At 32.5% G+C, this 144,179-nt stretch overlaps 2 protein-coding genes across 3 annotated transcripts; one reads left to right on the top strand and one right to left on the bottom strand.

Moving 5' to 3' along the window:
* The first annotated feature begins 27,204 nt into the window (after positions 1–27,204).
* Positions 27,205–44,306, top strand: LOC134692681 (uncharacterized). Its single transcript, XM_063553153.1, has 9 exons — positions 27,205–27,319; positions 28,729–28,885; positions 30,275–30,619; positions 31,461–31,898; positions 33,227–33,471; positions 36,228–36,495; positions 37,674–37,737; positions 41,779–41,822; positions 42,742–44,306. The coding sequence occupies exons 2-9, from the start codon at positions 28,738–28,740 to the stop codon at positions 44,007–44,009; spliced, it is 2,820 nt and encodes a 939-aa protein (XP_063409223.1). The 5' UTR covers positions 27,205–27,319; positions 28,729–28,737; the 3' UTR covers positions 44,010–44,306.
* A 14,210-nt stretch (positions 44,307–58,516) lies between these two features.
* Positions 58,517–138,693, bottom strand: LOC134692780 (zinc finger transcription factor lin-29-like). 2 transcript variants are annotated; one of them, XM_063553310.1, is made up of 5 exons: positions 138,528–138,693; positions 128,359–128,543; positions 85,819–86,079; positions 69,469–69,653; positions 58,517–63,262 (listed from the first exon to the last, which is right to left on the bottom strand). In XM_063553310.1, the coding sequence occupies exons 2-5, from the start codon at positions 128,531–128,533 to the stop codon at positions 62,333–62,335; spliced, it is 1,551 nt and encodes a 516-aa protein (XP_063409380.1). In that variant the 5' UTR covers positions 128,534–128,543; positions 138,528–138,693; the 3' UTR covers positions 58,517–62,332. The 2 variants fall into 2 exon arrangements, with proteins under 2 accessions (XP_063409380.1, XP_063409379.1); XM_063553309.1 differs by lacking the exon at positions 138,528–138,693 and having other exon boundaries at positions 128,359–129,220.
* Between the last annotated feature and the right edge of the window lie 5,486 nt (positions 138,694–144,179).

Raw genomic sequence — 144,179 nt, 5'->3', positions numbered from 1 at the left:
TCTATGGTTTTTCGTTCGTCTATATGTCTATAGAATTGTCAAATATGTAGGTTTTTAAGAGAAAGTTGTTCAAGATACTACAGATACAGTAAGTCTGCAACATATCTTGACTAACATCTAGAAATTGGCTATGAGGGTCGGTTGAAAATAAAACTTTAAGACAAAAGAGATGATTTCATCTTCCAAATTGTGAACTTACCATTTCTATGTAGCAACATTCAAGCACGACGTCTACATATGGAGTATATATCTCCCAATTGATACGAAATTCCTGGGCTTGTATATTCTATCATGATTTCTTTCATAGAGGCTTGAGGCTCACAAGCTAGCTATTTGATTACCTAAACTGTATTTGGCAAAACTTTTAGGAATTTTTGGTCCTCAGTGCTCTTCAACTTCGTACTTTATTTCGCCTTTTTTTATTCGAGCGTCACTGATGAGTCTTTTGTAGACGAAATGCGCGTCTGGCGTAGGTATAAAAGTTCAATCCTTGTATTGATGAGTTTATTTAAAACAAATTTGTCAAGTGAAATAACAAAATACAAAACTATAGGTTGCACTTGTAAACACAGTATTTTCTCAAACCAAACCTCTTTAGGGGGATATATATGTTCATATATAATTTGATTTTTTGACTAACTGTTTCCCCGATATTATCTCTATAGTTCATCACATAGAAACATAATTTGGGACTTTTACCAGTATATAAACATACTATTGCAGTGAAAAATGAATTCTGATGATAAGTTGGCAAAAAGTACAGGTATGAGTAGTAGAGAAATTAAGTATAAGTTTAAAACAAGTTCGGACAAATAAATGTTGAAAATATGCCGCACAGCACTATGTTTCGAACTTTGAATAAAATAGTAGTGCATAACAAATTTCCATTCTAGGAAATAGTATTTTTCATGAAATTGTAAAATCATAAGCACAAACACGTCTAATGAATGGAAAACAACTGCCACATTCTTGACGGGGTACTATGGTGGCCGGTTAAGGCCATTTCGCGTTTTCGCGTTTTCGCCCATCATATTATATAGGGCGAAAACGCGAAAACGCGAAATCGCGAAGTCGAAAACGCGAAAACGCGAAGTCGAAAACGCGAAAACGCGAAATATTTTTTCTTTCCGATTTCGCGTTTTCGACTTCGCGTTTTCGCGTTTTCGACTTCGCGTTTTCGCGTTTTCGACTTCGCGTTTTCGCGTTTTCGACTTCGCGTTTTCGCGTTTTCGACTTCGCGATTTCGCGTTTTCGCCTTTTCGCGTTTTCGCCTTTTCGCGTTTTCGCGTTTTCGCGATTTCGCGTTTTCGCGATTTCGCGTTTTCGCCTTTTCGCGATTTCGCCTTTTCGCGATTTCGCGATTTCGCCTTTTCGCGTTTTCGCGATTTCGCGTTTTCGCCTTTTCGCCTTAAATTATAGGTATATTGATCCAATATCCACCCGTTTATAGTATGGATCACATTTTCGACTTCGCGTTTTCGCGTTTTCGACTTCGCGATTTCGCGTTTTCGAAGTTTTCGCCCTATATAATATGATGGGCGAAAACGCGAAAACGCGAAAACGCGAAATGGCCTTAACCGGCCACCATAGGGTACAGACATTTCCTAATGTAGTAAATGGTTGATTAAACCGGTTTTATAGCTAGCTAAACTGGTTACTTGTACGACAGACGCATAGTATCAAGAACCAGTAACATGTCTACGGTTTAACTTTCGTTCTTTACGTTCATGTCGATTTTTAATATACATATCTTTTACATAAACATTGTCGAGAATCAACCATATGTGTATCGTTTAACTTTCGTATTATACTTCAATTGTAATATCTGAAAAACATGTCTCTAAATGAAGGTTAGTCAATAATAAGCAACTGGTTTTTGTTTTACAAGAGTGGGGCGAAAGATGCCAGAGGGACATTCAAACCCCTAAGTCGAAAATAAACTGACAACACCATGGGTAAAATGGGGGAAAACAGACAAAGAAAAGTACACATTATTAAAGACTGAGAAACACAAACCCAACCAAAAACTGATCTGAGGTGCTAAAGAATTAAGGTTAGCAGCTGAGCATATGTGGCACATGTCGTGTTAATTGATCATGTAATTACTAACCCAGTAAGAATGCTAATTCGGTAGGTCACATTCTGGAAAGGGGACGTGATTTTAGTTTTCTAACTTTCGTTTTTTTCATTAATGCCAATGTCAAATATGTAAGTCTTTTGAAGAAAGATGGTCAAAAATCAGCACTAAGTCTATAAAGTACCAATCGACATTAACATTAACGATATACATCATATTCACTTTATGTTTAAAGTTGATACAACTTCGAAAGCCACTTATCAAAGAGTGAGGGCCGTGGTGTAGTGGTTAGTGCATCGGACTACTAACACAAAGGTTCCTGGTTCGATTCCCGTTAGGGATGAAAATTTCAGGGACTTAATTTTCGGCTCTCACTTGACTCCATTTGCGAGTATGGTCTTGAGGAAACGATGATTGTCCGTCGGACGGGGACGATAAATGGCTGACCCGTATTAAGAGAGAGCTATATCGCTTGCACGTTAAAGATACCTTTGTAGATTACGAAAAAGAGCAGGCTAATGCCGCTACAAGGCAGCACTCGCAAATGCCAAATGGAAAGGGATTAATATAAGTTGCAAATCTTGTTTCACAATCCACTATAAATAAATATGTTTAAACTAAACAAAGAATTATGATTTGCAATGAGCAGTTTTAATATTGAAGTATGATAAATTTACCCATTTCAAAGCACATATAGTGCATAAACTGCTTTTTACTGCTTGTGCTGTTTTTGTGACCTGTTCTTGTAAATTTCGTCATTTTTCAACTGGCTAATTTGTAGTTTCAGTTTAACGATTGTTTTTTTGTTGCCTCGCCTTTTTTTAAAATTTGATGATATAATCACAGGCACTTGTCTCAGAAATTTTTTCCCCTATATACCTAGTGTTATATAAAGGTATATATAGGGGGAAATTCGGATAATTACATAAATATATAAAATCCATGATTCATATTAAATGGTTTCTGTAAATTTGTCATGAAGTAAATAATACATATTTATAAAGGTGAGGCGGAAGATACCATAGAGGGTCTCATTTTTATTTTATTTTTTTGGGGGGGTCTGATCTCGGATCCCGCTTACTGTTTAATCAGATTCCCGTATCCCGCTTACACTCTGTAAGTAAGCAATTTTCATTTTTTTGTCATTTCCCGTGTCCCGCTAGGCTTCTGAGTTCATTTCCCGTTTTCACGCCACAATAATTGTGACTTTCACGTGTCAGGCTTACAAAAATTCGGCAATCCTGCGTCACGCTTATCACTGGTGGTAAGCGGATGGTCGTAACTAAAAGAGATGGGAGACAACTCTAGGGATAAGTTTTATTTTTCCGATTTTCGTGCACTAAAAGGTTCATTTGAACCAAACCGCTTGTCTCGTACATACTATTCGGCAGTCCGGTGATATTAAAACCAAATTTGATGCATTAAAACATTCCAATTTTCGTTAAATAGTCATTCAAAAATTCAAGCATGATGGTCGTAACTTTAAATGTGTGATGGTCGTAACTTCAATTATAGTATTTGGATGATGGTCGTAACCGACACAAGATGGTCGTATCTTTGAAAGATGACCGTAACTCGAGTATTTAGACAAACTTTTATTAATGTATTTTAATTGTAAAGGTAATAGACTCAAATGTAATATATGATTTGCTACAAACAATATTATTTGTTACTCTGGTAATGATATGAAGAAATTAAGCTAGAGAATTATTAAACAAAGACATTTCTAATGGATTTCAAAAGCTCATCATTTAGGAGCAACAGTGAAAACTAATCAACTCGCATTAATCCAAAAAGTATGTTAGGTTTGAGAATTAATATATGTTTTACTGTACGTTAAGGCATGAAATCATTAAATGCACATGTATTCCCTTATATTTGTTTTTAGTGTTTTTCATTTACGACTTTTTTTTTATCTGCAATCATGTCGGCAGATGAAATTATTAAACGTACAATAACTCCTTAAGGGGTCAATTGACAATTTTGGTCAATTTGACTTATTTGTAGATCTTACTTTGCTTAACATTTTTGCTATTAACACTTTATCTGTATCTATAATAATATTCAAGATAATAACCAAAAACTGCAAAATTTATTTAAAATCATCAATTCAGGGGCATTATACCTGAAAAACCAGTTACCCAATTCGGCTGAAAATTTCAGGACAGGTAGACTTAAACCTAATAAATACTTTAACTTTTGTCTTATTTGCTCTAAATGCTGGAGTTTTTGAGATATAAGCAAAAAACTGCATTTTACCCTGTGTTCTATTTTTAGCAATGGCGGCCATGTTTTTTGACGAAATAGAAAATAAAACACAAACTTTATTTTATACACCCTACTGATCATTAAGTTGAAGTTTGGTTGAATTTGGTTGAGTAGTTTTAGAGGAGAAGATTTTTTAAAGTTAGCAAATATGATGAACACATTGCGAAAAATTGTCATTAAAGGACAATAACCCCTTAAGGGGTCAATTGACAATTTTGATCATATTAACTTATTTGTAGATCTGACTTTGCTGATCATTTTTGCTGTATACAGTTTATCTTTATCTATAATAATATTCAAGATAATGACCAAAACCGCAAAATTTTCTTAAAGTTACCAATTAAGTGGCAGCAACCCAACAATGGGTTGTTTGATTCATCTGAAAATTTCAGGGCTAATAGATCTTGACCTAATGATCATTTTAACACCATGTCAGATTTGCTCTAAATTATTTCATTTTTGAGATATAAGCCAAAAACTGCATTTTACCCCCATGTTCTATTTTTAGCCATGGCGGCCATGCTTGTTGATAGATCAAAACTTCGGATACAATTTATAAACTAGATACCATAAGGAACATTCAGTTAAAGTTTGGAAGTATTTGGCCTAGTAGTTTCAGAGGAGAAGATTCTTGAAATAGTTTACGACGACAGACGACGGACGACGACGGACGCCAAGTGATGGCATAAGCTCACTTGGCACTTCGGGCCAGGTGAGCTAAAAACAGCATACAAAATTAAAAATCGAGCAATACTAATATAATTAACCCAACTAAAAACCGGAGGGGAACTAATGTGCTCTAAAAGGGTAAACAGATCCTGCTCCACAGTTCACTCCCGTCATGTTGGCACTCATACCACATCTTCTTATATCAATGTATAATAAATATATTTGAGAACCATAAACTTTAGGCAAGATATCATAAGAAATGGTTTTACCATTTTTATCATCAAGAAAACTGAAAACAAATCATTGAAATTTCTTTATTTGATATTTACATGTACTTGTGCATGTATGATACATTGTATTTAATCAACCCGTTCGTTGAGGGCGCTGTGACAAGCAAATATGCATATATATTGTTATGGGTTTTGATTTTTTTACGAACTGAACAATTAACGTGAACTATAGTCACATAACATGATAAATTAAACTAGTCTTTGTTTACCCTTATACACATCATTCTCGTTCCCAATACCCTTTGGTTACATAAATGTATGTTCTCATATTATCAAGCAATACTCGTGTCTGACGTCTCTGTGACTGTGTCCGGTGCTTGTGTTTCAATAAGAACTCCCTAAAATTATAATAAAAGCATTCTTATAATATCTAGATGGATTTAGAAAAACAAATTCATGAATTTAAATGTGATTTGGAAATATTTTCAGTTGAGAATTCCACTAATTTTAAATATAAAATATGGGTTATATCACTTTAAAAATACAAAGGTAAGAACATATCAGTTTAAGAGATTATATCTCATTCTCATGACGTTTATCTTAGGTGTTGTAAGTAAAAGGCAGGATAAACTCTATCCTGCATAATTTGTTTTCTAATAGAGTAATCTTCGAAATGTCATAAAATCTTCGAATAGAGCTCTTGAAAATGTGTGAAATATTTGCCACTGGATCTTACACACCAATACACCCCCTTCCGGTTTTAACTTTCTTAAAATCTTTTTTTTTAAACGCGGATGTTTTATTAACAATGATTTTAATCAACTGTCCTTACAAAAAAATGCAAATTTCATGTTTCTCTTCTTTCATGAAAAATGATGTTTACACAACCACGGGTGCTTCATGTACTATAACGGCCATTACTACACTCTTGTATCAACTCTTTGATTGGTCCGTAGTTCACCTGTTGCAAGGATAAATGTATGTCCTTATCCAATATACCCTCCTTTCCCGTGGCAGTCTAAATTTCTCCGACCTAAAGCCTCCATAACAGGGTGTACTTTTAATTCTCATCTAAACTGGGAAATTATTGTTATATAAAAAATTACAAAATAACACAAATACCGAACTCCGAGGAAAAAAACTAAATGGAAAATCCAAAAGCAAATGATAAAAACAAAAGCTGAACACACACCAAACGAATGAATAACAACTGCCATTTCCATGACTTGGTACAGGCATATTTTATGTAAAAAAAAATGGTGGTTATATAAGAGGATAATTTTATGCTTACATTAGATGTTTCTGCAAACAATCCCCCATGTAAACAAACACAATCATGGTTGTGACAAACAGGAATTCCACCTAAACACCCACAATCACGGTGAGTTAAACAACCTACAATAAAAAGAACACATTTAGAAAGCTTGAGACATACCGGAAGTCAACCCGGACACCAAAAAATACGATGTTTAAACAATCTGTTATATATGGTGGCCGGTTAAGGTCATTTCGCGTTTTCACGTTTTCGCCCTTCATTTTCTATAAGGCGAAAACACGAAATCGCGTTTTCGACATCGCTTTTCGCGTTTTCGACTGCTTGTTTTCGCCCTATAGAAAATGAAGGGCGAAAACGCGAAATGACCTTAACCGGCCACCATAGTTATAAAACTAATACATGCAGAAAGCTTATTTATGGGACAAACCGAAAGTCAACCAAAACATGAAAAAATCACAATGAGTTAAAAGATCAGTTAAATATATACTAGTCAAATTTACATTAAACGACAATTTTAAAAACAGAAGTTCCAATTAATGATGCCAACCTTTCATTTAAAAGTAAAGACAATGTTTGCCATCAATTTGTTTTTAAAAATCTTAATCATACAGTTTCTTTGTTTATTTGTTAAGCAAAGTTCGGCCCCACGAGAAATCGTTAAAATGTATACATTATCAACTGATTTACCATAGACAGTATGCATGGTATGTGTAAAGTGATATTTAAAAAGCGTTAGAAATCTTAAAACTAATCCGAAAGGTTCCACATTTACTGTGTGTTGTTTTCATATCTACTACATTGATTTGAGACGAAAATAATTTATTTTTTTTTGCATTTTTTGAGATTTAAAAAAACACTTTTTTCCAATAAATTTAAAAAAAACAATATTTCAACCCATTAACAACAACATGAACATAACTTGATTAGCATATTGAATATCTTTAACGAATTTGAAATTTTATTCAGTACTTAAAAAATTATGTGTCGATTTTTATTCAGCTTTCTGCAAAACTAATTTGCACCCTATGATCGTTTACACGGAATTTAGATACTTTCCGACAAATGTTGATTTTCACTATCACATCTGATTACATTGCAAATGAAAGCTTTTTAAAATAGTATATCTCATTTTATTTTATATTTAATATTTTTTGAGGAATTTACTTTCAAAGTCGGGTATCGTTTCTTTTGTTGACTAGTATATGTACTGAAAGAAACTCATGCAAATTTTTTTTAGACATACCGGAAGCCATCCCAGAAATAATTTTTGAATGATACAAAATTGTTTATATTCAATATTCGAAGATCTTTGAATATTTGTTAAAAATTAAATATTGATATTGAATAAATACATCAAATGCAGTTTTGTAAGCTGTTCACGTGCACTATTTTATATATGACTGAGTTTAATTTTCATCTACTTAGAAGATCATTTTGACTTCAGGTAACTTTCTCAATTCTCTCAATAGGACAAAATATAAAGGTCTCATTGATTAAACTACACAAAGAGCAGTAGCTTATACATATTCGAAAGAGTTAAATTAAATACCTTAACCTTTACCAAGAGGGGGTAATTATGTGGAGAAGTTTCGGAATGTATCATTTCAAGATCATATCAAGAGTCATCCCAAATTTTATGTGTAAATGTAATATTTATACGGCAAAAATGTTTCTTGTTAAAATTGTATTGATAAGGCCTAAACGGACATCTCCCGTGAAGTTATATTTAAAATGTAGATGTTGTGGTTTTTTTTATCAAATAAGAATGGCAGGAGATTAGTAGCAGTATGTACGTGAAAAGGCATAATTATGCCATTTAAGGACAGATCGACCATTTAACTTTAAGGGGAAAAAAGAGGGGAGGGATAGTGCTTTTTTTCTCAAAAAAATAAATCTGAATGAAAAAATTGGTCAAGCTCATGACAAAAAAAAAATTTCTAAATCCATATTTTCCCCATACCTTATAGTGTTAAATTTTGGAGAAAAAAATGATTGATAGCGTCGAAAAATTAAATAAAAATGTTCTGAATCAGAAAAAGAAACATAAACACACCCTTTTTTTCATGTTACATGTAAATGGTTGCTCCCTTGCAAGACTGAATTTCTTGGGAGTTTTAAATAGCATGTATTACTATATACTTACCGCCATGTCCACCGTGCCCCAAGTGTTTAGGTTCGTCAGATTCAATGGGGTTTGCTAAAAGAACACAAAAATTATATTGATTATGATTTTTTTTTTGGATAATTTTACTAACAAGTTAATGAATAACATATTGTATTGTTGAATTAGCACTCTAAACAATGCAGTTGAGTAGGCCTATATTTAATTTAAAAGGAGTACTAAAATACTCAAAATTCAAAAAGAGTTTTTTTCCTCAAAATTCAAAAAAAAGGTTAACTATTACTGGGAAGGGGAGGGGGCATTTCAACCTTTTGATCATTCATAAAACCGCGCTATGTATAAACATATTTATCGGGCACTGACACGCCATCAAACATATTGATTTACTTTACTCGGAATGCCAAGGCGCTAACGCGACGACAAGCACTTGACAATATACATGTATCAATCAATAATTTGTAAGAGTAACAAGATACAACGAATAATATTTATCAACTACAGCTAATTTCCTAAAGCATGTAGAGCAAGACTTTAGTTAGCTTGCTTGCTTTGTTTTTATATTGTACAATCATTAGGATAACATCCAATTAAATTCAAATATTATATATACAGGTTATACTATGCCTATATATATTGTTTAAAGATGTCAATCTTATATTTAAAAAGCTTGTATAAACAATTATACAAGCAAAGTAAGCAAGCTAACCAAAGTTTTGCTTTACATGCATTAGGAAATTAGCTGTAAATCAAACTAACCTTTAGAGTTCGTAATGAAGCATACCAACATAGCCATAAGAAAGAAAACTAATGTTTGTGTTTTCATCATTTCCAGGTTGATGTAAATCAAGTTCTGATATAAGTTATCCGAGAAACGACTAAAGATCACAAGTGGACGTTTGTGCTTTTCTTAGATGAGTTTATAAATGTACAATGTCGTCCTATAGGCTATACCAACACTGAACAATAATGTGTCTGACTAGCGTTATAAATACTCCGGAAAGAATTTAAAAACATCCGATTGCTCTCCTCATGCAATAAATCTACCCCTAAGACCGAGTACCCTCTCTAAGCAGTAAATCTACACTAAGGAGTGGATTTATATCAATAATTTCTTAATCTATAGTTCACCATTCAATCACTCCACTCAAAAGTTCTTCCCAAAGAGGCTATAAATTAGTTTTTCGTTAATATCAAAGGGAATATTAAATAGTATATGACCATGACGTGAGGGTAGAGTACTAATTGGACTTGTGATTTATCAAACAATACTAAAGGTTATGAAAATCTGCATGAGAAAATAAACAAAATATTGACATTTTTGGTTTTATTATAAAATACGGATGTGATGATATGGAAAATTTACGGGTGTGTTTAAAACTGATTTATTTCGTGGGAAATTCAAATCAAAATAACAAAAAGGTACTACAAATATACGAAGGTTAATACAACATGTACAAGGTCAACAAAAAGGTTTTTTTAGCTAACCATTTTAACTGGTAGTAATTACACAGAAAGTAACTTAATAACCAAGTATGTAAATGTACAATGTTTCGATTCTGAATATTGCAGTGCAAAACAATACTCTAGTCACGTTTCTATTCAAGTTGATGTAGTGCAACACAACACCCTAGCGTTTCTGTTTAAGTCGATGCAGTGCAAAACAACACCCTAGCGTTTCTGTTCATGTTGAAGCAGTGCAAAACAACACCCTAGCGTTTCTGTCCAAATTAAGTAGTGAAAAACAGAACCCTAGCGTTTCTGTTCAAGTTGAAGCAGTGCAAAACAACACCCTAGCGTTTCTGTTCCAATTAAGTAGTGCAAAACAACACCCAAGCATTTTTGTTCAAGTCGATGCAGTGCAAAACAACACCCTAGCGTTTCAGTTCAAATTAAGTAGTGCAAAACAACACCCTATTTTGTTTCTGTTCAAGTTGAACCAGTGCAAAACAACACCCTAGCGTTTCTGTTCAATTAAGTAGTTTAAAACAACACCTTAGCGTTTCTGTTCAAATTGATGCAGTGCAAAATAACACCCTAGCGTTTTCTGTCCAAATTGATGCAATGCAAAACAACACCCTAGCGTTTCTGTTCAAGTTGAAGCAGTGCAAAACAACACCCTAGCGTTTTCTGTCCAAATTGATGCAGTGCAAAACAACACCCTAGCGCTTCTGTAAAAATTAAGTAGTTCAAAACAGAACCCAAGCGTTTCTGTTCAAGTTGAAGTAGTACAAAACAACACCTTAGCGTTTCTGTTCAAATCAAGTAGTGCAAAACAACACCTATAATAGCGTTTCTGTTTAAGTCGATGCAGTGCAAAACAACACCCTAGCGTTTCTGTTCAAATTAAGTAGTGCAAAACAACACCCTAGCGTTTCTGTTCAAGTTGAAGCAGTGCAAAACAACACCCTAGCGTTTTTGTTCAAATTAAGTAGTGCAAAACAATTAGAACACCTTAGCGTTTCTGTTAAAATCTAGGCAGTGCAAAACAACACCCTTGCATTTATGTTCAAGTTGAAGCAGTGCAAAACAACACCTTAGCGTTTCTGTTCAAGTTGAAACAGTGCCAAACAACACCCTAGCGTTTCTGTTCAAGTTGAAGCAGTGCAAAACAACACCCTAGCGTTTTCTGAGGGGGGATAGGACCTTTATCGGGACTCCGGGATCGGGTATTTCTAAACTCAGGATTTCGGGATTGATCGGCCTTTCGGGATCCGGGAATCCTTTTTTTTACGGATTTCGGGACGTCGAGATTTACTTTATTTAATTTCGGGACCTCGGGATTTCGTTTTTTTAAGTCCGGGATTTCGGGATCAGGACCCCTCCTATCCCCCCTCTTTTCTGTTCAAATTAAGTAGTGCAAAATAACACCCTAGCGTTTCTGTTCAATTGAAGCAGTGCAAAACAACACACTAGCGTATCTGTTCAAGTTGAAGAAGTGCAAAACAACACCCTAGCGCTTCTGTTTAGGTTGATGCAGTGCAAAACAACACCGGCCTAGCGTTTCTGTTCAGGTTGATCCACTGAAAACCCCCAATGCAGTTGCTCTTTTAAAGTCCTATTTATCTAATCGAAAACAGCAAATAGAAGTCAACAATGTTCTGAGTGATAGGACTTTTCTTTACTGGAAACTCACTTTTGTCCAATGACTGTACATGTATCTCTTGTTTTAATTTATGTAATTTCTCTGAGTTTTACGGATTAATTTGCAGTCAATTTTGTACTAAAATACTTCAAAGTGTCTTTTAGGCTTTTTTTTTTTTTTGTGTACCGGCATGGATAGTAAACCCCACATTGACAGAAACAAGTGCCTGTGGCACAGGCACTTGTCTCAGAAAAAAATCCTATATACCTTATTATAACACAAGGTACTTAACTTGCATTTTAGAAAAATGTTGGGTGGTAACAAAGTTCCGTTATATGCCGCTTTATAGGCTGTTAATCCCACTAAAGCTTGTTTAATCGTAAATCTAAATTGATTTATCTTTACAATGGTGTATAACATGCCTACATTTATAGTCGGAATCATTCGTAGCAATCTTACCAAAGTATGTCAATCGTTATAATTTTGCAAACCGCTGAAGAATTGGCAATAAACGCGTCATGCTCCTTGTATATCTCGGTTTCCGATTGGTCAATTCTATGGGAAAGTCTAAATGATTCTCGGAGTTATCTGATCTCGTTTCATTTCATACGTAAAGTCAAGAGAGAGTCTGAAAGACATTGACGTCATGGGTAAATTTGTAACTTATTAGACATACTACAAACAACACTTGTTAGATGTTTTTCACGGTATATCATACAATTTTACTAACTGTATGATAAGTTCTATTCATACGAAAACTAACAGATTTTTTTAATAAAGCATTTACTGCGGCCGTTTATTGCCAATTCTTCAGCGGTTTTCAAAATTTTACGATTGACATACTTTGGTAGGATTGCTACGGATGATTCCGACAACAAATGTAGGCATGTTATACACCATTGTATAGATAAATCAATTTAGATTTACGTTATAACAAGCTTTAGTGGGGTTGACAGCCTATAAAGCGGCATATAACGGAACTTCGTCACCACCTAACATTTTTCTAAAATGCAAGTTAAGTACCTTGTGTTATAATAAGGTATATAGGAAATTTTTTTCTGAGACAAGTGCCTGTGGCCTGTGGTTACAAGTTACAAACTGACAAGTTACGAGGTAAGATTTTTGACCCTGTTGGCTTTCCATAGTAAAAAAACCCTGATTTTCGGAAATGTGAGGGAAAACCATAACGTCATCGATCGGATTATAATGTGGCGTTGAGAAATACACGTCACATGCATGATAGGACAATGACGTGTGAGGCGGCGGCTAAAAAAAAGGTAATGAACGTGCAGTTTCTATTTCTTTCAAGCGAAATATTTGCGAATGAAGTTATATGTACAACGACTAGAGAATATGCACAGGCACTTGTCTCAGAAAAAAAATTCCTATATACCTTATTATAACACATAGGGTTGACAGCCTATAAAGCGGCATATAACGGAACTTCGTCACCACCTAACATTTTTCTAAAATGCAAGTTAAGTACCTTGTGTTATAATAAGGTATATAGGATTTTTTTCTGAGACAAGTGCCTGTGAGAATATGGCAGAATCAAAATTCATATATGTTACTTTTCAAGGGCAGTAACCAAGCAACGCGCAGGTCGTCTGATTCGTCTGAAAATTTTAGGGTGGAACCCAGATAGCAAACATGTGTTCAGCCGGACAGCAAATCCCTGATTTGTCCGTTAAAACCCCGGATTTATTATTCGAGAATCAAGTGGAGATAATTTCTGTGAATCCCGTCAATAGATGTCGCTGCGCTAGAAAAAAAATTGTTGCCGAAAACGACACCTTGAAAAAGCACATTTTTCAATATTATATCAACGGAATAATGGTCCTGTCGGTTAAAATTTAAATCAAAGGCATAAAAGCATAATAAATTTAAAAAGAAGTTGAGGTGACATTAGGAATTGTATATTTAAAAGGAATGGAAACGCGGCTCGAGATCAATCGGGATACCCGCAGCGCACCCGCAGAGCTATAAACCATGTCTGGCTCAGGCGGAAGTATGATGAATAATATAAAAAATCATGACGGAGTTCCATTTCCTGTCATATAAATCGGTCTTTTAATTCACGGGGTCATCTTGCTTGAGACGATATAAATGAGAGAGAAACCCGAAATCAAGAATAAACTTTTATTCCTAGCAAAAGGTAAGGCCTTAGGCATCATTTTTATACCTTATCAAACATACGTTTGTAATATTGTATTGAGTAAATTCTCATTAGAATAGACCTCGGTCTTGAAATTTGAGGGAGTTTCATCCGGATTACAAAACAAAAAATACTGTGTTTTGATTTTTTTCTAAAAACTTGAAAACTACGAAGTGCAAAACAAAACAGTTGATATCATTATGAAGCTGAAACCTTATTCTATCAACTACGCTCTTTTTGAAGTTTTTTATAAATTTTAAGAATTTTATACGATTTTTCGAAATTTCAGTTTTGAGTTTGATATTCTGTCAAAATATGTCTATCAATCTGGGAGAACACTACGATTTCTTTATTATATTGGAAAGTAGAAAGAAAAAAGTGAGAAAATGAGATATCATTTTAAAGAAGGAATATTTTCCTACAGTTTGGTCTAAATTACGAATGCTAAATGTAATTGGTACTATATATATGATTTTATTTCGAAACATGTTGAAAATTTGAAGGTGTGCGTCAACAAATACATCGACACTTTGTATTTTGGTATAAGTTAAATAACTACTTGAAATAGATGCGACATTGACATATAATTTAAAAGCTTAGTCTTTTTTCTATCGGATAGTGTTGGTTTTATGAAAATGGTGATAAAAACGAATTAGCTATGATTTTTCAAACCTTTTCAAAATCCCATGTTTATAGTTCACATTGACGCCATTTTGTTCAGTCATGTTCGACACCGACGAAGTTGAAAATAACAGACAAGAAATATAATATACAAGACTTGCGATTGGGATTGATTGTGCCTTTTTATATACGATGTTTATTAATTTATTTTTTTGTCAAATAAATTTTTTAGGTACTAAGTTTGGTAATGCAGATTGCCATTATTAAGCGTTGTCGCACCTTCCTTTTTTTCTCGCAGAGCAGTAGTCTATAAGTCTCAAAAGTATTCCTTTCGTATTAAAATAAATCAAATGCGAATGTGGGAAATTTTTAATCGCTGTTTCTAATTAGAAAAGTTATTTCATTACGCATAATTTAGCATTAATTAACAGGTGAGCTCGGCGTGATTAATTTTTAACATCTTCAGTATGTAAGACTCAAATTAGCTTATCATTGATACATGTATTAGTTACCTACCAATTGGAACATCCCATGCCATTGTTTATTATAGCACCTGTAATCTAAGTTCTTTTATCTAGATAATATACGTCTACTTTTTTTCTACCTTCATATTGATTTTTTTTAAACTTTTTTCGCTATCAGTCATTTTTCGCAATTGAAAAGTCATTTAGTTACATTTAACATGTTTATAAAATTATCATTCTTTTACATGAAAAATATTTAAAACTCGTGAAATGTCTGATATCATCTCATTGTGACATACCTTCATAAATATCAAGATAAAAAACTAGAATAAAAAGATTTTTTATAAGGAAGCCATCGCCGTGAATTATTTAATTAACTTCTTTACCGGAGAGCGCTTATAAAGTGAGATAACTAGTGTCAGATTAAATAACCACGTTCGATAACTTCTACCAGATAAGTAATGAGCCAGTCAGAGCGATGGGGTGTAATCATCTTCGCTAGCCAAGGGTTACGATCCACTCTTGCTCTCTTCACCCTTGGCAGATTGAGCCAACATTTGTGATATCAATGTTGCGCCATCTATCGGAAGTTTAAAGTCACGCCCATTCCGAATAAATTATTCTTGACCAATGGTAGCACTTGAACTCTTCAATTTGGAGATAAAAACACGATAGCGTCTAGATTCTAACCACTTGGTAAAGCCGGAAACGAAAATATATGTCAATATTCATGCATTAGTGCATGAAACATACACAGAAACTTCTATAAGTTGATTAAAAACATTCAAGTTGTCACTAAATATAGTCCTATGTTTAGTGATGTAAAGACTTGTTGCACAATAAACACGTGGCAATTGTTTACAAACACTTTCAACATTTACACGTGATCATGTTATAGGCGCTTTTTGATTGGATGCAGCGAGTATCTACTGCAACCAATAAAAAGCCTTACCTTGTGTCTCCGAAATATTATCTCAATCCGCCAAGGGTGAAGAGAGCGGGAGTGGATCGTAACCCTTGGCTAGCGAAGATGGGGTGTAATTAACACCCGGTCAAAGCAAGAGATGCATCCTTAAATTTTCTTTGAAGTCGGCCGCGTTTCCATTCCTTTTAAATATACAATTCCTTGATAATATTGAATAAAATACCTCTGATGCTTCTGTGCAGTCCTGGCAAACCCATTCTATCTGAGTGGACTCTCTCACAGCTTCTCTGTACTGGTCTCTAGTTATACCTAGAACAAACAATTACAATTGAAAGTGGACTATAGAGGAATGATAGAAATTGTGTTTATTTGGTAAAGGGAGAGGGTTAATCTATATTTCATGATACCTTATAAAAGATATACATATAAATTCTGTATTTGAAAACGCTCTCTGAGCTATAAGGCTCAAAGTTAAAAAAAAAATATATTAAAAAAGATATAAATCAAGACAGACAGACAGATTAGTTTTTATTGTGTCACATGTGCATAAAAAAAAATCTGAAAAAATTTAAGATGTATACTAGTATAGAATTTAGAATATTTTTATTTACCAAATTAGGGCCCCAGGAGGGCATATGATACAGACAATATTATTATAAACAATATAATATGTTTGACATTGCTTTTAAATAATCGATGATTTACCATCAACAACAAAATAAAAATATATCTTTAAACCAGTATACATAAAGATCTTCCAAAATAATGTGTGTGACCGGCTTTTGACACAATGAATGCAGCTGGTATAGAAGAAATTGGATGTTACATCTCTTTCAGTTAGAATTGGTCTGAATATTAATTCTAAGTTAAATTTTTATGGGCCTGTACTTTTTTAATCTATATTAATATATTTAATATTTAATATTACATTAAATAAATCAAAGTTCCTTCATTTAAAAAAAAATAATTAAAAAAGATATAAGTTAGAGTACTTACCCGTATTACAGATTCTGTGCTGCCAGCCTGAACATTTTTCACACTGAATTGCCTCTTGTCTTGGCCTAACTACATTGGCACACTTAATACAGCTGTCGTCTGACATTGTGATAGTGATGAGGGGGGCTCATAGTTTTCCCTTTTATTGGTTCTAATTTTCTCATGATTTAATAACAGCTTGGGTAAGGGCTTCATTGTTTTTTTATTTAAGTTGTTTAAGAAAAAACATCAATAACTACCTGTTCAGGATTAAAACAACAAACATGTTAATTATTTGATTGATAAAAGTTATTACTTAATTAATGAACGAAATAGTCTAATCAAAACATCAGTAAAAGAATGTTGAGAAAACTTCAAACACATTAATAATGGTTTATAATATAATTATTAATATTATTTCACTATTATTATCAGATGCCGATTTTACTTTGAATGGGTGCCGATTTGACTATAATTAGGTGCCGATTTCACCGGGTGCCGATTTGACTTTTTATTTAGGTGCCGATTTGACCAGGTGCCGATTTAACTTGAACCCAATATTGTACGGTCATACAAAAAAATCTCCTAATTATTTCAGCAATACAACACCAGTTGAAATCATAACAAAGTAATAACTGTACAAAGCTTTCACCAACGAAAAGATCTTCAAGTTTTCTAAAAATTTCACTCGGCCAAATCAGTTATTTGTGTTTAATTTCCCTTTTAAATGCCCCAAATGACGTAGTCCAGATTAGAGGTCACAGTTGAAAAGACTTGTTTACAAACAAAGTTTGCTTACACGTTTTGTTATTTCACCTTAAAACTCATTGTTTAATATAAGGAAAGGTAATATAATGTCAGAGCTATACATTGGGCACTGTTCATTGATATTTTGAGCACATTTGTGTACTTTTTCTGGTTTTTGTGTAAATAATTTTCTTCCCACATTTCTTTACCCCACACACATTAAATTTTTGAGTGCCTGCAGCTTAGTATTATAATATTCAAATATACAGCTTATTTAGTCTTCATTTACACATAGTATCCAATAGTATTTAATGTAGGACTGATAAAATCTGGGACATAATGTGACAGTCCCTCTCCCAGAACTTGTGAAGGTGTGCACAGATATTTCATTGCATTAAAGTGTTATTTGGCCTGTCTCGCTGAGCTCTATGGTTACCCGAGGGGTTGATACAAGCTATGCTTAGTGTAAGAGTGCCCTTACCTTCCTACAAGGTGTCAGTCCCAGCTAACCTCGTCTAGCCCCAGATATCAGGCACATTGCCTTGCTCGTTCCGTGGTCAGAGAGAGAAGTCCCCGAGGAAGAGGCTGGAAGTACCCAACTGTTACGTCATATAATATGTCCCTTCGGATCCCTCGGTGATGTACCAGTACCCTTGTGATAGGTTGGGGAAACCCCCTAGAACTACGGGGCAATTACACTACACCCCCCTCCATCTTAAAAAGGAGGAACTACAGTTCCGACAAAAACGACTGTATATCTTACTAAAACTCCCAAGGGGAAGACTGGCAACGTCTTTTACTAATTAAACCATGACACAGGGTATCCTGAGTATCCCCCCCCTTAATCCTGGATAAGGGGAAAATTGACAAAACTTAATATTTCCCAAGGAAAAAACAAAATTTAATTACCCATGTAAAAATAAACATATGAAAATCGAGCTCTGAACAGCTATCTTATCTATGGAGTACCAAACTCCAAACAATTTACACACCAGAGTTGCCACAGGGGGCCAACCTCAACAGGTTCTTCAGGACAAATAACAGCCGAACTCCAGGTCGACCATAGCCATATGCTATTCCAACTTATACAGTCCTGGACATGGGTCTCATTACAAGACAATAAACTGCGTGCTCAACACGTCTAAAAACCCTGACTCTGTGTAATTTTCACATACATATACATGTATCAACTGTTCAGACCTTAACTGACAAAAATCATACTTCAAAATATAAAACTATCTCAATGTCTAAATGACAAGTTCATTAATACCACCCTGAATTTCCAAATGAAACTAACTAACATGTACATGTATATCTTTATACATAATTTACAACCGACTAAATACTATAGGTCTATAATCCCAAAACTGGGAAGGATGTACATGACCATAAATAGTTTGACTCTTGTCAAAAAAAACACATATATAGTGCCTCTATATAAGGATGCATTTAACTATTTTACTACTTTAATAGTTAGTATCACCAAAATCTAAATAAAAACAGGGTCATGCCACCACTCTAATATCTGATTCAACTATTGAACATATTTGTACACTTTACATGTGAGAGTGTGAAGCAAAAAAAAACTAATAAAAATCACAGAAAGTACAACAATGGGTCACACTCAACACAATTTTAAAGGTGTTAAATCCCAAACTGGGAAAACTGTTCTTTTCTAACAATTTTACTATTGAAGGCGCCTCACCTCAATATGTGGACGGTGACCTAACAGGTCAAAGCATACACTGTCATCTAAGATTGATCCTTCACAGATCAGTGAAACATTCCCACTTTCAGGGAAACGTTCTGTTACTACCTTGTACAGATCCGTCATAGAACTTACACTTGCCATACACTGCAAACCTCCATACTGTATAACCACAATTGTTGGAACTTGAGGACTCTGTCTCGACTTGAGCTGCGAAGAAGAAGGCTCTACCTGGGATTCAGCTAGTTGTGAAACTTGGTGTCCCAGGAAAATTGCAGTTTCATTCTCCGAAGTATGGTGTGCATCTGTGTCATTGTCCTCAATACTAGACTGAAATTTTCTCTTTTTGCTCTTATTTTCTACAAGACTATAGCTGGTAGAGCTCACATTCAGATTTTCACTCTCATAGTAAATTTCTTCTATTTCGTCCATTACTATGGTACGTCCTTCTTGTTCAGACTGAACATTGTCTTCCTCCCCTTCTTCTTGAAGGATTGCTGACTCAACTTGAGTTTTATTTACCAACACGGGCCAGAAATTGGCATTCATCTGAGCAAGTTCCTCAGATTCTGGAGGATTTCTAGAATTGTAGTTAAAACCTTCGGCTACCATCTCTTGTTGTTCAGGCGTTAAAAAGTTAAGAACTGAAGTTAGGACTCTCCAATTGAGTAAACAGGCAGGGCTGTTTACCGGTCTCAAGCTATATCTGAAATAGTCTGTCCATCCCATCTCCTTACACACTGTACGATGGACTTGCATCTGTATCCCTGTAACATGTGTAGAACGGGGCACAAAAGACTTCTCATTGAGGAAATTCACCAAGTCTTTGGCAGTCACTGTTTCCTGCCCGGTTAACCATTTTGCTATGAGCATAACCACATAAGCTCTATGTTGGTGAAATCTTCTGTCCTCCATCAGTCTTTTGGAATGATAGGTCTGAAATATATCAGAAAGATGTTCTTCAAAACAATGTCGTTTTACGTCTCTTCTATCGACCACTACTGGGCAGTTCTTTACAGGACATTTACGGTCTGTTCGACTTTGAACACAAGTCCTCTCCCTTTTTCCACTTTTGGGACAAGTATAAAACTCAAGGCTCTCTCTTGATTCTACCTTGTCAACCCTACTGTCTCTACATTGATCAGGCTCAGATCCCTGTGTAGATGTTGAGGCCCTCATGCCTAGGTTAGACTCTACTTGAGGAGCGACTGTTTCAAGATGAAATTCAGCATTTTGCCTGCTGGCTGGGAACCTTTGTGTTGACCCTTCTGTTCTGGGTTTCTCATCTGACGATGAATCTGAAGTGTTCTTTCCATGAACAACGTTGACATTAGGTTCATGAGTTATATTTTCATCTCCTAGTATTAGTGGCATGTTCCTATTCTGTACAGTTAATGTTAGTTCTCTTAAATTCATGACAACTCTATTATGCATGATAAAGTCACATCCCAGTATCATATCACATGAAACTGGAGCTACATACAGTTGTTGATTGAACTGTATATCTCCAATCTTAAACTTTATAGGACTAGAAAGCCTGCATGGCATTGTCATGTTGGTACCCGCACCATACATGGTGGTCTCCCTGATGACATAGGGATTAGGCTCCAAAGTGTAAAAAATTTTGTCCTTTAGAATAGTAACTTCAGAACCTGAATCAACTAGAGCAAGGACTTTCTTTCCTGCAATATTTACTTCAACTCTAAAGAGTTTTGCTGCTCCTAGTGATCTCACTGTATTGATTCCTGATACTACTCCTTCAGATTCATGAGAATTATCTTTGTTATTCTCATCAAAAGATACTTGTTGAGATGTTGGCTCTTTCTGTACTGACTGTCTTCCTTTTTCTTGTACATAATTACGACTAGGCGAATACTCAGAATACCTGTTGTCTTCATTAGGTGACCTAGAACTAGGACTGGTTCCATGTTTAGGTGATTGTTCCTGAACCAAATTGGTTATTGTTGACATCATTTTCTCTATATGTTCTTCTATGCGAGATAGACGATTATCCATACTAGACTTGGTGCTACCTACACCAACAACTACTGGTGAGTTAACTGACTTCTCTGAAAGAGACTCCTCCTTGCTAGTTTTCTGAATGGCACTGACAGCCTTCCTAGTGTGCTGACACCATCTAATCATATCCACGGCTGCATCCATGGACTTTGGTTTAGAGATACAAGCTTCTGTTCCAGCAACTGTATCATTACAACCCTGACAAAACCTCATGATTGCCTGTTCAGTCATTAGTTGTTCACTGTACCTGCTATAGGCTCTAGTGGCGAGAGTCAACACTCTTTCCGACCACTCCTCCAAGGTCTCCTTTTCTCCTTGGGCACTTGTCTGGAACTGAACCTGTGAGGTTTCTGGCAATTCTTGATGACCAAATCTCTTATTCATATTGGATACAATATCAGAAAAACTTGCTGTTTTGTTATTTTCTAGGATTAAGGTGTAATACTCACTGGCTGCATCATCTAGGCACCAGCAGAGCTGTTCCCTTTTTTGTTTATCTGTCCACTCGGCCATTTTAGCATAACTAGAAAACTTGGTATAAAAGGCTTTCCAGTTGTCCTTCCCATTATAGCGGAGCGTTTTCGGGATCGAGGAGAGAAATTGTCTTTTCTCTATTTTCTCCTTTTGTCTACTTTCCTGACTGCTTTCAGAACTTTGACCATCTGTGTCAGATTCTGATCGGGAGTCACTAGACATTCTAGACCTTCTAGGACTTGAACGACTACGGTGTAATGGAAAACTCCTTACACTTCTTAAAGGTGAGAAATCACGCTGTTGATTCTTATGAGGTCTGTTGTACTCAGGTTCTGACCTTCGCTTTGTTCTGGACTGGCGGTATGCTGAAACATTTGACATGTCAGAATCACCTATATATTTATGTCTAGGATCACTTCTTTCTTGTCTCCCATTGTAATCACTATTATATTCCTTCTGTCTTGCTGAAGGTTGGTTGTAATGCAGCTGAGGTGCTCCTGATGGTGGAGGTTGCTGCTGTGTGCCAGGCATAGGTAACTGAGGCACGTGTAATGGTTGTGACTGATAACATGAAAGGTTAGACTGACCCAAACTTGGGTACGTTAAACCAGGTATGTATTGATGGTTGTAAGGCGTTAAATTTGTTGGTGCTTGTGGCAATGGTTCATCTCTAGGAGGTTGATACATAGAAGTTGGGTGACCAATCATCTTATGTTGTTGAACTTCTGGTACAGAACTTGGTGGTTGAAACCTTGGTTCTGGATAATTTGGTTTTTGATGAACAACTTCACTAACCTGTTGTTGTAGCCGCTGTTGAAGTATAGAAACCGGCGCTGCAGCTAGATGTTGTTGTTGCACAGGCTGTGCATAGTTAATGACCCCTTGTTGAAGCTGGTCTAGCCGTTGTTGTAGGCATTGTACTTTATGTTGCATTTGCACTCTTTGTTGACTCTTGTTGACTTCCAGTCGGTGAAGACTATTGAAGCCATGTTGATATTGGTCGACATAGTGGTGCTCATGTTGTACACTTGGTGAAAAGTGAACATGGTCAGATGTAGGTGTATGTAAGAACCTTGGTTGTTGGTCATAATCAGAGCTATTATATCTAGGCGGAGTCTGTTGCACCTCTTGTTGATGGTTGCAATCTTCCTGTTGATCGACTACAGGGTTTTGAATATGCCAGTTCTGGCTAAGCGGTATGAACATTCTGTCATATGGGACATCACCGTCCTGTTGACTGTCTGGTTGAGGGTGTGCAACCATGTTGATCCTTGGTGGTTGAGTATGATACTCATTGCTACAAACACTCAGGTCTGAGTTCAAACTCTCTGAAGAAAGGCTCTCCTGTGATGGTTCACAATGTAACTGCTCTAACATAGTTAAATGTTCAGAACGACTTTGTATTTGTTCCAGGCGATGTTTGTCCCATTCAAGACTGGAGCAGGCTCCATCCTCTGAGGAAGATGATTCTACCTCATCTTGAGTACCTGTATCCTTAAAACTTGAACAAGGATACTCCTCTGGCTCCATATCAACAATCACATGATCAGGCTTTGGAGGCAACGTACTCACAGAACAGGCTCCGTCACAGACAGCTTCCCTGAGCTCAGCTCTTGGTCTTTGTGAAAAATCAATTATACCCAGAATACCTTCTGTCACTCTCAAGTGTGGAATTTGGAACAAAACATCTCTATCAATGTGGATACCTTTTGCCCTAATATCCATGATCCTTCCTGCTATGGCCTCCCCTATGCCAGGTATGCAGGTAAGTATTACCTTAGGACAGGTGTTAATATTGATCATGTACCCCTGCATAGTGACTTTGTACTTTACAAAGTTATAAAAAATTATTTGACTTAATTCAATATAATTCACAAAATTATATATAGGGCTGGATTTTAATAAAAATAATTTGCGCAAAAAATATTCAAACATTAAGATAAATACATTTAGATGACTACACAGATTTGAAAATATTAGATAAAGAGAATGAAGAGCACATCTTTTTGTTTGCACTTTGGAATAATATTTAAAAAAAAAATAAAAAAAATCTGTGGTATAAAATTGGGAGATAAGTACTTAATACGTTGGCATATTGTTGGCACAATGTTGGCTTATATTTCAATATTGTCATGAAATATATCCTAAGAATGAGCATTCAAATAAAGTTTGTTTAAAATTGGTTCAGTGGGTCCAGTCAGAAGATCTTACACTGAACTAATGGACGACATAAGTCGAATATCATTGGACCAACTACTTTTAAAAATAACAGTTGGTAAGAAAATGTTGGGCCAACATTTGGCCAACCATACAAAAATGACAGTTGGTGCCAAGTTGTTGGGCCAACGAGGGGCCAACAGTGTCAAAACAACTGTTGGCTGAGTGTTGTTGGACCAACGTTGGTCTCTTGTTGTCCTGCCAACGCCAACTGTTTACCAACTGTGCCAACTAATCACCAATGTTGGCCAAACAAAGTATTGCTATCTGGGAAGATCTCAACCTGATAAACATTTTTACCCATGTTAGATTTGCTGCATCAAAATCACAGAAATATAAGCCGAAAACTGAATTTTACTTCTATGTTCTATTTTTAGCCATGTCGGCCATCTTGGTGGGCGGGCTGTATCACCGGACACATTTTTCTAACTAGGTACCTTTATGATCGGATTTTGGCCAAATGTGTATAAATTTTGATTTGGCCCAGTAGTTTAAAGGGAGAAGATTTTTGTGAAAGATAATGACGACGGTGATTAATGAGAAGAAATATGTTTTAGACAGCTGACTCTAGACAGCTGATTACTGATTTATATGGTTTATAAAAACACCGCAAGGTTATTTTTTACCACGGGGGGGGGGGGGGGGGTCTCAGCATGGGATTTTAGGTACAGGTGTGCAGCTGGGATTTTAAAAACACCCACATTCATATATTGAATAATTGTGAAATCCCTACCTATACATATATTTCACAGCGAAATCATAACCCATTCATATATTTATGACCACAGGCACTTGTTTCTGTCAATATGGGGATTTACTATCCATACCAGTACAAAAAAAAAACTTTTTGTACTGGTATGGATAGTAAACCCCATATTGACAGAAACAAGTGCCTGTGGGCACATGTGTATATGTAACGATTTATTTCTTCCTCTGGGTTATTTTATCCTGAGGATAATTTGTCCCGGTAATTTTTTTCCAAGCATGGTATTTCACAGGTTGATTTTTTCCAGAGGAGTGAAAATCTATCTGTGTTATGCGGATAGTATGTACCGGTACATATTTGCCGTACTATATTTCACAGAACCGTGTGAAATAGAGTACCATTAACTACTATGTACGTCACTCATAATCAATATATACCCGTCTATAATTATAAAATGTTTCACTTAGGTAGAACATATTTGCATAATTTATCAAAGGGAGGTAATTATGAGGAATTTATATTCTAAAGATATTAATATAATATGATCTATTTCATAGTGAAATTTTTCCTTGAATCTTATTTTTTATATTTCCATTTATTTAAAAAGATGACTTACAACTTGATTTAATAAGACAGATAACATTTCACAGGTAAATACTATCCAGCTTTTAAACATGCTTTTGTTCCAATATATCATTATGCTATGACATATCTGATTTCCATATAATTAACAACTATAATTTTGTCAGTCCCCAGACAAAACTATTTATATAGTTAAAAATATCATCATACTCAAATTCTTCTATTACTGTAAACAGAAGTAATGCAACTATATTTCTACCTTACTTATAAATTGTTTATATTTGTACTGAGTTCTGAAAACAACTCACTTTTACATATATGATCATATATTTCACTAACCTTATTGAAATTACTCCTGGTTTTCTTCCTTATGTTTCATGATAATTTTCTTTTTAAAAGGATGATATTGACTTGAATATTTCAGGAATGTTTTTCAATGATAATTTGTGAAATTATCATTTCCATTAGGGAGCTACCATTTGATTTTTATGGGGGGGCTAGGATGAAATTTGAAAAAAAAAGGCAGGACAGGATTTTGAGTAAAAAAAAAAGGCAGGATGAGTAACTTGGCAAAAAAAAAAAGGCAGGATGACAATTGTTGTAAAAAAAGTCAGGATAATGTCGCAGGAAAAATGGGACACCATATAAAATCGACTTGGGATGAGGGATAAATCACCATAAACCCATAAACTTGTCGTTGTAATGCGTGTGGGCCATTTCTGCATTTAATGAGTCGTCCAATATATAAATACTTTATTATATATAAATCTGCAAGTATACAAATTGTAAACCAAGTTTACAATTATGTTCCAATAAATATGAACAATATATATACTGAAATATTTGCATGCAACGGAGCTTTATTCTGACCTTAACTTATATACCAAAATGCGGCTTTCAAGCCATACTGAATTCTATATATGAAATACTAAAATAACTTTACTTTAATTGAAACATTTTAAACATTGCTAAAAGAATAAATAAATTTACAAGTACCTGCAGCGTAGACATTAGTCTGCCGCCTCCCTGATTGTAATAATGACCAGTGACTAACTATAAAAGTGAAATTGTATTAATATATATATGGTTAGTATTGCCGCGCTTTGAGCTCATGCATAACTCATGCTATTTAAATATAAATATATATCATTTAAATAATAATAGGAACCGCTTTAACTTTCTATTGTACTAATTTAAATATTGAGTACGTAAAGCAAAGCATAGCGTATAAAGCTATAGTCTATTTCAAAATATGCAGCGCAAAACTATTGTCGTCAATCGTCAAGAAACATGATGATATGAAAGATGAATATGATATGAATGGAAAACATATAACACGGAAAACACAATTAATATGAAATGCATAATCATGAACCAAAATGGATAAATATATCCGGTGACAATAAGCTAAGAAAAAAAAAAGGCAGGACCGAATAGACTGAAAAATAAAAAGGCAGGACAGAAATTACAAATAAAAAAAAAAGGCAGGACACAATTTTTCATCCTAGCCCCCCCATAAAAATCAAATGGTAGCTCCCTTATATATACATTTTTTTTTAACTATTTCGCTTTAATTCAAATACACTAAATATTATCATTTCATAGGTTTTTTTTAAAGGATAAGTTTTTTCTAATAACTATTCAATAAGTTAACTACCCAGATAGAATTTCACGACAAAGGAAAAAATATCCCAGGGAAATATTTTCCTCCGGATAAAAAATAACAACAACTACTGTGACATTTTAACCTCCGGATCAAATGTCACCCGGATATAATTTTGCTTTACATATATACCTTTATATAGGAAGAAACCCCCCTGTGTTTTTTACATGTTAAATGTGCTACATTTTCTGATTGACTCCGTATTTTCTAGCTAAACCCGCCATAGGTACTAACACTTTTCTACACGAAGTTTTTGACACAATTTTACCAAAAAAATGAGACGAAAGACATATGATTTTTATGTGATTTCATGATAGTATGTAAACAGTTGCAGCAAAGGTACCACTCCAATGGAATTTATAATGGATTAGTATATTAGTTCATTATGAAATAGTGTCCTTGTCCATAAAATTTTGTCACCTCCTTCTGGACAATATTTCACTTAAGTCCGAGATTACTCTGACGTCCGACGGTTGTTTAGCCAGACAAGCTAAACACCCGTCGGACGTCAGAGTAATCTCTGACTATATTTCACTATGTTCATAACAATACTTCACCATGAAATACTGGCTTTGAAAATATTTTTTAATCGAACAATTACACAATTAGAAATTACTATTATAGTACACAAGCATGCAGCATGCATATTTTTATATATGTAGCTGAAATGGTTTTGTATGGTAAGGAATTTATAGTAAATATTACTATTAATAGTGAGTTTCAAATTTGCATAGATACATTACAAATGGTAGATTAAAGAATTGTTTAACCTATATAAGAAATGTACTGACAATCACTTATTTTGTAAAAATATATAATACACAGGCACATGTCGCATGAAAAAATATCCTACATTGTATATCATCTCTTACATGAATATATGTTGATAACCTCCCCTTCAGGAGACAAAATTCCATGACAATCTGTCTATGAAATATTGTCTCAATACTCACAAAATATAACCAAAATATAACCTTCCTTTAACAGGACAAAATTTCATATTGTTCATCTGTGAAATATTGTCTCAAGTCACACAAAATATAACCTCCCTCTAACAAGACAAAATTCCATAGTATACATCTGTGAAATATTGTCTCAATTCACACAAAATATAACCTCCCTCTAACAAGACAAAATTCCATAGTATTCATCTGTGAAATATTGTCTATATACAGACAAAATTTCACTATGAAAATTTGTCCTTCTCTGGACATTTTTCCATGCATAGACGAGGACAATATTTCATGATACATACATTTTTGTAGTTATGAAATATTGTCTTGTGGTACAATATTTCATAGGCCAATATTTTGCTTTACAAAGGGTCTGTACATCATTTGTAAATGTTAAAAAAAATGTATTTTGCCTCTTTGCAAGGCTAGATTTCTGTCCCTATCCAATAATATCCCTTTTTTTCCTGTGGCAGTGTTTATTATCCCACCCTACAATCTAATTGACCTCTTTCACAAGAAGTAGGCTCTACCTATTTTATTTATTTTTAATTTGTTTATGTCTCCTGAACATTCATAAAATGTTTGCCACAAATGTAACAAACAATCAATCAATCCTGTGATATACATGTATGTACATGTAGATATTTATGATATCATAGAAAAATCTTCAAAATGATTATAGCGTCATGGGAATTATTATAGCATCACGGTGAAAAAATATAGCGTCACGGTACGGCAACGCTAAAACGGTTTGGGGAGAACACTGATTTATGCCAGATATATTTTTTTCAACAGATATGAGAGATGATGTACATGTATAATGGACTGAAATCAGCATTTGCAGAAATGTTCCCACGTCCTGTACAAGAAATGTCATGTAAGGGTGATATGTTTTACGAAATACCTCAACAAGAAAATAAAGGAAAACAAGGAAAACACATCAAAAACTATGGTAAGTAATAAGTTAGACCTTGATTTTCAGTGGTTGGGCAGTTCTGAGTGCTTAAGTGCCAGTCTGCCTAAGAATCAGGCAGTGATGAAAACATGACCCAAAAAACCCACCCAATTTGACATTGATTTCAGTTCATAATACGTAGTTATGCACAAAAATAACATTCATTTCTGTTTTCTGTTCTGGTAATAGAAGATACAATTTGGTTGAAATGCACTAGAAATTAACAAATAAGGGGAGATAACTCTGTAATTTGCTATCATTCTAACCAATATTCTAACGGAGTTATTTGATATTACCAGACACACACAAACGAAAGACTAATAATTTTTAACTCAGGATGATAGTTAGTATTAAATAGAATGATTAGCTCGGTGGTTTTTTTCTGATCATGTTTTGATTTTTACCTAAATTGCCTGATTCTTACAAAGACTGGCACTTAATCATGTTAATTCAAACTCAAATATTTATTGCCATATAAACTTTAAACATTAAGTTTGTGACATACAAAAGAAGTAAACATATGATATATATAAATGATTTCAAATTGAAAAGACAGGTTTTCACAAATTTGAGATTAAATGACAAACGTTTTCAATGAGACCTTCAAAATTAACAATCATCATGTATACCCCATACTGCATCTGTAAGCTATGAAAGACCATGAATGACAATTGCAAATCATTATTTGGACAAAAAAGCTTATCTTCTTTTCACATATTTCAGAGTAAACTGTAACAGAAATTAAACAGATTGAAATCATCATCCTAAAAGACACTTTGAAGTATTTTAGTACAAAATTGACTGCAAATTAATCTGTAAAACTCAGAGAAATTACACAAAACCAAAGGACATTTACACTGTATACAGTGCAGGAAATATATAGTAAAAAATATATAGTAAAAATACTGTTTCAAAGTCACAGCCTTCAATTTTTAGCAAATAAGTAGTAATTTACCTTCATTTGTCTTAAAGGTAGTTTTTGGGTTGTAAATGTCAAGTCATAAGGCAGCAACCATTTGATTTTCTGGGGGGGGGGGGGGGGGGGGGGGACGGCTATGGATTTTTTTGGAAAAAACGTTTGTTTCCAGTCTTTGACCGGTCTGAGAAAAAAAAATTGTTATCGACTTGTCGCAAAAAAAAATTGGTGAAAAACAAGGTTTGTCCAGAAAAAAAATCTATAGCCCCCCCCCCCCCCCCCCCCCCCCCCCCTAAAAATCAAATGGTTGCTGCCTTAAACATATTATACTGGAACCTAATATCAAGCACCTCAAAAGATAAACAAACTTTAGACAGTAAATATTTATAAGGGGGTTATATATAATGATTTCAGAAATAGCATTGTATCTGATTTTTATTAAGCGTCATGTCCTATGGTGTTTATTTTAGCTCCAAATCCAAAAGAAGAAATAGACGATGGAAATGCAAACAATGACAAGTCACCAAGTGACCCAGACGATATTTCATCTTTTGTAACAATTACAGAAAATTCTACAACTACAACTGTTACTATCATACAAAATGACTCCATGGAAATAGTCAGGAACATTATAAAAGAAAATTTAACTTTTGTCAAACACAATGTAAGAAGTGACAGATACAAATCTAAAGATAGAACTGTTACTGTTCTTTGGTATAAAACTGACAAGTTGGTTGTCAGTGGAAATAAAGGAGATCGTTCAAGATGGCTACAATGTATAGTAAGCAGCCAAAAACAGATGGAAAATAATCAAGGTAGTGTGTATAATAGGATAATTTTCAATGTGTTAACTTTATATAACGAATGCTCAATTTCAATGAAATGAAACATTGTATTTTTTAACAATTGTTTTCAGCTTTTTAAGATGCTTTCATGAGTTTAATGATAAACATAATAAGTTTCTTTTACAGTAACTTTTGCTGTATTTTTATGTAAAAGATATAGGAATATATTTATGACATGACAATTGTGAAACCTCAAATGAAAGTAGTTTCCAGTATTTTTGGGGATAATATCCCCAAAAATACTGTAAATCATAAAGATGGCATGAAATGCAATCATAACCCTATGGTACTGACAAGATATTCAAATATTCCAACCTGTTTCGAGCCAAGTACAAATAACAGATTTATATTTCGAGACTATGTATGGTTATTCGTTATATACTGCAACTTTTATAACTGTTCAAAATGAAGTATTTGGGGTAAAAACTATCAATGTTAAATTGCCGCCAACCTGTATGTTTTATTGACGTCATAAATAAAACTCGACGGAAACACATTGTCAACGTCATAAACAAGGTGATATACCGTCAGTGGCTGTATATCACATATGAATATACAGTCAATGCAATTTGACCAATTTGACAGCTCAAATAGCACAGCTGCAGTATATCACTATCTTTGAAATATGACGGTATAGTGCATTGATTAACAGTAATGGGGGGGAGGGGCTGGAGGGGTCCTGATCCCGAAATCCCAGGCTTAAAAATATGACATTGATATTGGGTTGAAAAGGTTTTAGGGGATGTTAATGATTTCAAAAATAGCATAATATTTGTTTTGATTGAGTGTTGCTCACTGATGTTAATTTCAGGTCCAAATCAAAATGAAGAAATTGATGGTGGAAATCAAAACAATAGCAAGTCACCAAGTCAACCAGAGGATATTTCATCTTTTGTAACAATTACAGAAAATTCAGAAGAAATAGACGATGGAATTGCAAACAGTAACAAGTCACCAAGTGAACCAGAAGATATTTCATTCTTTGTAACAATTACAGAAAATTCTAATTCTACAACTGTTACTATCATACAAAATGACTCAACGGAAATAGTTAGGGACGTTATAAAAGAAAATTTAACTTTTGTCAAACATAATGTAAAAAGTGACAGTTACAAATCTAAAGATAGATCTGTTACTGTTCTTTGGTATAAAACTGACAAGTTGGTTGTCATGAGTGGAAATGAAGAAGATCGTTCAAGATGGCTACGATGTATAGTAAGCAGCCTTAAACAATTGGGAAATAATCAAGGTATGTTGTGTGTAATTTATATGATCAATGATCAATGATCAAACTCATAGATGTCAAGGTATTGTAACATTTGTTCTCAGCTTTTTTTTATGAGTTTATTGACCCCTTCTGTAGCTATGTGAATTACGAAATTTTCAAACTGCATAGTATCAAAACAGCAAAGATAATGAATAGTAGAGATAGGCCAATTTGTACATATGCCGTAACCAAGGGGAAACATCCTGCAAAGCTTTACTTTTTATTGTTTCTTTGCATTTAATAGCAAAATGGGATTTTGTGGAAAATAAATCCAAGATTTTTGTAGAAAATCCACAGCCTTTCTCCTTTAACTCTCATATTTGACAATTCGGTGTTTGATAAATGGAGGGCTATTGCATGCAGTGCTAGTAATGATTTCCTTAAAGCAAGTTTATAAATTTAGATATTATTTGAAGCAAATATAAATATAGACCAATTCAAGTACACCTTCTAGGGTGCGCTCAACTTAAGTGACTCAGAACGAGTTTTTTTGGGAATTTAAAGATATAAAGGACATTTTGTAAAAAATAAACACTAGCACATCATAGAAAAACAATTGAGTTATCCATGTTTAAAATTTATGTATTAAAGGCTATGAATTTTCTATAAAAATCTTGGTTTATTTGTCTCAAAGTACTCTTTTTATATTAAATGCAATGAAACAGTAAATAATAATGCTTTGCATCAAGTTTCCCCTTGGTATATGTACTTAATGGTCTATCTCTGTTATTCATTATATCTGTAGTTTTGATACAATTGAAGTTTAAAAAGTTTGTACAAAAATGGCTACAGAAAGGGTCATAAACCTTTAAAAGATGTAAATCATTAAAAGAAGGTGAAAAAAGAAGATTCAACACTGTTGCTGTAAGTTTAAAGGATCTTGGGAAAACCCATCAAATAGGACAGATCAAGAATATTAAAATAGTTTTAATATTAGGCCATGGAAAAATAAATGATGGTTTAACCTTACCCGACCGAGTCATCTGTTTACCGCTGGGTCATTTAATTTAATTTTTTTTTATTTATTTTTTTACAGACACCTAAAAGTGTGGAAATATGCAAGATTATAGTTCTGCTATAGAAACAAAACATATAGATATAAAATTATGCATGGTTACAAAAAAAAAAAAAAAAAAAAGCCTGCCTGTCAGGTCTATAAAATGTTCCCATTTTAGGGGAAACCAACAATAAATTGTCCATGGCCTTAGTTTATTTTAAAGTATTTGATTTAAATTTTTAAAAATGAAGTATTATAATGTTTTGCCCAAAATTTTGACTCACCATATTTAAATAACATAATATCCTTTTAGTTACTTACTCCATACCTGATAACATAGAAGAAAGAGAGTCATTGGAAAGATTACTTCGTCATTGTTCAGAACATAATTTGGAAATTAGAGGAAATCCCAGAAAAGATGGAAACTGTTTTTTTGCTGCTGTCACTAGTCAGATTGAGAGACTTAATCTCCAACAACATTTTAAACTTGATAGCATTGATCCACAGTACCTAAGACAGAAAGTCACAGACTTTATAAGAAACAACAGAATCATCCTGGTAAATGAATTCATACCTGCCAACTTTTCAAAATGCCCATCGGGGTTTTGCGTGCAAGATGGCTGTCATAGTCCTAAAAAACCTTCAAGGGGGCCTTCAAATACATTTTTATGGTGTTTTTTGGCTTCTTCATACTTTTATAAGCTATAAGTCATTGTAAAATTAATTGTTTTGTTAAAAAAAGTGGACGAAATTGTTCTTTCAAAATTTCAATTTGGGGGCCTTCATGGGGGAAATCCCCAGCAAATAGTGACAGTTGGCAGGTACCGTATGTGTATGTAGAAATGAACAGAAGTTGGGTTTAGTAATCATTCACTGACTCTTCTTAAATATAGATATGAGTAGATGTTGTATGAGTAGTTATTGAGTATCAATGAAATGAATGAGACAACTCTATCCAAGTCACAATTTGTAGAAGTAAACTATTATAGGTCAAGGTACGGTGAGGAAAACTAAAAAATAATGATTTTAAAATTCCTATGGTGATATGCATTGATATGGGAGATAACTCTGCAAAAAAGACACAAATATCAATACTAATTAATACAAAATTATAACTTTACCGCTTCTATTCGACAGAATGTATTGATTCTTGATATTTTAGCCGTCTTTTGAGTATAACAAACAACTCTAAAAGTGTTTTCACTGTTATTACAAATGTATTGATTTTGATAGGCGGTTTTACTTATGTATTGTTTTCATATCTTTTATCAGGCTACAACCTAGATTTCATAATTCATAGTTTGACAATTTGTTAGATTTTTCAGCATGTCAAGGTAAAGAATCTCAAGTTGAATAAAACTAATTAAGCATATATTCTTCTTTTTTTGGTTTAAAGTTTCTTTTAACAAGATAGATGCTGTACAAATAATACTTTACAGCTATATAAACAATTCCAAACATTCACCTTATTTTTTCAAAATGGTCACAAAGCCATAGATTTGCAATTTCTTTAATGAAAAATGTGCAAAAAAATAAAAATATCAATAGCACTTCAGTATTGTCATGTTTGTACATTTCATGAGCAGAAGATTATATTATGTATTCAAACATGAACTTATAACAGTGGCGGATCCAGGGGGAGAGTTCTGGGGGTTGGAACCCACCCTTTTTTTGGACGATCAATGCATTTGAATGGGGACATATAGTTGGACCCCCCCTTTTAAAATGGCTAGATCCGCCCCTGTATAACCCATCAAAGTATCATATTTTACATGAATTTTAAGAAAATCAACCAAAAACTTGACAAAAAAGGGGCTGATTTTTGCAGAGTTCTCTTCCTTCCCAATGTTAATTTCCATATAAGAAATTAAAAATGCAAAATTTGAGTTTACCTCAATTTAGATTTTATTGGACTTTTTTCGGGGCTTAATGCTATATAGATTAGAAGTAAAACATTTTCTGTTGAAAATTGTTTGAGGTTCAAACTTGGTTTGATTTGACTACTATGTAATTATAAGTACGGGTATTAGTTTAAGCTTCTTTAAATATTTCAAAGATAAAATCTAGACCAATCTTTAAATATGAAAAAAAAAGAATTGTAGAATGACTTTGATTTTAACTAGAGACCAATTGAAACAGAAATTAACATCTATAGTTCACTGTACAGCCTTCAACAATGAGTAAACGTTTTCTAAAAACCAATAACACATAGTCAGCTATAAAAGGACTCGAAATGACAAATGTAAAACAATTCAAACGAGAAAACTAACAGCCTGATTTATGTACAGAGTAATGAATAAAAAACAAATATGATTTAAAGCGTTTTTGGTAAAGGATACATGTACCTATAGAAAATTAAATACAATACATGTACATGTATATTCATTTTACAGTGTAACCCTGATTGTGTAAGTTAACTATTCTAAAAACAATGAGACCAGAATTCTGCTAGAAAACAGATGAATAAACAAAGAAAAACAACAGAAAATAACAAATGGAAAAGAAAGACTTATAGTTAAACTTGGTACAGGTTAAAAATTGGGTTGAGTTTTGGGTGGCACAGACCTCTGCCTTTAATATGCCATATATGTTGTAGAAGTAATACATTGAAGAGACTTTTCTGTAGATTAGGAATTAATAAGAAGGAACATTAATATAATTGGGTCATGTAACATTAATGATATGACACTACTTGAATATAAACACTTTTTTATGCCACCTCTGTAGCAGAGGGGGCATTATTATTAAGCATGATAATTTTTACCCTTGTCTGTCAGTACATCCATCCATAGGTCCCAAAATTGGTTTCTGTTCTCTAACTTAAAAATTTCTCAACCAAACGTTATGAAACTTATCTATATGCAACGTTTATTACCACAAAAAAACAGATGTTGATTGAATTTTAGTGGTGAAACTCAAACTTTTCTAAAGCTTTATGCCCCTTTACAAAAGGAAACATTGCTGAATTGTTCATTTCAATTTTCTAACTTAAGTTTGCCCCAACCAGATATTACAAATCTCATACAAAATGCTTACTGCTTTATACACAAAAGAAGTTTAAATTATTCATTTTAATATAATTTAATTTTGGATGTTACTGAACGCGTCTTCTGATTGGCTGATGTTATTTTGTTATCAGCCCATAGACATAATTTAGTCATGTGATTGTGACGTCATTAACGTTTTTTCATCGTTTCATACGGTTTAAAATGGATTTTAGAATTAAATTATAATTGAAATGACTGTAATATTTTTTCTGTCTATTCAAAATAACATAATGGTGCATTCCTTAAATTATGTTACTTTATTTGAAGGAGACTGATGTGAAAATTAAGGATATTGTTGGTGACATTGACAAATACTGTGATGTAATGGAAAAAGATGGACAATGGGCCGACCATGTTGTTGTAGATGCTATGGCTAGAATGTTAAGACATGATATCAAAATATTACAAAGTACTCCAAGTTCTGATGATATAAAAGACAGATTTTCATTGATAAAGGGTAGTGAGCAGACTAGCCAGGATCCATTGGTTCTTGGTCATATTTTTGAGTGCCATTATGTGTCTTTACAGATAAGAGGTATTGATATAAATATAAAAAAGAAGATGTGGTATGATTGCCAATGAGACAACTATCCACAAAAGACCAAAATTACTCAAACATTTTAAAACAACTTAAAATTGGTTTTTATCTTTAAACATTTTGTGCCCCCGCTGTAGCTGGCACTAAGTTTTACCCTTGTCCGTCTGTACATCTCATAGTTGATTTCCTTTCTCCAATTTTAGACTAGTTTGCCGTAACCAAATGTTATGAAACCTATACACAATGGGTATTACAATAAAGAATAGTTTGAATTTTATACCCATTGTTTTGAATTTTGGTGGTGTCACTGTAACAATTCTGGAGTATTGCTCCTTTATAAATGGAAAAATTGATGATATTTTCTTTTCTGTTCCCTAACTTTATTTTATGAAACTCTAACACAATATTTATTACCACAAACTCTTGATTTATAGTAAAAATTTGGTAAGCATCACTTTTACAGTTCTTAAGTTATGTCCCTTTATAACTTTATATAATATACAAGTGGGTGCATGATATCTGTGTCCCATGGACACAGTCCTCACAAAAAATGTAATTGTACCAGGTGTATTTGATAAACATATAAGCTATTTAACAGTAAAAAAATTGTACCAGTTTACAGGTATCAAAGAATTAAAAAAAAAATCACAAAAAGATGTATCATTATGCCCCACCTACGATAGTAGAGGGGCATTATGTTTTCTGGTCTGTGGCTCCGTTCGTCCGTTCGTTAGTTCGTCAGCAGGTTAAAGTTTTTGGTCGAGGTAGTTTTTGATGAAGCTGAAGTCCAATCAACTAGAAACTTAGTACACTTGTTGTTTATGATATGATCTTTCTAATTTTAAAGCCAAATTAGACTTTTGACCCCAATTTCATGGTCAACTGAACATAGAAAATGAAAATGGGAGTTTAGGTTAAAGTTTTTGGTCAAGGTAGTTTTTGATGAAGCTGAAGTCCAATCAACTTGAAACTTAGTACACTTGCTGCTTATGATATGATCTTTTTAATTTTAAAGCCAAATTAGACTTTTGACCCAATTTTACGGTCCATGAAACATGGAAAATGATAGTGCCAGTGGGGCATCCGTGTACTTTGGACACATTCTTGTTTGTTCTATGTTTTTTGGTCAAATAGAAAATCAATGAATGATTTTTATGTTTCAATTACATTTACAGGAGAGTTTGGGGATAATCATCAGGAGTTCCAGGAATCTGAACCAACTAACTACCTCCATGGAAGGTAAGTTGTATGTAAAGTACAATGAAAACATTGTGTTTTTTATCAAAGAAAACAATTAGATATACTTCTTGGACTTGGGATACTTCGTTAACTAATTTGAAGTATCACAGATTACCTCATATATTTTTCATTTGTTGTTCATGACTTTGCCACAATCTCCTTCATTTCCATGATTACAATATTGTGGAATGAGAATTGTCGAAAAAATAGCCACACAAATGGTTGACTTAGAGGATACATACATCAGTCTTTATGCTTAACCACAGGTATTCAATGTACGTTTTGGCAAGAAAGTTTATTGACAGGTTGTAGGTATCCCCATGGGCACTGATTGTGCCCCTTTAATAGCAGACTTGTTCGTTTCAATTCTCTTACTTAAGTTTGCCCCAACCAGATGTTACAAAACTCATACACAATGCTTACTGCTTTATACACAAAGGGAGTTTATATTATTCATTTTAATGTAACTTTAATGGAAGATGACTGATGTGAAAATTAAGGATATTGTTGGTGACATTGACAAATACTGTGATGTAATGGAAAAAGACATCAGTCTTTATGCTTAACCACAGGTATTCAACATACGTTTCGGCAACAAAGTTTATCGACTGGTTGTAGGTATCCCCATGGGCACTGATTGTGCCCCTTTAATAGCAGACTTGTTTTTGTACTGTTACGAATCACAGTTCATGACAAAACTCAGCAAAGACCCGTTAAAATTGCATTTAATTGATAAATCAACAACACTTACCGTTATCTTGATGATATTTTTTTGTTAAATAATCAAGAATTTTCTCAATATACTTCTGAAATTTACCCTAAGGAACTTACTTTAAATAAATCTAATGTATTCAGTAATAACTGTCCTTTCTTGGATTTAGATATTTCAACGGAAAACTACACACTAAAATTTATGACAAAAGAGACTATTTTTCGTTCCATATTGTTAATTTTCCATTTTTAGATGGTGATGTTCCTTTGGCACCATCTTACAGTGTTTATATTTCACAACTTGTTTGCTATGCCCCTGTCTGTTGTAACATTTTTGCTTTTAACGAACACAACCTATGTATTACTGGTAAATTATTAAACCAGGGATATCGTTACCATAAATTACTTAAAACCTTTACTAAATTTTTCCATATACATAAAGATTTGGTTTTGAAGTTTGGTTGTACCTGTAGAAAACTTATTTCAAACGGGATGGCACATCCTCATTTTTACGGAAATGTTGTTAACCGTGCCTGGAAATTTAGAAATTATCCTGGTAAACTTATCGCTCCTTTAAATAAACTTATTCTAAAAGGTTACCTATTCAACACTGTAATAAGATCATTGAATATTGTTTTTAGTGGTATAAATATTGATTTTGTTATCAGTTTATCAAAAGCTAACTAAATATTACTAGTATGTTATATGCATATATACATTTTCATGGATCTACAATCTGTCGATACCTGTAACTTGGCATTGTACAAGTTCATGTTTTTCTCTGGCTGTTTATGACGTCTTTACACTAAATCCATTGTATGTTGGATAAGTACGGATTGGTTGTTTAGTCTTAGAGGCATGATTCTTTTATTAGTTGTTAGTGGCTTTGAACTAGCTGTCAGATAACTGTGAGTACTCTCAGATCTGTTAATTGTGTCTTTTTGTGTCGGGATGTATAAATACCCGGCCACGTCCACTTGTATTTTTAGCTCACCTGGCCCAAAGTGCCAAGTGAGCTTTTCCCATCACTTTGCGTCCGGCGTCATCGTTAACTTTTACAAAAATCTTCTCCTCTAAAACTACTGGGCCAAATTAAACCAAACTTGGCCACAATCATCATTGGGATATCTTGTTTAAAAATTGTGTCCGGTGACTTGGTCAACTATTCAAGATGGTCACCACGTCTAAAAATAGAACATAGGGGTAAAATGCAGTTTATGGCTTATAACTCAAAAACTAAAGCATCAAGAGCAAATCTGAGAAGGGTAAAATTATTTATCAGGTCAAGATCTATCTGCCCTGAAAATTTCAGATGAATCGAAACAAACCGTTGTTGGGTTGCTGCCCCTGAATTGGTAATTTTAAAGAAATTTTGCTGTTTTTGGTTATTATCTTGAATAATATTATAGATAGAGATAAACAGTAAACAGCAATAATGTTCAGCAAAGTAAGATTTACATATAAGTCAACACGACCGATTTGGTCAGTTGACCCCTATAGAAGTAATTGCCCTTTATAGTCAATTTTCAACATTTTTTATAATTTTTTGTAGATTTTTCGAAAATATTTTCCACCGTAATTACTGGGCCAAGTTCATTATGTAAAGAGATGTGTAGCATCAAGAATTTCAGTAAAGTAAGATCTACAAACACATCACCATCATCAAAACACTATTTTGTTATGAATTTATCTGTGTCCATTATTTAATATGCACATAGACCAAGGTGAGCGACACAGGCTCTTGAGAGCCTCTAGTTTGTCTATCTGATGAGTTAAGCCTTTTTCAACTGATTTTTATAGTTCGTTCTTATGTTGTACTCTCATACCACTGTCCCAGTTTAGGGGAGGGTTGGGATCCCGCTAACATGTTTAACCCCGCCACATTATTTATGTATGTTCCTGTCCCAAGTCAGGAGCCTGTTATTCAGTGGTTGTCCTTAGTTTATGTGTTACATATTTGTTTTTCGTTAATTTTTTTACATAAATAAGGCCGTTAGTTTTCTCGTTTGAATTGTTTTACATTGTCTTATTGGAGCCTTTTATAGCTGACTTTGCGGTATGGGCTTTGCTCATTGTTGAAGGATGTACGGTGACCTATAGTTGTAAATGTTTGTGTCATTTTGGTCTTTTGTGGATAGTTGTCTCATTGGCAATCATACCACATCTTCTTTTTTATATCACCTGTCCAGGCTAGTAAAATTGATGTCGGGCTTGTAAAAATCAGGTCTTCAGGCCAATAGAGTTTATCCAAAATGTATGTAAGGTTGAGCTTTGGGCCTGTGGATTCAAAACATTATCCTGAAGACTAATTTTCATTCAATAGCAGCAGAGATCAGATCTTAATACATAGGTTCAAAAGCATTCTGTCCTAATTTTTTATTCAATATTCTTTTTGTTGGCTTTTAATTGGTTTTTGGATAAAAATTGCATAAAATGCAATCAAAACCCCATGTTACTGACTCTAAATCTTCCAAAGCTTATCACTGCCTTTTTAAAACACAAAATATAGTGCATTGATCATAACATTCTATACATCCTTTATTCATGAATATTTCCAAAAAATTATCAATGTAATATATGCTCAGATATTCAAGTCACAAAACAATGTTGCCCCTATCAAAAAAAAATACATGAGTTTTACAAGGTGCAGGTATCTAATATGTGTTCTGAAAAATATAAATGATGTCATTGTTAAAGTCATCTTTGAAATTATCTCCCTTTGTCCAGAATTGTAGTTGAATTAACAACCAATGCTTTATTGACAATGCAATATTTAATTTTAATTCCAACTGATAAATTAACACAATAGTAACTCTTCTGTGCCTACAAGCACTTTGATTTTTTTATTTTGATTGTGGTGTAACAATGTTGTATTGTTTCAAGTTTTTTTGTTTTTTTTTACTCCAGATTGTTTTATTTTCCCTTTAGATTCGTCTGCTTCTGTTTTGCACACTGTCAATTTTTGTTTGGTAGTTCATATACATGTATTGTTTTTGTAAAAAAAGAGCTTATTTATGTAATCTGTTCATACTTTGAACTTACTGTTATAAAACTTTTATAATCTTTTAAAATTGAATTACGTTCATGCAAATGTCTAATTTCTTATCTGTGTTTTGCTATGCTGTAAGTCTTTTTCAGTTATATTTCTGCTCTTGAACTTTTGAAGAAGGTTTTTGATTTCCAAAAAAAATGGACTCGAGCATCACTAAACATACGAAAAAGAGGAATCACATGCCCTTACTAGGAGATTAATCTATACCTACAATGATAATCAAAACGATTTTTAACACAATAATTATCCTTAACCAGATACTATGCTAATTGTTACAGGTCTTCAAAAGCAAAGACAAGTAAAGAACAGATAGAAGTGAAAGGTAATATTTCCTTTGGTCATGTTTAAAATTAGTATTGTCATATTATTGGCATGGATTGACAAAGTCCTTAACTGGATAATAGGATGTTGGTGTTATCAATTAATGTTAACAGCAGAACAAGATCTACAATTATAGCATGTATAAAGTCAACATACTGTAATTTCAGAAATTATTGTGGGCATTCATTATTATGATTTTGTCATTTATGTCAACAATTTATGCAATTTTTGGTTTGTGATTGAGGAAAATCCTGTTTAAATGATATACCAAATTTGAAAATGAGAGTTTTAATTATTGAGATATATGATGCAATAATTTCTGAATTTACAGTAGATGAAAGTATCAGTCAACACCTTATAAAACTTTATATTTATTTTTGTATCTTTTTGCATAAACTATTTAGTAGAAATAATCAAAATGATCAGCCAAACAAAATCTGTTATTTCAAACCAAATGACACTTTCCATAGACACATCTCCTATTGGTCAATTTATTCAAATTTTTTGTCAGTTCTATTGTCCTATTGGTTATTGTTCTCTGTGTAGTTTATTGTTTTTGTAGTTATAGAACACATTTAAGAAAGTCTTATTTCAAACTTCATCATTTCCCAGTTTCCATTTTTCAAACATAAAAAAAAGTTAAATCACTGGCAGATCCAGAAATTTTCCTAGGGGGCCACTGACTGCCTGCTCTAGCCATGCTTCAATGATTCCCTAAATAATCAATCAAATGTTCTCCATAAGTGGGAAGGTAGCTATATATAGGCTCCTTGCCCACCATAAATCCTCCTTTGTTAGAATAGGATTTATGTTGAAATTTTTGTCAGAAATTTAAATTTTAGTATAAATGTTTGAATCACAGTTTACTTTTAACAGATCGTTAATTTTACTCTAATTTTTGTTTCATTTATTTTTTACAGGAAATAGAAAAGCCGACTTTTTTAAAGAAGATACACCTCATGGTTTCATCAAAAGATGCATATATAAGAAATACCTACAACAGTTTATTGCTGAAACACAAGATGCTGGTCTAGTTAGCCATGTGTATGATGTATTTGCTGGTGAAGGGAATCGTTATTCAAACGACTGGTCTCCTGTTTACTCTAATGAGGGAAACTCTACAAATATAGAGTTGTATGGGTCACCAGTAATAGCATTGAGAGTTGCAATAGAATATTTTGTTTCTGCGAAACAATTATCAAATGTGTATAATCCATGTGTTGTTAGTGAAGATAATTTGGAACACACTTGTGAATTGCAGCATTATTCAATAAGGTTTTGCTTTGTAGAGAAAAACCAAAAAAGTTTCAAGATACTTGTCGATAATATTAAGCTGACATTTGTATTTTATAACATTGCTTTTAACATTGAAGAAGTAAAGAAAAGAAAAAATACCATCAAAGAAGTAGAAATTTCAAGTCGAAATGAAGATTTCCCGATCTTTATTTGTATCAAAAATGATGAATTTGAAAATTTAGATCCACCAGACCTAAAAGAAAGGGAATGCATGTCAACTTTCATAGATCCTTACGGATATTCACAAATACCTATGGAGAGGGTTGAAAAGTTCATAGGACCAAGGAAGTCAGCTTTTATTAATTTTATGTATAATTTTGTACATAGATTTAGAAAAACGAAAGTTGGAGAACCGCATGTTACTCGATTGTTTGACTTAAGTAAGGAATTACTCGAGGAACAAATTGATGGAGGAAAGAAATTAGTTGAAATTTACACAGAAAGGTTAAAAGTCAAATCTGAAACAGAGTTTGTCTTGAATTTTGAAGTTATTTCTAAAGTTAATCAAGTACTTTACTACTTAATCTTTGTAACCAATGATTACAGTAATTTAAAATGGATGAAAAAGTCGTTTGTCTTTGGTTCTCAATTTGATTACAAACTTGCGCTCTCAGATTTCCTGCTACAACGAAGAGGTCATGTGATGTATCTTCATGAAGACCAGGATGATCATAAAGCAGCAAGTGTTATATTTGAACATTTCTGTTCTCAGGCTAAAGTTCGAGTGGAAGAAATAGAAAAGTTTATATGGTGTAAAACTATTTTTGTATGGAGACAGACTCTTGTTGAGTTGATACAAAAGTCAAGGCGTCTTTTAAAGGTAGAGGATAGCACTGGTAATTCCATTAGCTGCAGTGAATTTCCTCATGGTGCTTTGTTGTCATTTAGATAGAAATGTGCAAAAGAAAGATAAAAGATCTGGATAGAAATGGTCAGTCAGATAAAATAACAATTTCTGTCACTGCAAGTAGTTCAACTCAGTGTTTAGCATGTACACCAAACTGTACTTTAATTACGCCTATTTTTAATTTTAATTTTTGCCAAATCACAAGTAAACATATGTAATCAGAAATTATCAATAAGTTGTACAGAATTGTAAATGAAAAATTAATTGGTGCAAATGAAAAATACAATATTTTCAAAATTGGTGCAATTTAAAAATACGAAATTTTCAAAATTGGTGCAAATGCCATACAACTATCCAACTACTTTTAGTTTTAATAAATGATTTAAAGGAGTATATATACATCTGTCTGACTCGGTTATACTTAACCACAATCTCATTTTCGAGTTTGAGTGCATGATTTTTCGTGATTGTATTTAGATTGTTTTCTACTCTGTTATGGATTAAATGTGTTTGTTGTATACAATCGTTGTTAAGTGTGCACCCAAAGTTTATTTTTAATTAAATATATTTTTTTAATCATGATAATGTTAAGTTTGGTGAAACCTGCAAAATGACCTTGATATCAAAGCCTTTCTATATGAATTCCAATCAATTATAATCAGTCAAGATGGGCAGCAATTCATTGTATCAGCTCTATGTATGTCATATAGAAATTCATTATGAAGTTAGCTGTCTTCTTTTACCATAAATATTCCTGATTTACAATTTTCATTGGTGCGTAGTACTATATTAAAAATACTACAATTATTATCTAGTTTTTATACGACCGCAAATTTTGAAAAAAATTTCGTCGTATATTGCTATCACGTTGGCGTCATCGTCTGCGTCGTCGTCGTCCAAATACTTTTGGTTTTCGCACTCTAACTTTAGTAAAAGTGAATAGAAATCTATGAAATTTTAACACAAGGTTTATGACCATAAAAGGAAGGTTGGTATTGATTTTGGGAGTTTTGGTCCCAACATTTTAGGAATTAGGGGCCAAAAAGGGCCCAAATAAACATTTTCTTGGTTTTCGCACTATAACTTTAGTTTAAGTTAATAGAAATCTATGAAATTTTGACACAAGGTTGATGACCACAAAAGAAAGGTTGGGATTGATTTCGGGAGTTTTGGTTTCAACAGTTTAGGAATTAGGGGCCAAAAAAGGGCCCAAATAAGCATTATTCTGGGTTTTCGCACAATAACTTTAGTTTAAGTAAATAGAAATCAATGAAATTTAAATATAATGTTTATGACCACAAAAGAAAGGTTGGTATTGATTTTGGGAGTTTAGGTCCCAACAGTTTAGGAATTAGGGGCCAAAAAGGGACCCAAATAAGCATTTTTCTTGGTTTTCGCACCATAACATTAGTATAAGTAAATAGAAATCTATGAAATTTAAACACAAGGTTAATGCTCTTCAACTTTGTATATGTTTTGGCTTTTTCACTATTTTGATCAGAGCGTCACTGATGAGTCTTATGTAGACGAAACGCGCGTCTGGCGTATGAAATTATAATCCTGGTACTTTTGATAACTATTAATGACCATAAAAGGAAAGTTGGTATTGATTTTGGGAGTTTTGTACCCAACAGTTTAGGAAAAAGGGGCCCAAAGGGTCCAAAATTAAACTTTGTTTGATTTCATCAAAATTGAATAATTGGGGTTCTTTGATATGCCGAATCTAACTGTGTATGTAGATTCTTAACTTTTGGTCCCGTTTTCGAATTGGTCTACATAAAGGTCCAAAGGGTCCAAAATTAAACTGAGTTTGATTTTAACAAAAATTGAATCCTTGGGGTTCTTTGATATGCTGAATCTAAAAATGAACTTAGATTTTTTATTATTGGCCCAGTTTTCAAGTTGGCCCAAATCAGGGTCCAAAATTAAACTTTTTTGATTTCATCAAAAATTGAATAAATGGGGTTCTTTGATATGCCAAATCTAACTGTGTATGTAGATTCTTCATTTTTGGTCCCGTTTTCAAATTGGCCTACATTAAGGTCCAAAGAGTCCAAAATTAAACTAAGTTTGATTTTAACAAAAATTAAATTCTTGGGCCTCTTTGATATGCTGAATCTAAACATGTACTTAGATTTTTGATTATGGGCCCAGTTTTCAAGTTGGTCCAAATCAGGATCTAAAATTATTATATTAAGTATTGTGGAATAGCAAGTCTTTTCAATTGCACAGTATTGTGCAATGGCAAGAAATATCTAATTTCACAATATTGTGAAATAGCAAATTTTTTTTTAATTAGAGTTATCTTTCTTTGTCCAAAATAGTAAGCAAGAAATATCTTATTGCAAGAATTTTTTTTTAATTGGAGTTATCTTTCTTTGTCCAGAATCAACTTAAATCTTTGTTATATACAATATACAATGTATATTCACTTTTTACTACCAACTGATAAATTTAAATAATCTTTACCATTCAGTGATAACAAGCAGTTTTTTTACATCTTAATATTTTATGATGTATTTAAATGAGTAGTTATTGTTGCAAACTCCATTAGAATATTTTTAATTGAGATTAGTTTTGGAATAAGGGAAAGGGGGATGTGATTAAAAAATTGGGTTCAATTTTTCTCATTTGAAATTTCATAAATAAAAAGAAAATTTCTTCAAACAGTGTTTTGAGAGGATTAATATTGAACAGCATAGTGAATTGCTCTAAGAGAAAACAAAAATTTTAAGTTCATTAGAACACATTCATTCTGTGTCAGAAACCTATGCTGTGTCAACTATTTAATCACAATCCAAATTTAGAGCTGAATCCAGCTTGAATGTTGTGTCCATACTTGCCCCAACAGTTCAGGGTTCAACCTCTGCGGTCGTATAAAGCTACGCCCTGCGAAGCATCTGGTTTTAAATGTGTTGAATTTTGCATTTAAAATATTTTGTATGTTAATTTTATGTTTTAAAATTAGATGAACAAAAGTCCCCTTCATTATTATTTAATCATTTTTATATATGCCATGCTTTATTTTTATATGTTGATGAAGATTTATATTTTTTAGTATGTTATGAAATATTATAAATTTATTATAATTATTACACAAAGTAGTACAACGATTTATTAATTATTCTTACTGTTCATGTTAGCTTTTATTTATTTACTGACCATCCTTATGTTTATAATTTGTTATATTGTTATAGTTAGTATTTCTATATATTTAATAAAAATTAATCAAATTTCTTATTTTAAATTTTATTAATTGGTGAATTTTTTTGAAGGGAGTGAATGCTTGGGATAAATATGGACCTTCAGTTCTCTAAGGATAGAACATCACTGTGGAATTATTTATTATTAGGTGGAGGAGTGAAGGATACCAGGGGGACAGTCAAACTCATAAATCTAAATCAAACTGACAACGCCATGGCTAAAAATGAAAAAGACAAACAGACAAATAATAGTACAAAAGACACAACATAGAAAACTTATGACTAAGCAACATGAATCCAAACAAAGAGGAAGGGTAAGCAGACCCTGCCCGCATATCGCACCCGTCCGGTTGCTTATGTTATTACAAACCCGTAAATTGTCTAACTCGGTAGGTCACATTCATGAAAAGTGAAGGGGATTGTAGTTACCACGTAAAGAACATATCTGATATCATCTGTGAAACAGTAATTCCATAATGGTTAACCAACTCGTGATGGCGTCCGTAAAATTTCAACTTCACAATTTGGAACACTTGGATTAAATAATTATTAGGGGAGAATGTCCTCCAAAAATTGTTACAGAATAAGCAATATCCTTTATCCAATTTGCTGCGAGAATAATTGTAATATGTAGATGTTTGTCTGGTAGGTTTCATTGATTTAAAAGACCTTGACCTCATTTGATGCTTCCTTGGTCAATGATGATATTTTGTGCATATATCAGTTTATCATTAACTATAAACAATAGGTCAACTATATATTTGGTGTATGGAATGATTGTCAGGTGTATATGTCTGTCTTGCATATAAAGTTCATATGACCTTGACCTTCTTTTTTACGGTTCCTTGGTCAATGTAAACAAATTTGTGGTTGGATTTTTTTCTCAGGTGCTATTGATATGACCACTGTTATTGGTGTATGGAATGATTGTTATGTGTCTGCCTAGCATGGTTTATATAACCTTGACCTCATTTGGTCCGAGTACACAGTTATCGTCCTTTGATTTCGTTGTCCACCAATATAGTTCTTAGTGCGGACAGTGTGTTACTTGCCAATTTTTTAATACCCCTTCCAAATTTATTTCTTCATGTTTTATGCCTCATATAGTAAGTAGGGAGTTGAAATGACACTGTAAAAAAATTTGGGTAATAAATTTTAAGGTAAATTAGTGATTAGGTCCAGCTGAAAAAGGTAAAAAATTAGCACTTCGGAAGCTGTCAAAAGATATCAAGACCCCCTTAACATAAAATTGTCCATATTTTGAGTTAGAGCTGATGAAGTTTTTTATAACTTTGATATAAATTGTCACAAAAGTTGTACAACACACTGTAAAAATATTATTGAGAAAGCCCAGGTGGGATCTTTTTAATTTTCATTTATTTTTTAAAAAGAAATGCACTACGAAATAACTGTGTACTCGGACCTAAGATTCGTGGTTATTAGTTAATGAAAAGATTTTGTGGTTTGATCTTTTCTCAGGTTATATAAGTGATAGGACCACAGTTTGGTATATGGAATGATTGTTCGGTGTAAATGTCTGCCTGGCTTGGTTTATATGACCATGACCTCATTTTCATGGTTTATTAGTCAATGTAAATATTTTTGTGGTTGGATCTTTTTCTCATGTTCTATAATAATAAGTGATTTGACCAATGTGTTTGGTGTATGGAATGATTGTTAGGTATCTGCCTGGAATGGTTTATATAGCCTTGACTTCATTTTCGTGGTTCATTGTTCAATGTGAAACTTTTTATGGTTGGATCTTTTCTCAGGTGCTATAAGTGATATGACCAATGTGTTTGGTGTATGGAATGATTGTTAGGTGTCTGCCTGGCATGGTTTATATGACCATGACCTCATTTTCATGGTTCATTAGTCAATGTAAATATTTTTGTGGTTGGATCTTTTTCTCATGTTCTATAATAATAAGTGATATGACTAATGTGTTTGATGTATGGAATGATTGTTAGGTGTCTGCCTGGCATGGTTTATATAACTTTGATGTCATTTTCATGGTTCATTAGTTAATGTAAAGATTTTATGGTTTGATCTTTTCTCAGGTGCTATAAGTGATAGGACCACTGTGTTTGGTGTATGGAATGATTGTTAGGTGTACATATGAAAAGGAAGATGTGGTATGATTGCCAATGAGACAACTTCCCACAAGAAACTAAATGACACTGAAATTAACAACTATAGGTCACTTTACGGCCTTCAACAAAGAGCAAAGACCATACTGCATAGTCATCTATAAAAGGCCCTAAAATGACAAATGTAAATTTATTCAAAAAGAAAATTAATGGCCTAATTTATGTACAAATTATTAACAAAAACAACTAATATATGTAACACATCAAAAAACCACTGAATCACAGGCTCCAGACTTGGAATAGGCACATGTATACAAAATGTTGCTGGGTTAAACATGTAAGCAGGATGGCAACCTTCTCCCTGGGACAGAGGTGTAACATTATAACATACAAAGGAACTATAAATATCAGTCTGGCATGGTTTATATAACCTTGATGTCATTTTCATGGTCATTGGTTAATGTAAAGATTTTGTGGTTGGACCTTTTCTCAGGTGCTATAAACGATAGGACCACTGTGTTTGGTGTATGAAATGATTGCTAGGTGTACATGTCTGCATGGCATGGTTATATAACCTTGATAATTTTCATTGTCTTTTGCATCGTCAATATAAGGATTTTTGTGATTTGAACTTATTCTCAAGTAGTACAAGTGATAGGGCCACTAAATTTGGTGTATTGAATGATTTGTAGATGTACATCTAACAAAGATGTGATATGATTGCCAATAAGACAACTCTCCACAAGAGACCACATGACACTGAAATTAACAACAATAGGTCACTATACAGCCTTCAACAATGAACAAAGCCCATACCACATAGTCCATGAGTCGGCTATAAAAAGCATTTCATGGATCATTGATAACATCAAGTTTATGTGATACTTGTAGTAAAACTTTCATAATACAGACTTTCTACATGAATTCAGTCATAAGTTAAACAGGCAAGACATTTCAACATCTTCAGATTTCTGATATAACCATGACATACATTTTCATTATAATTAGATGAAAACTGTTGGCCTTTTTTAGATGCTGTTGTGTTTTGTGTCTATTAATTTTCTTTTTTAACCAAAGAGTTAATACATTTATTTTCAATTTATGAGTTTGAATGTCCCGCTGGTATCTTTCGCCCCTCTATTTAATCAACAACAATATAGAGATTCTTCTGCTGGAATTTAAGCTAGCTAACTAGGTTTTCACCATTTTCACCATTTTCTTTGGAAAATACCTGTCTTAAGGCACGCTGAAGGACGCTTCCGGGTGTGGGAATTTCTCGCTACATTGAAGACCTGTTGGTGACCTTCTGCTGTTGTTTTTTCTATGGTCAGGTTGTTGTCTCTTTGACACATTCCCCATTTCCATTCTCAATTTTATTAAGTCAGGAATATGTAGGTTGTTTGCAATTGTCACTCATTCCATTGGTTGATAGCTTGTAATTTTGTTAGTTTTTTGGGCTTCCTCGTTTTGAATTTACCTTGGAGTCTGGTATTTTAATGTTATACTCTTTTTTTGTAGGTGTCCTATGATTTTACAATTTACATTGTATATCTATTTTCAAGGATAACTCAAGAATAAATCATACTGAAATAGATCTAATATTATTTTCTTACATTCAGACAAGCAAACATTAATACAAACAATCAGTAACCATAGTAACATAACAAACGGAAATATAATTATTTCGTTGAGAAGTATTTTTTCAAATAATCTTAATTAATAAAAGAGTTCCTTGTTTACCAAGAAACTGGACTTTTTTCACTAAAAATTCATACATTTTATAGTGATGTAAGTTTTTACAATGGAATATAGTCATATTTATCAAAAGAAACAACTTTAAAACTTTGTAAAAAAGGCTATATCTGTTAAAAAATGAATAAATTATAAAATCAATGTAGAATAATAGCAATTTAATAGACAACTTTCGAGTTCGATGAATTTCTGTCAAAAACTCTGGTTTTAGTGAACATCATTTGTGCGTTATGGGGCGTTGTCACATCCATTCCAATGTTGAGCCAGAGACATATATACATGTGTATATATGTCTCTGGTTGAGCGAGTGGTTGGAAAACTATAATTCTATATGGTACGAATTATTCGGCAAATTGAATTCTCAAAATTGACAATCAGCATTGCTGTCATCAGGGAATTTTCATTAAATACCTACAGAACAACCATTATTTCTAGTTTATTCTGCACATTGATGATCACTAAGACGCTTGATGAACGTAAATAGTGCAGGAATACAGTTAGGTGACCCCCTTTATCTGGAAAATTACGTAATAAAGGTGTGTATAATTGACGAGTTTTTTTCCGGTGATGGATGAACTCAAAAGTGGTCTATTGTCTTGCTACCTTCAACATAAAAATAAGATGATGTGGTATGATTGCCAATGAAACAACTCTATCAGTAGGTTATAACATTTTTTCTTTCTTCTAACTTTAGATAAATTTCCCCAAATTAAAAGGAAGAATATCATGACTGACTATGAAAAACAAGAGAGAAAAATTAAATACTTATTATTTAAGGTGTTAGACCTTGGTTCAGGGAGATAACTCTTTAAATTAGTTATGTGTTTGTAAAAGTCAAGTTTTATCAACGTATTTTAAGCATTTACCTGAAACAGATTGAAATAATCTATGTAACATAGAAGCTTAGAATATATTTATGAAAAAAATGATTGACACAAACGTACTGATGATTTTAAGAGTTATTTCCCTCAACCTAGGTCTACCTCCTTAAGATATCAGAATATTAATAAAAACTTCTCTTGGAGTTGTAAATATCAATAACAGATTTAGGCATCAAATATTAATCTGACAATTTATAATATGTAATAACTATTACTTTTTTCTCTATAGTTGTTTGTTTATTACTACACAACACTATATTTAAATTAAATCTTCAAAATGGATATTCGTTTTTTTACTTTGGTATCTGAGTGTCATTTTGTTTGTAATTTTAAGTCATTCATAAATATTAAGAATAATATGTTCAAAATTTTCTACATATTCAATATCATTATTCATACAACTGATTTATCTGTATTAAAATGTTGGAGTTTTCACTTGAAAAATTTAAACAATTGGTACTGTGGATTCATTTATTTTCATGGCTACCAATTTTTGGGATTGAGGAAAACTTGCATTCTCATAGATTTTTGATTTCATGGTTTTGTCAATCTCATACAAAGCCTTATGAAAACTTGTAAATCGTTGAACATTTGTGAATTTGTGGTTCGCCTCTGAACACAAAACAAACGAAAAAAATGGTATCCAAGGAATAATAATGAATCCACAGTAGGTTGATTTCCAGTACACATAAAAATATAAACTAACATGACAGTATAAAGCACTTCCAACAGTACAGTAAAATCCAGATATAAAGTCAAAACTTTTAAAGCAACATCACCGGTATTAAAACAAAATTGGTCAATTTCAGTAAGATGTCTTTAAACAATTATTAAAGGAGTACTATATGTTATATGAATGTGTAATGCATTTCTGATGGCTATGGCTTAAATTTCATGTTGTAATTAAAAACCATAATCTTATCAAGGGAAATGCACTTTACATGTACAGAATTTCTTCAATTGGAACACACAAAAAAATCCAAAAGATCTTTATCACAAACCTAGAATCAAAGTAAGCCCTGAAGAATAAAGATTTTAATTAATCATTGAGATCCTTGTATTCAAAATTCCAATAGGGAACATACTTTATATAATTGTTTAAATAAACCAATTTCTCAAGACGTTTCGGTCATTGGCCTTCTTCAGTTCTTTATTTTTCCTCTCAACTACATGGCTGACATTACATATTTTTTTCCTTTTCAATCATTGAAAGATGTTAAAGATCATTAATCATTGAGAGGTAAAATAAAATTTTGCATTATATAGAAAGTTGTAGTTGATTCCACTAAAATTCTGGACAAAGGAAGATAACTCTAACTATTAAAGATTACTTTAACAATGACATCATTACAGCCAATTGCATTGAGCATTTAGGCAAAGGTAATATCTTTGATTAGCTTGCTTGCTAGCTAAACCATGAAGTCATAACTAGGTTAGGTTAACTACCCTCCTTTAAGAGTAACTATCTGTCTGTTGGACTAGGTTACTTTGAAAGGAGGGTAGTATACCTGACCTTACTATGACTTCACAGTTCAGCTAACAAGCAAGCTAACCAAAGATAATACATATGCTTACACACTCAATGAAATCGGCTGTAATATTTTAAGAACATATATTAGATTCCTGCACCTTGCAAAAGCTATGAAATGTTCTTGCCAAGTGTAACATTATTTTTTGACCTGATATCTGAGCATATAAATGTTCATGAATAGGATATTTCGAATGTTATGACTCAATGCACTATATTTTGTGCATCTCAAAAGTAGTGATTAACTTATGAAGATTTACAAATCAAGTCAGTACCATAGGGTTATGATTGCATTTTATGAAATCTTTACCTAAAAATTAATAAAAAAAATATTGTAACATCTGGGAGTACAAAAGCCAAAGCACAAAGCAAAATTTAAGAACACATCAACCTTAAGTGTTTGTGGGAGAAGAAAATATGTTGTAATCTTTTTTTAAACTAAATCCATGAAGTGCTTCAAAAAGTTGCTTGCTCCTCAAGTAAAAAAAAAAAGAAGAAAAAAAAGAGTATAAAAATAAATCAACAAAATAAAAAAAAAAAAATGGGTGTTTTCTAATTTCTTTCAGAATGTTTAATACACAACTTCTATCTCTCTTTGAAACAAACTTGTAGATTAATATCTGAACATCATCATTGATTTCAAACTAAACATAAATGTGTGACTGATTTGATAACTCCACCCCAATACTAGGTCCTATCATTTATACAAGGAACACAAAATAAGACTGTATATAAAGATTTTACTGTAGCTATACATTTACACCATTATTTACAGTAAAAGCAGGATACATTTATCTTTTGAAGATAATATTCAGCACTATAGATAAACAAATAAATTACTGTACAAAAACAATCTATTTCATAGTTTTGCCATTCTTTCATACAATTATATATTACTTTTGAAATCAGACTAAGAAAGACAACAACATGCCTGTAGTATAAAAAATCTTATAAAATCTTTGACATCATCAACTTACTTAGATCAATAGATTTTCTTCACGACAAATATTTGCTTTTTCGTACAACACAACACATGTTAGCAGATCTATTATTTTTTTTCAATAAAACTCAACTAAATAACTTCATTCTTAAGTTTTATTGTAGTTTATCTAGAAATTTTGATAAGGGGAGCCAACATACTGCCAAAAAAGGGGGGGGGCGGGCCCTGAAAAACCCTCTAAATCCGCCTCTGTGCAAGACTTTTAAAAATGTTCCTGATTTTTCTATAAGACTTTTTGTTCACTGTAATCGACTGTTTTACTATTTGTCTAAAAGCTCATGACAATTTGATTTTTCGCAATTTCGAGCAATCAGCCGATTTCAAAAGTAATATACTGTTAAGGATCTAATATATAACTGGTATATACATACAAGTATGTACATAAATCATTTTTTGACTCATTTTCTAGTTTAACTTCATCAAAATGAGCTTCTAAAACCATCTATCAACATCGGATCCAATAATATATATATATATAGAAATACAAAATTTATAACAAACATAAATAGCACTACATTGTATACAATATAACAACCAAAAAGTTTTAAAACTTCTATATATAGATGAACTATAAATAGAATATATAATGTCAAAGAAATCATTTTCAATAATAAATAATCTTCAAGATGTTTAACATCAATACATATACTATTAACAAGGACAATAACACAGTGTTTTCTTTTAAGAACAACATTTACCTTTATCAGATAAAGGATTTACAATGGACTTTTACAATATATTTACAAAAAAGGGGGGATATACAAATATACAATCAATTTTTGACTGCAACAAATTTGCTTCTTTCCGTAATTTCGTCCAAGCTAGGTAACAATAATATATACAAAACACATATGAACATAAAAATGCAAAATTCTCCTTTATAAGGAAATAAAATATTAAAACAAAAAAATATATGAGTAAATTTATCTCCTAACCATGCTAATGTATGAAAGAGAATTAGAATGTTTAAAAAAAATTAGAAAGACAATCAACATCATTATATGCTGCTACTTTAAAAGAGATCAATATATATCTATAGATCTGCTCAATATAAAAATAGGAAAAGTTTAAAATTCTAACAAAGCATGTAAAATATTATCAATATTATAATCATCTAGTACAAATATCTTTTGTTCTATTAAAATTGTCTTTTAAGTTTTGTTAAGTCAGCAAAACAATTGAACACTGCACTAAAAGTCTTTAAATAAGTGCTATAGCCATGCAATTTTATATTCATGGCAAAAACCCTTCTTATATTTTTACCTGCACCATTTGTTTATTCAACTTATACTTAAATGAACTTGAAAACCAGCTGTTTCATCCATTATATCAAATTTTTATGGTGACTCTGTTAAAAATAGTATATATATATATATAAACATGTTACTAGTGGCAGTCATACAGAACGTTATGTTTTTGTATACTTTTATGATGTCAGCAAATAATTTCATTTGTTCAATCATTACCCAAGCTTGTCTCATGGGTTATCCTGCTATTAAGAATGCTTTGTGATGTCACAAATCCCATTATAAAAAGCATGCATACTACAAATTCTTATGCTGTACAAAAACATATTATCCAGTGGCGGATCAAGAACTTTTTGTAAGGGGGAAGGGGGGGGGGGGGGCAATGACTGACACAAGGAGGGGCTGCTCCAGTGATTCCCTATATAATCAACCAAATTTTTCCTATGAAAAGGGGGAGACTGGATCCACCTATGTAATATTTGACCACAAAGTATTCTAAAGTAACTTTCATTTTTGTGCAAGTTTGGGATGATGGGAAAAGTTGCTTACTTATCAACTATCCCCAATCAAAGGGAGATAATAATCCCCCAGCAAAGGGAGATAATAATCCCCCAGCAAAGGGAGATAATAAATATCATCATTAAAAAGATTTAATGATGGAAAGAAAACATTTTTAATAATAAACTTTACTGCTATAGGTGACTAGTTAATAACTTCAAATTTATAGTTTTATTTGATCAGGCAATTCCCATTTATTTTTAAACATATATTGTAATAGGATAAAACACATTTTGTTCTGTAGTTAAAGTTCATTGGTGTGTAAACTGAACCAATTCACCCATAAACAAACAATGTGTGGTGATCCTTATTATTTTTTATATATACATAACATATGTACCTCTGCAGATCCCAAGTATGATAATGGAATCATCACAGGTAATTAGCCATTTTGAATATATTGGTAATGAATGTAGTCTGGCAAACAAGTTCCATAAAAACAAAAATGATCTGCCAAAAAAATCCCTACATGACAAGGTCTTCTAACCAATCATTATAAAGTATTAAGAGATTCTTATAATTATGCAAATCATATGAGAAATATTCATACACTTTTCCCAAAAATATGTTGATAAAACTAATATAAGCACCCATGCAGTTACACAAATAAAAAATATTCACAAAATGCAATCAAACCAGAGAAGCCACTGCAGACTAATTCCTATCTGGTAAATATATTTTCAGTCCAAAACACCATTTTGTTTGGATACATTAAATTGATTTTCTTAATCTTATCTCTTAATCGAAAATGAATCTTAAAACTGATTAACTCACTCGGTTGTGAAAGATAATACATCTGAATCAATACCTATTCCTAAAAGAGGAACAAGTTGAAAAAGTCATTTTAAAATTGTTTGGTTTTAGAAAAAAAAGATCCTTTTAGGGAGCTACATATAAAAACCCTATTGTGATATAAAAGGAAATCATCCTTACTAGTGATCTAGGTTCTGTGATAACTTTCAAGGGAAGAACATTTATTAATATTTGGTCCATTAGGCTTTATTGTGGAAAGGGACCAATTATAGTACTTTCCGAACAGTTGAGTAGAAACGGTATGGACTTTGCTCATTGTTGAAGGCCGTACGGTGACCTATAGTTGTCAATGTTTGTGTCATTTTGGTCTTTTGTGGATAGTTGTCTCATTGTCAATCATACCACATCTTCTTTTTTATATACAGTTACTCAAGTGGAAAACAAATCTTTAAGATGCATGTGGTGATGAATGATAGAATCATGTGACAAACAATAGTTCAAACAGGCCTTTTGGACTATGTGAGCTAAAAAAAGTTACATTTATTTTCACAATCAAACTTAATCACAAGAGCCAATAACAGAAGCATTGCAGTTTTAAAAAACAATATCTCATATACATCTAGTAAAGTAAGGAAAAAATTAAGTTGTAAACATAGTGTATGTATGTCAAATGATTAAATTTTAGTTATTCAATCTGATTATCACATTTATTTTCATTTTTGCCATTTTCTTATAAATTGATGTAGAATTATTAAAAAAAAGTTATGTTTGTCTTATATGTTACAAAATCATATCTATCTATGACTAATAATGGAGCCATGTGGCTTGGTCCTTTTATATTTACATCAAAGAGATGTTGTAGGTGCTGAAATTATTTGTTATTTAAATATTTTTCTCCATCTCCATTTGAAAAAGGAAAATCTTATTACCATGTCAGATTCAGAAATTTTCATAAGGGTACTGACTGCCTAAGAAGGGGCTGCTTCAGTGTTTCCCTAAATATTCAACTTAATTTTCCCCACAGAAGGGGCTTTACTCGCCACCCCTTAATCTGCCTCTGATTAACTGACTTCAAATTTTAAGAAGTCTGAAGGTGATGCTGCCAATTTTTCTAATTGATATGAGGGACCAAAAAATAGTTCTAATATACAATCTACAGTTAACAAAAACTTTTTTTCTATTCACATCATAACTTTCTGATTGATTAATTGTTGTTTCCTTAACATCTAACAGAAATTGGCCGTTTCAGAATCTAAAGCATCATGGGTAATTTCATTGTTCGTACCCCAAAGTGAAAATAACCTTAAGTCATTGGTTGAATTTCCATTGTTTATAACGTTTTAAACCAATCAAAACGCTTTGGTGTATGCTTTTGAAAATATTACCCAGGATGCATTAAATTCTGAAACGGCCAATTATTTCATGCATATTTACGACCAGAAAATATAATTAATAAATTTAATTTAAGCTACTGCATAATTACATAAAATGTTGAACATAATTAAAACATGCTGCTTTCCACAAAGGTGGCAATGACTGACACAAGGAGGGGCTGCTCCAGTGATTCCCTATATAATCAACCAAATTTTTCCTATGAAAAGGGGGAGACTGGATCCACCTATGTAATATTTGACCACAAAGTATTCTAAAGTAACTTTCATTTTTGTGCAAGTTTGGGATGATGGGAAAAGTTGCTTACTTATCAACTATCCCCAATCAAAGGGAGATAATAATCCCCCAGCAAAGGGAGATAATAATCCCCCAGCAAAGGGAGATAATAAATATCATCATTAAAAAGATTTAATGATGGAAAGAAAACATTTTTAATAATAAACTTTACTGCTATAGGTGACTAGTTAATAACTTCAAATTTATAGTTTTATTTGATCAGGCAATTCCCATTTATTTTTAAACATATATTGTAATAGGATAAAACACATTTTGTTCTGTAGTTAAAGTTCATTGGTGTGTAAACTGAACCAATTCACCCATAAACAAACAATGTGTGGTGATCCTTATTATTTTTTATATATACATAACATATGTACCTCTGCAGATCCCAAGTATGATAATGGAATCATCACAGGTAATTAGCCATTTTGAATATATTGGTAATGAATGTAGTCTGGCAAACAAGTTCCATAAAAACAAAAATGATCTGCCAAAAAAATCCCTACATGACAAGGTCTTCTAACCAATCATTATAAAGTATTAAGAGATTCTTATAATTATGCAAATCATATGAGAAATATTCATACACTTTTCCCAAAAATATGTTGATAAAACTAATATAAGCACCCATGCAGTTACACAAATAAAAAATATTCACAAAATGCAATCAAACCAGAGAAGCCACTGCAGACTAATTCCTATCTGGTAAATATATTTTCAGTCCAAAACACCATTTTGTTTGGATACATTAAATTGATTTTCTTAATCTTATCTCTTAATCGAAAATGAATCTTAAAACTGATTAACTCACTCGGTTGTGAAAGATAATACATCTGAATCAATACCTATTCCTAAAAGAGGAACAAGTTGAAAAAGTCATTTTAAAATTGTTTGGTTTTAGAAAAAAAAGATCCTTTTAGGGAGCTACATATAAAAACCCTATTGTGATATAAAAGGAAATCATCCTTACTAGTGATCTAGGTTCTGTGATAACTTTCAAGGGAAGAACATTTATTAATATTTGGTCCATTAGGCTTTATTGTGGAAAGGGACCAATTATAGTACTTTCCGAACAGTTGAGTAGAAACGGTATGGACTTTGCTCATTGTTGAAGGCCGTACGGTGACCTATAGTTGTCAATGTTTGTGTCATTTTGGTCTTTTGTGGATAGTTGTCTCATTGTCAATCATACCACATCTTCTTTTTTATATACAGTTACTCAAGTGGAAAACAAATCTTTAAGATGCATGTGGTGATGAATGATAGAATCATGTGACAAACAATAGTTCAAACAGGCCTTTTGGACTATGTGAGCTAAAAAAAGTTACATTTATTTTCACAATCAAACTTAATCACAAGAGCCAATAACAGAAGCATTGCAGTTTTAAAAAACAATATCTCATATACATCTAGTAAAGTAAGGAAAAAATTAAGTTGTAAACATAGTGTATGTATGTCAAATGATTAAATTTTAGTTATTCAATCTGATTATCACATTTATTTTCATTTTTGCCATTTTCTTATAAATTGATGTAGAATTATTAAAAAAAAGTTATGTTTGTCTTATATGTTACAAAATCATATCTATCTATGACTAATAATGGAGCCATGTGGCTTGGTCCTTTTATATTTACATCAAAGAGATGTTGTAGGTGCTGAAATTATTTGTTATTTAAATATTTTTCTCCATCTCCATTTGAAAAAGGAAAATCTTATTACCATGTCAGATTCAGAAATTTTCATAAGGGTACTGACTGCCTAAGAAGGGGCTGCTTCAGTGTTTCCCTAAATATTCAACTTAATTTTCCCCACAGAAGGGGCTTTACTCGCCACCCCTTAATCTGCCTCTGATTAACTGACTTCAAATTTTAAGAAGTCTGAAGGTGATGCTGCCAATTTTTCTAATTGATATGAGGGACCAAAAAATAGTTCTAATATACAATCTACAGTTAACAAAAACTTTTTTTCTATTCACATCATAACTTTCTGATTGATTAATTGTTGTTTCCTTAACATCTAGCAGAAATTGGCCGTTTCAGAATCTAAAGCATCATGGGTAATTTCATTGTTCGTACCCCAAAGTGAAAATAACCTTAAGTCATTGGTTGAATTTCCATTGTTTATAACGTTTTAAACCAATCAAAACGCTTTGGTGTATGCTTTTGAAAATATTACCCAGGATGCATTAAATTCTGAAACGGCCAATTATTTCATGCATATTTACGACCAGAAAATATAATTAATAAATTTAATTTAAGCTACTGCATAATTACATAAAATGTTGAACATAATTAAAACATGCTGCTTTCCACAAAGGTCATGTGACATATGTACAAATAACTTAGTCATGTGACATATGTACAGATAACTTAGTCATGTGACATATGCACAGATAACTTAGTCATGTGACATATGTACAGATAACTTAGTCATGTGACATATATACAGACAACTTAGTCATGTGACATATGTAGAGATAACTTAGTCATGTGACATTATGTACAGATAACTTAGTCATGTGACATATGTACAGATAACTTGGTCATGTGACATATGTAGAGATAACTTAATCATGTGACATTATGTACAGACAACTTAGTCATGTGACATATGTAGAGATAACTTAGTCATGTGACATTATGTACAGATAACTTAGTCATGTGACATATGTACAGATAACTTAATAAGTTAATCCTTCTACCATTGAAGATTATAACAAGATTAAAATTTTAGTTTTTAAACAAAACATTTAAATTGAGCAATTTCATTGAACTGCAATTGATTTTTGTTTAACAACAAAAACTATACATAAACAACAACTTATAAACCATTAAAAAAAGAAGTTCTGGTTATTTTTTAAGGTCTTTTACTCCTTTCTCTATGACTGTTAAGGACCATATGAGCTTTTGAACAAATGTGTATTCCACTTTTTCATTTTTAGAAATTCTTAATTTACCCACACATTTTCAATGCCAATCATTATTTAATTTTTAAACAACCCATATGCTCATGGTCAGACCATATGATTTTTTTATATCTTCACGACCATACATGTAAGTATTGTCCAAGTACTCATTTGGTTTCGAAACATAACCATATAGCTAGGCGTACCTTGTAATTCAAAGTATTGGTAACAGGTCAAGAAGGTATCGGTCAGTTCAGGAGAGAACACACACAACAGAACTCATCATGGTCCAGCTGCTAAATAAATATGAAGTCATTTTGTTGAGTAATGTTTTAGAAAAGAGTGATTACTTTTCTTATGTTGTTTCAACATATGGAAAAATTCAAAGTATAGTTTAACAGGAAGTATCTGTGTGAAAGATTGGAAAAGGTGGTTTCATTATTCATAATAAATAAGATTTATTTAGAGTCTGTCTGGATGGTTTTTATCCAACATTACAGCAAGACACTGGTAAACTAGACCTTCTTCTTTTGAATGGTTTCTAGTAACAAATAAGAAATTAGTATTTTTCATGATATTTGTGTTGACATGACTATGTTGAGATATTTTTGCAGATAAACACAAAAATAGATAAAATACCAACAGCTTAACATTCCTAAGTACAAAATAGCATTACATTATAGTTTATAAAACATCAATGCTGGTGTTGTAACCTAGTTACTTTTAAAATCTAATAAAAAGTTATACAAATAGTTTGAAATAGTTCAGTTAATCTCTTTTTTACATGGGTTGCTGGCTGACAAAAGACGATGATGAAGAACTGATATGATTGGTTGGTTGTGGCATGTGATCAAATGTTGACCTTTGACTGGTGTGGTTGCTAGGTAGGCTACCATGACCATTAAGTTTGTTGAATTGTTGAATATCATTGATAAAGCTGTTGGCTCTTGGAGACTGGGACCCTAGTGGAGGGGGTCGTTGAAAAAAATCAACCCTAGGGGAATCAAATGGCATCATAGGGGGGAAACTCAATCTTCCATTTCTATTTCTTGAATTATCTGCTAAGTTGACATTTGACCTATTGTTGACCTCTTGACCTCTGATCTGTGTGTCTGCTGGTGACAGAGAAGATGTATTACTGGACACTAGGTTCTGCTGATCACGACTCATCATTGCTCGTACAATTAGATTTTCTTCAGAAAGTCTATAATTCTCCGGCTGCTGATCCTGCAGTCTGTCGTTTGCATTTTTATCGGGAAATCTAAAATCTGCTCTTTGTGTATCTAGTCGATCGGCAGATTGTCTGAAGTTGTCTGCTCTATGTGCATCACGTTCATCTAAACGTTTGTCAGTAAATCTATAATTATCTCCCCTGTTATCTATTTCCATGCTCTCAGGGCCTTTGTTATTAAATCTAAATTCACTGGTTTTTGTTTGATCAAATCTTTTGGCAACAGCAAGATGAGCGAATCTGGCAACTTCGTCATTTCTTTGATGTAATGCCCTATCTAGTGGTGGAGAATTGGTAAATCTAAAGTTGTCTGCCCTTCTATCATCCATTCTGTCACCAGAGTTCACATCACGTTCTTCTGACGTAAGATCTATAGTGCTAGACATACCATTGCTAGGTAATCGTGTAGGCTTTGGTTTGTGAATTCGGTTGATAAGATCTGACTGAACACCATCTATTGACTTTAGATGAACATGCATCTGTAAAAAAAGAGAGTTGATTTTAGTCACTGATTTTTACATCTAATCCAGACGAAATTAAGTTATGCATCCACAGGAAAAAGGTTTCAGTAAATTTGTTTCCCACTTTATACCACTATTTCTCAAAAATAATTGTTTATACAATTATGCTCAGACTGTTGCTATGACTATAATACAACTGAAAAACTATGCAGTATGGGTTAAACTCATTGTTGAAGGCCATATAGTGACATATAGCTGTTAATTTCTGTAACATTTGGTCTTTGGTGAAGAGTTAATTGCATAAGGCAATCATATCACATCTTTTTCATTTCTATTATTTTCCATCACTTCAAAAAATTACATCATGGAACCCTTACAAATATTTATTAAAAAGTTAGTATTTAAATGATATGGAATGAACATCAATAAGAATGGTTGTTTACAGCTAATTTCCTAATGCATGTAAAGCAAAACTTTGGTTAGCTTGCTTGCTTTGCTTGTATAATTGTTTATACAAGCTTTGTAAATAAGATTGACATCTTTAAACAATATATATAGGCATAGTTTTACATGTATATATAATATATGAATTTAATTGGGTGTTATCCTAATGATTATACAATATATAAACAAAGCAGGCAAGCTAACTTTTTAGTCTTGCTTTACATCCTTTAGAACATTAGCTGTAATAATTTTTTTAAATATGTTAAAGGTGAACTGTTAATTTTTTTTTCAAATTGTTGAGGTAAAGATCTACTTAATTGCCTCTGTTTAGATAATATTTAAAAAATCTAATCACAAAATGAGTGCTTTTATAAAGTAGCTTACAATGAAAATTAACAAATTAAAAAAAAATATCAATCTACCAGAAGGTCTGAGACCATAATTAATTCGTAGTGCATTTCTTTTTATAACATAAATGAAAATTTAAAAAATCCCACCTGCGCTTTCTCAAAGTGTGTTAAACTACTTTTGGGACAAATTATATCAAAATTATAGAAAACTTCATCGTCTCTAATTCAAGATATGGACAATTTTATGTTTAGGGCGTCTTGAAATCTTTTGACAGCTTCCGAAGTGCTTATTTTTAACCTTTTTCACCTAGACCAAATCACTACTTTCCTTTAAAATTCTGGACCCAAATCTTTTTACAGTGTAATTTCACCCCCGTACTTGTAATTTGAGGCATTTAAAACATGGAGAAATAAATTTGGAAGGGGAATAAAACTTGAGGGCAGGTAACCCACTGTCAACACTAGGTACTATATTTGTGAACAACGAAAAGCAAGGGACGACAATTGTGGTCTTGGACCAGAACAACCTGTTAAAAAAAACTAACTCAAGTTGAATTAATAGTTTTTACAATTCCTTTAAATTCATTATCGTCATAAACTGTTAATAGATTGTTAGAAGCTTACTTTTTTCTTGATTATGTCCCCCCAATTTACCTGATAAATTCAATCGTTTAAATTTTAAAAAAAAATGGAACTAAAATTCCTAAAAAAGCTATATAAGAAAGTTTTGAATTTAGTTTCTAGAAATAAAGCTATCTATAATAATACTATTGATATTTTACAAACAATTTATCCTACAATTAATGATTATTATGATCACAAAATAAAATGCATTATAGATTGGCTGCTAATTTTAAAGTGCCAGTCTGCCTAAGAATCAGGCAGTGGTGAAAACATGACCAAAAAATACCACCCAATTTGACATTGATTTCAGCTCATAATATGCAGTTATGCACAAAAATAACGTTCATTTCTGTTTTCTGTTCTGGTAATAGAAGATACAATTTGGTTGAAATGCACTAGAAATTAACGAATAAGGGGAGATAACTCTGTTATTTGCTATCATTCTAACCAATTTTCTAACCGAGTTATTTGATATTACCAGACACACACAAACGAAAGACTAATCATTTTTAACTCAGGATGATGGTTAGTATTAAATATATTGATGAGCTCAATGGGTTTTTCTGATCATGTTTTGATTTTTAACTAAATTGCCTGATTCTTACAAAGACTGGCACTTAAAAAAGTGAAAAGACTTATTTTTGAATCAGAGTTATTTCCCTTCCATTATTCTAAACTATCTGTTTATTGGTGTTACTCTATAGATAATTTTGTTAACCAATCATGGTGCCCAAAATTTAGGGTATACAACCAAATGAATTACAAAATAAAGCACAGTAAATGATTAGAATGATTGGACAATAAGATACGATATGAATACATGTACTGGTATGATATTGATATCGTATGTACTCACAGGTATGATATTGATATCGTATCTAATTGTTTACAAAGAGTTCTTGATTGACATACTGTAAATTCACAAATTATTGTGAGGTTTTTATTATTGCGAATAATGCGACAGAGTTGTAAGCACAATAATTAAAACTCGCATTTTGTAATATTTTATATGAATTAAGCAGGACCTTTCTCAAAGTCGTAAAAATAAAAATCGCATTTAAGTTTAAAATGACAAAATCGCAATAATAAATGTAATCTAAATTGAGAATAATGTTTCACATTGCAGCCATGTAAGGTCAATGTGCTTAAATTTCTTCACAAATCAATTACATTTTTATATAGGCCTATTGCTTTCATACAATTTTTTTATATATATAAATATTTATCATGAACATTTCTCATTAAACCTCACCCTTTCAACAGACTTGATTAATTGTTCTTTTCATGTTTTAATTTGATTAATCAAATACGACAAATTATATTAAACGTGTGTGACCATGAAAAGAATAATAATATTAAAACTGTCTGTGACATGGTGTCAGGGGAAATAACTCCCAACTAAAAATATGTGATATGGAAAACTATCCTCAGTCTCAATGCATTAATCTTATATCTGTTTTGTTTTCTATGTATTAAAACAACGCCATAATGAGCAACTTTTTTTGTTAGTTAAGACTTTTGGATTAACTAATAATTTTTTGCAAGTCGACACACAAACACAGTCATATTAAAAACTATGCCTATGCCATGCCATTCAAGGTCGTTAAAAACTTCCATCATCATATGCAATTTTCAATATATCTTAATGGACACGAAGCACATGAAGTAATATGGAATATCTTTTTATTAGTATTCCCTATCTATAAGTTGTAATTGTTTTCTCAGCTTGAACTTAGTATTAAAACTGTCTGTTACATAGAATTTGATATTTATCATGGACCATTTTCAAATTAATATCGTACATGTTATATTTTCTACTGCAACTAAACAATTTGGAGCCAGGATAGCCTACATTTTGCCCTTAAATTTAAGCAACATAAAATATCTCAAATAAAAATATTAAATGCTGACATTCTATGATTTCATTAATTTAATAAATAAAAAAAATTGTCAACTTTTTGTTTTAGACAGTGTTAATAGCTTAAAATATTCTTTTGATTAGTCTTGACTTTATAAAATCTTCTTCTTCTTTTACCCAATTGTGATACATGTTTTTTTTAAATTATTTTTTATTGGCTTTGAACGAACTGTTCTGTGCGTTTTTCTGCTTTATATGCATCTGATGAGTTAAAATCTTTTCAGCTAATTGTTATAATTTGTTCTTATGTTGTGCTGATGCACACCTGTCCCAGGTCAGGGGAGGGTTGAACTCTCACATAAATGTTTAGCACCGCCACATCTTTATGTGCTCTTTAATTCACTGGTTGGCCTTTTTTGACATGTTTGACTCACCTTGAGCATATGAGATTTGAGACTACTTTCGTTGGTATATGCCCTATGACATGTTTGACTCACCTTGAGCATATGAGATTTGAGACTACTTTCGTTGGTATATGCCCTATGATATGTTTGACTCACCTTGAGCATATGTTATTTGAGACTACTTTCTTTGGTATATGCCCTATGATATGTTTGACTCACCTTGAGCATATGTGATTTGAGACTACTTTCGTTGGTATATGCCCTATGAGATGTTTGACTCACCTTGAGCATATGTGATTTGAGACTACTTTCGTTGGTATATGCCCTATGATATGTTTGACTCACCTTGAGCATATGAGATTTGAGACTACTTTCGTTGGTATATGCCCTATGATATGTTTGACTCACCTTGAGCATATGAGATTTGAGACTACTTTCGTTGGTATATGCCCTATGATATGTTTGACTCACCTTGAGCATATGAGATTTGAGACTACTTTCGTTGGTATGGCCCTATGAGATGTTTGACTCACCTTGAGCATATGTGATTTGAGACTTCTTTCGTTGGTATATGCCCTATGATATGTTTGACTCACCTTGAGCATATGAGATTTGAGACTACTTTGGTTGGTATGGCCCTATGAGATGTTTGACTCACCTTGAGCATATGAGATTTGAGACTACTTTCGTTGGTATATGCCCTATGATATGTTTGACTCACCTTGAGCATATGTGATTTGAGACTACTTTCGTTGGTATGTGCCCTATGATATGTTTGACTCACCTTGAGCATATGAGATTTGAGACTACTTTCGTTGGTATATGCCCTATGACATGTTTGACTTACCTTGAGCATATGTGATTTGAGACTACTTTGGTTGGTATGGCCCTATGAGATGTTTGACTCACCTTGAGCATATGAGATTTGAGACTACTTTCGTTGGTATATGCCCTATGATATGTTTGACTCACCTTGAGCATATGTGATTTGAGACTACTTTCGTTGGTATGTGCCCTATGATATGTTTGACTCACCTTGAGCATATGAGATTTGAGACTACTTTCGTTGGTATATGCCCTATGATATGTTTGACTCACCTTGAGCATATGAGATTTGAGACTACTTTGGTTGGTATGGCCCTATGAGATGTTTGACTCACCTTGAGCATATGAGATTTGAGACTACTTTCGTTGGTATATGCCCTATGATATGTTTGACTCACCTTGAGCATATGTGATTTGAGACTACTTTCGTTGGTATGTGCCCTATGATATGTTTGACTCACCTTGAGCATATGAGATTTGAGACTACTTTCGTTGGTATATGCCCTATGACATGTTTGACTTACCTTGAGCATATGTGATTTGAGACTACTTTGGTTGGTATGGCCCTATGAGATGTTTGACTCACCTTGAGCATATGAGATTTGAGACTACTTTCGTTGGTATATGCCCTATGATATGTTTGACTCACCTTGAGCATATGTGATTTGAGACTACTTTCGTTGGTATGTGCCCTATGATATGTTTGACTCACCTTGAGCATATGAGATTTGAGACTACTTTCGTTGGTATATGCCCTATGATATGTTTGACTCACCTTGAGCATATGAGATTTGAGACTACTTTCGTTGGTATATGCCCTATGACATGTTTGACTCACCTTGAGCATATGTGATTTGAGACTACTTTGGTTGGTATGTGCCCTATGATATGTTTGACTCACCTTGAGCATATGAAATTTGAGACTACTTTCATTGGTATATGCCCTATGACATGTTTGACTCACCTTGAGCATATGAGATTTGAGACTACTTTCGTTGGTATATGCCCTATGACATGTTTGACTCACCTTGAGCATATGTGATTTGAGACTACTTTCGTTGGTATATGCCCTATGACATGTTTGACTCACCTTGAGCATATGAGATTTGAGACTACTTTCGTTGGTATATGCCCTATGATATGTTTGACTCACCTTGAGCATATGTGATTTGAGACTACTTTAGTTGGTATATGCCCTATGAGATGTTTGACTCACCTTGAGCATATGAGATTTGAGACTACTTTCGTTGGTATATGCCCTATGAGATGTTTGACTCACCTTGAGCATATGAGATTTGAGACTACTTTCGTTGGTATATGCCCTATGAGATGTTTGACTCACCTTGAGCATATGAGATTTGAGACTACTTTCGTTGGTATATGCCCTATGATATGTTTGACTCACCTTGAGCATATGTGATTTGAGACTACTTTGGTTGGTATATGCCCTATGACATGTTTGACTCACCTTGAGCATATGAGATTTGAGACTACTTTCGTTGGTATATGCCCTATGATATGTTTGACTCACCTTGAGCATATGAGATTTGAGACTACTTTCGTTGGTATATGCCCTATGATATGTTTGACTCACCTTGAGCATATGAGATTTGAGACTACTTTCGTTGGTATATGCCCTATGACATGTTTGACTCACCTTGAGCATATGAGATTTGAGACTACTTTCGTTGGTATGGCCCTATGAGATGTTTGACTTACCTTGAGCATATGAGATTTGAGACTACTTTCGTTGGTATATGCCCTATGACAGATCATGCATTGGAATTGTTTGGTCTGAGACTTTTTGAGATGTTCGTCATGGTTTCTCATATGATGATGGAGATTAGCCATTTGAGCAAAGGCTCTGTCACAACCTTCAAATGAACACCGGTATGGTTTCTCTCCTGCAAAATAGTAAAAATACATACTTTAATGAGTTATAGTTCTTGGGGGGGGGATTAAGTTTCCTGATTTCTAAGTCTGAACACCATTGCTCATCTAGGCTTATTTTTTTACCTTTTTTGTCTCAGACTCTCAAAGATCAAATTTACATGAAAATAGTTTCATTTTCTTTGATGCAATTTGCCAGCCATTTCTGCATGACCTTCAAAAATGTTCTCATGAAATTTTGAAATTTCAATTGGAAACAAAGCCAAAGGAAAGGTGATTGTAATTAATTCATAGCTGAAAAAGAAACATTCATTTATTTTGTTTGATGATAATTTAGCCCAGATTTTCAAATATTAATATTAAAAAAGAGAACATTCCTTCTTGAATTATTAATCTTACAAATAAAGGTCTTATGATCTATCCACTACGAATTCCATCGCAGGAAAAAATTGAGAGTTGTCTCCCATTGAACATATAGAGATTTGAAAAGGTTTGCACACACATTGATTCACTGATGATGATTAATGTCTTGCCACTAATATAACAGGCAGGAGAATGAAATGTTAATGTGGAATGGAGACATCTGGCTAATTAGAAGTAAACTGAACCATTGAGTAGTAGTTATAATGTGCTGAAAGGACACAGTTGACAGGAAAATAAAACTATGTTGACCATCTATGCTTGCTTAGTCTTAATGCTCTTAAATCTAAATGCTGCCTGCTTGGAGCAGAAGGAGTGCCACCTCACATGGACTCATTTTACCCTACACTGACAATCTATCCTTGCTCCAAATTTAATGGTCCTTGACCTTAAATCTATATGTTGCATTCTGGGAGCAGAATGAGTGGTACCTTATCCTGTAATGATACTCTTTACAACCTCCAAATCTAACGATCCCCGTATTCTTATAAATAATTCTTTTTTGCAAATTATTTGTTGTTTTAAGTGTTTTATGACTTTTTAGGCAAAGATACAGGTTTCAACAATGAGGAAACTCATACTGTATGGTCTACCTATACAAAAACTCATCTGACCTCTAGGCCACATACATTTATATGGATTATGTTGTCATATAGGAACAAAACTATAGGATATCAGGAATGTAGGGGGTTGGTGACTCATAGTTTTTATCACAATTAAAAAAAAAAGGGATATAAACTACATTTTTGCCCAGTATGATTTGTATTTAGTCTGTAAGATGAGTATAGTTTGTTGTAATGTTATCCAGTTACAATAGTGACCTACTGTGAATTCATTATTGTTCCTTGTATACCAATGTTCGTGGATTCCGTGGGAACAAAGGAACCATGAAAAATCAAATGATCAACTAATTACAAATTTTCTAAACAAATGTATGCAGTCTTTGGCTGCCAAAACAACAAAATGAAATATCCACAGATTGCAACTTTTCCTCAAACCAGGAAAATTGGTTCCCACAAAAAATTAATGAATCCACAGTATTATATATAAAGTAATGGGGAGGTCATGGCTATCAAAATATTTAACCTAAGTAACAAGGAGGTCATGGCTATCAAATATATTTAACCTAAGTAACGATGAGGTCATGGCTATCAAATATATTAAACCTAAGTAACAAGGAGGTCATGGCTATCAAATATATTAAACCTAATAACAAGGAGGTCATGGCTATCAAATATATTTATTCTAAGTAACAAGGAGCGTCATGGCTATCAAATATATTTACCTTAAGTAACAAGGAGGTCATGGCTATCAAATATATTTAACCTAAGTAACAAGGAGGTCATGGCTATCAAATATATTTAACCTAAGTAACAAGGAGGTCATGGCTATCAAATATATTTAACCTAAGTAACAAGGAGGTCATGGCTATCAAATATATTTAACCTAAGTAACGGGGAGGTCATGGCTATCAAATATATTTAACCTAAGTAACAAGGAGGTCATGGCTATCAAATATATTTAACCTAAGTAACAAGGAGGCCATGGCTATCAAATATATTTAACCTAAGTAACAAGGAGGCCATGGCTATCAAATATATTTAACCTAAGTAACGGGGAGGTCATGACTATCAAATTTACTTCACCCTGTGTAACATTCTTAAAGGCTGGTCTAATTTCAAGAGCCTATGTAATAGCAGACTTGCCAACTATTTATGGAGGATATCTCCCATGAGGGGTGTTGATGTTGACTTTAATTTTGGAATTCGGTAAATTACAAAATAAACAATAAACCGTAACAAAATATCCAATTCATTATGATGAGTGTATTAAATTGAATGTAAAATCTTTCTGCTGATTTTTGTTACCAGTAATTCCTTAAATAACCTGATTGCTCTATCAAGTACTAATTAAGAAGTGCTGATCACTTATACATGTACTGCCTATAGCAAAATGTTGTCTCATTTACCAGATAATGCTATTCACCTAATGATTGTCGAATGTTTTTCCGCAAGGATCACTATATAAGTGGGACATGTTTAGGAAAAAAGGAACTAAATTTGTCTTCTTGGTTATGCAATTTCTACAGAATATCTTTAACTGTCCATGCCTAGGAGCTTAAATCCTTGTCTGCCAAATAAAGGTATACATTATATAGTTCCTTCATGATGAATGATTTTGACTTAGTTGCCCTTGAATCAAACTTCATGGAAATTATTTTGTAGTCAACTAATTCTTTCTCAGTACACTAAATGTGTTTAATTATTTCTACACTTTTCAAAAAATATATAATATCAAGGAAACTATTTTGTTACGTCTACTAATTCTTTCTGTACACTAAATGTGTTTATTTTTCTACACTTTTCAAAAACATAAAACACAAACAAATGCAATATAATACAAGATTATCAATGTGCATATAATCAATATAAAAAGATGTGGTATGAGTGTAAATGAGACAACTCTCCATCAAGTCACTTACAATTTGAAAAAAGTAAACAATAACAGGTCAAAGTATAGCAATCAACATGGTGCATTAGCGAAAAGTTAATAAAAGTTAAGAATTAACAAAAGACAAATGGACTAGATAATTATTTACAGCATACTAGTAGTAAAAAAGTGAGTAGTAGTCCATTCAGTGAGTAATGGAATACAATTAAAAGATATTTAGTCAAATAAACAGAATATATGTTACACAGAGAGTATTTGTTTTAATAGAAGAGTCAATTAAATGCCTCAATTTATTGCTTCACCGGTTTGAAAAATTTTAGTTCTGTTTTTTGCCTATTTTGAGGTTGATATTTTTCGTGATGATCAATTATACAGACAACTTCAGCAAAAAGATCTGTAAAACAACAAAATACAGTTGACCTCTTATAGCCTGTTGGTTTAATACCTCACATCAACATATATATATAAACAAATAAAAAATATCCTGAACTCTCATGCATTTGTCCTTCAAACAGTATATTCTTCTAAAATATAAATTTAAATTTTAAAATTTAAATAAATTTTATCACAATTAGGTAGAAATAATACTTTTATCTAAATTTTCGTTATTTGATGTATAGAAATGTTGCCCTCCTATCAATAATAATAAACAACATCTTAACCAGGATATGGTCACATGTGCTGGTAATACATATAAAACGTAAATAAGATCTACAATGAAGTCTGTCACCTATAGCGGTAACACTTTTATATAACAAAAGTCACATTCAATCTGTCATACTAATTATGATTAATTTTTAAACACATTTGTCCTTCCTGTAAAAATGATAGATTTAGTCAATTCATTTGTCTATTTTTTTAATTTTTTTTGATAACATAAATTATTGCAATTGCAATTGCAGATAAGAGGGAATAGGGGTTGAGGGAAGGGTTAAAAAGGATTCTCTTCTGCATGCTTGCACTTTTCACAAGACAATATGTGTCATTTAATCCATTTATGAATACAACTAATGCAATGAAGTAACATGCTAAACAAGAATGTGTCCCCAGTACATCCACAAAATCTCTAATTAGAACGATCATATCATAGGGAACATGTGTACTAAGTTTCAAGTTGATTGGACTTCAACTTCATCAAAAACTTTAACCTGAAGTGTGACGAATGGACTGATGGATGGACCAAAGAACTGATGGACTAAAGAACAGACAGACAGACTTACAAACCAGAAAAAATAATGCCCATAAATGGGGCATAATAAAAAGAAAGGGATAAATTCAAAAACAATGCTTTGACCTTGACCTTGGACCTGTTAATCTTAAAAATCGATGGAGGTCTTTTTCACCTCATGGAAAATTGTCCAACTCAGATTGGTGAAAATTGGAACTTTGGTTCAAAATATACATCCTTTATATATAAATAATCTGCTATAAAGTATATACTGTTTTAAATGATGACAATGTTGAATAGTAAACTTAATTGATACTAAGCATTTTATTTAGTATATATCTATTATGCAAACTTTGCAAATATTGCTTATAAAATTACACAAAACTAAAAGTCAAATTTTTCAGCTTGAACAGATATTAAAACTGGGGAAAATATGATACAAGGTATTCAACTCATTCTAAATATAGCTGTGAAAGTAACAGACTGTAAAATTGACTGATTTGATGCATTATAAAAATGATAATGATAATAACTGTCTGGTTTTTATCATGCTTCATGGATTACATAAAAAGTCATATTACATAACATTGGGAAAATAAAGAGCCCATCAAAAATTTACATAAAATAGATTTTACTATTTTAAAATTATTTAAATAGGCCACCTAAAAAAATTATTATTAAATCATTTAAATAAATAATAATAGATTTTAACCTTGTCTACCACCGATCATTCAACCCCAAATTATACTAGCAAACTACATGTGTATAGTCGTTTGTTGAAACTGAGAGATGAACCTAATAAAAAACTAACTTTCCATCATAGGATAGATAAAAACAAGAGTGCACACACTGAAATGTCGCCTTCTTTACTAATCATTGATATTATGTTGATAGTCCTAAATATAAAGCTTTATTACAACTGTCACATAAACTCAACATTAACCAAGATAACTTAAAACTTTGATCAATGAACCATGCAAATGAGGTCAAGGTAAGATGAACCATGCCAAGCAGACAAATAATTTACAATTAGCAATGAACCGTGAAAATGAGGTCAAGGTGAAATAAAACCTGCTCGACAGACATATAGATCATAAAATATTTCCATACACCAAATATAGTTGATCTATTGCAGTTAGTATCAGAAAACAAAGACTAAAATCATAAACTTAACTTTGACTACTGAACAATGAAAATGAGGTCAAGGTCAGATGACACCTGTCAGCTACACATGTACACCTTACAATCATTCCATACACCAAATATAGTAGATCTATTGCATACAGTATACAAAAAAAAACAGACCAAAGCACAAAAACTTCAACTATAACCACTGAACCATGAAAATGAGGTCAAGGTCAGATGACACCTGCCAGTTGGACATGCACACCTTACAGTCCTTCCATAGCTGTCTGACAGGCATAAGGACCTTGCTAGGTACGCACACACCAACCAAAGTCTTAAATTTTTCAAGTAGTCACTGAACCATGAAAATGAGGTCAAGGACATTGGACATGTGACTGACGGAAACTTCGTAACATGAGGCATCTATATACAAAGTATGAAGCATCCAGGTCTTCCACCTTCTAAAATATATAGCTTTTAAGAAGTTAGCTAATGCTGCCGCCACAGTATCCCTATCCTTATGTCGAGCTTTCTGCAACAAAAGTTGCAGGCTTGACAGTAAAAAGTGATTTTAGGCTGTAATGCTGTCTGAATAATAGAACATAAAACTTCAAGGCAACTGTATTTCAAATTCTATTATCATTTTTTCTTTTGTTTCTTTAAATAAATAGATGTCAACTAATTCAGGCTCCTTTAATTGTTCCTTAATAAATAAATAGATTATCAATTGACTTTTTTCATATTACCAACTTTTAATTTCAGAATTTATTTATTTTCAACAGGTTACTTTCTCTGTGGTTCGACATCCTTAGGTACTCCGTCAAGCAAGGGCAACGTAAGTAAGTAAAATCCAGATTTTTATCTGTTCAACTTTGAGGGAAAGTTTGCTGTTTAATGCTTGCTATACATGACTCAATTATCAGAAAGCAGTAAAATTTCCACCCAAATTGCACCCTTTATATATTTGATTTTAATTCTGGTCCCTGGTAATTGACCGACTACCTGGATGTCTTACCACAGAGTAGGTAACCTCTTGAAAAAATAGATATCAATTGCACACCGTTTCTTTAAATAATGGATATCTTTTTTGAAGTCCCCCTCAAATAAAATAAGCTCTTTGAATTAAATATATTTACTAAGACATAGTCAATCAAGATTTTATGGACTATTCCTAAAAGATTTACAAAAAATCGTATAAATATTTATATATCCCAATGTAAACTAAATGAATGTCTTAATTATTGTGGGTTTTTTGGTACACCATTACTGCTTTTATATTATATTCCAAACTTTAAAATTCTATTTGAATAAATTGATATGAATAAATTCATCTTTTTTTATTTTCTAACTTGTAATACTTATACTTCAGAAATTGTATATCCTGATGTATTATATTAATCTGAGTTTAAATGGCTTCATTTAATCTTCCAATAATGTTCTTTAAAATGCAATCCATGTTTTTACTGGTTTTAAGGAGCATTTTTAAATGCATAACATGCATGAAATGCAGTACAGAGTAAATTAAAAGTACATCTCCCACTTAAACACAGTGCAACAAAATTAAAGTACATAAATTCATGGCCTAGCTTCATTTAACAACAGAGATCAAACTCTGAACAGATACAGCAAGTATGGACACAACTTTCAAGCTTGTACAGCTAAGAATAGTCTGCAATCTGTTGTCCGTGCTTTTGTGTCTGAAATAGTCTGCAATCTGTTGTCTATGCTTATGTGTCTGATATAGTCTGCAATCTGTTGTCTTTGCTTATGTGTCTGGTATAGTCTGCAATCTGTTGTCTGTACTTTTGTGTCTGGTATAGTCTGCAATCTGTTGTCTGTGCTTTGGTGTATGGTATAATCTGCAATCTGTTGTCTGTACTTTTGAGTCTGGTATAGTCTGCAATATGTTGTCTGTGCATTTGTGTCTGGTATAGTCGTCAATCTGTTGTAATCTTATGTGTCTGGTATAGTCTGCAATCTGATGTTTGTGCTTATGTGTCTTGCATAGTCTGTAATCTGTTGTCTGTGCTTTTGTTTCTGGTATAGTCTGCAATCTGTTTGTCTTTCTTTATGTGTCTGGTATAGTCTGCAATCTGTTGTTTGTGCTTATTTGTCTGGTATAGTCTGCAATCTGTTGTCTTTGCTTTTGTGTCTGGTACAGTCTGCAATCTGTTGTTTTTGCTTATGTGTCTGGTATAGTCTGCAATCTGTTGTCTTTGCTTTTGTGTCTGGTATAGTCTGTAATCTGTTGTTTTTGCTTATGTGTCTGGTATAGTCTGCAATCTGTTGTCTGTGCTTATGTGTCTGGTACAGTCTGCAATCTGTTGTCTTTGCTTATGTGTCTGGTATAGTCCTCAATCTGTTGTCTTTTCTTATGCGTCTGGTATAGTCTACAATCTGTTTGTCTATGCATTCCTGTCTGGTATACTCTGCAATCTGTTGTTTGTGCTTATGTGTCTGATATAGTCTGCAATCTGTTGTCTGTGCTTATGTGTCTGGTATAGTCTGAAATCAGTTGTCTATGCTTATGTGTCTGGTATAGTCTGCAATCTGTTGTCTTTGCTTATGTGTCTGGTACAGTCTGCAATCTGTTGTCTGTGCTTATGTGTCTGGTACAGTCTGCAATCTGTTGTTTGTGCTTATGTGTCTGGTATAGTCTGCAATCTGTTGTCTGTGCTTATGTGTCTGGTATAGTCCCCAATCTGTTGTCTGTGCTTATGTGTCTGGTACAGTCTGCAATCTGTTGTCTTTGCTTATGTGTCTGGTATTGTCCTCAATCTGTTGTCTTTTATTATGTGTCTGGTATAGTCTGCAATCTGTTGTCTGTGCTTATATGTCTGGTATAGTCTGCAATCTGTTGTCTGTGCTTATGTGTCTGGTACAGTCTGCAATCTGTTGTCTGTACTTTTGTGTCTGGTATAGTCTGCAATCTGTTGTCTGTGCTTTGGTGTATGGTATAATCTGCAATCTGTTGTTTGTACTTTTGTGTATGGTACAGTCTGCAATCTGTTGTTTGTACTTTTGTGTATGGTACAGTCTGCAATCTGTTGTTTGTGCTTTTGTGTATGGTACAGTCTGCAATCTGTTGTCTGTACTTTTGTGTCTGGTATAGTCTGCAATCTGTTGTCTGTGCTTTGGTGTATGGTATAATCTGCAATCTGTTGTTTGTACTTTTGTGTATGGTACAGTCTGCAATCTGTTGTCTGTGCTTATGTGTCTGGTATAGTCTGCAATCTGTTGTTTGTACTTTTGTGTATGGTACAGTCTGCAATCTGTTGTCTGTGCTTTTGTGTCTGGTATAGTCCCCAATCTGTTGTCTGTGCTTATGTGTCTGGTATAGTCTGTAATCTGTTGTCTGTGCTTTTGTGTATGGTACAGTCTGTAATCTGTTGTTTGTACTTTTGTGTCTGGTATAGTCTGCAATCTGTTTGTCGTTCTTTATGTGTCTTGTATAGTCTGTAATCTGTTGTCTGTGCTTTTGTGTCTGGTACAGTCTGCAATCTGTTGTCTGTACTTTTGTGTCTGGTATAGTCTGTAATCTGTTGTCTGTGCTTATGTGTCTGGTATAGTCTGTAATCTGTTGTCTGTGCTTTTGTGTATGGTACAGTCTGCAATCTGTTGTCTGTGCTTATGTGTCTGGTATAGTCTGTAATCTGTTGTCTGTGCTTTTGTGTCTGGTACAGTCTGCAATCTGTTGTCTGTGCTTATGTGTCTGGTATAGTCTGTAATCTGTTGTCTGTGCTTTTGTGTATGGTACAGTCTTCAATCTGTTGTTTGTGCTTTTGTGTCTGGTATAGTCTGCAATCTGTTTGTCGTTCTTTATGTGTCTTGTATAGTCTGTAATCTGTTGTCTGTGCTTTTGTGTCTGGTACAGTCTGCAATCTGTTGTCTGTACTTTTGTGTCTGGTATAGTCTGCAATCTGTTGTCTGTGCTTTGGTGTATGGTATAGTCTGCAATCTGTTGTCTGTGCTTATGTGTCTGGTACAGTCTGCAATCTGTTGTTTGTGCTTATGTGTCTGGTATAGTCTGCAATCTGTTGTCTGTGCTTATGTGTCTGGTATAGTCCCCAATCTGTTGTCTGTGCTTATGTGTCTGGTACAGTCTGCAATCTGTTGTCTTTGCTTATGTGTCTGGTATTGTCCTCAATCTGTTGTCTTTTATTATGTGTCTGGTATAGTCTGCAATCTGTTGTCTGTGCTTATATGTCTGGTATAGTCTGCAATCTGTTGTCTGTGCTTATGTGTCTGGTACAGTCTGCAATCTGTTGTCTGTGCTTATGTGTCTGGTATAGTCTGCAATCTGTTTGTCGTTCTTTATGTGTCTTGTATAGTCTGCAATCTGTTGTCTGTATTTTTGTGTATGGTACAGTCTGCAATCTGTTGTTTGTACTTTTGTGTATGGTACAGTCTGCAATCTGTTGTTTGTGCTTTTGTGTCTGGTATAGTCCCCAATCTGTTGTCTGTGCTTATGTGTCTGGTATAGTCTGTTATCTGTTGTCTGTGCTTTTGTGTATGGTACAGTCTGCAATCTGTTGTCTGTGCTTATGTGTCTGGTATAGTCTGCAATCTGTTTGTCGTTCTTTATGTGTCTTGTATAGTCTGCAATCTGTTGTCTGTACTTTTGTGTATGGTACAGTCTGCAATCTGTTGTTTGTACTTTTGTGTATGGTACAGTCTGCAATCTGTTGTTTGTACTTTTGTGTCTGGTATAGTCTGCAATCTGTTGTTTGTGCTTTTGTGTCTGGTATAGTCCCCAATCTGTTGTCTGTGCTTATGTGTCTGGTATAGTCTGTAATCTGTTGTCTGTGCTTTTGTGTATGGTACAGTCTGCAATCTGTTGTCTGTGCTTATGTGTCTGGTATAGTCTGCAATCTGTTTGTCGTTCTTTATGTGTCTGGTATAGTCTGTAATCTGTTGTCTGTGCTTTTGTGTATGGTACAGTCTGCAATCTGTTGTTTGTGCTTTTGTGTCTGGTATAGTCTGCAATCTGTTTGTCGTTCTTTATGTGTCTTGTATAGTCTGTAATCTGTTGTCTGTGCTTTTGTGTCTGGTACAGTCTGCAATCTGTTGTCTGTACTTTTGTGTCTGGTATAGTCTGCAATCTGTTGTCTGTGCTTTGGTGTCTGGTATAGTCTGAAATCTGTTGTCTGTGATTTTGTGTCTGGTATAGTCTGCAATCTGTTGTCTGTACTTTTGTGTCTGGTATAGTCTGCAATCTGTTGTCTGTGCTTTCGTGTCTGGTATAGTCTGCAATCTGTTGTTTGTGCTTATGTGTCTGGTATACTCTGCAATCTGTTGTTTGTGCTTATGTGTCTGGTATAGTCTGCAATCTGTTGTCTGTGCTTAAGTGTCTGGTACAGTCTGCAATCTGTTGTCTGTACTTTTGTGTCTGGTATAGTCTGCAATCTGTTGTCTATGTTTATGTGTCTGGTATTATAAGTCTGCAATCTGTTTGTCTATGCATTCCTGTCTGATATAGTCTGAAATCCATTGTCTGTACTTTTGTGTCTGGTATAGTCTGTAATCTGTTGTCTGTGCTTTCGTGTCTGGTATAATCTGCAATCTGTTGTCTGTGCTTTCGTGTCTGGTATAGTCTGCAATCTGTTGTCTGTGCTTTCGTGTCTGGTATAATCTGCAATCTGTTGTTCGTGCTTTCGTGTCTGGTATAGTCTGCAATCTGTTGTTTGTGCTTATGTGTCTGGTACAGTCTGCAATCTGTTGTCTGTGCTTTTGTGTCTGGTATAGTCTGCAATCTGTTGTCTATGCTTATGTGTCTGGTATAGTCTACAATCTGTTTGTCTATGCATTCCTGTCTGATATAGTCTGAAATCTGTTGTCTGTACTTTTGTGTCTGGTATAGTCTGCAATCTGTTGTCTGTGCTTTAGTGTCTGGTACAGTCTGCAATCTGTTGTTTGTGCTTATGTGTCTGGTATACTCTGCAATCTGTTGTTTGTGCTTATGTGTCTGGTATAGTCTGCATTCTGTTTGTCTTTCTTTATGTGTCTGGTATAGTCTGCAATCTGTTGTCTGTGCTTTTGTGTCTGATATAGTCTGTTATCTAATGTCTACATTCTGTTGTCTTTGGATTTGAGTTTGGTAAGATCTGCAATCTGTTATATATGCTCATGTTTCTAGTAAAGTCTGTAATCTGTTGTCTGTGCTTTTGTGTGAATTATTGTCTTTATTTTTGTACATGGTATAGTCTGGTTTTTATTATCATTACTTCTCTGTATGGTATGGTCTATTAACTTTTGTCTTTGCATCTGTGTATGGTATAGTCTGTTATCTAATGTCTTTGTTTATTTGAATAGTAAAGTCTGTTTTCTACAAGCTTTGATTTTGCGTGTGGTATAGTTGGTTATCTGTCTCTGATTTTTTTAATACTATAGTCTGTTATCTATTATCTTTGTTGTGTATGGAAAAGCCTGTTATCTTCTAGCAATGTATTTTTGCATGGTATACTGTAAATTCAGAAATTATTGCGTGCATTTTTTATTGCGATTTTGTCATTTTACGCTTGAATGCGATTTTAATTTTTACGATTTTGAGAAAAGTCATGCTTAATTCAGTTAAAATATTACAAAATGCGAGTTTTAATTATTGCGTTTACAACTCAGTCGCATTATTCGCAATAATAAAAACCTCGCAATAATTTCTGAATTTACAGTAGTCTTTTAAACAATTGTCTTTCATTTTGTGAATTTTATAGTCTATTATCTATTCACAGTCTTTGATTTTGTGTATGGTTGAGCCAAGTCAATCTATATTGTCTTTGATTTTGTGTATGGTTGAGCCAAGTCAATCTATATTGTCTTTTCTTCTATAATTTTGTTTTGCTGTGTTTTATTTGAGAAATTAGCTAACCTTCTGTTGAAGATAACTGGAATTTCTTCAGCAGCCATCATAAATGTGTAAAACCATGCAGACTAATTTTCTCATCATGAATGAAATTGTATTTGAGGATCATATTTTTTCTACTCTCTCTAAATTGATTAGTTGATTGATAATGACAATGGCTTTCAAGGTGGTACCCAACATCTTCACAAAAATTAATCAAAATTTATTAAAAATTTAACCAATCATATCATCAGAAAAATAACACTGGTTATACATGTATAGCTGTTTGACAAACACTAATTTTGATCATTGAGAAGCTTAATATTCCCGTAACAACGCAATGTAATGAAAACATTTAGCTGATTTTAAAGAGTTATCTCCCTGTAGTGTTAGGTACCACCTTAAATTCAATGATCTTTGTGTTTGTATGTTATTTTCATTTTGTCATTAGAACATTATTTGTATTGCAGCATGCAGGGTTATATCTAGGATATTGATTAATGAGGGCATGAGTGAGCAAAAGTGAGTCTGTATAGGAGAGTGTTAATTTCCTCATCCCAACAAATCTATCTCAGACTAGTGTTTATTCCACGAGGGTGTCCAGTAGTCAGCACCTCTGTGTTGACATGAATTAGCATTGATATGCAAGGTCATAATTATGAATAAACTGTTTGCAAAACTTTAAAGTTTCTAAATACTTTTTTTTTTACTACACGAAAAGATTGCATTAGTTGTATTTGGCAAAACTTTCAGGAATTTTCAAGGGATATAAATCCAAAAGCTGAGGTAAAAAAATAATCATTTTGTAAGAAGATATAAACATTTCGCTCTGTATATAACATGTCACAAAATAGACAGTAGAAATTATTACTGTTTCTAAATTAATGGTTTCTGAATTGATCTCTGGGCAAACTATTAAACAATGGATGTTATCATAGATAGATCTAAATTTGAACCTGTGGTTTGTTATTTTTAATAACATAACCACAATAGCCAAAAAACTTCAATGGCATTTAAGCAAAGCCTGGAAAACACAACATTTGAATTACTAACAGTCTTTCAAATCAAATATAAAGTTTATACTTAGTGTAAAACATGTATTGTTTCAAAATGTCAAGTTATTCTAATGCACTTGTCAAACCTTCATTGGTTTCTTAAAATATTGTTACACAATTATACTTAGGAAGAAATTTAGCCCAACAATGTTGAGGGGACTGGGGGGTATACTGGGGTTAAAAATCTGATCCTGACCTCCGGAAAAAGGTCCTACCCCCTCCCCCTCAATGTTAGATCTACAAAATTGCTTTAGTCAAATTTTTGTTCTTTCCTCAGCAGAATTTAAATTCATGCTAAAACTGACATGTACACTTTACAATCATTCAGTTCACCAAATAAAGTTGACTTACTGCTTACAGAATTTGAGAAACTGACCATGTTACTTTAATTTTGATCACTGATCCATGAAATGAGGTTGATATCAAGTGAAGTAACTCTGTTGACAGACAAACATTATTATTCAAATGCAGAAGACCTTGCAAGAAACCCAATTACAAAAAAGTCATTTCATACTCATACTTAATAAGTGAGAAATTCGTATGACAAAAAATTAAACTTTTTTTCAAGCTCCATGCAAAACTATTTACATTTATGCAACCTGGTTGCAGGGAAATTACATAATATGATGATAAAACTACATGCACAAGGCAGAAATAACAACACAGGGGACATTAACCTAAATTAATTTTGAATAAAAATAAAAAAAATCCCAGGTTAGGTTCACAGTGAGTGTGCCTCTGTTTAATCATCAGTATCAGTAGAACCTTAAAACTGTACATGGAATATGGCTAAAATTCCAATTAATAGGTTACAGGTGCATTTAAGGCATTCATTTTATCTATGTATGCCCTACTTATATCAAAACATACAATCCTCGATAAAAATAACCAAAAAAACTGATTTAAAAAATCAACCACAAATATTTTAAAGTTGTAATATAAGGATGAGCCAGTCATACATATATACATACCATGGGGATAATAAACACGTTTATGGGTTTTTTCTAATGCTAAGGGGAAATATCCCTCGTAAATTTCATATTAGCACATGTTTACACACTGCCACGTCCTTGAATGTCACACGCATAAGTTATTATAGTGGAATCAACAGACTGTGTCTACATGTTACATAACACAATGGAATAATTTGTTCTGTTTTAATTTATTTTAAATATTTTTGCATATTTAATTTTTATAAAAATGTACTGTTCCAACTGTTTTCAACCTGTGACAACCATTGTTTATATTATCTCAAAACATTATCAATTGAAAAATAGTGCAAATTATTGGGATTGTTTCATAATAACGATAACTGTACCAATTTTATAGCACCAGATGTGTATTTAGACAATTAAATGTTTCTTTCATGTGCTTGAGGCAAAAAATATTTGAAAATCTAAAATTTAATCAGACATATTGTATTTTAAACTATTGTATGATAGATTCTACCAATTTAAATGAGTCATTTATTTTAACTATCTAATACATTTTTATTTGACAATTTAATTGCCTTAACTAATGTAGTGTGTATGCACTATTAAAAGGGGATTATTATTGCCCATGTGCACCTTTCAAAGTAATATCTTCAACAGTCATTACTCAAATATCTGATACATTTGACTATCTTGCTAATAATTTTTCTTTTTTTACCATTATGGGACATATTCAAGCATACAATGGTTTTCTGTGGGGCACATTGGCCCAGTGGTCTAAGTAGTCCAACTACTGTTTCACAATTCAAGCCTGTCTGAGGATGTGCATTTGAATCCATGCACAGATCAGGTGCACTCAACTGACCAATCTTAATTTACAAGGATTGTCAGTATTCCTACTGAAGGCTGTGAGTCTCTTGGAACACACTCGCTTCCACCACCAATAAAAACTGACCGTCACAAAAGAGCACAATAGTGCTAAAAGGGATGATAACACCAATCAATCAATCAAAGATTTTCCTCAATTTCTATCTTTAAGGTGGTACCTTACACTACAGGGAGATAACTCTGTAAAATTGGCTAAACACTTTAATTACGTTGCGTTGTTAAGGGAATACATGTATTAAGCTTCTCAATGATAAAAATTAGGGTTTGTGAAACTGTTATATAACCAGTGTAATTTTTCTGATAAATTGGTTGGTTCAAATTTTTTGAAATTTTTATTTTTTTGTCAAAGGGTCAAATTAAGTAAATTCTTTGCCAAAATTTTATGAAAATTAAACGAGCCAAATTTATTTTAGCGAAAGTGTTGGGTACCACCTTAAGTGACAACCTAACTGCAAAACAAAGACAGCAGCTTATTAGAAAAGGCATCCTTAACAAAACATTTACCTGAAACTACACAGTGACACTGTAACTGTTTTTTTCACTAAATTCTATAAACCTACCTGTATGAATACGGACATGCTGCTGTAGATGACACTAATTTCTATAAACCTACCTGTATGAATACGGACATGCTGCTGTAAATGACACTAAACTCTATAAACCTACTTGTATGAATACGGACATGCTGCTGTAGATGACACTTAATTCTATAAACCTACCTGTATGAATACGGACATGCTGCTGTAGATGACACTAAATTCTATAAACCTACCTGTATGAATACGGACATGCTGCTGTAGATGACACTTAATTCTATAAACCTACCTGTATGAATACGGACATGCTGCTGTAGATGACACTAAATTCTATAAACCTACCTGTATGAATACGGACATGCTGCTGTAGATGACACTGAACTCTATAAACCTACATGTATGAATACGGACATGCTGCTGTAGATGACAATAAATTCTATAAACATACCAGTATGAATACAGACATGCTGCTGTAGATGACACTAAATTCTATAAACCTACCTGTATGAATACAGACATGCTGCTGTAGATGACACTAAATTCTTTAAACCTACCTGTATGAATATGGACATGCTGCTGTAGATGACACTAAATTCTATAAACCTACCTGTATGAATACGGACATGCTGCTGTAGATGACACTAAATTCTATAAACCTACCTGTACGAATACTGACATGCTGCTGTAGATGACACTAAATTCTATAAACCTACCTGTATGAATACGGACATGCTGCTGTAATTGACACTAAATTCTATAAACTTACCTGTATGAATACGGACATGCTGCTGTAGATGACACAACTGTTTAAAAGCTTTATCACAATAGGAACAGACATATTTGCGTATATTGGTATGGACTAGACTATGTTGAGCTAACTGCTGCTTGCTTTTGAAGCCTTTACTACATGTAGGACAAAGATGATTGCGATCTAGCTGTGTCGTTGATTCAGGTTGGACCTGTAAGTCGTGATGTGCTGTGCCATTAGGGATCAAGTCTGAGCTGGTTATGTGCTGTCTTTGAAGATCTGAAAAAGAAGATAAAAGTGTGAACTATTGATATAGAAAATGAAAGAGTGAACTATTGATATAGAAACATGAGAAAATGATTACAGTTTAAACACCAGCTGAAGAACACCTCAGGGTACAGGAGTTTCTAGCTGCATTGAAGACCTGTTAGTGGCCTTCGACTGTCTGCTGTGTAGTCGGGTTGTTGTCTCTTTGACACATTCCCCATTTCCATTCTCAATTTTATTGATATAGAAAATGATAACAATTTAAACACATAATATAAAAGAGATTCAGACAACTTTCCACAACAGCAAAGCTCCTACTGCATTATCAGCTATAAAAGGCCCTGCAATGACAAATGTAAAACAATTCTAGCAAGACTACTATAATGGCCTGATTTATGTACCCCAAAAAATTGAATGAAAAACAAATAGGTTATACATTAAAAACGACAAAAACTGAATAACAGGCTCCTGACCTAGGACAGACATTACAAAATATGGAGAGGTTAAACTAGTTTGTTGGTGCCAAACCCTCCCCCTAAGCCGGCCGTACACAGTACAAACAAAGGGTAAAAAGACTTGACACTCAAAGAAACCTGTACACAGTTTAGAACACAAGGAGTAGACAGTATACTTGTACCATGTGTATCAACTATTGAAATTTGCATAACATGTATTAAATAGTGAACTATTGCATAATATGTGTTATCTACTACTACAACATCTTTATAGCTTAGTTATTGTAGTGGACAGTATCAAGATCAAGGAAGCACTGGACAATGTACATGTATAATGGTACAAATATAGTTCAATCATTGTGCTCCATTGAGTTAATGAAACAAGCTTGAAGTGTAAAATGTTTTGCAGATTTTTTTTTGTCTCTTGTAAGACTAAAACTATAAATAAACATCTACAAATATTCATTAGGAAAGTACTGCAATAGTTGAAACCATCAAAAGTTACTTTATTTTAAAAGAACATCATGGTTCACTTTAGGACAAATATGGTTAGTAAACCACTGTTTTAAAACTTTTGGCAATAAATTTATTACAGCTAAAAGAAGATACGATCAGAAAAAGTACAATTCGTTTGACTATATGTAACTATATAACCATATTAAGCTTGGTGTGAAATACTATTTCGTTATAAATTCCTATCAAAGGAATTTTTAATCCCTACATTTGTGATAAAATATTATGTAACAGATTTGAATAATTTATGATATCAGTAAAAACATTTTAGCAAAGATTATTTTACATAATTTGTAAAGCGGAGATGTCACTATAAACATGCTCATTATTGAACTCATATAAACATAAGAAGATGTGGTATGATTGCTAATGAGACAACTCTACACCAAAGACCATTATGACGTAGAAATAAATATTTACTATAGGTCACCGTACAGTAATGTACACTTCATTAAAAACCAGTCCAAACATCATCTGGGAAAAAAAACAATAGGAAAGGAAAGGTGATATCCTGTTTGATATAAATTCTGGTGTGAAGATTATGTCATTTGGCATTTTACAATCAATGTATAGAAAGGACACCAATATAACTTTAAATATTAAAAAATATAAAATTAGAGGGTAAAATTTTACCAGTCCATTTTGCCACATGACTTTGATCAACTGGTTCAGTATATAACTAATATTCCCAATGAGCAACATACCTGCATCAATCTAATGTAACTGACATAAAATTTGTTAAAAGAATATGTGTAAGTCCAAACTTAAAATAATTTTTGGGGTAAAATAATTGTATAATTTATCATGACCAGAGGCAGATTTAGGGGGCCCCCCTTTTTTGGGAAAAAATTTGGTTGCATATATAGGTAATCACTGAAGCGTGACTGGAGCGGGGCTCCCTCTTAGGTCAATCAGTGCGCCCCCACTTATGAAAATTTCTGGATCCACCACTGATGACCTATACACTTTATTTTCACAAACTTAAAAACTCAGAGATTCAAACATATTACACCTACTCTTTGATCTGTATTTGATTAATTTCATTTACAGCAAGACCAACTTAAAGACCTTAATTATCGCTATTCGGAAATCCACACTGAGTACATCAAGAATCTGTGTCTCTTGACGTCCTACAACAATCACTTTTCCATTTTGGCGTCAGATATTGTCTATTATGATGTCCAAATTTTACAGGAAGCTTTGTGATGGGGGTCTCATTGGGGGGGTTCTGATCCCGGATCCCACTTACTGTTTTGACAGATTCCCGTATCCCGCTTACGCTATGTACTAAGCAATTCTCATTTTTTTGTAATTTCCCAGGTCCTGCTAGACTCCATTTTCCTTTTTCATGGCACAATAATTTGACTTTCACGTGTCATGCTTACAAAAAATCAGCAATCCCGCGTCATTCTTAGACCCCAATGAGACCCACTGTGATGTCCAATAACGGAGGACAAATAGCCAAAAAGTGCATCAAAACTTAACTCTAGAACTTGCTTATGAACTTGCAATTTAAAACTATATATAGACTTCCCGATTTTAATTAGAGTATATATTATTGTGCTTTTCCGTGTTTGTGTAATGAACTGTAAATATCGATAAACTTTTTACACTTAAGTATGTCTCACCTGTTTGAGAGGACAAACATCTACTTGCACTTACATTAAATTATAACTAACGGTAGTTGTTGCACTTAATAAGGAGTCGATATCCCTTATTCTGATTAGAATATGCACAGAAAACTTTAGTCTATTTTGTGTTGAGCTCTCACTGGCTGCTTCATTGACAAATAACCAGAACCTCTTTTTTATAATACTTATATATAAAAGCAGAAACTGCTTATGATTAAATAGAACAAAACTTCAATGTTTTTTTAAGCTCTGCCTGATGGGTTGCTTAATTCTGTCTTTTACTTTGTTCAACGACTAAGTAAAATCTGATTGGAGGGAATAAACCGTTTAAAATTGAAATTTTATGAATGCTTACCATACTAAAATTCAGCTATTCTTAATAAAATAAATCTAAATTAGAAATAAAAATAATATATTGACAATTAAAATATGTTAATTAATATTCACATCACTATCTTTTTTTATTTTGAATACATTTTCCAAATGAGATTCTTTTTTATATATCATATTCAAATTTTAGTTTTAATTCAAATTGAAGTCCAAAAAAAAACACAAAAACAAGTATCCACATAACAAAGATAGAATTGTTCTTCAATTCTATAAAAATTGGTTTCCATGAAAATTAAGTGAATCCACAGCAGATGTTTATCTTGTTTTTCAGCTGTACTGGTTTACTTTTATTAGGATCCAGTAAAACCAGAATCTGTTGTTATTATTGTTTACATTTAACGATCTTGACCTTGAATATCTTGTCACATGTTTATTTTCCTTTTAATCATCAATATATTTCCAATTAGATTTTTTTCTCCATTTTGTAAAAATAAAAGAATCCTAAAATTTTCAATTCATTCACTGTCAAAACCTGCTCATTGATGTCTGTTTCTGAAAGCTTTACTAAATAGTTTTGCCTCCGTCATTCAGCTAATAAACGCATTGACATCATTAAAACAAAATCAGCCAGGGGTAATTGATAACTTTTGTGCAAAAATGCATCAGGGAAAAAAATTTAGGCCAATAATTGATTATCAACAGAAAAAAAGTTAATCAAATATCTTCAAGACATTTAAATTATCATACTTAAAAGCAATCATTCTTTTTTCTGTTTATTACAGATTTCTGTGGCGTTCCTATAGTATTTCTACGAGTATTAAGAGTGGGATTTTCCGTGATTATTTTCTGGAAAAACCAGATCTTAAAACGTTGTCTGGATCCTAAGTTAATTTAAACGCTGCACATTCTGTTCGCTTGAAAAAAAACTAATTATTACTCCCGGCTTTTCTTCCTGCCTACTAAAACTCATAACACTCCTCTTCAGTTAATGGTAGTATTAACATGGAAATTTTAACAGAAATTGAAATTTACGACAAGTGATTCCATGATGTTAACCCTGCATCCTAATAGCATTGATTTCTTGACACCTATAACCAATTCTACTAGGTCTTCACCATTCATCTTACCTAATAAGGTTATCAAGTTTTCTATAAAAAAAATCTAATAAAGGTTGAATAAACTCTTATTTTACAAAAATGTGGGTGGTGTCACAAGATTTATACAAACTGACACTCACTCAGAGAAGGCAAAAGTCTACTGACAAAATAAGACAAAGATTAACATTTACTGACAGTGGAGGCAATTATTTACTGGCAGTAGAATGCAAATATTTACTGACAGTAGAATGCAAAGATTTACTGACAGCAGAAGTCAAAGATTTACTGCCAGTAGAAGGCAGATTTACTGATAGCAGAAAACAAAGGTTTACTGCCAGTAGAAGATAAGCCAAAGATTTACTGACAGTAAAAGATAAGAAAAAGATTTACTGACATTAGAAGATAGGACAATCTAAGATTTACTGACAGTAAAGATAAAAGATAAATATTTACTGGCAGTAGAAGGCAAATCATTACTGACAGTAGAAGACAAATATTTACTGACATTAAAATGTAAGACAAAGTTTTACTGATAGTAGAAGATAAGCCAAAGATTTATTGACAGTAGAAGATAAGCCAAAGAATTAATGACAGAAAAGATAAGATAAATATTTACTGGTTGTAGAAGGCAGATGTACTGAGAGAAGATAAGACAAAGATTTACATTTACTGACAGTATTAGGCAAATATTTACTGATAGTAGAAGATAAGACAAATATTTACTGATAGTAGAAGATAAGACAAATATTTACTGGCAGTAGAAGGTAGATTTAATGACAACAGAAGACAAGGATTTACTGACAGTAAAAGATAAGACAAGGATTTACTGACAGTAGAAGACAAAGATTCACTGACAATGGAATGACTAAGACAAAGGTTTACTAACAGTTGAAGACAAAGATTTACTGATAGAAGATAAGACAAAGATTTACTGACAGAAGATATGTCAAAGTTTTACTTACAGTATAGAAGGCAGATTAACTGACAGTGAAAGATAAGACAAAGTTTTACTGACAGTATAAGGAAATGGTTAACTGAAAATAGAAGGCAACAATTTAGTGACAGTAGAAGACAAAGATTTATTACAAAGAACTGACAGTCAGTATATGAATATTATATTAAGAAGTGTTGACAAAAACAATGTGTTTATCTTCATATTTTCTACAATTGTTATGTGGAGTTCCCCCTCAGAAAAGTTCTATTTGATTGGGGATCAAAATTAGACACTAGAAAAACATGAAAAATAAATCCTCACAAACAGGTTTAGCAATAAAAATTGCAAAATTTAATCCCTGAGAAAATATAATGCACTTTACAGTTTCTATTTATGTTTTATTTCTTTGCTTGACATTGAGAAGTGTTACTTCATGTAAATATGATTATCAATAAGTCTATCAATTAATTTCCCTTTTTACTTTTTTTAATTGATAACTTTTGAGTTTTTCGTGAGTATAGATAAAGAGGCTTGGAGTACAGCTTCATTTTACTCCTACATTGAGAAAATGTAAAATTACTATGAAATGGTCTATAATAACAGATCATAAATATAACTGTCAATTCCCCATCATATAAAAGAATAAATCAATTCACTTACAAAATCATCTTCAATTTTTATTAGTATTTAAGAGATGCTTAAGTTAACTTTGAAATATTAATCATTTAGAATAAAAACTCAATGACAGTCACTTTACTTATATAACTCATTCAATATACAAATCACAATAGGTAACTCAACTCATCTAAGAATTAACCTCAATAAAAATCAAGATAAAAATATAATAATTGTATTAATACAAATTTGTATATTGATTAGCCCTAAATATAGAATTGATGGCTTTGATGAAGGATCTGAAGTTATGTATAAATGCAGTTATTCTTGAAAATCAATATGTGCAACCTAATATTACACAAAAATAAAAAAACATTTCTGCAGAGTCTTGTCATTCTGATTTGATGCAATAAACTTTTACTTTATTTTTTCTATCCATCAATTTGTAAAGAAATAGCATTGATTTTCCCTGATGTTTCATAAGAGAGAAGATTACAGATCTACAGCATTGAATTCAGCCAGTGCTAAATTACAATAGACTTATAAAAACATTGAGCAGTGTTATATAAGATTTCAAAGGCCAGCTAATGTTATAAACAAAACATGAAAATGGCAAGATTAAAGGGAGAAAAAAAAATTGTATGAGACGTAATACTTAGCTGTTCTTAAGTCTGACAAACTAGTTAAGATATTGGTATACAAATATATATATAGTTATGGCCATTTAATTGTTGGATCGTGGTTAAATGGTTGTTCTGTTATATTTCAGTTTGAAGAACTTGTTGACCCATTGGTATACAAGTATTTATATATATACTACTTAAGGTCAAGGAACAGTAAATGGGCTATGTCGCAGATTTTGCTAAAAATTTGCATACAACCTTGGCTTGTTGAACTACAACTGAAAATCGAAAAAATAATACATTTATCTCTTTTATTATCTGAAAAAATGCAGATTGATTTCTTTTAATATGGGTGAACATTTGTATAGAAAGCACATGAAATCGGCGAAAAACCTTCTAAAATTTGTCTTAAAATCGCCAAATCTCTAATTCTACTCCATAGATTTTTCTTAAAAAACTATATATTGTTGACACATAAATTTCTGTTTTAATGATATAAAATAATCATAGGGTCACCGACTTCGTTTTTTGTCCAACAATCAATTTTTTACCTTGTTGGTAGTGAAAAACGTCAAAAATCAACGTTGTACGGCCTGCAACGCGATAACGTTACGATTATTTCGACGTTTTGTTCGATTTTTTCACTTAGAACGCAACTTTGAATGATGAATATCGTAAAAACGAAGTCGGTGACCCTATCTTTATTTTGCATCATTATAACGGAAATTTGTGTATCAACAACATATAGTTTTTTAAGAAAAATCTATGGAGTAGAATTAGAGATTTGGCGATTTTAAGACAAATTTTAGAAGGGTTTTCGCCGATTTCATGTGCTTTCTATACAAATGTTCACCCATTTTGTAAGAATTCAATCAGTAATATTTCAAATAACAATTGAGATAAATGCATTATTTTTTCGATTTTCAGTTGTAGTTCAACAAGCCAAGGTTGTATGCAATTTTTTAGCAAAATCTGCGACATAGCCCATTTACTGTTCCTTGACCTTAATAAAGAGACCAATTTCACTGAGCGTGTAACATCTCCTCTGAAACCATATCAAGTTTTTGGTTGATTTGGAAACCCTGCAAGTTCCCTTAATTGTGTTGGGTGAATTATCAACCAAACATTTGGATAAAAATTGCATCTTTGTCTTTTCTTTTAACTGGTGTCTGTCATATTCTAAATTTCATTGAATAGCCTGGCGTATATCTTGTTTACAATAAGAAATCTGTGAGATTATGACAACTTAACTTACAACAAAACAGCGAGAATTTTCAATGTCTATAGTTTTTACTGACAAGTTTCACATCAAGTTTATCAGTACATAGCTTTGGATCAATACTATCATTTTATGATAGACAATTAATAAAGAGAATACAGCATCGAAAATGTTCAACCCTTACACTTTACAGCAACTACAAAATATACATGCCCCACGCCAGGAACCATTAATATTATGCTTATTTTCATGTTTTTATCCCCAAAAAGGTCCCAAATTTTTTTAGCCGTCGCTCCTCTTGCCGATCTTTAAAACTTCATCCCCCTTTCCAAAATCCTGGACTGACCACTGAATTGTTAGTCTTTTCTTCTAATTTATGACAAACTTGCTGACCTATGGGTAACTTACAAGTATAAATAGTTATGACCATCCTTAAATGTCAGATGTTGATTTGTATGTTATTTTACAGTTTGACTATTCAAATCAGCATAAAAAAATATACAAGTACAATATACTATGTATATTATGAGTACAAATATCTATTGATATCTATGACATTTAAATCTGGAAAGATATTTAAATTAAATGCATGAATGTCTTGTAAAACTCTTAATCTGTTCTGGGAACAATATATCTAACTTATATGATATGTTCCTGATCTGTTATATATTGGCAATATGCTGAACATTTAAAGAAAATTATATAAGGCAAACAGGAATATCCCTCTTTGGCAGTTTCAGAGTGTATATTTACCAGAGGCGGATTTAGGGGGTGGAGGCCTTCTCCCCTTTTATGGGAAAAAATTGGTTTATTAAATAGGGAATCACAGAAGCATGACAGGAGCAGACCCCCTCTTAGGTAGTCAGTGGGCCCCACTTACGAAAATTTCTGTATCCACCACTGTTTACAACCTTTAAGTGACCCCAACAGTCAGAAATATCACATGCACTAGTGAGTGAGTCAGTGAGTGAACACTTTGATCTATGGGGAAAGGGAGAATTAAGCATATATCGGTATCCATTTTTAAAATTTAAATGCTAAACAGAAATACTCTATCTGGGAATTCATTTAGCTGCAGGTGAATCAAATGTAAATTTCAACTGCTGTTAATGTGACATAACCAAATTGTGCCCACATTTTCACATAGTAACTTTTATTATAAAACTGTTTGGAGAAGTGATCATAAGGTGCTTGAAAGTGCTAACAGCTATTACCATGCAATTCTTTGTGTTTTTTTTTGTATCAATTTTTCAAATATATTCTAGTATGTAAGTTACAAAGATCATTGCGTTCAACATCCATTTCTTATTTTACCTTTTAACAAACTTGATGACTAAACAGTTAATGGAGAGTTGTCTCATTGACACTCATACCACATCTTAGGTATAAAACTATATACAGTTCATCATGACCATCATCAATATGTGTTCTACATCTGTTAAACATTAAGTCACTGCTTGTACTTCATATACATGCATGGTTCTTTAATTTTAATATGAAAAAAATTTACTCATTTCTGAGGTCCTTCGCATTAAGTTGCTTGCAACTACAACATTTGGTTTTTGGTGTTTATTTGTCTTATTTAGTCCATCATACCATGTGACATCTAGTTGTTTTTATTTAAGGAATAACTGTTATATTTTTTCTGTCTATGAAGAAATAACATAAAAATGTGGTGTACACTGAATAACCCACCTGGCATTCTAAATTCGATCTTAAACCAGAGAAAACCATGAAAATATGTTGATGACGTCACGGTCACATGACAAAATTATGCCTATGATCTGATAAACAAAACAATGCCAGCCAATCAGAAGATGTGTTACATCCAAAATAAAATTATATTCAAATATCAAAGAACTGTAAGAAAAAAGAACAGGATAACAATTGCAACTAAAACCATGTGTCCCCCAGGTAATTTTTAAAATTCTGATACTTTTTCTACATATACCCATGTGCTGCTATATACTTTTTTGACATACAAAAACCCGTCCAATCTGACACATTTCTGTAAATATGCTGAGTAGGTTTTTTCTTCTTACCGATATTTAAGAAAATGTCTCTCTTTTTTGTGTCTATAACATCTATAGATATCTACCAATCAAACTAGAGTATTTATTAGACTAACGTAACAAGTTGTCCGGTACATTTTTTATACCTACTCAACTTATCTGGAGGGGTAAAATGCCAGACTTGAAGTCTACAAAATATTTGTAGTGCTATGTTATGTAACGAAGAAGTTGTGAGGATTACTTAACCAAGATCGATATCATACATGCTGCTTCCAAAAGTACAAATTATTGAAAGATGTCAAAATAAAATTAAACTTATCATACTTATAATAGTTGAAATTTAAAGATAAAATAAAACAAGACATATAATTGATGAAAGATGTACGAAATCTTTTTTTATAATAATCATCAAATAATAAATTTTAAGCAAAAAAATAAGACATTTTAATGAAAGAAAACATGTGATTTAAGTCTAATTCAAAAGATTAGGTAATTGGTTAAATGGTTCGTAAACTACATTGGAATGACACAGAAAGATAATAACTACATGTAGATAGCGGTATGTTTATTATATCATATTGAGCTCATCACACAAGGGACGATCTATTACTCTTTATTTTACGTAATAATTCTAAAATTATATGATTTTTGTGTGAGACTAGGTTATAACTCAAGAGTTCAATGCCCAACAGGATCAAACCATGCAAGAGTTGAAAAACTGTCAGGGACCGTGTTTGAGATATTGTTATAATGTCTAGGTCCTTGGGGTTAGAATTACTGCATTGTGAATGTTTTAAAAGTCACTTAAACACTGAGGTGGATTTAGGGGAGGGCAAAGGGGCCTAGACACACCCTTCTGAGGAAAAACATTGTTGATTATTTAGAGAATCACTGAAGCATTACTGGAGGGGACACTCTCTTTGGCAGTCAGTGGACAATTCCCTTATGAAAATTTTTTGATTCATCACAGACTACTGTAGACAGTTAGTGCCTCTTTTTTTTTTGAGTTTTTTATTTTGCTTTTGTCATCTTCTGCTCTTATGCTGAGGTCTATGAATTTTCTTCAGTGCTTGAGATACTTCATTGCTGTTAATATTCTATGGTACAAAAGTACTGCTTGTCATGTTGTTAAGAGACACTGCCTTAGTGTTAGTGGTACAGGATTATTAGGATTTCTACTTTTATAACTCATTAGACAGCTTGATATTTTGTAATATATATACGAGTAGTCCTTGCCTAAGTCTATATCACCCTGATCAGTCCCTCCGTAATTCTCTTGTATCAGGGCTTAGAGACAAGAGTAGGCCATATTAGTGACATATATCTTTACCTTTATAACTCATTAGACAGCTTGATATTTTGTACTAAACACCTGTCTCAATGTTGAAGGCTGAATGTCAACAGCAAGATTACTTTTTGTTTTCTGCATCATAATTTTCATTTGGTTGCTGTTTTTTTTGGCTTATATACACCCAACATCTACATTCATTCATTCAGAGGCAGATTTAGGGTTCAAGCCCCCCCCCCCCCCCCCCCTTTTTATAGGGAAATATTTGGTTGATTATATAGGGAATCGCCGAGGCTTGACTGGTACTGGCCCCCTATTATGCAGCCAGAGGTCCCCCACCCCTTCTCCTTATTAAAGTTTCTAGATGTCCGACTGACACATATTAATTCAGACAATAATCTATAATATCTATATGCTGATCTTTGAGGTCTTTGATTGGTCAACAGGCTAGAAAACAAGAGATCAAACCGTTGACACAGAGATATGTCTTGCCTGTCAGCATAAAATTCTGAAAAAGACAATATGATGGACAGCAACATTACTAATTAATAAAAGTTACTGGACAATGAACTATTAGGCAGGGTCTGGAAATGGTCAACAAACTCAGCTTTTCAGACAGTTATGTTACTTTTATAGGGGCAAAAAAACTTTAAAGAGTCTTCAAATCATTTTGGTCATAATTGGCGTATTCAAAAATTTATATTCATGGTGATCATTGTTGCTATTTACAGTTACCATCAATCTATTATTGTTATCAAGATGAAAGGTCAAACCACAAAATCTTATCAAAATGAACTTATCAAGGGCAATAACTCCTGCAAGAAATCCTCCAAAAGTTTCAGATATATCCTCATAGATAAACATACCTTGATGAAAAAACACTTAATTCTCGGTCTACTAAGTGTTTTAAAGTTTAAAATTCATTAAAATAAAGTTTTAAAATACAATGTGTATAGATTTTTATTTCTTTAAAAGTCCTAGCTACTAATTAATCATAGTTTTAACTGGACGCCCTGTTATAGTGACATTCATGCCAGATATTGATTGTCTAGCAATAGTACATTGTATTTTAATGTCACTGTGTCCTATATTGCTACAAATCAATTGTCATTGGATCAATACTATGTTCATTGACAGGTCACTGAGCAGATTACTATAATGGTATTAACTAGAAGTGCTCAGAGGTTATATGTACATAATGCATTGCATCACAGGTGCTCCTTGAATGAGACCAAATATCCAATAGCTTTAAAACAACTCTTAACAAAAGTGTTTTAAAGCTATTTATTCTATTAAGCCAGTTTATTGCCAATAGAAGAAAGTCTTAATTTACATGAAGATTACCAAAATGTGTTCATCGTTTTTTTTACAAATTTTAGCTGAAAATAATAAGTATTAGAAATAGAAATTATAAATATAATAGAGTGCAAAGGTTAAAGGGTACTTTCTCATGTTAACACAGTGAACAACGTTTGCAAAACTGTCAATATACAGTTCATCATATTTGTTTGAACTGTTTGGCAACTTTTGGTTTATTACTGTCAGGATTAGAACAACTTTATAATTAAGTTGCCTATCAGTTTTTGGGCAGTTTGGAAGGCAAATCATATGATGATGATGGGAGATCAGGCCGGAGTGAGTTGGACTGGTGGAAAAGTGTGAACCCAAATTGTTTTATATGATGCAAATCCTACAATTTCAACCTATACCTAACCTGAAAATGTCACACATGTTGATATTGTGCACCTGAGCTACTATGGGCTGGCAGATTACTGTGTTGGTGCAGCACTGAGTCTTTACAACTTTATCTATTAACTCAACTGCACTCGTATCCTATTTATTAAGCCTAAACATTGCTCAAGGATACGTTCAGACAATATTATTATGTTCAGCAAAGTCAGGCTGGTTGTCTCAATTTAATAAATGTCAAGAATGCCTCATTTAATTTAAGTTTGAATTTTAATCAAATCGACTGCATTGTAAATTATTACGGCCTGATTATCAGACATCTTTTAATATTCAAATTGTCAAAAGGTTCTTGACTTACATTTTGTATACAATATGGTAGCTGTAAACATTATTTTAATGTTTAACATTATTTTAATGTATTTTTGGTACTATACTTTTTGTAATATAACTTTTATTTGATGGATAGATTGATAGTTTGGTCATACATTGTTACTTTAGGCTATATGTCTTTTTATGAAAATGTACTATAAAAACAGGTTAACATAATCTTTTCTCCGTCTATAGTATGCATTAAAATTTAGGATTGGACAACAATCTGTTTAAACTTCTGTTTTGATACATATCTTCAAAAATATGGAGCCAGAAATTTAATTGATTGACTTTATAATTATCAAAGCAGAAAGTAGAATGAAGCATTGTCATATCCAAATGTAAACAAAGCAAGGACATTAGGAACTGTATTTTAACCAGATCAATATTTAACATTTCAGATATGCTTTATGACATGCAATAATGTCCAGAATTTTTTTTCGCGATTCCATACTATTATGACCTATAATGGTTTACTTTTTTTTAAATTGTTATTTAGATGGAGAGTTGTCTCATTGGCACTCACACCACATCTTCCTATATCTATATAACATAACTACTATAACAAGTCAAAATTCCTATATCATAAAGATAAAAAGTTGTTTTTATACTATCTGTCATTTATATGAGCAGTCAAAACTAAACATCTCAAAGTGCTGGTCTTTGTTTCCTTGATTTTGAATAAAAATAGACGTGGGATATACTGCATAGAGATTTGGAACAATGTAAAACAAAATAAACTGCTGGACCACGAGTGTGTGATATTTGTCAGTCCTTAGCAATCATTATATATTGTGATATGCAAAATATGGATTTTTGTTAAAAGTAAAAACCCGTAAATTAATTTAATTTCTTAATTTTTCTGAACCTTATTCAGGTGACTTCTGACTTAATAAGTTTGATATGGGCTGTAAAATTAAAGTCACATAATTCCAGAACAATGAAAAAATTTCAAAACATGTATAAAACCTCAGACCACAACTCTGAACAATATTGTAAAGTTTGATGTGAATTGCTCCAAGTATGTTTACGTCAACCGGATAGAGGGGCATGCAGTGGTTAACCATAATATGTCCACTGTTGACAGGTGTATAGAAGTGTGTATCAAAATTAAAAATAAAACACATATGAAGGTCTTCATTATGGTCTTCAACAATAGGCAAGAGTCAGTATAATATTTCAGGTCCAAGAAATTTAATTGAAATGTAACCATCAAAAATTCAATTCACATTGAGGGCAGCTGACTCATTTAGAGCACGCTCACAGTACATTATCCATTATCATTATTATTTGTGGGACACAAGTTTTGTGGATTTATTAGTAATAGGAAACCATGAATTTAAATATCCAAAGAATCAAGCACACATTTTTTTTCAGGCTTGAATATATATTATATATGCAGACTTTGGCAAAAAACATGAAATCAAAATTCAACAATTATGTCTTTTTTCCTCAAATCACGAAAATTAGATCTAAGAAATTAAATGTATCAAAAGTTGTGATAATTAAGGTGGTACCTAACACCTTCACTAAAATCAATTTGGCTCTTTTAATTTTCATAAAATTTTGACAAAGTATTTGTTTTGACCAATTTGACAAAGTATTTATTTTGACCATTTGACAAAAGTATAAAAATTTCAATTTTTTTTTAACCGTTACCATTTTATCAGAAAATTTACACTGTCATATAGCATTTTGACAAACACTAATTTTGATCATTGAAAAATTAAAGCGTTATAATCCCTTAACAACACAGCATATTTAAAGCTTTTCACTGATTTTTACAGAGTTATCTCCCTGTAGTGTTAGGTACCGCCTAAAGTAAATTCAATCAGATTGATTCATTTTACGTAACACTGTATGATTATAGAGAGACATGAAATTCTACATGAGACTAGCTGCTATCAATGACTCGATAAAAACATCTAAGATCTTCTTCATTCATTTAATTAGAAGCTAATCAGAGCTGGTGAATAGTTAGAACCTCTAATTTGTACAATTTTTCATATTCAATACAAATAACCTTTCTGTCCTATAACATATTTGTTCTTTTTTTGTATGATTGAAAATAATCCTAAGTTCTACATACAGCTAGCTTAGAGACGGCATTTTTGGAGTCATGCATTATTACTCCTTTTTCTACCTTTAAATCCTTAATTATTTTTAAATTTAATTACAAGTCCCTATAGTGTCTGGTCTATCTTTGTTTTAAAATCAAACCAGAATCATTTTCTTAGCAATAAATGCATTAAAAGATTATTTGTCAATCATTTATCTTTTTATCACCAAACATGAATAGTGCATACCTGCCAACTGTCACTATTTGCGGGGGATTTCCCCCATGAATGCTAACAAATGGAAATTTTGAAATAGCAATTTTGTCAACAATTTTAAACAAAATATTTAATTTTACAATGGCTATATGCTTTAAAAAGTTAATGAGGAGGCCAGAAAACAACATTAAGATACATTTGAAGGCCCCCTTGAAAGTTTTTTAAGACTGAAAGAGCCATCTTGCATGTAAAACCCCCATGTGAATTTAAAAAGTTGGCAGGTAATTGATAGTGCATTTTTAGAAAAATAATTTGAAAACACAAAAATGTTCCTCCAATTGTAAGTAGAGTGTGTGAATCTCTAATGGAAAGACTGAATTAGCTTTTATTAGACAATGTGTGATAGACCAAAGGGACATAATGAAAAATGGTGTTTTATGTGCCTATTACTTTTCGTTTGGTTATGGGATTTAAATATATATTTAATTCTTAAATGGAGATTTGAGGTTTAGGATTGGGCAAGGGAAGTAACATTTTCTGTGTTCAATAAATAATTAATATGTATAACCTTCAATTAGTCACAGGAAAGAAAATATCTAAATTTAAAGATATTTAGTAAAAGCATTTTCAAGTTATTGCACGGATAATGCTCTAAGTATATTTTTTTTGCTACATTTAAAGGTCTACAATTCAACAATGATAAAAGCTAAAATTATGAAAATTAAATTTGACCTGCATTTATAAGTCACATACAGGAACCAAGTTATCTAAATTTGAAAAGATCTCGTCAAAGTGTTTTCAAGATTTTGCACGGATACTGTATCACAGCCACCTGGCAGCCCGGCTGAACCAGCACACCGTACACAACCAAATTAACAACCTTTATTTCCCTTTTAACCACCAGTTTAAAATATATTGTGTGTTAACATTAATTAATCTTTTGATATCTTGTTCTTAAGTTCAATATAACCATCCTTTCTAAAACAACAAAAAGTTTCAAACAAATGAAATGTTAATTCGAAATTTATTAAAAGCTCTGACTTGTGAAATACAGTTAATATTGCTCACGTAACTTGTATTTTCTGGATGAAAAAGACTTCATATGTTGTTGTGCTTAAATCATTATACCCCTAATTGTAATTCAAAGTAAAAGACTGCACAGGAAGCAGATGTTTGAAAATTCAGTAAAGTGCACATGTATTCAACCTCATTACATGTACTACCTTATTTGAATTCGTTCGGTTAGGAAATATTTGAGATAGGCGTGAAGAAAAAAAATAATATCCTTTAACCCTTTACTCCATAGTGACGCCTTTTTACGCCACCCCCTTTACTCCATAATGACACCTTTTGACACCTGTGTAGTACCTCAGTTGGAATGCTTTGACATTTTTAGCATTTTATTGAAAAATCCTTATGCGAAACAAGTATGCAAATAAAAAAATTCACTGGAAAATTAAAAGTTTGGCATAATATACAGATATAACAAAATCATTTCAATTGAATGATATTGCCTAACATATATACCCACCTAAAAGCAGCATATCCGAAACATTATAGACACAAATTGTTTCAATTTTGTTTTTTTAAGATTTTTTCCTACTCTAATATTATTTTCATGCCTAAATCATGTTTTGTATAAAATTGTGGATAAAATTGCTCTTTAAAAATTTCAATTTGGAAGCCTCCATGGCGGAAATCCCCCGTAAATAGTGACAGTTGGCAGGTATGGATTTGAAAAGTGCTCAGTATGATGCCATCAAAATACAAAGTCATTCTATTTAGTAGGTATGAGAAAAGTGTGACAAAAATATTGGTTGGAAACTCAAGGAAAAAGGAATCAACATGGAGAATACAAAATAATGAGCACTGACCTAGCATATAGGGAGGATTCAAATTTTACGGCTTTTAATACAAAAAGTAAGAAAATTTATGGCTATCAAACTTTCAAACTGACACAGCATAAAAAATTAATAATAAAATTCAAATTAGTAGATCACCATATTTTCTACTCGTTTCCCATGTCACTGCTATGATTTATACATTGAAAATTTGGTGCAGATGCAGAGAATTTGCCAAGGGGGTCAACGAAAAGATTAAATTTTAATTACAATATGAGAATTAATAAAAAAAATTATCTGTAATAAAAGATTTAAGCTTATTATAAATAGAGGGTTAAAAAACTTAAACTCCTCCAATATGGAATTCCCGCTCCTAACACAATTTCTATAATTTCTTAGGAAATTTGAAACATGAATAAGACGCACAAAAAACAAGCCTTACGGTAATGCTATTTCCTTTATAGTTCCATTTGGGATTTATTTGATAATATGTCATAAATAAACTTGTCATAAAAAAAGCTTAAATCTGGTATATCCAAGTTTTTACACATTAATATTAAAAAGACAGTGCATTTATACCCCCCAGTGTACATATTTAACAAGTCTTTTATTTCTCATTAAAAATTGAACGATATGAACTTTACCATGTGATTTCTGTGCAACATTCTGCAACTGCAGTCCAGGATTAATGTAAGCCTTAATATGTCATGCAAGTTTCTGAATGTCAAAACAAATGCTTATACATACAGTAAATATAAAAAGAAGATGTGGTATGATTGCCAATGAGACAACTATCCACAAAAGACCAAAATGACACAGACATTAACAACTATAGGTCACCGTACGGCCTTCAACGATGAGCAAAGCCCATACCAAATAGTCAGCTACAAAAGGCCCAGATAAGACAATGTAAAACAATTCAAACAAGAAAACTAACGGCCTTATTTATGTAAAACCTATTTTAAGAGGCTGGGGTTCGTGTTGCTTAGTCTTTAGTGTTCTATGTTGTGTCTTCTGTACTATCATTTGTCTGTTAGTCTTTTTATTTTTAGCCATGGCGTTCGTCAGTTTATTTTTTATCTATGAGTTTGACTCTCCCTCTGGTATCTTTCATCCCTCTTTTAAGGAAGACCAATGTAGTGTTTTTATTTTTAGCCATCATCATTGGCTTTGTCAGTTTATTTTCTATCTATGAGTTTGATTCTCCCTCTGGTATCTTTCATCCCTCGATCTTTTAAGGAAGACCAAAAATTTAGTCTCTTAAAACAGGTTGTCTTTCAATTTATATGAAATGTACTAGTCTACTGCAGAGGGACCTAAAATCAATGGTATATTATAATAGATTTTTTTTTTTTATACAGGTGGTCTCTTAAGTAGTTTTGACTTTATTTCCATAATTATGTATTGTATATTTGTCTTCTACTGAAACATTTAGATAAAATCTAGAATATTTTTTTTTTAAAAGATGAGTATTACAGGTTCCATAAGTCATTGACTGACTCTATAAATTGGATGGAATGAACATTGTACAAGAGCTAAATTAAAATGACACTATTGCAGTCTCTTGTGGTTTGCAATAAATAAATGTATACATAAAATATCTAAATTTGCAATACTAATTGCAACATTGCAATACAAACATGCAGTTTGATAATTTATAAGTTTTAATCAGAATATTTGCCTTCGTAGAAATGATAATAAGTGTTTACACAGAGAAGATGTTTTGCCTGTGTGACGTCACTTTGAATAATTTAATACATAGCTGGTGAATGCTATTACCAGTCAATGGAGCGGGGCTCAATAATCTCCAGGAAATGAATATACGAACTGAATACCAAATATCATGGACTTAATTACCATAAATGGCAGGCCTGAGTAGCCAGAAATTTCCAAGGGGGGGAGGGGGGGGGGTATTTGGATTTGGATTTGAAAACTAAACTTTAACAGTCACAATTCAAACTTAACATTGACTTTAACAGTGCTTATTTGTTGCAAGGGCTCCTTAGAACCCCCCTACCCACCTGGCTACGGGTATGAATGGTATCTCTTAAAAAGAGATATGGAGCCTTTTATAGCTGCATAAACTATGTAATATTGGGTTTTGCTCATTGTTGAAGGCCATATGATGAACAGTAGTTGTTAACTTCTATGTCAATTGGCCACTGGTGCAGAGTTGTCTATAAGGACTCAGACATAGGCAATCTTATAATACTACATCTTATCATCTTTCTCTTATGACTTTGAATATCCATTCGATATCTTTAAACTCTCTTTTACATATGATTATAAAAACTTTACAATATAAAATAGTAAGTAAAAAGAAGATGTGGTATGATTGCCAATGAGACAACTCTACACAAGAGACCACAATGACACAGAAATTAACAACTATAGGTCACCGTAAAGCCTTCTACAATGAGCAAAAGGCATAGTAGAGCTATAAACAACCCCGAAATACTGTAAACCAACTTATTTACACGAGTGATTTATTTTTTGGCGACTTTCGAGAGTAGAAAAAAATAACGCGGATATTAATTGTCTTGAATATGTAATACTTGGATCTGATTCCTTATTGAATTAAGAAAACCGCGAAATTAAATAGCCGCAAAGTGGTCTAGGAAGGGTAAAACGCAAAATTAAGTATCAGCGAAAATAAATTGGTTTACAGAAACCAGCTAAAAATCGTTTGTCCACACTAAATCGGGATTGAAACAACAGTTGATGTTAATAAAACTACTGCTATGATACACATATGAAGTTATCAATTAAAGGGACAAGTGCACTTTTATGAAATCTTTTGTAAGCTTCTTTTTACCATATCTATTTTAGTAAAGCTATAAATCTGTGTCTATTCAACCTAGCCAAATCACATAAAAATTGCAACATATTTCTTTTATCTTTTATTTTTGATACAGGATTTAATTTAAAAATTCCAGCAGAGGCCCTTTTTTCTTATAAAAGAAAATCGATTTGTATTTCTTCTGCCGCTTTTAATCTACATCAATTTAGTTTTTGTTTATATTTCATCCAGTTCATTGACACAAAAAATAAAGTAGAAAATCTTCTTTGAAGAGACATTATTTGAAAATCTTAACCGTCAGTGCTATAGTGTAACTGCCTGTGCAATGTTTTTTCTGACTAGAAATATTGTTTAAGACCATGGTATTAAAATCAAATAGATGCAAACTTCTGTTGTTGTTAAAAATCCTATAATTTTACATAAAGTATATGTATACAAAGGAAAACTTGAATCTTAACAAAAAATAAATGAATTTGCAATCATTTGTATGCGTGGGAGGTTAAGCTTGCTTTAACACCCAGTTCAATCGACCATTTTCTTCAGAAGTCTAGCTACATATGATATGTTTTTCACTAATTTCCTTTGTTTATCATGACGTTTGATATTTGTCAGTTTATATAGACTTTCCTCCTTTTGAATTAGTACCTTGGAATTTTTGTTATACTTTTTTTTTCATACATATTTAAGGTGGTATTCAACTTTCACTAAAATTAATTTAACTGTTTAATTTTCATAAAATTTTGTCAAAGTATTTAGTATTTACTTTGACCCTTAAACAAAAATATAAAAAAAATAAAAAATTTGAACCAACCGTTTTGTCAGAAAAATTACACTGGTTATATAGCAGTTTGACAAACACAAATTTTGATCATTGAGAAGCTTAATAATCCTTTTACAACACAACGTACTTAAAACGTTTAGCTGACTTTACATAGTTATCTCCCTGTAGTGTTAGGTACCACCTTTTGATGTTTAAGGTGGTATGGGAGTCTAAAATAAAAATGATAGAATTTGTTCATACTTTGCCAAAACAAAGTAGCTATTGATATATGTTGAAAAATATAATAAAAATGATAGGTCACCGCGCATTTTCTCAAGATACAGTACGTGACAAAATGACACATTTTGTATGGTTTATACAGGGAAAACATCATTTTGTGATTAGAAACTAAACAAAATGATGGAATTGTTAAATACTTTAAACGAAAAGATAGCTTTCAGACAATGCTTTGAGAATATCAAAAGAAAAGATAGGGTCACCATACATTTTTTCTGGCTTAAATACAAAATAGGAAAATTTCATGTAGAATCCTTCAGAAAATGCACTGTTTTAGAGTTACTTCCCCTGAAAATGTCCATTTAATTTTTTTTTAAAACAATCAACATTTGGAGAGATATTTAATAATTATAATTTTTATTCTTATAAATTGGTTCTTTGAAATGAAAATTCACATTTAATAACTGCATTCCTGAATCAAATTTTGCTAATTTGATAGAAAATATGAATTTTTATTCACTTTTTTGTTCACTTTCAACACATGTGTGTCATCAGATGTCCAAAACATAATAAATTTTTAGTTTCTTTTAAAACACATTTGTCAGAAAACATTAGAGTTTTTAATCACTATAAGAACATGTTAAAAACATAGTTCTATATAATGTTGAATTGCTGTCTTAAATCGATTTTTACATATATCCCTATTGGTAAATCAATTTTCCCCAAATTAAGTTAAGAAGGGGGGTAGAATTAAGTTTTTTATCCTACATTGAACTTTTTATGTCGTCCCTAAAAAAAAGCACTACAAATCTGTCTTGCGTAGTGTTTCAAACTAGTGCAAAGTAGGGTTCATTTACATGTTTTCATCTTCAATATGCATTCAATTACCTGCAGGATATAAAAAAAAAACATCCATTGTCAACATCTTATACATGCAGTTAATGTATGTATTAGGTGTCATGAACACCAATTAAAAGTCCCTATCTGTTCAACCAAATTTTGCAGTTTTCACAGCTTTCTAAATGCTTCAGTTTAACTTCATAGAAACTAAGTATATCCTGAATTGTACAGGTGCCACCTTTCTGCATGCCAATTTTCAACATTCATTCAAAATCATATAAGCAAGAAGAGAGCTCCCAAAAGGAGGTACCACTAAAAATAACCCCTGGTTTTCTGGAAATCTTAAATTAGTATACCATGGAGCGCATTAATTCTCAGTTTTAAATGCAAACTCCTAGACAGGTAAAATTGTCTTAATATATTTCTCTTTCAACAAAAGTTTAATTTATGCAAATTTGTTTGTTAGTTTAGGTGAACAATGACATCAAATGCACTATTTTTTGTTCGAGTAGGCCGACTATCACATACGTTCTAAATTTGAGAGAGTAATTGGTGGTATGACACCTATTAGATATACCTCAGGAGTGAATGGGGAATGGGGAATGGGGCATATCATCATATTTACACCATGATGTCATTGGACGTTATCAGATATCCTCCATTAATCATGCTTTATCCACAATTACAATCTCAATTCCTGAAACCCTCCTTTCTAAATGATTGAAAGCTATCATGTTGTATGAACTCTTATAATATAACAAATAAATGGCATTCCCAGATTCCTAACAAGAGGCACTGCTATAAAAATTATATCTAGAAATACAAACTATTCAGTCAAGCATGTTCAAATTATATAATATTTTTATATATATATATTAATGCCAGAAGTATCACTGAAGGGCAAATATTCAAATTTCACAAAGATTATTTTTTTTAAATAAGAAGTTGATATTTGTTTTCCCTTGCAAATTTTCATGTAAACTACTAATATGTCAAAGGTTAGAAAAACTTTGGATGAGTACCTTTGTAAAAGCATAAACAGCATGCATAGATATTTATGGAGCCATGTGAATATTATCAAAAATGATATATTCATATTCAGCACATATATCCTATGTACTATGGAACAGCCAATCACACTGCTTCCCATTACAATGTATCAGGTAATGAATGCCAAAAGGTAGTTGTACCTTGCTTCTCTTCTTACTTTGAAATGTCATGCTAACATGAAAGGTATCACAATGTGAAGCAGGATCTGTTTGCCCTTCCAAGCACCTGAAATCATCGCCAGTTTTGGTTGGGTTTGTGATGCTCAGTCATTTAACTTTGTGTTTTGTGAATTGGTGTTTGTCTTTTGGTCTTGGTCTTTTTTATATTTTGCTTGGTACTATCAGATTATTTTGAATTGTGAGTTTGCAGGGGCAGATTCAGCCATTTTAAAAAGGGGTGAGGGGTTTTAACTATATGCTCCCATTGAAATGCATTGATCGTCCAAAAAAAAGGGGGGTTCCAACCCCCAGACCCCCCCCCTAGATCCGCCACTGATTTGAATGTCTCATTGGTATCTATTGCCTCTCTTTTATGGACATCTTTGGTAAAACAGATCCTGCTCCACATGTGACACTTAGGTTCAGACATTAAATACTTAAATATTTCCCGATATAGTATATTCAAAATATTTTTTAAACACAAAATAATTTTTGCCCACCATATATTTTTCTGGCAGATGACAGGAAACAACATTTGTTCTTTCCAAAAATAACAGGTTTTTATCATTGAACTAAATTCAAAATTAAAACATAGAAATTAAGAACACTTTTTTTTAAATTCAGCTATAAATTTATTTCAGCCAGAAGTCCAAAATGTTGTTATATTGTGCAAATTTCATTTCATGCTTTTTATTCTTCAATATTTGATAATACTAAGTTTTACCTATAAATCAGTGTATTGCCAAACTGCAACATGCATATAAAACTTAAAATAATAAATAAATCACCTATGTTGTACCTCACAAAAACTATAAAGACAGGTAAAATGATTTATATTTGAAGATTTAAATTTCTCTTGATAACATCAGACAAAGTGCATTTTTTGTGCATATTTAATGCACACATCAGTGCATTTTACACAAAGAAATTTTTTACATATCTATCATCAAACCTTTCTATTTCTAGTTTTTACAGACTGTTTTCTTGATAAATATTCAAATGAAAACTCACAAATATACAGGAAAAAAAATCAAATATAGGGAGGGTTCTTTCCTTTATTAAAAAAAGGGACATAACTTGTCATGGCTTAAATCTCAAGACATTGTTACATTTAAATGCCACCATTCAGACTAATATATGGTATAAAAATTCCATATGCAGAAAAAAAAATCAAATGCCTTGACATTACCCTGTATTTGACCTTAAATCTTGACATTTATATTGGACAATTATATACTCAAATGGAACTAAAAAAAATTACATATATCATAAAAAAATATGTGGTATGATTGCCGATGAGACAACTCTTCACAAGAAACAAAAATAACACAGAAATTAACCCTATAGATCACCTTACAACCTTCAACAATGAGCAAAGCCCATACCACATAGTCAGCTATAAAAGGCCCTGAAATGACAATGTAAAATGCCTTGACATTACCCTGAATTTGACCTTATTTCTTGACATTTATCTTGTACCATTATACTCAATGGATTTTAAAAATTTACATATATTAACAAACTCACATTTATACTCAAATGGAATTTTAAAAAATTACATATATTAACCATCTCACATTTATACTCGAATGGAATTTTAAAAAATTTGTAAGGGTTCCGCAGAACCCATTGTCTCGCCTACTTTTGCTGTAACTCCCAGGCTCAACAAAAATGAGGAAAAAAATCAATAAAAATATTCCTATTGATGCTATATTTTGATTGTAAGAAGCTTCTGTCCAAGTTGGTAAAAATTTCAGGATAGTTTATGAATTGAATAAATGTTTTAAAAAATTTAACTGCAGACTGTATGTAATGTTTACTGGAATACCATTTATAAGTAAAAAACAGATACACAAGTACCAAATATTAACAAAATTTCCTTTCTAGATACTAGCTTTTGGTCATAAACAAGCTTCTGTTCAAGTTTGGTACAAATTTAAAATAGTATAAGAAAGTCATTAATTTTTTATAAACTTTAACCACAGAGTGAATGTAATGTTTCCCAGCAGAAAAACTAAGTCCATTTATAAGTAAAAAACAGAAAAAATGAAATTTTCTTTTTGCGAACTTTACTTCTGGATACTATCTAACTATCTTATGATCATAAACAAGCTTCTGTTCAAGTTTGGTAGAAATCCAGTATAGTTTAAGAAAGATATTCAAATTTTAAAAACTGTAACCACAGAGTGAATGTAATGTTTCCCTGCAGAAAAACTAAGTCCATTTATAAGTAAAATACAGAAAAAATGGAATTTTATTTTTACAAAATTTACTTCTGGATCCTATCTTTTGATCATAAACAAGCTTCTGTCAAAGTTTGGTAGAAATCCAGAATAGTTTAAGAAAGTTATTAAATTTTCAAAAACTTTAACCACAGAGTGAATATTTGTTGACGCTGGAGCCGACGCCGACGGAATGTAGGATTGCCTAGTCTCGCTTTTTCGACTAAAGTCGATGGCTCGACAAAAATTACATACATTAACCAACTCACATTTATACTCAAATGGAATTAAAACTAGAGGCTCCTTTGGAGCCTGTGTCACTCACCTTGGTCTATGTGAATATTAAACAAAGGAGACTGATGGATTTATGACAAAATTGTGTTTTGGTGATGGGGATGTGTTTGTAGATCTTACTTTTCTAAACATTCTTGCTGCTTAAAATTATCTCTATCTTTAATAAACTTGGCCCAATAGCTTCAGTGGAAATGTAAGTGAAAATTTACAAATTTTAAAAAAAATTGTTAAAAATTGACTTAAAAGGGCTAATAACTCCTTAGGGGTTCAGTTGACCATTTTGGTCATGTTGACTTATTTGTAGATCTTACTATGTTGAACATTTTTGCTGTTTACAGTTTATCTCTATCTATAATAATATTCAAGATAATAACCCAAAACAGCAAAATTTCCTTAAAATTATCAATTCAAGGGCAGCAACCTAGCAACAGGTTGTCAGATTCATCTGAAAATTTCAGGGCTGATAAATCTTGACTTGATAAACAATTTAACCCTCTGTCAGATTTGCTCTAAATGCTTTGGTTAATGAGTTATAAGCCAAAAACTGCATTTTACCCCTATGTTCTATTTTTAGCCATGGCGGCCATCTTGGTTGGTTGGCAGGGTAAAAAAACACAATTTTGTAACAATGATGATTGTGGCCAAGTTTGGTTTAATTTGGCCCAGTAGTTTCAGAGGAGAAGATGTTTGAAAAATTGTTAACGACGGACGACAGACGACGGACGACGGACGCTATGTAATGAGAAAAGCTCACTTGGCCTTTTAGGCCAGGTGAGCTAAAAAAGGAGAGCTGAATAAAAACTATGTCAATGATTGATGATTTTTGCAATAACAGCACAAAAAAAAATTCCTTGATTAAAGTTATTCTGGACTGACAGCCATATTTAAATTTTGATGGACCCAGGCTATCAAAAAACCTGCTGGTCACTTGGTCTTGAAAAACAGCCTCATTTTCCTGACCTGCCCTCGGGCTGACAGGCAGACCATTAGCTGCATCTGCCAAAAGTGCTAATATCTTACAGTCTTCAACAATGATCCCGAGAGCTAATAATGCTTCACAGAAAATTCAAGTTGACTTATCTGGACTTATTTGTACTCTTTAATAAATTCATCAATATCTTAGTACATATGTATTTAAAGCAAAATATGAGTGGGAAACTAATATTTTTGCATATTATATAAGAATGATAATTTCCTACAAATTTCTTTTAAAGGAGAAATTGATATTTTGGTGTCAGGTTGAATTTTTCTATTTTGACCTTGAAAAAATCAACAAATCCATTTGTCTACAAAGATTTAATGTAGACATCAACAAAGTCTTCAGACCCTCAGACCAGACATTCCGAACATGTAAATAACCTTGATGATAAATTAATTAAATGGGCGTGGCTTAACATCAATCATATAAATGTAATTATTGTTTTCAAACAAATATAATAAAAAAAAAATCAGGTAAAGTTTTACTATACATACAACAGAGTCAAGTCTTTATTTATCACCAATATTCATACTTTTGAGGATATACAGGCTTAGGGCCTCATATATATAATATTTAAATCTGCCAAACTATTTGACAACAAGTCCATAGAATTCAGAAGACCAATGTAGAAGAAACAGAAGACCAATATTAGAAGAAACAGACTATTCTTAAATTACACGTTACCATAACTGATATGTAACTGGACATACTGTAGTTTGTTAAGAAAACATGTATAGGCCAGCTGAAGAACGCCTCTGGGTGCGAGAGTTTCTCGCTGCATTGAAGACCTGTTGGTGGCCTTCGTCTATTGTCTGCTCTATGGTCAAATTGTTGTCTCTTTGACACATTCCCCATTTCCTTTCTCAACTTCATTTATTCTTGACCAAATCCAATCTATATTTGTCCTTGACTGTTTTTTTTGTTTTTTTTAATTTTAACTTAATCATCTTGAAATCAAAATGAAGCACTTTTACTATATGAGATTTTGTATTCAGAAATGATCATAAAAAAACGCAAATCTTTGTAAATAAGTTATGGATATCATATAGTATACATCTTGTACATCACACTATTTCTATGTGATGGACATGTTGAAACATCAATGATATTGTGCAGCTGTCTCAGAGTGACATGTTACTGATTACAAAATACAAGCTCATAAACACGTGCTCATAAATTAAGTTGAAACACTGGACATACTACAACCCTGTTATAATGTGTCACTTGTTAATTATAAGCTAGTCAATATTAAAAGTTAGATATGATAAGCCACCAATCAGAGAACATTGATGTCAGCTGTTTCCTAGTCAATATCAAAAGTAAGATATGATATGCCACCAATCAGAAAACATTGATGTCAGCTGTTTCCTAGTCAATATCAAAAGTAAGATATGATATGCCACCAATCAGAAAACATTGATGTCAGCTGTTTCCTAGTCAATATCAAAAGTAAGATATTATATGCCACCAATCAGAAAACATTGATGTCAGCTGTTTCCTAGTCAATATCAAAAGTAAGATATGATATGCCACCAATCAGAAAACATTGATGTCAGCTGTTTCCTAGTCAATATCAAAAGTAAGATATGATATGCCACCAATCAGAAAACATTGATGTCAGCTGTTTCCTAGTCAATATCAAAAGTAAGATATGATAAGCCACCAATCAGAGAACATTGATGTCAACTGTTTCCTAGTCAATATCAAAAGTTAGATATGATAAGCCACCAATCAGAAAACATTGATGTCAGCTGTTTCCTAGTCAATATCAAAAGTAAGATATTATATGCCACCAATCAGAAAACATTGATGTCAGCTGTTTCCTAGTCAATATCAAAAGTAAGATATTATATGCCACCAATCAGAAAACATTGATGTCAGCTGTTTCCTAGTCAATATCAAAAGTAAAATATTATATGCCACCAATTAGAAAACATTGATGTAAACTGTTTCCTAGTTAAAATCAAAAGTAAGATATGATATGCCACCAATCAGAAAACATTGATGTCAGCTGTTTCCTAGTCAATATCAAAAGTAAGATATGATATGCCACCAATCAGAAAACATTGATGTCAGCTGTTTCCTAGTCAATATCAAAAGTAAGATATGATATGCCACCAATCAGAAAACATTGATGTCAGCTGTTTCCTAGTCAATATCAAAAGTAAGATATGATAAGCCACCAATCAGAGAACATTGATGTCAACTGTTTCCTAGTCAATATCAAAAGTTAGATATGATAAGCCACCAATCAGAAAACATTGATGTCAGCTGTTTCCTAGTCAATATCAAAAGTAAGATATTATATGCCACCAATCAGAAAACATTGATGTCAGCTGTTTCCTAGTCAATATCAAAAGTAAGATATTATATGCCACCAATCAGAAAACATTGATGTCAGCTGTTTCCTAGTCAATATCAAAAGTAAGATATGATAAGCCACCAATCAGAAAACATTGATGTCAACTGTTTCCTAGTCAATATCAAAAGTAAGATATGATATGCACCAATCAGAAAACATTGATGTCAGCTGTTTCCTAGTCAATATCAAAAGTAAGATATGATATGCCACCAATCAGAAAACATTGATGTCAGCTGTTTCATAGTCAATATCAAAAGTAAGATATTATATGCCACCAATCAGAAAACATTGATGTCAGCTGTTTCCTAGTCAATATCAAAAGTAAGATATGATATGCCACCAATCAGAAAACATTGATGTCAGCTGTTTCCTAGTCAATATCAAAAGTAAGATATGATATGCCACCAATCAGAAAACATTGATGTCAGCTGTTTCCTAGTCAATATCAAAAGTAAGAAAAGATATGCCACCAATCAGAAAACATTGATGTCAGCTGTTTCCTAGTCAATATCAAAAGTTAGATATGATATGCCACCAATCAGAAAACATTGATGTCAGCTGTTTCCTAGTCAATATCAAAAGTAAGATATGATATGCCACCAATCAGAAAACATTGATGTCAGCTGTTTCCTAGTCAATATCAAAAGTAAGATATTATATGCCACCAATCAGAAAACATTGATGTCAACTGTTTCCTAGTCAATATCAAAAGTAAGATATTATATGCCACCAATCAGAAAACATTGATGTCAGCTATTTCCTAGTAAATATCAAAAGTAAGATATGATATGCCACCAATCAGAAAACATTGATGTCAGCTGTTTCCTAGTCAATATCAAAAGTAAGATATGATATGCCACCAATCAGAAAACATTGATGTCAGCTGTTTCCTAGTCAATATCAAAAGTAAGATATTATATGCCACCAATCAGAAAACATTGATGTCAGCTGTTTCCTAGTCAATATCAAAAGTAAGATATGATAAGCCACCAATCAGAGAACATTGATGTCAACTGTTTCCTAGTCAATATCAAAAGTTAGATATGATAAGCCACCAATCAGAGAACATTGATGTCAGCTGTTTCCTAGTCAATATCAAAAGTAAGATATGATATGCCACCAATCAGAAAACATTGATGTCAGCTGTTTCCTAGTCAATATCAAAAGTAAGATATTATATGCCACCAATCAGAAAACATTGATGTCAGCTGTTTCCTAGTCAATATCAAAAGTAAGATATGATATGCCACCAATCAGAAAACATTGATGTCACCTGTTTCCTAGTCAATATCAAAAGTAAGATCTTATATGCCACCAATCAGAAAACATTGATGTCAGCTGTTTCCTAGTCAATATCAAAAGTAAGATATGATATGCCACCAATCAGAAAACATTGATGTCAGCTGTTTCCTAGTCAATATCAAAAGTAAGATATTATATGCCACCAATCAGAAAACATTGATGTCAGCTGTTTCCTAGTCAATATCAAAAGTAAGATATTATAAGCCACCAATCAGAAAACATTGATGTCAGCTGTTTCCTAGTCAATATCAAAAGTAAGATATGATATGCCACCAATCAGAAAACATTGATGTCAGCTGTTTCCTAGTCAATATCAAAAGTAAGATATGATATGCCACCAATCAGAAAACATTGATGTCAGCTGTTTCCTAGTCAATATCAAAAGTAAAATATGATATGCCACCAATCAGAAAACATTGATGTCAGCTGTTTCCTAGTCAATATCAAAAGTAAGATATTATATGCCACCAATCAGAAAACATTGATGTCAGCTGTTTCCTAGTTAAAATCAAAAGTTAGATATGATATGCCACCAATCAGAAAACATTGATGTCAAATGTTTTCTAGTCAATATCAAAAGTAAGATATTATATGACACCAATCAAAATACAGAGCTTGCAAAACTGTTACCTAGTCTATATCAAAAGTAATATATATTATATACCCGTATGCTACCAATCAGAAAACATTGATGTAAACTGTTACCTAGTCAATATCAAAAGCAATATATTATATGCCATCAATCAAACTATAGAGCTTGTAAAGGGCTACTTAGTCAATATTAAAAGAAAGATATGATATGATATGACACCCATCAGAATATAGAGCTTGTAAACTGTTACCTAGCCAATACCAAAAGAAAGATAGGATATGCCACCAACAATTTTCTATAAAAAAGTTATCCTTTAAAATTGAGAATGGAAATGGGGAATGTGTCAAAGAGACAACAACCTGACCATATAGCAGACAACAGCAGAAGGTCATCAACAGGTCTTCAATGCAGCGAGAAATTCCCACACCCGAGGCGTCCTTCAGCTGGCCCCTAAACAAATATATATACTAGTTCAGTGATAATGAACACCCTACTTTGCATTCCTCTAAATTTAATTCATAAAAATTGCCATAAATTTTCTTAAATTTTCTAGGAAAAATTGAAGACTGAGGTTTCAGACTTCAACAGTATTATATTTGTCTTAAGTGAATAATAATCTATAGCTTTTGATTGGTCAAATTTCTTATACTTATATTTAGAATATAAAATTAGTTCCTTATAGTTTAATAAATGTTTCATTTATCAGACTGGTAATTGATCCAGGATTTTGAGTTAGAGGCTCAATAATTTTTTAAGGGTTTCTGTAAATCTTTCAAATGCCAGGCATCTTTTGGCATTTTTGGGAGGTGGGTCTACTTCAGCAGACTAATTGATCATTTAACTTTGGTCCTCATATTATATTACTGTTTAAGGTAAATTTATTTTCCTATTCAAAGGATCTAAAATATTCTTTAGAAACGATAGATTTTCATTAGGAATTCTATGATGATATGTCCCTCTAGTTAAATTAAAATAAATTATGGCTCAATTCAACAGAAAGAGCCCACTTTCATAATTACCTTCATGTTATTTTTATATAAATAAATAAAGATCGTGTGTTTAAAAACTGAGTGAGTAGTACTCTTGTCGCAGTCTCTCTGTCACAGTATCTCTGGTATCCATATCACTTAAACTATGATTTAAAAAGCACAATTTCCTAGGTCACAAATTACAATGTCACTGAAATTGTAAACCGATTTTTTTAATTTACATTTTACACTGGGAAACAATATATTTCAAAGGATTCAGTTCCATGCTAGCTCAAGTTTCATTCTTGTAACAGGGCACAACTTATTCCAATAGCATTTTTATAAAAAAAAAAAGCATAATATGAGATGTTCTTATGCATTAACAAGTGAAATTAATCTTACTGTAAATTCAGAAATTATTGCCAGGTTTTTATTATTGCGAATAATGCGACAGAATTGTAAACGCAATAGTTAAAAACTTAAAACTCGCATTTTGTATTTTTTTTAAAGTTTAAAATGACAAAATCGCAATAATAAATGCACACAATATTTTTTGAATTTACAGTATATTTTTAAATTCACAAATCCTACATAAGTTATTTTTTAAAGTGAATTAAAGCAATGTATAATCTTAACTTCATAAAAATCTGGATGCACTAAAAGTGCAAAACAAGCAAGAGGTTATTGATATATCAACATATAAAACAATACTACTTGTAATGTTGTGTTCTAGCTAAAGCTGCTATGCAGCATTGATGAGACAAAAATCTATAAACTGTTCTAAAACATCTGATATTTTGGGGATTTCCAATTTTGTGGTCATACACAGATGACTAGAAATATTTTTTTAATAGCACATGTGGGGCTTCAAATTGTTTTCAATATATTGCTGTTTTGTATAACTAGGGATTTGTAATTATTCATGGGGTACTAATTTTTATTGATTTTTTTGAGAAAAGGTGAACTTTGAATTCAAATATTCATCAAAATACCAATTTCCTATTGTCTTTTATAGTAGAACTTGTAAAAATCACAAAATGAAGTATTTTTACAATTCAGTACAACTTTTCTGGGAAATAATGTTTGTATCAATCAGAATGTCTAAAATTAATTGAGTGACAGTCCTATGATGTAAAATCATATCTTAAAATTATTTTATCCTTATAACTTGATTTGAAAAAATACAAAGAATTCTTTCAATGTATTGAGTTGTCCATAGATCAAGACAGGTTACATTCAAAGATTGAGAATAAGGAGCTTAAATGTGAAAAAAAGTGGCAAGCATATATAAGCGCCTCACTTTTTTTATAAATATTTTATTCCAAAGTTGTTTTTTTTCAGTCAAACACTGCACCTGAATTAGCCACTGCATGAATATTTTATCAAAGTTAATAATAAATATCATATTCCTTTCACAGATTTGGCTATACTTTTTGGACCTTTTGGAATTATAGCTCTTCATCTTTTATATAAGCTTTGGATTTCAAATATTTTGGCCACGAGCATCACTGAAGAGACATGTATTGTCAAAATGTGCATCTGGTGCAAGAAAATTGGTACTGTTAATGTTATTATCTTAACTTATTTATCACTATGATTGAATGTTGGCTTCTAAACACCACTTTGGCACACAATGACAGTATGAAGAGAAAAATTCACATAATCATCAGTAACAAGAGTGCACATGCTAAAATTTCAAATGCCTGCTAAATTGAAGCGATCTGTTTATGCTGACAGATTTTGAGATAACTATGATTGTACTACATGTATCAAGGAAACTTTAAATAAGATCAGTGTACCATATAAATGAGGCCATGGTCAGAATTAAATTATATGTTATAACAATTCTATTGACCAAATATAGAGGCCGATGAACCACAAAATATGTGTTATTCATTAAGCCATGAAAATTAGGTCAAATTAGGATTGCAAAGAAAACACATTTAGATATCTGAAACATATTCTTTATGAATGTTTTCATAAAATCGCAATGATAATTTCACGTTTTTGTTTATTCTTCAAAATTCACAGTAATAAATTCATGCAAATTTTCTGAATTTAGTAGATCATTTATTTCTTGCATTCATTTTACAAAATTCCATAATAAATTGTCTCCCCCTGAACCATAAAACCTTCTATTTACAAAATAGTTTAGTTTCCCAGGATGACAAGAATTACCAAATATGACAGATTTTTCAATTGATTTAGTTCCATCTAAACCTTTATTGTCAAGTTTTAAAATACATAAATATATATTCGATTAGTATTGCACAAGATATAACGTATTGGATTAGTTTTGCATGTGTACAATTGCAAGTTATTACATAACAAATATGGGGTTTTATTCACACTGACTTATATTTTTACATTATCTTGGTCACACGTTGTATTCTGACATGAGATTTCAATTCTCTATTTCTTTAAAATGTAATGCCCTTTTCCCATTGCCATTCTCTTATGATCAACCACATCAGTTGTGAATCCAGGGGAGTGGTTCCGAGGGTTTTGGATGATCAATGCATCTGAATGGGGACATGTGGTTGGAACCCCCTTTTATCCAGGATAAGACCCCCCCCCCCTTTTTTTTTAATGACTTGATCTGCCCCTGCACATTAATTTTTAACACTTTTTATGAATGGAAAAAGTTTTAAAAAAGATTTGAAAAAATAATACTTTGTAAAATAAATAACTTCAATATGTGAATTGAGAAAAATATAAAACAAATAAACAGTTGATCTCTCATAGCATGTATTTTCCCAAACATGTGTGTACTATCTGCCACTGGACGTTAATCAAACAACAATCAATCTCAATATCACTGAGGAATAAAGTTAAACAAAAATTTAAAAAATCAGTATTATCTGCATGTGTGATTAAAAGCCAAGGGCTTCTTTAAAGGGATAGAAAAACAGAACGACTGGTTGGTACAGTGTATGTAAAAAAAAGTGCCCTACCAGAGGGCTAAAGGTTTAAAATATATCTTCCTATAGTCTGTTAGACCGTGTTTTCAAAACCTGGACTAAGTCCCATCTTTGAGCATAAAATTGTATATCTATAACATTAAAATGAATAATATAAAAAAAAGATGTGGTATGATTGCAAATGAGACAACTCTCAACAAGAGACCAAAATGACATAGAAATTAATAACTATAGGTCACTGTACAGCCTTCAAACATGTTTCACTGCTATACTTCAAACACCCATCCATCAATCAGTAGATAAAATTGAGAATGGAAATGGGGAATGTGTCAAAGAGACAACAACCCAACCATAGAACAGACAACAGCAGAAGGTCACCAACAGGTATGAATTGCATCTAAAATCAGGCTCATATGTGAGTTAAGAACTGAAAAGGGTATATACCTGAGAGATCGTTATCTGTAAGATCGTTGTGGGGCTCATATGATTCTTAGGATCCTATCCTATCTAAAACATTAAAATGAATAAACATATTTCACTGCTTGATGTCATACACCCATCACTCAATCAATGTATTATCTAACAATGCATCAAGTTAGCATCAAGTTAGAGGAGATAAAAAAATGCAAGTTAACTCCTTTTACAAAAGTGCCAAGTTTTCAAATCTAAAAATATTTGATAAAGAGATATGTTGCAGATCCAGCTTCATATTGTTTTCTATGTTGCTTTATCTTATTTTATGCATTGAAATCATTATTCATTTTAAAAGAATTCTTTAATTGATAAAATTAAAATAAGCTATAATAATATACAGTCTGGGCATTTATGTGTTGAAAGCACCTAAACTAATCCCCAGTTTACAAATGTAGTTGGGGTTCTGGTTGCCCCCTCTTTGTGCTTTTCTATGAAGCGTTTTGCGGAATTGTTTGTTTAAGTTGTTTTTTATTTTATTTATTTACAATGGCCTTGCAGTTTCTTTCTTTGAACTCTTTATAATTTTTAATGATCTTGTTAACATTGTCAGGTTTATAAATATAGTCACAAAATGATGTCGAAAAGGGACAGGAAACTTGTGTGTACAATGGCCCTCAGCCCTATTGTAGAATATCATAAGTCTTTGACATCAAAACTGACAACTCTGAACCAACGTGACCAAACTTTATAATGCTATTAATATAAAATATCAATGAAATTAATGTAGTTTGAAACTTTTGAACCATTATATATTTTTTGTTATTTTGAAGATGCCAATTTAAAGCACTTTTTATACTTCTTCAACCTTTATCAAAAATATATCAGGAGCTTCCAATAACATTGAAGGGTATTGTTAGAAATTGGCCCTCAAATTTAAGGTTGCATGGTCATAAAATTATTCAAAGAGCCCTCAATGATCTTTTCAAAGTATGACATCTGCAAGCATAAACAACTTCAGTATTCATCGAAAAACTTCCATGGATAACAGGTTTTTACATTTTTCATACTTAGCATTATTGGATCTGTCAAAAATAAAGTTGATGTCTAAATATGCTTTACAGGTTTAGGTATATTAAAATCACTTTAGTAAAATGAATTTAGGAAAGATAATATGTTAAAGCCACTTATTAAATTGACCATTGAACTACAAATCTACTTAATTACACACTTCAGATGATCCTAATTTTTAAAATTTAGTCAGTCTAATATTAGTTTTTGTATAATCATGATAATTTTGTATTTTTGAAATTCTATTTCTGTCATGTATATTACATAAATTTCGTAATTATGAAAACCCAACGACAAAATTAGCCCCAGAAAAATTACAAGACATCAAAACCTAAGTCCCTAATCAAATTGCAAAATCAAAAGCTCAAACACATCAAACAAAAGTATAACATCTGTCATATTCCTGACTTTGTTGGTACAGGCATTTTCTATCTTGATCCTTTGAACTTAATGGAACAGAAAAAAAAGTTTAAAAAAATCAGTTCATAAAGAATTTAACTCCATGTACAGTATTGGTATTGCATAAAATATTCACTAAAGATACTGACCTTCAGAGAATAGAAAGAGAGACCACATGAATATAATTAGAAGGCCTAGAGTAATTGACCGTTAAAATTACTCCTGTAATACTTCTGAAGGTCAATTCAAAATATGCTTCACTTTTTGTGATATAAAGTTTCATAGAGGCCATTCAATATATTGGTATGAAATACTTGGCCCAGGTCAATCACCAGTGTATGATACATGTACCAGGTGAAAGCCATCTTAATCTGTTTTAAGTGATATGCTGACCAGGACAGAGGCCACTTGATCTACTAGTACAAAATATTTGGTCATTGTCAGCGGACACTTAGTCAACTGGTACACAATATTTGGTCCTGGTCAGTGGCCACTTGATCAACTGGTATATAATACTTAGTCCTAGTCAGTGGTCTTTTGACCGACTGGTATATAAAACATGGTCCTGAAAAATGACAGATTGGTCTTCTGGTTTATGATATTTGATATTTGGTCCAAGTGAGTTGATCTACCAACATTTGATTCTTGGTCCATGTGAGTTGATCTACAAATATTTAATACTTGTTCCATGTTAGTTGATATACCAACATTTGATACTTGGTCCATGTGAGTTGATCTAAAAGCATTTGATATTTGGTCCATGTGAGTTGATCTACCAACATTTGATAGTTGGTCCATGTGAGTTGATCTACCAATATTTGTTACTTGGTCCATGTGAGTTGATCTCCCAACATTTAATACTTGGTCCATGTGAGTTGATCTACCAACATTTGATATTTGGTCCATGTGAGTTGATCTCTCAACATTTGATACTTGGTCCATGTGAGTTGATCTACCAACATTTGATACTTGGTCCATGTGAGTTGATCTACAAACATTTGATACTTGGTCCATGTGAGTTGATTTACCAACAGATGATTCTTGGTCCATGTGAGTTGATCTACCAACATTTGATTCTTAGTCCATAGGAGTTGATCTACCAACATTTGATACTTGGTCCATGTGAGTTGATCTACAAACATTTGATACTTGGTCCATGTGAGTTGATCTCCCAACATTTGATACTTGGTCCATGTGAATTGATCTCCCAACATTTGATACTTGGTCCATGTGAGTTGATCTCCCAACATTTGATACTTGGTCCATGTGAATTGATCTCTCAACATTTGATACTTGGTCCATGTGAGTTGATCTCCCAACATTTGATACTTGGTCCATGTGAGTTGATCTACAAACATTTGATACTTGGTCCATGTGAGTTGATCTCCCAACATTTGATACTTGGTCCATGTGAGTTGATCTACAAACATTTAATACTTGGTCCATGTGAGTTGATCTCCCAACATTTGATACTTGGTCCATGTGAGTTGATCTACAAACATTTGATACTTGGTCCATGTGAGTTGATTTACCAACATATGATTCTTGGTCCATGTGAGTTGATCTACCAACATTTGATTCTTGGTCCATGTAAGTTGATCTACTCACATTTGATACTTGGTCCATATGAGTTGATCTCCTAACATTTGATACCTGGTCCATATAAATTAATCTACAAGTATTGTTTATGTGGTCCCCATGAGTTGATCTTCCAACATTTAATACTTGGTCCATATGAGTTGATCTCCAAACATTTGATACCTGGTCCATATGAATTAATCTACAAGTATTTTATACTTGGACCACATGAGTCAAACTTCCAACATTTGATACTTGGTCCACAGGAGTTGATCTCCCAACATTTGATATTTGGTCCATGTGAGTTGATCTACCAACATTTGATATTTGGTCCATGTGAGTTGATCTACAAACATTTGATATTTGGTCCATGTGAATTGATCTCCCAACATTTGATACTTGGTCCATGTGAGTTGATCTACAAACATTTGATACTTGGTCCATGTGAGTTGATCTCCCAACATTTGATACTTGGTCCATAGGAGTTGATCTCCCAACATTTGATACTTGGTCCATAGGAGTTGATCTCCCAACATTTGATACTTGGTCCATAGGAGTTGATCTCCCAACATTTGATACTTGGTCCATGTAAGTTGATCTACCAACATTTGATACTTGGTCCATGTAAGTTGATCTACCAACATTTGATATTTGGTCCATGTGAGTTGATCTCCCAACATTTGATACTAGGTCCATAGGAGTTGATCTCCCAACATTTGATACTTGGTCCATGTGAGATGATCTACTAACATTTAATACTTGGTCCATGTGATGTGTTCTCCCAATATTTGATACTTGGTCCATAGGAGTTGATCTCCCAACATTTGATACTTGGTCCATTTGAATTGATCTCCCAACATTTGATACTTGGTCCATGTGAGATGATCTACTACCATTTAATACTTGGTCCATGTGATGTGATCTACCAACATTTGATATTTGGTCCATGTGAGTTGATCTCCCAACATTTGATACTTGGTCCATGTGAGTTGATCTACCAACATTTGATACTTGGTCCATGTGAGTTGATCTACAAACATTTGATTCTTGGTCCATGTGAATTGATCTCCCAACATTTGATACTTGGTCCATGTGAATTGATCTCCCAACATTTGATACTTGGTCCATGTGAGTTGATCTCCCAACATTTGATACTTGGTCCATGTGAATTGATCTCCCAACATTTGATACTTGGTCCATGTGAGTTGATCTCCCAACATTTGATACTTGGTCCATGTGAGTTGATCTACAAACATTTGATACTTGGTCCATGTGAGTTGATCTCCCAACATTTGATACTTGGTCCATGTGAGTTGATCTACAAACATTTGATACTTGGTCCATGTGAGTTGATCTACCAACATTTGATACTTGGTCCATGTGAGTTGATCTACCAACATTTGATACTTGGTCCATGTGAGTTGATCTACAAACATTTGATACTTGGTCCATGTGAGTTGATCTCCCAACATTTGATACTTGGTCCATGTGAATTGATCTCCCAACATTTGATACTTGGTCCATGTGAGTTGATCTCCCAACATTTGATACTTGGTCCATGTGAATTGATCACCCAACATTTGATACTTGGTCCATGTGAGTTGATCTCCCAACATTTGATACTTGGTCCATGTGAGTTGATCTACAAACATTTGATACTTGGTCCATGTGAGTTGATCTCCCAACATTTGATACTTGGTCCATGTGAGTTGATCTACAAACATTTAATACTTGGTCCATGTGAGTTGATCTCCCAACATTTGATACTTGGTCCATGTGAGTTGATCTACAAACATTTGATACTTGGTCCATGTGAGTTGATTTACCAACATATGATTCTTGGTCCATGTGAGTTGATCTACCAACATTTGATTCTTGGTCCATGTAAGTTGATCTACTCACATTTGATACTTGGTCTATATGAGTTAATCTCCTAACATTTGATACCTGGTCCATATAAATTAATCTACAAGTATTGTTTATGTGGTCCCCATGAGTTGATCTTCCAACATTTGATACTTGGTCCATATGAGTTGATCTCCAAACATTTGATACCTGGTCCATATGAATTAATCTACAAGTATTTTATACTTGGACCACATGAGTCAAACTTCCAACATTTGATACTTGGTCCACAGGAGTTGATCTCCCAACATTTGATACTTGGTCCATGTCAGTTGATCTACCAACATTTGATATTTGGTCCATGTGAGTTGATCTACAAACATTTGATATTTGGTCCATGTGAATTGATCTCCCAACATTTGATACTTGGTCCATGTAAGTTGATCTACCAACATTTGATATTTGGTCCATGTGAGTTGATCTCCCAACATTTGATACTAGGTCCATAGGAGTTGATCTCCCAACATTTGATACTTGGTCCATGTGAGATGATCTACTAACATTTAATACTTTGTCCATGTGATGTGTTCTCCCAATATTTGATACTTGGTCCATAGGAATTGATCTCCCAACATTTGATACTTGGTCCATTTGAATTGATCTCCCAACATTTGATACTTGGTCCATGTGAGATGATCTACTAACATTTAATACTTGGTCCATGTGATGTGATCTACCAACATTTGATACTTGGTCCATGTGATGTGATCTTCAAGCATCAGATTCTGACACTTTGTAAGCAACCCCAATGCAACATGTAGTTGATAGATATCTGTTCTATATGATTATAATTTTAAGAATTTTAACAGGCCTTTTCTGGAAGACTTCGAGTCTTTCACAGCTTGCTGACTAACTATTATATCACTAGTATACAGACAAATAAAATCTCAAATTTTAGTACATAAAAAACTTAATACAAGGGGCAAACTTAAAGTTTATATATCATTTACACTATATTCTATTTCAGACATTTTAATTAACTTGTTTATTAATTCTATGAGTCTGACTTGCACTCATTTGGAAAAATTTTCCTTTTGAATTTTCCTTCTGAAAATTCACAAGACTTTAATATAGTAGATTGAGACCTTAAGGAATAAAACAGTTTTGATTATAGACTAATATTCAAGAGCTGAAAGGATCATAAAAAATTGTATGCATGGTACATAACTCAAGAACTGTCCAATTTTCTGAGACATAATAAATTAGAGACTTATAATATGAAGAATTTTAAACAGTAAATTGTAGTGAGATATCATAGTATTTATGAAGCAAAATGTCATCACAAAATCATATCAGAGAAACCCAAATTAATTCAAAATAAACAATGGTGCCTTTAGTTTATTTTTTTACTTCTATGCCATTTCATCTCTGTTGGAGAGTTGTCCACCCTTATCTTGAGAACTAACTAGTTTCTATGCATTAGGACAGTCACATAACCATATTAAAAGTACTCATTTGGATGAGGAGGATGGAAGTTATCTCAAAACATTCTTAAGGTTGCTTTACAAATTACAAATTTGTTCTTAATTTTGGAAAACAAGTTACAAAAGACTAGTTTGTTTTCCCAAATTAAGAACAAATTTGTAATGCCATCAGGAGAACTTTTTCCATAAGTAGAATCTAAGAAAACTACTACTTAGTAGATACATGTCTCAAGGCATGAAATTCATTGATGTGTTTTAAAATTAAACTATGGGGGATGTTTCAAACAGATCTCTTCAAAGAGTTGTAGCATCAGGCTTTTAGACTTGAGATGTACCATTTTGTCAACATGCAATTTTGATTTAAATGTGCCTAAATATAATGTATGTGAAGACCTCTAATATATACTGTATAGTTAAAATGAAATATCCAACGGCAGGGGTAACTTACATAACAGGTGGACCAAGGTTATAATTTATCTATATACCCTAAGTACTCTTGGAGGTTATAAACTCCTTGGAAATAATGTTATTAAACAGAGACAACTCTACTTCCACTCAATTAAATATCATACTATGCCCTAGTTTTTCTATTACTTAGAAAATAAACAGCAAATTTAACAGAAGTTTTTAGACCATAATGGAAAATTATTAATTGAGTTCATTAAAAAAAAAAAAAAAAAATCATAATTCAATCATATGATATAAAATATGTAAAATTTTAAAATAAGAGTTGTTCTCAAAATTAAAAAAAAAAATGTTCTCAAAATTAAAAAAATTGAACAAGTCTGAGGTACTGTGTATATAAAATAAAAGTTAGAGAAAGAGGTATATTTTTAAACAAGAAGTCAATTTTAAATAAAGAATATCCCAATTCTACCTGATTAAAAATACCTATACATGTACCTATATAAAAATGGTGAGAAAATATTTCGTAACATGTAGTGTATCATGTAATTAAATGACATACTTATTTTTGGTACAAACAGTTCATACATTGTCAAATTCCCCGTCTGTCTAATAGGTGAAGAATAAGTCTCTCTATCATAAGAAAGTAAATATTTTATTAAAAATAAAGCTTGTTCCCCCCCCCTTTTATCCCCCCTTTTCTAAATTAAAAATGAAGACAAACCTGAATCTTGTCTATGATATTGTGATGGTGTTGGTGGTCGGTGGTGGACAGATGATGGGATGGGAAAGTTTCCAGCTGTGATGTTTTGGTTCGATGTCGTGGACGGCTGCATGTCCATCCCCGCCGACTGTAGATAGGGCTGTGCCATTCTAGACGTCAGAGCTGCCTCAGCCATTGTCGGATCCCTGTTAGACATCAACCAATATGTTAACATCAATTTAAAGTTCTCAAACCATGGGTCCATCTCATTCTCTTAAGACCCAGTCTTATTCTCTACTGCGTAAGATGATTAAAGTTTCAAAGTGACACTAAATATATCCTTAAGAAAAATCAATGTTACGATTCAGATCTGCAATGCACTTGTAATTTCACTAAATCCAATCATGCATTCGTTGCAGCTGCACACATTTTTTTCTGCACTACACATAATTTACACAGTGAACTAATTCAACCTTATATAGATTTGTGTCTTATTCACATATTTAGTATTATAACAGTACTAATAGGTCCTTCCTAATATTTCTATTTCAATTAAACAATTACTAACTCAAGATCTAGTTCAAATAAAAAAGAACCATCAACTGAATGTAAATTTCATCTGTTCGTATTGAAAGGAAATGCCCTACTGTGAATAATAAATTCTGCATTTAATGTGCATCTAATCAATTTTAACACAGGTCTGCATAGAGTTTGCAATTTTGTCTTCCTATACTACTGAAGTACGATTACGTAATCAATCCTAGCTCTACGGCAAAAAATAGGTTTGCAGTCAAGTAGCTAACCAAAAGTTTTAAAAATCAATTTTGTGTTAAAATTTGACATGCATGTACATTTTTAAAATCCCCCAAACCAGGAAATTGTGAAGTGCAAGGTGTAATTCTATTTATAGAGTGTAAACTTGAATGATTAGAGTTTTTTTTTTAATGTGCATTTTGTGCAGTCATGAGAAGCCTTATGATTTTTTCTACTAAAATGTTGTATTGCCAACTCTTTATTTTTTTTATTTGATACAAGATAAACACAAAAATATAATATTACGTAACAAAATTTATTAGATAGGATCAATACCTCAAGTTCTGCACATATGAAGATTTAATTACTTATTGATGAAAATCATTTAAATTATTGAAAAGAAATATGCATCAAAATTGCAAATTTTTATTCAGTTGGGATAAATGTTCAAATTTGTATTGATTTGAAATGAATTGTTATACAATTGAAACAATACTTGAGAAAAAATTAAAATGTGAAAATTTCTAATGGGAATTCAATTTCATGTTAAAATAATTATTTTGTTTTACACAAAGCAACTGCATTTTCATATGCATTTCTTTTCATTTTGTGTACTATTAAATCACACAAGCATGATTTTAATGGATAAAACATTCTATATGAAATTTTAATATTTATGTAAGGAAGATAATGTAATCTTAATTATCAGAATAAACATTCTTAATGTAAAAGGTTATAAAATGAAGAAAACGGAATTTCCTGATGTGTGGTGGAATTAAAAATGAGGATTAAAAGGAAATGAGAAAAAGAAAACGGAAAGATAAAAAGGAAAGAATATAATGTAAAGAATTTCAGAAAAAAAAGAGAGAAAGAATTAGTTAATTAATGATCTTTAGGAGAGAGAAAGAAAGAGAGAGAGAGAGAAGAGGGAATACATCAAAATCACAAATATTACTATTTTCTATGCCAGCCAGCATTGTTTTAAAGTCAGTAACAGTAACTCAAAGCGCTCACTGTGAGGCCATAGTATATTTTTGAGACCATAATCACATTTCTAAAGAGTTCATCATAAGTCACAATTTGCCTGTATCTAAATTCACCATGAGATGGATGAATAGGAAATAAGGAAGTAATTAATAATTAATTTATTTTGACAATATATGTGTCTAAATCTGTTTCAAAAGCTTTTAAAATATGTTTGGGGAGTAAGTGTGGGGGAGGGGTAGAGGGGGGGCATTGGACTGGGTATGCCCAACATTAACATATGGATAGAAAATAATTAACAAGTCAACAAGGCACTTTTAGAGCACACAACAAACCACATTTGGTTGGGTTTTTTTTAAATTTAAAATTGAGCCAAAAAGAGTGTTTTAATGTTGAAGGTTTAAATTGAAGTGTTGGGCTACAAATTCCTGCCACAAAAGCTTTAATAGTAACTATATGCCGAAAGACATAAAAAAAAAAACGTAACCCATGTGAGAATCTTTTTTCAGGTCTATTCTGACCTAAAGGTTTATTGATATAATATATAAAATAGCTCAAATCTAACTTTGACAAAATTTATTCAGATGTGAAAAAGTTTGATCGTATCTTATGAAACAGAACGTGGGCTTGATAGACATATTGGTTTTTGAGGTAATATACATGCACATTTCATTAAATACAATTACTGTGATGATTTGAGCAGTGAAAAATTCAATCTATTTAAGGTATTCAAACAAACTTTAATTTGTATGTACTTTTACGATATGCTTTTACATTTGTCATACTAAAAAAAACAACAGCTGATTTCTTTTCATGTATGTCGATGTACATGAAATGTAGGCAATCAGGCTACACAAATGATTTAGTAGTTTAATTCTAAAATTGTACTATACAACAGCTGTTTATAACATATCAGTGGAAATTGTGTTTAATTCACTGGTCAAATTAATCCTAGAAATTTGTTATTCATACCACACCCTTTTTACTCCTTTTACATGACAGCATGTAATTTTGATTTGACAACAAATAAGAATAAGTCACAATAATTTCACAATATATATGTAATGTTACATATACATCTCTTTTATAAATCTCTATTGATTCAAAGTACAAAATATAAAACAGAAGATGTGGTATTATTACCAATAAAAAATCTCTCCACAGGACACAAAATGACACAAAAATTAACAAATAAAGGTCACTGTACACCTTCAACAATGAGCAAAGCCCATATCACATAGTCAGCTATAAAAGGCCGTATATCTATTTTGTCCTAAATTAATTGATTGACAGTTGGTACTTACCACCACTTTATTGACCCTTGGCTATATCATGGCTGTAATTTATTGGTAGATGGAGAATGAGTATACCTGGATATTTTGCAGGAAAACAGACATTTCAATTAAGTTATGTCAAGTCAAGTGTACCTTTCCTTGATAAGGTTTGAAAACCCACAACCACAGTGATAATATTAGCATTGAATAACTGTAGATGACCAACTTGCCGCAAACATGGAAATTTTTACGCAGGGATTATTTTTTACACTTATCAGTGGTGGATCCAGCCATTTTAAAAAGGGGGGTTCCCAACCCAGGATAAAGGGGGGGGGGGGGGTTCCAGCTATATGTCCCCATTCAAATGCATTGATCGGCCAAAAAAAAGGGGGGTTCCAAACACTCAGCACAAATAAATTTAAAAGAAAAAGGAGACAGATTAATAAAACCAATTTGGTTGTTTCTGAATTTATTTCATTTATCAGATTTTAAACTATATGAATATATATTGTTTTAATTAAATAAAATATTGTATAAACTGATAGAAAAATCAAGCTAACTGCATAAATATTTCTTCAATATCTAAGTCTTTAATGACTATCAAAGTTATTTTGATCAGACTCTTAAACTCCGCTTGAAGTATGACTGCTAACCTTAAATAGGGTTATCTTTGCCTCGTTCATAATTATGTTTCCTGATTTGAAAAAGACCAGATAAATTTTTTAAAAAGTTTGGTAATACATCTTGTTGACGTTTAAAAGTTACATAACACAGTACCACAGACGGTAGGTCAGAAAATGACACACATATAGATAGACAGGCAAATTGATTTGGTTCTATATTTTGTGACATGGCTGTTGTTCTACAGTTAAACACAGACAGTGAAAGTAACATGTGGTAGGAAAACAGAGTCAATGACCAGATAGACAAAGACATTAAACTGAAAGAAAGTCAAGACATTTCAGGGACTTTTATAGCTAACTATGAGGTATGGGTATTGCTCATTGTTGAAGGTCATTATGGTGTCAGACATATAAATCAAGACATTTCAGGGACTTTTATAGCTGACTATGAGGTATGGGTACTGATCATTGTTGAAGGTCATTATGGTGACATGAAAGTCAAGACATTTCAGGGACTTTTATAGCTGACTATGAGGTTTTGCTAATTGTTGAAGGCTATTATGGTGACATGAAAGTCAAGACATTTCAGGGACTTTTATAGCTGACTATGAGGTATGGGTTTTGCTCATTGTTGAAGGCCTTTATGGTGACATGAAAGTCAAGACATTTCAGGGACTTTTATAGCTGACTATGAGGTTTTGCTAATTGTTGAAGGCTATTATGGTGACATGAAAGTCAAGACATTTCAGGGACTTTTATAGCCGACTATGAGGTATGGGTTTTGCTCATTGTTGAAGGCCATTATGGTGACATGAAAGTCAAGACATTTCAGGGACTTTTATAGCTGACTTTTAGTATGGGTTTTGCTCCTTGTTGAAGGCCATTATGGTGACATGAAATTCAAGACATTCCGTAGACTTTTATAGCTGACTATGAGGTATAGGTTTTTCTTATTGTTGAGAGCCATTACTATGAGTAATAGTTGTTAAATTCTGTGTCATTTTAGTCTCTTTTGAAGAGATGTCTCATTGGCAATCATACCACATATCTTTTACAGATGATACAATGTAAATAGGGGAGATAAGAGGCTCTGCAGACAGACACACAGAGACACAATGTAAATAGACGAGATATAGAGGCTCTGCAGACAGACACACAGAGACACAATGTAATCAGACAAATTGTCAATAAAATAGAGGCTCTGTAGACAGACAAACAAAGACAAGATATAGAGACTCTTCAGACAGACATACAGAGACACAATGTAATCAGACAAATTGTCAGATATAGAGGTTCTGTAGACAGACAAACAAAGATTCCACAGACAGTCAGTCAGATAGACTCTCTATATACAGACAAACTGTTAGATATAGAGCCTCTGTAGACAGACAAATAGAGACACTCTACAAACAATCAGACAGACAGACAGCCAGACAGCCAGAAACACAATGTAAACCATAGGATGTGTAGAAAAACAAACAAGGACACTAATCAGACAGACAGACAGACAGAGACACAATGTTAACAGACAAACTGTCAGATAGAAACTTTGCAGACAAACAAACAGTAACTTTCCACAGACAGACAATCACACATAGACAATCTATAAACAGAAAACCCCTCAGAAATAGAGACAGTGTGCAGAAAGACAAACATAGACATTATACTGACAGAAAGACAAAGACACAATGTAAACTAACTCTCATATATAAAGGTTCTACAGACAGACAAACAATCAGAGACACTCCAAGAACAGAAATTCAGACAGAGAAATTCTATAAACAGACAAGCTGTCAGATTTCGAGGCTCTGCAGACAGACAAACAAACAGAGACACTCCAAAGACAGACAGTCAAACAGAAAATTCTATAAACAGACAAACTGTCAGATATTGAGACTCTGCAGACAGACAAACAAACAGAGACACTCCAAAGCCAGACAGTCAGATAGAGAAATTCTATAAACAAAAAAACTGTTAGATATCGAGGCTCTGCAGACTGCAGACAAACAAAAACATTCCACAGACAGACAATCAGACAGACAATCAGACAAATCAGGCACAATGTAAGCAGACAAACTGTCAGACAAGGAGGCTCTGTAGACAAGCAAACAAACAGAGACACTCTACAGACAGACAGTCAGACATAGACACTATATTATAAGACAAACTGTCATACAAAGAGGCTCTGTAGACAAAAAAACAAACAGACAAATGACACTCAACAGACAAACAAACTTAAAATTAGACAATACAGTATTAAACAGTATCCCCTTCTATCAACTTCCAAATCTTTGATTTAAAGTTATAACAAATATGAATAAGGAAATAAAAAACTCTGAATCAATCTGTCTTTTGAGAACAGCAGTCCTTTATTATTTTCATTCCTTTTGAAGTAACTTTACGTTAAAATAAAAAATTCAAATTACAATAAATTATAACCATATGTTATACTTCTACTATCAAACATATGACACAGTTTTGTCATTAAATAGCAATAAACAGATAAAAACTTGTTCTTGCCGTGTCCTGCATAAAACTTTTTATTCATACTTTTCGTATTGATCATTTGATCTACGTCTAGATTACATAACATCACAAATCTTATAGACATCATCAAACATAACAATGAGTGATCCCTTGGTAGATACATGACATTATTGTACTCAAGATACAGATAATCTATTTATGGTCTCAACAAGTATACACATCCCCCCTTTTTTCTTGAAAAGTATTCAAGTAAGGTAGTCAATTCCTATTTCATATGCGTGGCAATAATGGTGAAATAGAAACATGACATTACCATACTCAAGATACAGTTTATATCATAATCTATTTCTCGTCTCAACTAATAAATATATCCCCCCCTTTTTAAAAACAGAAGATCTCCAAAAATAGACATTTTCTTTTAATTTGTTTTACATTTTGTTTTTGGAATTTTAAAAAACTTGTGCAAACTTTCTATAAGAACTGATATCCTATATACTGTAATTGTACTTATTTTCGCGGTGTAATTTTTTTCACGAATTTCGCAGTTGGTTTATTTTCGCGAAAAATAAAAACCCAATCTAAGTCAAACCTTTCAACTGAAAGGCAATAATTATAAAACCGTGAAAATAAAACCCCCAAACGTGTTTGAAATACACAACTCGCAAAAATAAGTACCAGAGAAAAAAAGTACAAGTACAGTATTCACAGATTCTTGGTTCTTTTTTATTTCATTTTATCATCTTAAAAAAAAAATTAGTACATTTTTTGCATAATGGTTGGTACAAATTTTCAATTGAAAGTCAATCAAAAAGTTCAAATACTAAAAGATTGAAAAATACTGAACTTAGCTTTAGACCCAAAAATGAATCTTAAGATAGTAAGCAAAAACATTTCAGGTCCACATCATCCTGAACATACATGAAATATTTGCCACTGGATGTTACGTAGGCAAGCATTAAACAATCTATGGTTTACTAAAATTAAACGAAAGGATTATAGATGAATCCTGTTTGCTGTAGTTACACAATATCAACATAGAATTTATTAAAAATAAGTTGAATGCTGTACAGTGACCTTACATAGCTTAAACCAATGCCATTTGAACTCTGGTGGATTGGCAAACAGTTTCAAAGACAAGATATGACTAGATTTGGATGTAAATGCATACACTGACACCAGGGAATATTTAAAAGTTCTTCCTAAACATTTTTACTTTGTTGTACTTTATTGAGACTGCCATAAATAATATAAAGTTTGTTCATTATCACAAAACATCATAATTAATAATATTTATCTCCCCTATTGAGAGTTGAAAAGAAAATGCAGATATAAAAACAACTCTTTAAAATTTTATTTGGAATTTATAATATTAATAATTTAATTACAGTGCATTCATTACTGTTATGATTTCATCGTTTTTTATAAAGATTGCAGACGATTATTCTTGTGCGGTTTATATTATACATTTTGAATTCTATGAATATTTATAACTCAAAGATAATAGATAAACCTCATCCCCTAGCTTGACAAATTTACTTGAGATTTTCTGATAAATTTAATATCAGCAGTTTCTACATCTTTTTTAAGACCTCACATATTCCCCAATTAATACAGTTCAATTAAATCATCAAGGGGAGATAATCAAATAATAATTAATATTCTTCGTCTCATCACCTCACTTGACCAATTTATGTGAGATTTTCTTATAATTTTTCTATCAATAGTTTCTATCTTTTTCTGTATCACAAAACTTAGACAATATATATGTATTCCCCAAAAATACATTTTAATTAATTGTAATGGGTAGATAATTCAAAAATAATTAAACCTAATTACCTCACTTGACCATTTTACTCGAGATTATGTCATTAATATCTCTATCAACATTTTCTGTATCTTTTTTCAGTTTCATAATACTATGACCCAATACATTCCCCAATAAATTTCTAAATAAATACAGTTTAAAGGGAGATAATTCGATAAAAATTAAACCTCATCACCTCACTTGACCAATTTACTTGAGATTTTTAATTAATTTTTAATTTAATTTTCAGTATCATACATAAAACATTGTACTTTGACCCAATACATTCCCAATAATGAGTTTAATTGAATGGTAAAGGGGAGATAATTCAATAAAACTATATGTCTTTTTTTAACACAGATAGGTTAAAACATTTCCCTTTTTCGCAAATGGTAAATTTTAATATATTTTATAAATTCTAATTCATGTAAAAACATTTTATTGTATATTTTTTAACAACTAACAATCAAGCAAGTTTGATAACTGAACATAAATGAAAAACATTTATAGTATTGTGGCCATTTGTGGGTTTGAGATATACAAATTTTCAAAAAATAAATTATTGAGATCAGAAAATTAAACTTTTGTTGTTTATTTTGTAGTGTATATTTATCAAAGAATAGTAGACAATTCTGACAATTAATCTTAGAATTTTCAATTAAGCAATTTTAAAAACTTTTAACTTCAATTTTGATTTAATGTTGGACTTTCTGTATAAAAAGTAAAATCACAAAAATACTGAACTCAGAGGAAAATCAATTAGGAAAGTCCATAATACATGGCAAAATCAAATAACAAAACGCATCAAATTCAACTGAAGGCAAATTAAAAGCTAAGTTAATGAATTTGACAGTGACAGCAACTGGTCAGGTGTTCTATAAATATTTCAGATTATTCTACACATCATAATTCAAATTGGAATAAAGATCACCTTGTTCAAGGGTGACTTTCATTCATACTTGAGTGGAAGGTACTGCTAGCTATAGTAAAGGGCTATGAAGTGGTAATATGTACCTCCCTTAGTATCAAGATTGGATTTTATAAACTATATTTACATTAGAGACCTTATGGTCAGCTTTTTTTATTCCCATACAAAACCTGCAAGCCAAAACTGTTAGAGCTTGTATTTTTAAACACAAAAATCATAAATATAAAATATAGCTACCACATATGAAATTTTGAACAATTTATTATTGAAGATTCATTGAGATCAAATGGACAATAATAAAACTATCACTTGGCAAAATCTAAATATATAAGTTTTTCATCCTTCCTGTTTCATTTTTCTCGAATATAACAAAACAAAATATTTTAACTTACAGTAATGCATACATAGCTACATATATATATGACATACAGGTAAAAGCCAATGTAATTAAATATCACAGATTTAGTTCCTTATTGTAGAGAATAACTCTCTTTTCTTCCTTAAGTTGACAAAAAAGTGTCCATCTAAATCTTTATCATTCATTCCAATCCAAATGAATAAATATATACGAAAGTTGAAAGTCTTTTAAGTTTAATAATATTCAAAAATGTTGGCTATATAGCTATCTATCTCATACCCATCATCTTTTATTTATATTGTTTGTATCATTCACATTTATTGTACAAATCTTAATGGTCATGTTTTACTGAGAGAGACCTTGTTTTTTAAACAGAAAAGTAGGTTTTCTTTAGTATCATTAAAAATATTTGATTTGGGTTTTTTTTAGTTTTCAATGACACTTTTAAGCACCCCTTTTGGGCAATTTCATGGCTGCAAGTTTTTATTGGTGGAAGAAGCCAGGGTGCCCAGAGAAAAACCCCGACTTTGGATAGGCAAACTGACATTTCTAGTCCATTAAGATTGGAGTCCAGTGCACTTCATGTAATAAGATCCTTCAAAGTTCAATGTAAGATGAACCCTGCTAGATGGGCATGACCTTACCTTACAATCATTCCATACATCTTGTATAACACAGTTAAACTTTAACTTAAAGAAACCAAGCTAATTACAGTTAAATTACTTAAAATTAACATTTATCAATGGTACTTTAAAATAATACTTGCCAGACAGACATGTACACCTAAATATCAGAATAACTAGCAAATATATATTACTCAAATGAAGCCCTCTGGGCTGGCAGACCAGCTGATACCAGAATGTAGACTACCTCAACTGCTATTTGTCTTAGATTTGGTTCAATGCAGATACCCCCTGTATATGTCATGATACTTTACTTGTATAGTTTATAAATGTAATAGAAATTTTTAAATACTTACTATGAGGATGTTATTTGGAAACTAATCTTTGGTTGATTCTATGATGAAATATCTCAGTGTTTCTATGACAACAGCATCAGCAACAGTAACATTCTGTACTGTATCCAAATGTCTTTTTCTGTTTGAATGACGAACATCTCAGTAATCAATTCTTTAAAATGATATGTATCAACATATTTAAGTTTTGCCTCCACACACTTGATGTGACTAATATTTCATGTCCAGTATCAGGTATCAGAGAGACATACATTTGCATGCAACAATTCTAAAAAAGAGTAATACATACATTTGCATAAACTGTGGATTCACTGATTTTCGTTGGTACCAATTTTCATGGATTAAGGAAAACTTACATGTTCATGGATATTTTTTTTTGTGGTTGTGTCAAAGTTTGCATACAAGCCAATAGGAAATTTGTCATTCATAAATTATTTAATTTCGCAGTTAACTATCAGCCACAATATTCACCAAAATTGGTGTCCAATGAATAATAATGAATAAAAGTTTTTTGTTTTCACAAACAAAATTGATACAATAATTCATGTACAAAATTCAATAATATATATCAGGTCAATGTATGCATGGTTCAAGTATCTATAGCAGTGAAGTGCTTTTCCAAATCTAATTTTTTTTTAATTGTACATATAAGTTTTTCCACAGATCCTATCTGAGGGGTAAGGATGTCTCTATAAAATAGTTTAACCTAGTCACATGTTTATGTGCTTGTCCCAAGTCAGGAACTTGATCATTGTGAATCAAAGAATATGGGTGTATGTCAGTGAGACAACAACTCATGAATACCAAAATAAAAAGAAAACTTTTGTCAAGACCTATGTTGACTCTATGTGTCTTTTTTGTACTTTTATGTTGTTGGGAAGCTCTCTTATCATGCTCATTGATATCTTCATCACCTTGACCTTTTTCATATTAATGTGGTATTATGAACAAAACCACTTAATTGAATACATGTACTGTGGATTCATTTATTTTTGTGGGTACCAATTTTCGTGGATTGAGGAAAACTTACATGTTCGTGGATATTTAATTTCGTGGTTTTGGAGAAATCTGCATACAAGCCAATAGAAGATTTGGTATTCGTTGAACATTTAATTTCGTGGTTCATCTGTTCCCAGGAAATCCACAAATATTGGTATCCAACGAATAATAATGAATCCACAGTATCCATATACATTAAGCTTATAATTTGTTATATATATTATAAATAATAAGATGTTTTTTCATGTTGTTTTTTCACTTCTTTCTATTAGTACAATGTATAACCATAAAAGCTTTTTGGAAGGAATAAAAACATCTACACTGGATTTCAGATAAATGTTCCGAGCCATATGAGTATTTTGACCATTCGCATATGGTCATGACCATATGGGTATATACTCATATGGTCCGACAGTACGCGTATGGTCGGAGTAATTAACACTTTGTTTCAGGCTACTTTGAATACTTCTAAACCAACTGATGACAGTTCCTTAAAAATACGCTATCATATAGGTAATTTTATTATCATATCATAATAAAAAGATTAACTGAATAAAAATAAGAAGTTTCACATAGTTAATTTTACTACCTAGTCAAAACTATAATAAAACATTTTATACCGATGTCCATTACCGATTTGTTATTACGAGTGAATAGCAATATGTCGACTTGAAAAGATAACTTCCAAAAATTGCTCAATAAACTGTTACACAAGAAGTCACTTCCAAAGAACATATTTTATTTAAGTTGTTTTGTGATTATGGTGTACTGTAGTCATATTACAATATTTGATATCTAGAGTTTCATAAACACTGTAGACACATGGGAATAATCCAAAACCTCAGCATCACTGCATGCAGCTGCAAAGAAGGCTATCTTTTCACTTGCAAACAAAAGGTGTAACTGATAAGGATCGTGCACAGCTATGACGTGCAAATTCCAAAAAAGTTATGTTACCGAGCGTGTGGAAGTACATGTCACAATAAGCCTACATGTAAGGGTGTAATAAGCGATGAAAATTAACTTTGGCATCAATATTTAATTTTAACGTAGCCTTTGAATTAATACATTTTTATGTTACCATCATGTTTGTTTAGATAAAGTTTATTGTATTATTGAAACAGTGTAATGCATATCTGAAAAAAAATACCTATATGGTCAAAATACTTGTATGGTCCAGGCCGTTAATAACCATATGAGTATATGCATATGGTCATGACCATACGGGTATGGTCCAAATACTCATATGGTCCGGTTATTTAAAGGGTGTTTTATATTTTATGTAAGACATCCAAATATTAAACTATGGTTTTGTTTGTCTTTAATTCTGAAATCTACCTGCATCATCAAGTCTTAACTAAATACCCATTGGCAGATCCAGGGAGGGGGGTCAATGCATTTGCATGGGAGCATATAGTTGACCCCCCCTTTTTACTCTGGGTTGGGAACCCCCTTTTAAAATGGCTGGATCTGCCCCTGATCCCCCCTACACATCACAGTGTCAGGAAGGTATGTTAATTGTATTCCTTACTTTTTGGCATAATATTAATACTCATTTAAGATGATCCTACAATGAATCTGCCATCTCAGAACATCTGCATGGTACAGTTTACTAATCATGGTGTTAAATTTCTTCTGAAAATTGAAAAAAAATACATAAGGGGAACATCCCAATTTTTTTTCAAGCTTTATATCAGTAGAAGCAACAAGAAATGCACATCAAACTGCAAAAAAGTTTTCAAATTTCTATTTTTTGGTGGTGATTTCAGATGAGACTGCTAACTCTTCCGGGACACCTGATATCACCCACAGTTTTTGGTTGTTGCTTAGTCTGTAGTTTTCTAGGTTGTGTTTTGTGTACTATTGTCCGTCTGATTGTCTAGCCATGGTGTTGTCAGTTCATTTTCAATTTATGAATTTGAATGTTCCTCTGGTACAAATTGCCTGCTTTTGAAGAAATTATTGCATGTACATTGCACTATTGTGAACACTAAGTGATTCAAAAAGTTAACACACCTTTCGCTAGTTTAATATATAAATATATACATTAGCTTCATGTACTTGACTTTATCTAGCATAAATATGATACATTAATGTTATAGTAATTCATCTTCGTGGGCTGTACAGTGAATGCAATGGACTGTCAAGGTATATTTGTTCCACCTAGGCTAACAGAAGTTCCAGTGGAAACTTTGTTATAAACAATGTCATAATATCTATTCCTGTTGGAACAAATATTCTATACTATTTATTCTGTTAGGAACATCTACTGTAATATTTATTCTTGTGGAAATAATATTCCAGAATATTTTTTCCCTTTGGAACTAATATTATGAAGGAACTTGTATTTCGTGACATGACACAATTGGATACAGAACTTTTTATAAGTACATGTACATTTGTACTAGTAAATCACAAACAGTTTTTTTACAATTACTTTGTGAGTTTTACTGAAAGACAGTCTGGGGGTCTCATAATGATTCACGAGTTGATTTTTTTTTGTCAATCAAGATTCACAGAAAATAAATTTCCATGAAAATAACCCATCAGATTTTTAATACATTCTTGTTTGTTCTTTTGACTGGGCCAAAATTAGTGGTCCTATACCTTCATAACTCTTTGGGATGCTAAGTCTCTTGCTATGACTCCAGCGTTTTCATGCTTATTTGGTGGCATTTTCCCTTCATATATTGTTGATTCTCTCTCTTTAATCTTTACCATTTTGGCCATATCTATAACCATTTGCATTTAATACTGTACCTGAACTCCCCCTTTTCTCTGCATCTGAGTTCTACAGTTCTAAGCTTTTTGCATCTCATCTACACAAACCTATTTTTATATTGCCTCTCCTAGGGTTAAAAGTGGATATTTGCTAAACATAGGGATACTAATGTAGGGGTTGTGGCATCAAAACTATTGACCACAGTAAAGTGAAAAGTTGGGGCGAATTAGCATTCGGACGAGTTGTCTAAGATTCGCCCAAAGGCAGACACCAGCACTTCTCATCCTTACAAAATGTAAAATATCTTAAATTCTGCTCAATGTTCTATCATTTGTTTGAAGAATAATCGTTTTGTGTTCATTGTATACCAACTGGTGTGAAAAGTCAAAACTTTGCAGCTGATTTCTACCCATTTCAATGTGTTATTTTGGTAGCTGAAACTGATCAACCGCTTACGACACAGAAAAGAATAGGGTAAAATACTAAAACCAGAAGTCTCAAGTTTGATATTTTAGAATTAGTTTTAATTTTCTATTCAAGACACACCTCTTACATTTAAAATTTTTGGATCCATAGTTAAAGTTTTAACGTTTTTTCTATATAAAAAAAAGTGCAAACTATCAGCTTCTCTAAAAAGCTGATAAAATATTTTTAATTGCATTTTCAGTTTAAATAAACTTTTTCTTTGCGTTTGTCACTCGTAGTCTTACTTAAAATAATATACAAGTGGATACAAGTAGAACTAATGCCAAAAATTGTAGCGTTTTTCTAAAAAGTGCAAACTATCAGCTTCTCTTAAAAGCTGAAAAAATTATTTTTAATGGCATTTTCAGTCTGGATCCATCATCAGGATCCTTCAAATAAAGGGATATATGGAACTAAGAAAATCTTTCAATATATTTGTCTCTCCAAGATACATGTTTAAGAATGGCTTCATGGTTGGTTTTTTTTGGGGGTTTTTTGCGTGGGTATTTTGTGTGTGTTTTTTTAGGGGAGTTTTTTTTTGTTATTTTGTACAAATTTCTATCTACTACGTATCATTAAGTACTTCTTTTTTCAGAATTTTTTTTGTCACTCATAGTCTTACTGAAAATAATGTACAAGTGGAACTAAAGCCCCACATTGGACACTGCCAATTTATCCTTTCATACAGTGCAGATATGTTCTTTTCTCTTGTAGGAGAAGCCGCAAAAGGGGTGTCAATGCATACCACCTAGCTGTGCAACAATAGAAAAGGTGTGTTGTTACAATCTCCTGCCAAAATGTGGACAATTTCAGTCATGTTTGGACTTTGACAAGGAAAGGTTGCATGGTGCAATTTTGTTATTTGTTCAATCAAATACAAATGTAAAGTACCAGATAATTTGATACAGCATCACTTCAAGTTCATGTTAACTGAAACTGTTAGTAATGTCAGTGAAATGTCTTGCTCTGAAAATATTTATTGCAAGCAAGATCAGCAAAACTGTCCCAATATTCAGATTTCTAACAAAACATATTCTATTTTTGCATATCTGAACTGACATACCCATTTGATACACCTTCTGTTTCATAACTTTTTAATTATGGAGCTTGCTGTATTGGTCAGTGTTGCTTGTCTACTTCTCTTCTTCTTATTCAGAAATAAATTAGACAAGGACTTATTTCACTCATCCTGGCTTTATAAAAAAGAAGATGTGGTATGATTTCCAATGAGACAACTATCCACAAAAGACCAAAATGACACAAACATTAACAACTATAGGTCACCGTACAGCCTTCAACAAAGCCCATACCGCATCGTCAGGCATAAAAGGCCCCGATAAGACAATGTAAAACAATTCAAACGAGAAAACTAACGGCCTTATTTATGTAAAAAAAAATGAACGAAAAACAAATATGTAACACATAAACAAACGACAACCACTGAATTACAGGCTCCTGACATTGGACAG

Source organism: Mytilus trossulus, chromosome 12 (assembly GCF_036588685.1).
Source record: "Mytilus trossulus isolate FHL-02 chromosome 12, PNRI_Mtr1.1.1.hap1, whole genome shotgun sequence".
NCBI classification, from domain to species: Eukaryota; Metazoa; Mollusca; class Bivalvia; order Mytilida; family Mytilidae; genus Mytilus; species Mytilus trossulus.
Note: the sequence above shows the minus strand (reverse complement) of the source record. Positions and strands in the feature narration are given on the sequence as shown.

Coding starts and splice junctions, on each gene's coding strand:
- LOC134692780 (XM_063553309.1), bottom strand. CDS start 128,602: ATGGACCCATGGTTTGAGAACTTTAAATTGATGTTAACATATTGGTTG. Junction 86,080..128,358: donor ATATCATAGACAAGATTCAG/GTTTGTCTTCAT, acceptor CTTCTTTTTCAG/ATCTTCAAAGACAGCACATA. Junction 69,654..85,818: donor GCATGTCCGTATTCATACAG/GTAAGTTTATAG, acceptor ACTATTTTGCAG/GAGAGAAACCATACCGGTGT.
- LOC134692681 (XM_063553153.1), top strand. CDS start 28,738: ATGATGTACATGTATAATGGACTGAAATCAGCATTTGCAGAAATGTTC. Junction 28,886..30,274: donor AAAACACATCAAAAACTATG/GTAAGTAATAAG, acceptor TGTTTATTTTAG/CTCCAAATCCAAAAGAAGAA. Junction 36,496..37,673: donor TGTGTCTTTACAGATAAGAG/GTATTGATATAA, acceptor TTACATTTACAG/GAGAGTTTGGGGATAATCAT.